We start from the raw sequence: 144,179 nt of genomic DNA on the forward strand, positions 1-144,179 counted from the left end.
AACCAAGACTCTGTCTTCGATGTGAGTGTCCGCAACTCCATCCCGCAGCATGCTACCCACCACCATCTCAGCACAACCCCAGTCCGGCATGAAGTTGAAAAGGCCATCCGACAACTGAAGAACAACAAGGCCTCAGGAGTAGATGGAATCCCCACCGAGGCACTAAAGCATGGCGGAGAAACACTACTGGCGCAAATTCATGAACTCACTTCTCTTACCTGGAAGGAGGAGAGCATGCCAGGGGATCTCAGAGACGCCGTAATTGTGACCATCTTCATGAAAGGTGACAAGTCTGATTGCGGTAATTACAGAGGAGTTTCCCTGCTGTCTGCCACAGGGAAAGTCATCACAAGAATCCTCCTCAATCGCCTTTTCCCAGTGGCCGAAGAGCTCCTCCCAGAGTCGCAATGCGGATTCCACCCACTAAGGGGCACAATGGACATGATCTTCACCGCATGTCAATTACAAGAGAAATGCAGGGAACAGCACCAACCGCTGTACATGGCCTTCTTTGATCTCACAAAGGCCTTCGACACTGTCAACCGTGAGGGATTATGGAGTGTCCTCCTCCAATTCGGCTGCCCTTAAAAGTTTGTCACTATCCTCCGTCTGCTTCATGACGACATGCAAGCCGTAATCCTGACCAACGGTTCCACCACAGACCCAATTCACATACGAACCGGGGTCAAGCAAGGCTGTGTCATCGCACCAACGCTCTTCTCGATCTTCCTTGCTGCAATGCCCCATCTCACCCTCAGTAAGCTCCCCACTGGAGTGGAACTAATTTACAGAACAAACGGGAAACTGTTCAACCTCCGTCGCCTCCAGTCCAGATCCAAGGTCGTCCCATCCTCTGTCGTTGAATTACAGTATGCAGACGATGCTTGCGTCTGCGCTCACTCGGAGGTCGAACTCCAAACCATCGTCAACACCTTCACCGAAGCATACGAGTGCATGGGCCTTACACTAAACATCCGTAAGACAAAGGTCCTCTACCAACCTGCCCCTGCCACACAGTACTGCCCCCCGATTATCAAAATCCACGACAAGGCCTTGGACAACGTGGACCACTTTCCATACTTCGGGAGCCTACTGTCAACAAGGGCAGACGTCGACGCCGAAGTCCAACACCACCTTCAGTGTGCCAGTGCAGCCTTCGGTCACCTGAGGAAGAGAGTGTTTGAAGACCAGGACCTCAAACCCAGCACTAAGCTCATGGTCTACAGAGCAGCAGTGACACTCGCCCTGTTGTATGCCTCAGAGACATGGGCCATGTACAGCAGGCACCTCAAAGCACTGGAGAAGTATCACCAACGCTGCCTCCGCAAGATCCTGCAAATCCATTGGCAGGATAGGCGCACCAACGTCAGTGTTCTTGCTCAGGCCAACATCCCCAGCATTGAAGCTTTGACCACGCTCGATCAGCTCCGATGGACGGGTCACATTGTCCGCATGCCCAATACGAGACTCCCAAAACAAGCGCTCTACTAGGAGCTCCGGCACATCAAGAGAGCCCCAGGTGGGCAGAGGAAACGCTTCAAGAACACCCTCAAAGCTTCCTTGAAAAAGTGTAACATCCCCACCGACACCTGGGAATCCCTGGCCCAAGACCGCACAAAGTGCAGGAGAAGCATCCAGGAAGGCGCCGAACACCTCGAGTCTGTTTGCCAGGAGCAAGCGGAGGCCAAGCGCAAGCAGCGCAAGGAGCGCACGTCAACCCAAGCACCCCACCCACCTGCCCCTTCAACCACCGTCTGCCCCACCTGTGACAGAGACTGTAGGTCTCGCATTGGACTAATCAGTCACCTGAGAACTAATTTTTAATGTGGAAGCAAGTCATCCTCGGTTCCGAGGGACTGCCTAAGAAGAAGAAGGTGGTGCCAGTGATTGGTGGAGTGATGGTGTCAGTGATTGGTGGAGTGAGTGATTGGTGGAGTGATGATGTCAGTGATTGGTGGAGTGGTGGTGTCAGTGATTGGTGGAGTGGTGGTGTCAGTGATTGGTGGAGTGATGATGTCAGTGATTGGTGGAGTGGTGGTGTCAGTGATTGGTGGAGTGGTGGTGTCAGTGACTGGTGGAGTGATGATGTCAGTGATTGGTGGAGTGAGTGATTGGTGGAGTGGTGGTGTCAGTGATTGGTGGAGTGATGATGTCAGTGATTGGTGGAGTGGTGGTGTCAGTGATTGGTGGAGTGGTGGTGTCAGTGATTGGTGGAGTGATGATGTCAGTGATTAGTGGAGTGAGTGATTGGTGGAGTGATGATGTCAGTGATTGGTGGAGTGGTGGTGTCAGTGATTGGTGGAGTGAGTGATTGGTGGAGTGAGTGATGTCAATTGGAGAGAGTTGGAGGGCAAGATGACAAAAGGTGAGAGTAACAAGAAAGCAGTGAGTTTTTTTCCTTGTGACTTCCATTTGTTTGGTAGCAACTTTATGCCTTGCCCCCGATGGAAATGAAAATTCTACAGACATAAATGTCATGTGGATAAGCTAATAGCGATATTACGATGAGTCAAATCCTTCATAATTGTGAAAGCATTATTTAATGAGTGATTTGAGCAAGCAACCCACAATGAACTTCAAAGTAAGTTGTGGCATAGGTCACAAGTTGAAGACTCATAAAGTTTTTGTGTCACTTATTCTGTTTATAGCACAGAACTGTAGGAAGCATTGATGTTTTCAACCATGCTATTACCTTTTTAAATATACAGATAGATATATAAATATATATAGCCATTTCCCTGGAGACAGACTGGTTACTAACTTCATTTGATGATGTTGGTAAGAGTCCAGTGGTTGTTAGAGAATATTACCTAACTTGAACGGCAAAGGCCTATAGTGCAAGACATCACCAGGGTTGAAAACAGTAGCATACAAGATACGTCAAGGGGTAGTGGTTAGGTTTTAAAAGAATGTGCAGAATAGAAATAAGGGTAAGGAATGGAGAGATGGAGCTGCATCACAGCTGAGCTAAACTGTGTCCTCATCCAACGTCCAGGCACAACATTTCCAGCAGCGGTCACTAGGTAGCAATCAGAAGCAGCAATCGTGGCAGATTTCTTCCCCTTTCTCCAGTCCAGGAGCGCTGCAGCAGTTAAAGCACCACCACCCAGCGAGCTCGGGATTGAAGCGATTCGGGAATGAATTGAATCTACCTGTTCTGTAAGGTTTAAGTACACGCCAGGCTCATCTCAGGGAGTGGGTGAGAGGTTTGGGGGGTGGTGGAGGAGCTCCACTCCCCTCCCCTCCCCTCCACTTCACTCCCCTCCCCGCCACTCCCCTTCACTCCACTTCACTCCCCTCCCCTCCCCGCCACTCCACTTCACTCCCCTTCACTTCACTCCACTCCACTCCCTTCCCCTCCACTCCCCTTCACTCCACTTCACTCCACTCCACTCCCCTCCCCTCCACTTCACTCCCCTCCCCTCCCCGCCACTCCCCTTCACTCCCCTCCCCTCCACTCCCCTCCCCTTCACTCCCCTCCCCTCCCCTCCACTCCCCTCCCCTCCCCTCCACTCCACTCCACTCCACTCCCCTCCATCCTCCACTCCACTCCACTCCCCTTCACTCCACTCCCCTCCACTCCGCTCCCCTCCCCTCCACTTCACTCCACTCCCCTCCCCTCCACTCCATCCTCCACTCCACTCCCCTCCACTCCATCCTCCACTCCCCTCCGTCCACTCCCCTCCCCTCCACTTCACTCCATTCCACCCCACCCCCCTCCCCTCCCCTCCACCCCCCCTCCCCTCCCCTCCACCCCCCCCTCCCCTCCCCTCCACCCCCCTCCCCTCCCCTCCACCCCCCTCCCCTCCACTTCACTCCATTCCACTCCACTCCACTCCCCTCCCCTCCACTTCATTCCACTTCACTCCACTCCACTTCACTCCCCTCCACTTCACTCCAATCCAATCCACTCCACTCCCCTCCCCTTCACTCCATTCCACTTCACTCCACTCCAATCCACTTCACTCCCCTCCACTTCACTCCAATCCAATCCAATCCACTCCACTCCCCTCCACTTCACTCCACTCCACTCAGCTTTGCTCCTCCACTCCACTCCCCACCACTCCCCTCCACTCCACTCCACTCAGCTCCTCCACTCCACTTCACTCCACTCCACTCAGCTTTGCTCCTCCACTCCACTCCCCTAAAAAGTTGAGCTGAGATAATTACACTTGTCGTTGGGAGGAGATCGTTGCGCAAATCTGTTTCTTTACTCCACTGTGCCAGCTGGCTGCCAAGATTTAGTTCCAATCTTATAAGTAGATTCTCCTTGTAACTATAACAGGCCAGAATTTGCTGAAGCAGGGCAGCTAATGGCGTCAACCTTTAGTTAGACTTGCCCCTGCTCCGTGATAATGACACAGCGATGGAAACAGAGGGTTAAATTGGTGAAAAAGTGAAACCGGACCGCTACTCGCCGCAAACCCGTCTACTTTTGGTTTAACCGCAGTGGGGTTGGAGGCGGGTCAGTGATTATAATATTTAAATGAGGCTCTGTTCCTCAGATTTTGGGAGCCATTTCAATTTAACAGCTACGGGCCAGGTTTCCCAGGGCTCGGGAAACCCATCAGCTGAAGGAAGCGGGAGCAGTCAGATCCAGGAGGTAAGTGCTTTTCCAGCACTGCTTGTGGGCCAGGAGCCGCAGAAGTGTTTCCCACCAGCCCACCACATAAACCTTCTGCCGCGATCTCTCCCTGCCCGTGATTAGTCGACTACCCGCAGCCCCCCGTGATCTTCAGACCCTCCCGCGATCTCACCCCCTCCCCGCGATCTCCCCCTCCCCGCGATCTCTCCCCCCGCGATCTTCCCCCTCTCCCGCAAGCTCTGCCCCTCCCCGCGATCTCTCCCCCCGTGATCTCCCTCCTCCCCCGCGATCTCTCCCTCCTCCCCCGCGATCTCTCCCCCCTCCCCCGCGATCTCTCCCCCCCGCGATCTCACCCCTCCCCTGCGATCTCTCCCTCCTCCCCCGCGATCTCTCCCCCCGCGATCTCCCCCCTCCCCCGCGATCTCTCCCTCCTCCCCCGCGATCTCTCCCTCCTCCCCCGCGATCTCTCCCCCCCTGCGATCTCACCCCTCCCCACGATCTCTCCCCCCGTGATCTCCCCCCTCCCCCGCGATCTCTCCCTCCTCCCCCGCGATCTCTTCCCCCCCGCGATCTCACCCCTCCCCCACGAGCTCTCTCCTCCCCCACGATCTCCCCCTCTCCCGCGATATCTTCTCGTTAAATTTGGCAGGACCTCTTCCTTTCCGGGTTTCCCGGCTGCAGACAATTTCCCCACTCTCTCCTTGTAAATATCGGGACAAGGGCATCTGGGATCTGAGTGAACAGAGCAGCCAACAGGGTATCTCCTCAACCAGTGAGATTTTAGGATTGTGAAATAAACAGCGGAAGGACTGAGTGGGGGGGGAGGGGGGGTGAATTGAGCATGAATTTAATGTCAAATCAGGTACAGAAAGAGAAATAAAGAGAAGGAAAGAGAGACTGGATTAAAAGAGAGAGAAAAAAGAGACAGAGGTTAAAAGAAAAAAATTTACAATTTAAAATTTGCTGTTTTTTAAAATCTCCCCCAAAAATGTGAAACCTGAAGGAATGAAACTCCACACTTGTGATAGTTAACTTTTGGTGCCGGAGAGGTTGATTGGTAGTCATTAACTTTTGGCATGTTGTTAATAGTGTACTTAAGCTTGTCATTTTTTAAATTTGTTTATGTGATGTGGGCGTCGCTGGCAAGGCCAGCATTTACTGCCCATCCCTAATTGCCCTTGAGAAGGTGGTGGTGAGACACCTTCTTGAACCGCTGTAGTCCGTGTGGTGAAGGTACTCCCACAGTGCTGTTAGGGAGGGAGTTCCAGGATTTTGACCAGCGACGATGAAGGATCGGCGATATACTTCTAAGTCAGGATGGTGTGTGACTTGGAGGGGAACTTGGAGGTGGTGGTGTTCCCATGCGCCTGCTGCCCTTGTCCTTCTAGGTGGAAGAGGTCGCGGGTTTGGGAGGTTCTGCCGAAGAAGCCTTGGCGAGTTGCTGCAGTGCATCTTGTAAATGGTACACACTGCAGCCACGGTACGCCGGTGGTGGAGGGAGTGAATGTTTAAGGTGGTGGATGGGGTGCCAAGACTTACATTTCTGTGGTGAATTTAATGGGCAAATCATAGAATCACAGAATAGTACAGCACAGAAGGAGGCCATTCGGCCCATCGAGTCTGTGCCGGCTCCCACTCCCCCCGCTCTTTCCCCATATTCCTGCAATTTTTCTCCTTCAAGTATTTATCCAACTCCCTTTTGAAGGCTGCTATTGAGTCTGTTTCCACCACCCCATTCGGCAGTGTATTCCAAATCCTAACCACTCGTTGTGTAAACAAATTTTTCTTCGTGTCGCCTCTGGTTCTTTTGCCAATCAGCTTAAAAACACAGCAAGTTCCCAGAAACAACAGGGAGGCGAAGGGCGCGATGCCATTTTCGCGAAGCTAATGGCAGAGCGGCACAGCTTGGATATTCACATTTAACCGCGCATCTGCCCCTCGCCTGAAGTTGCTGCACCATTTACCCATAAATAACGGCGAGTGCCATCAGCCTCATCGTTATTTTGGCAGCAAATTCCGGCCCGATATTTATCCATTATTCTGAAATAAATAGCAGCCATGAGGTTAGTACACTGATTAAAATATCATTTAATTGATTAATGCTGTTTCCAATAAAATACATTTGAAGATACACTGTATAAAACAATCTAGACTTTAATAATTTACTATTTACATAAGCCAAAAATAGTAAGTTAGTACATATTTGTTTAAAAGGCGCTTGCACAAGAGAACCTGTGACTGTGCACTCCATAGAGAAGCAGCAAGGTGCAGAAACAGCCTCTTAGCCTGGGGTGCCTTATCAAAACCATCAATAGCTCCAGTCCTTTTGATTTTCATTAGTGTGTTCTGTTGTCTGCCTGCATGAATACTGATAGGTATTTTTTTTGTGTTGGCTTTGCAACAAAAGCTTTAATAGAGTGAGTTCAAAAAAACCCCAGCAGGGGTCATGGTGAGAGATCCCTGGAGGTGCTGAAACAACTGTTAGCTGAGATAATTACTTTTCCTCATTTACTGTTCCATCAGGGATGGAAACCAATCTCGCAGATTGCCCAGGCCCGCATGCTGACATAGAATCCTTCCCAGGCCCAGCTGTGGTCCTCTCAAAATAGGAAACCCAGGTTAACAGAAGTTAATATTGTGGCTCAGAACAATTCTCTACCAGTTCTTCTTCAAAATGAGAGGATCGGACCAGTTTTTTTCAAGGCGGCTTATTTTAAGACTAATTGCTTATCATGGCGATTATTAATTTTTTTTTAATGAACCAAACGTCTTGTGCTTTTCCTACATAACTTGGTTGTGTGGATTCCTGGTATTGTTCGAATTAGACGAAAGCATCCCAGACCATAGGGACTCCTTTGTCAGAGTAGCTTTTCACCCGTCTTCGCTTGTTTCTTCCGCTGTAAACATTCAAGTGAGAAACTGAAATAGGATTGGTTACTGCATTCAAGTATCCTTCACAAATTGGACCAGCCTGCCGAACGAGGTGTCAAAGGTGAACATTCATGCTCCAATTGATGTTTGATTGTGGCGAATGAGAGGACAGAGAGAATGGGGGACGGGGAAAAGTCAACCTCTGATTAAATGTGCCCCGTGTTCGAATCACTCCAGGATATCCGTTTCAAAAGGAACTAGCTGATAGTACGATAAGTTTGTAACGTAGGCGCTGGGATCGCTGTTCTCGGCTTCTTCAGAAAATTCACTTCCGTTTTCAAATCTGCAAGAGAGCAAGTTTCAGTCAGTGGGGGCCAGTGTGGACTGAAAGCACGTGAAAAGCACACAAAACACACTGACATCAGCTAAATAGCGAAGCCTCAGGAGCGTGTCGGAGGGCATGTTGCAATCAAACCACAAGCAGTTATTTATGTCACATAAAGAATTCTTTACGTTAAGGAGCATTTTCTTTCTTTTCTGGTAAAGGCTTTATCATTTCACTTACGTAATAAGAGAGACTGTACTTTATTCCCCAAGTGTAATTTATTGTGTGTGAACCAATCTAGGACACTTCTGAGAAATGGGGATAAGGGGCCATATAAATGCAAGTTCTTTTCTATTAAACAATTTTCAAGTTACCTTCTCTCCCCCTACTATTCGGAGCACCATTCCTCTGGATCTACCTCTGCAATTCATGAGTCAGACACAACAGCAATCCAGTAATAATCCTTCCTCCAATTTCCCCCTCCAGTGCCTACAAAATAAGGAAGTGACTCGCCTCCACTCAGTAGCTTCCCACAGTCCCAAGTAGGGAAGTTCTGATGCAACTTTACAGGGCGCTGGTGAGACTGCACTTGGAGTACTGCGTACAGTTGCGGTCTCCATATTTAAGGGAGGATATACTTGCATTGGAGGCAGTGCAGAGAAGGTTCACGAGGTTGATTCCTGGGATGAAGGGGTTGACGTATGACGAAAGGTTGAGCAGGTTGGGCCTATACTCATTGGAGTTTAGAAGAATGAGAGGGGATCTTATTGAAACATATAAGATTCTGAGGGGGATTGACAGGGTGGATGCTGAGAGGATGTTTCCCCTAGTGGGGGAATCTAGAACTAGGGGGCTATAGTTTCAGAGTAAGGGGTCGCCCATTTAAGACGGAGATGAGGAGGAATTTCTTCTCTCAGAGGGTTGTGAATCTTCGGAATTCTCTCCCCCAGAGAGCTGTGGAGGCGGAGTCACTGAATATATTCACGGCGGAGATTGACAGACATTTGAACTACAGGGGAGTCGAGGGGTTTGGGGAGAGAGCGGGAAAGTGGAGTTGAGGCCAAGATTGGATCAGCCATGATCTTATCGAGGGGCCAAATGGCCTACTCCTGCTCCTATTTCTTATGTTCTTATGACCAGAACTAAGGTGGTGGGGGGGAAATGATGGACATGATCCAACATCCAACGGTGCTGTGCATTACAGCTCCAATGTTTTGTGCAACCCCATCCATTAATCAAGATTTATAAAATAATTTCCAAAAGTGCATGCTTCAATTCGACAAGAAGCGACAGCTACTGGGGTGAATTTAATGAACTGGGAGCTTCAAGCACAAGGTTTCATGTGAGAGAACTGCAGATCAGCAACCCTGCCACAGAGGTCAGGAGATCCCAGCAGACTACATGGCACCTAGGAGTCCCTTGACAGGCTAAATGAGACCAGCTGGTCGTCTCCTGTCCCCCGTTTTCCTATGTTCGGACCTCACACAATTCTCTTCCCATCACGGACAGAAAATCACGCAGGACGTGCTGACATCAGCACCTGAATTGACGGATTATGCCTCCGTCACACAAAGCTTTGCATTCGCAATGCAAATTCATAAATACTACCCCAATATATCTTACCAAAAAAATAAAAGCAATACGAGTTAAAATCACCTTTCCACACAAAATTCCTGGGGAATATTTATTGTCCAAACAAACACTGTAATTTTATTTTTAAAAAAGCTTTAAACAATATTAATGGCAAAATGAGCAACAAACTGCCCTCTTGTGGAAAGTGTTTAATTCCACAGTATTTACCATATAAATCGGCTGTTCTCAAACTATTTAAATCCGCTCCTTTTTATCTTATTTTCTTCTCTCCGCTCCTGAAAACACTGACCCTTGCTGGGGCACGCACAGTTCCAGGGATGCCGGGTGGCCTCTGGGATCTCATCCAAGTGGCCGCTCTTCATCACGTGCGAGCAAGCCTATAAAGTCTCCTTTAAATTCTTGCGCTATTCCTCACACAAACATCCTCCACCCTTCTCTCCGCACTTCCAGACTGATACCTGGAATGGCAGGAATGACGTATGAGGAGAGATTGGGTCGATTAGGCTTATATTCGCTGGAGTTTAGAAGAATGAGAGGGGATCTCATTGAAACTTATAAAATTCTAACAGGACTAGACAGACTAGATGCAGGAAGGCTGTTCCCGATGGCGGGGGAGTCCAGAACCAGGGGTCACAGTCTAAGGATAAGGGGTAAGCCATTTAGGACTGAGATGAGGGGGAATTTCTTCACCCGGAGAGTGGTGAACCTGTGGAATTCTCTACCACAGAAGACAGTTGAGGCCAATTCATTAAATATATTCAAGAAGGAGTTAGATATATTTCTTAAGGCTAAGGGGATCAAGGGGTATGGGGAGAAAGCAGGGACAGGGTACTGAATTTGGATGATCAGCCATGATCTCATTAAATGGTGGAACAGGCTCGAGGGGCCGAATGGCCTACTCCTGCTCCTATCTTCTATGTTTCTATACTTATAAAGTCAAATATTCACCGTTTTTTTAAATGGAGAAACTGAGGTGAAGGGTCAAGGCCCATTCATGCAGCCATCACCAAGGTTGAAAAGAATAATAGAGGTGAGGTAACTCAGACTTGGTGGTTAGATGACCTCAACCTCGGATTTTAAGAGCCTTACATCTGTAAGAGGAGGGAAAGACTGAAGGGGGGGTCAGGAGTTCCAGAGTTTTGAGGCCCTGAGAAAGAATGCTTAAAAGTCGCCAAAATGAGTCTTGAGTTTAAGACAGTGAGAATGTAGCCAGGAGGAAGTGTGTGCAGATTGGTGCACGAGGAGCTGTTGGAGGAGAGACCAGAGGAAAGTTCACAGGAGCACTGGCTAGCATTGATAAAATGAAGACAAGACAGTTTGCTCGGAAGAGAGGCTGGAGCCTGGAGGTGAGAGGGGGATCGCCCATCAGATAACAAGATTTTTTTTTCTGATATCCTGTCGAGGAATGTGAGAAGGTATAGCAGCAATAAAATAGTCTTGAACGGACTTGGCCTTTGTAGGGGTTAAAAGTACTTAAGGGAAAAATAAATACTTGGCACAAAAGAGGAAGTCAGACTTCTTGGAGGAAGCTTTGATATGAAGAAGGAACAAAACGGAAGAGAAGTCACAGCCACAGGGAACTCCCCCGAGTTAATAAAAAGATTCAGAATTTGCCTTCATATAGCGTCTTACCGTTCAAAAATGTTTCAAAATGCTTCACATTCAATGACTTACTTTGAAGTGAAGTCACTGTTGTCATGTAAGCATGCATGGCAGCCATTTCGCACATAGCAAGATCTCAAGACAGTAATGATCAGTTGATCTGTTTTTCGGTGTAACTGGTTGAGGAAAAATGTTGGCCAAACACTGGAAAAGCTCCTTGCTCTTCTTAGCAAAGTGCCATGGGGTGCTTAACATCCAGCCGCCTGAACCACCGAAACAAGCAGACGGGACCTCGGTTTAATGCTTCACCCAAAGTGCGCCAACTCTAACAATACAGTACTCCCTCAGTGCTACATGGAAAAGTCAGCCTAAATCATCTTCTGACCGAGCAGCGAGAGTGCTACCCACTGAGCAAAGCTGACATTTGTTTGGGCTAACAAGTACAGAATAGATAAAGCAATTGAAAGGAAACTTGATAGCCATGAACGTGGATTTGGAGGGAGGCAATATGATGGCCATTTGTTTCAAAGCACATGGGGTCATACCCTGTCAAAGACATTGGACTGTCCAAGGCAGTGGCAGATGATTCCTGCCTGGGATGACAGGAATGACGCATGAGGAGAGATTGTGTCGATTGGGCTTGTACTCACTGGAGTTTAGAAGATTGAGAGGGGATCTCATCGAAACCTATAAAATTCTGTCAGGTCTGGACAGACTAGATGCAGGAAGGATGTTTCTGATGGCGGGGAGTCCAGAACCAGGGGTCATAGTCTAAGGATAAGGGGTAAGCCATTTAGGACTGAAATGAGGAGGAATTTCTTCACCCAGAGAGTGGTGAACCTGTGGAATTCTCTGCCACAGAGGGCAGTGGAGGCCAGTTCATTAAATATATTCAAGAAAGAGTTGGATATGTTTCTTGAGGCTGAAGGGATCAAGGGGTATGGGGAAAAGGCAGGGACCGGGTACTGAATTTGGATGATCAGCCATGATCTCATTAAATGGCGGAGCAGGCTCGAGGGGCCGAATGGCCTACTCCTGCTCCTATCTTCTATGTTTCTATGTTTCTATCTAAATGTTCAAGAACCGAGATCCAGACATGCACAGCATAGACAATAAGATCACCAGTGGACCAGCCATACCAGAACCCATCCGGGACATTATGGATTCGGCCAGAATTTCCAAGGTGATGTGTAATTTGACAATTAGCACAGAGGTTTAATTTTTCTTTATAACAACAATGATTAGCACGTTTGTGTAGAATTCGTTGTATGCTGTTTTAACGCAGTTGTTACTGATTTCATAGAATCATAGAATGATACAGCGCTGAAGGAGGCCATTCAGCCCATCATGCCTGTGCTAGCCTTGCAACTGTGTTAAAATAGCATACAAAAGAATTGAACATGTTAACTAGAGCACTATTGGAGAGAATTAAAGCTCATGACGTGCTTACTGCACAGAGATCAGTAAAGATTTTTAGCCTGGAATTTCTTCAGCAACAACGACACTAACTAGTATTTATATAGCAGCTTTAATGTAGCAAAACATCCCAAGGCGCTTCACAGCAGCGTTATCAATCAAAATTTGACACCGAGCCACAGAAGGAGATATCAGGACAGATGACCAAAAGCTTGGTCAAAGAAGTAGGTTTTAAGAAGCATGTTAAAGGAGGACAGAGAGGCGGAGAGGTTTAAGAAGGGAATTCCAGAGCTGAGGGCCAAGGCAGCTGAAAGCACGGCCGCCAATGGTGGAGCGATTAAAATCAGGGATGCGCAAGAGGCCAGAATTAGAAGAGCGCAGAGAGCCAGCTTCAAGGAAGTGATATGAGTGAGATGTTCACCAACCCAATGGCCACATTCTCTTCAGGCTGCTGCTGCCCCTCTGGCTCGACCCCTGCTGCCCGTGGGGGGCGTTCTTTCTCTGGGGCCTCCATGTTGAGGCCCAGCATGCAGCACATCACACCAATCCTTGAGACCCTAGTCAGACTATATTACAGTGAATCCCACCGCACCCCCCCCCCCAACCCGCCCCCAGACCAATGCAGGCACCTGAAACGTTCTTTGACATTCCAATTACGCATGATGAGTCTGGTGGAAAAATGAACCTCCTAATACTGACGCTCAGCTGGTGTCTGGGGAAAGGGCAGAGGTGTCATCAGCCATGGCTGCAGAGGACGGACCTTTTCTCCCAGGATCCACCCAGAGACTTTGGGCTGGATTTTGTTACTGGGGCGGGCTGGGGTCGTGTAATCCGCATTTCGTGTTAGCCACCCGATTCTAAATCGATGTGGGAGAATGATGCGATGTTATCTTAATTGGCCAATTGAGTTCCAGCGTGTGGGAACCCGTGGCCAATGAGTTTTTCCAGTCTGAAAGTCGCCTCCGATGGCGTCATCATTGCTGCTGCATTTAAGGTCTGCAACAAGCCTTGCTTCTTCTGCAGACTGCCAAGCTTTTGGCCTTTGTAGTGAGAGGCACCTGCAGGAAGAATGGCCAGCCAGAGACCTAGGTCTGCACCCCGCTTCGATGACGTTGCCCTGCAGGCTTTAGTGGAGGGAGCAAGAGCAAATAAGGAGGTGCTCTTCCCTTCTTCAGGGAGGAAGAAGCTTCCCCAGCAAACCAAGGCTGTGTGGATCCAGGTGGCAGAGGAGGTCAACTCGTCGTCAGTAACCCGCAGAACCTGGCTTCAGTGCAGGAAGAGATTTCATGACCTTCTGCGCACTGGAAAAGTGAGTATGAATTTCCCATCACCCTCAATCTGATCCCCATTGCCTCTCCTCACCAGCACTCAGCTTTAGCAATCTCTTCCTCCACATCCCACTTGACACTGACATCCATGCACCCTTACCCATTCCTTCTCTCTCTATGGTCACATTCACCTAACTATTCGACTATGCAGCCCTCACACTCCCTATCACTGTGATGCTATGAAAACAACTGACAACACACAGGGAGGGCCCTTGGTCTTGCCACCTCACTCCATCATTGTCTCCTTCTAAGTATCTATGCTATGGATTCTCTACACTCACTCCTTCATTCTCACAACCTCCACTTGTCTCCCTCATTGCAGGAAAAGAGAGCTCACAATAAGAGAGAAAAAGCGAGGACAGGAGGAGGTCCACCCTCAGTAGCCCAGCTCACCCCCTGGGAGGATGCGGTCCTGGAGATCGTGGGAGTGGAGGATGATGCGCAAGTGGGGGACGGACAGACAGGTGCATCACAGCAAGCTGGTGACAGAATAGTTTTCCATCTCTCTCAATGACATTGCATGAGTCACTGATAATGATTCTGAAGCTCTAATAGATGGACTTATGATCATCTGCAATATGAAATGTGCATGTAACCTTGGCATCACATCTCTGGCTCTTTCCTTTACTCCCCCACATGACCATCGCAAGCACCTGTCCCCACTGTGCAGGAGGAAGAGCCTGAGCATCCAGACTCTTCAGAGGAAGCTCCGACCTCTGAGGGCGCAGCGTCAGCAGAATTCAGCGCACCCAGCACCAGTGCAGACACTCACACCTCGGTGGGACCATCGTGAGATAGAGTAGTGTTGTCACCTGGTGTATCACAGCTCACAAGTGAGCATCAGCAGATTGTGGAGACAGGGACAGCAGTGGAGAGTCCTAGTCGGAGGGCGCAGGACTCTGCCAGCTCGGCTCAGCTGCATGTCGACCCTCTGCCTCTGGGTCCATCCATAAGATCAGCGGTGCTGGAACTCCAGGAACAGATGCAGGAGTCTCTGGCAGGTTTTGTCTCCAGGGTCGCTGCAAGTGTGGAGCGAATGGAGGAGTCCATTGTGAACATGAGCAGAGCCTTTGTGGAGTCATTGGCGCATGAACGCATCACCATGGAAAGGATGGCAACCTCCATGGAGGTGATAAGTCGCCAGAGTGCAGAAAACATGGTGAGTGTTCTGAATAGAATGACATCTCTGGAGGAGCGATGGTTATCTATTGAACAGAGAAACCAGACTTTCATGGAAGTCCTTCTGAGTAGGACTGCCAGTGCAGATATGGGTCCCCATGGCCCCACTGATGTGCAGCAAGGTGCTCTCAAGCCACTTGCAAGCGCTGAGGGGGACCTGACCTGACCCATGAGAGGGAAGTTGGTGGCAGACATCAAGGGAGCTCCTCTGCAAGCACTCACACTTCCATGCCACTGCAGAGCCCTCAGTCAGAGCCCCACCAGAGTCCACACCCATCTGAGATCAGGGTCTCAACCCCTGCACAGCCGCAGGAGCAGCAGACTGTTGACGAGCCCTCACAGGTTCGCAACCCCAGAGGACGCCCGCCAAAGGTGTCGAGACAGGAGCAGCAAGAAAGTGAGCAAGGGGCCTCCACATCTGCTGAAGCCACAGGGGAAGCACCAAGTAGGAGCACGCGTAAGAGAAAGATACTGCACAAATAGTCACAAGGGTAGTCACTTGGGTGAAATTTGATGTTTTATGTTAAAAAGCCATCAGATGATTACTGTAAATAAAAAATCTGATGGCTACTGCTGTAGTTGTGGCGTGTGTCATTTCGCGAATGGGACTTCCATATTGAGGGCTTAGGATTACTTGGTATATGCCTCAGTTGAGGAAGCGCTCAGTGAAGGTGGCGAGAGGGGTTTCCCAGGAGGTCACACTGGAGATGGGTGTCAGGCTCCAAACTTCCACAGCTGTGGTTATGCCTTCTAAAAGTTCCCCCAGACCTGAGACAACAAAGTCCTGCCATCTGCAAATGATGGCTGGTCAAATATCCTATTTAATGGTGGAGCTGCAGCTAATAGTCAGCAATCCAATTGTGCTCCCGCCAGGTTTCACCGTCGTGTTTCAGAACAGGCGTGCTTCACATCGGAAAAGGGTTAAAATCACAAAGGCCTTTCAAAATGGGATAATAGAGGCAATTTAGTGCTTGTTAAGGGCCTTAACGGCCTATCCCGCCTCTTGGAGGCAGGACGGAGACAGGGACATTAGACACGATTTAATGAAAATTGCTTGGAGGCGGCGTTGGGCCCGCCCACCAGTTTTTGCAATTTTAACCCCCCACACGCCTCGAATCCCGCCTCAACGTCCCGATGAAAATCGAGCCCTTTGCCTTTCTGGATGAAAAAGTTCTGGCACAGCGAACTGCCTTAAAATGAAGGCACTCTGGCAGCTACCAGGGAAGTGAGCATGCATTTGCATGATGTAGTGGTGCTGGTCGCAAAATGAGGTGGAGATTGAGAGTGGCATTCCTCTTCTTTTGACGTGCTTGATGGGGCTGAGTAAGGGTGCGCGTGTATGGCCATGTGGGAGCAATTTAGGACTAGAGCTCTGTAAAATAGCTCTGCCCTATCACGCTGGTCGTCCAGTGGAGGAACTGGACAACTCGAGTAAGCAAGGCCTCAGTGACCCACTGTGACCTCTTTAGGTTTGTGAGGCTGGCAGAAATGGGAGCCTCACAGCGGAAGACGCAGAGGTAGATGGTAAAGTAGTTGTCAGCACTGAAAAAACAGAAACATGATCAGATCAGCAGAGATATAAGTTTTCTGCGAATCCTTTCAAAGCCCTTTACCTCAGCTTCTGTCTTTCCCTCGTGCCCAGCCACACTGGAAACCCATTAATTGACGGAGTGTAGCTGAGGCAGTCATGACAGTAAATAGGACTTATGATGTCACCAAGACGGTACTGCCTCACTTAAACACTTCCAGCATGGACCGGACGTGTGACAGTGAATAATTGGACGGGCGCAAAAATTGGGAGTATTTAAATGAGGCAGTACGACATGGTGATGTCACGGGTCCCTTTTCCCACCAGGAATTTTGCCAGCTGGAATAGCGCCCAAACATTAGGCAGCAAGAAAAGGAAAATGCAGGCTTCACTCTCTCCACCTTCATTTACTTCCGACACACAGCATGTGGCCAGGGGCCGAGCCGATGGATTGAACAGACTATTGTCACTAGTGTTGGTGTAACATATTTCGTGGATTGACAAGTTGGATGATTGGGCAGGCCATCTGTCAGCAGAAAATGCCGCATTACTACTCCTGCAGTACGACATAATAAGACTCACTACGCACTTGGTTCGAGTATAAAGCCAGGCTTTAATCAACTTGTATCAGAACATGGTGGTCTAGTTGTCCTTCACTAGTTCCTGTCTTACAAAATGTCCCTGGGCAAGCTGGCCCCACGCCCGAGTATTTATACACCTTGGACGGCGCCACCAGCTGGCTGTCCAGTGTTACTTCAAGAGTCGTTTCTTCATGATGATGAGATTTATAACAGTATCTTCTTGTTTCGTTTATGTTACTAACTTCAGCAGGGTTTTCTTTCAGCACACATAGGACGAATATTCATTACCCCCCTGCCCCCGCCCCTCAATGATGGCTCAGATAGTTTCTCCAATGGATAGCTTAGCCAAAGATCAGGAAGATCCCAGGTTTGACCCCTGATTTATGCTGAAGACACTGCTCTCAGTCAGAACGGCAGTAGGGATTCTACAGTTGGCCTCAGTGCCACTCCATTGGGGAAGTGCACACATGTTCATGTCAGTTAAGGACAGGATTGAGTTCAGCTGTAATGCCCCGCACAGAAAGAAAGACTTGCATTTATATAGCGTCTGTCACAACCACCAGACGTTTCAAAGCACTTTACAGCCAATGAAGTACTTTTGAAGTGTAGTCATTGTTGTAATGTGGGAAATGGGGCAGCCAATTTGCGCACAGCAAGCTCCCACAAACAGCAATGTGATAATGACCAGATAATCTATTTTTTGTGATGTTGATTGAGGGATTAATATTGGCCAGGACACCGGGGATAACTTCCCTGCTCCTCTTCGAAGTAGTGCCATGGGATCTTTTACGTCCACCTGAGAGAGCAGACGGGGCCTCGGTTTAACATAGGTTAAAGAGGTAGGTTTTAAGGAGCGTCTTAAAGGAGGAAAGAGAGGTAGAGAGGCGGAGAGGTTTAGGGAAGGAATTCCTCCTAGGCAACTGAGGGCACAGCCACCAATGGTTGAGCGATTAAAATCAGGGATGCTCAAGAGGCCAGAATTAGAGGAGCGCAGAGATCTCGGGGGGGGGGGGGGAGTTGTGGGGCTGGAGGAGGCTACAGAGATAGGGAGGGGCGAGGCCATGGAGGGATTTGAAAACAAGGATGAGAATTTTAAAATGGAGGTGTTGCTTAACTGGGAGCTTCCACATTTCAAAGGGAAAAAGGCAAGCATCCTGTCGCCGACAGCTGACATTCTGGCGCCCGATGCGTTATGCACGACATGGCAGGAGCGGCACTGAAATATTGAATGTACTGATCTCGCTAGGCCACAGTCTACCAGCTCTTCGGAATCAGGTGACACCAGTCTTCTAATCCCACTGATTTCCACCTTGTTAACTCCCGCGCGCTTGACCCTTTGGACCCTTTGCACACTTCACTGTCTAAACTGGACTCAAAGCTTCTGCAAAGCCTGGTGATGAAAGATTTTATAGGTCAATGGGGATTAGATGGTTGTTGTCACCCGACTGCACTGTGACTCAGAACAGCGGGTACTGGGGCTGTTACACCATGTACTGCTCCCAAAATAACCGCAAGGGAGAAAACTGTTTGGAGAAGGAAAACAAGGAAAAAGTAGTGGGCGAGAAATTTGTGATGGAGTGAAAATTGCCATTGCTGTTTCCATGGCCACAAATCCATGCTATTACAGCTACAAATCCATGCTATTACAGCCTCATTGTAAAGCTCTCTGTGATAGCACTCTCTGTTTTATAAGGCCCATTATCAGACCTCCTGAAATATTTGTTACTTTCGCCAATTTTCTCCCTCTCTTAAAGGCATTGACCTCTGTTGGGATAAGTTTCGCCAAGTGTTGGCCTCACTAGCCCAAGTTGCCATTATTCATGTGCGAGCTTTGACAGTGACTGCCGCCTGGAGTCCAATCCTCTCCTCACCCACAGACTTCTTGGTGTGTTTTGTGTTTTGAAAATCCGAATTGACAAAGTGCCTGAACGCAGTTTGTGCAACATGACAAAAAGAAGCCCCACCAGAGGACCCAACGGAGAGGAAAGCTGTTGTGAGGGACAATTTTATAAAGCCCTGTTTAACATGTCACAGTGCTGGTTGTTTTTGGGCAGTCTCAGCTCTCCCTGGAGGAGCCCGCTCAAATGCCCCCTTATATTACAGCACTGTCGTCAGTCACTGCGCTGTTTTCTGGCGGCAGTGCTGTTATATAAATATGGCATCGCTAATGTAACTGGAGGAGTGGAGAACCAGTTCATAGAGATAAGATAACCCTCAATTGGTGCGTCAGACTTTGAGGACAGGATTTGGAAAACCACGTCTGACTGCTGTTCCCATGTGTCTACATATCAGGAGTGGCTGCACTTTAACACTAAGGGCTGGTTAATTTGAGTGACATCTGGCAGGCTACATTGTGGAGTAAATTTTCTGAGGCCCTCCACCAGTGGTGGGGCCTCGCACACAGCGGGCAGCTTGTTAAAGAGTTGCGGGGGTCACTGCCTGTGACTTTCCATCCATTGACCGTGGGGATAAATCTCGGAAAATATACCCCTCTCAAATGTCTGAACTGAGGTGGCACAAGTGTAAAAAAAATAAAATCGGTGTATGGGTGCAAACTGCAAGAGGGTGCAGAAGGACAGTTTGTTACGGGCAGTTTGATTAGCCCATTCTGCATTTCTCCCTTTAACCGTGAGAGATTCTGAAATTCTGACAATTAGAGAAAGGAAGAACAGCAAAGCTTTTAACGTAGAGAATTCAAGGTCACTATTCTACTGTGAAACACAAATTTGAATTGAAATGCAATTGATTATAGTCCCATTTCATTTCCATGAGCTTATTAAAAATATACAGCAAAGATGTGAATATTACGTATCTGCTAATAAGGAACAGCATGGTTGCCCCACTAAAAACTAGGACTGAGTCCCAGCTCTGCTCCTTCATAAAAAGAAAGACTTGCATTTATATAGCATCTTTCATGACCTCAGGACATCCCAAAGCGCTTTACAACCAATGAAACATTTTTGAAGTGTAGCCATTGTCATAATGTAGGAAACGCGGCAGCCAAATTGCACACAGCAAGGTCCCACAAACAGCAATGAGATAATGACCAGATAATCTGTTTTTGAGTGTTGGTTGAGGGATAAATGGAGGGAGAACTCCCTTGGATGCAGGGAGGATGTTTCCCCTGGCTAGGGGTCGAGAATGAGAGGGTCACAGTCTCAGGATACGGGGTAGGATATTTAAGACTGAGAGGAGGAGAAATTTCTTCACTCAGAGGGTGGTGAACCTGTGGAATTCTCTACCACAGAAGGCTGTGGAGGCCAAGTCACTGAATATATTTAAGAAGGAGATAGATAGATTTCTAAATGCAAAAGGCATCAAGGGGTATGGGGAGAGAGTGGGAATATGGTACTGAGAAAGAGGATCAGCCATGATCATATTGAATGGCGGAGCAGGCTCGAAGGGTCGAATGGCCTACTCCTGCTCCTATTTTTCTATGTTCCTATGAATATTGTCATGGGATCGTTTACATCCACCTGAGAGGGCAGACGGGGCCTCGGTTTAGTGTCTCATCCGAATGACGGTGACAGCGCAGCGGAGCTCAGTACCAGACTGAAGTATCAGCCTGGATTATGTACTCAAGTCACTGGAGTGGGACATGAACCCACAACCTGCTGACTCGGAGGCAAGATTGCTCCCACTGAGCAAGGTTTATGTGATCTTCCTTCCTTATTATGACCCATCTCTGAAGTATTAGATTGCACCTTCCTAGCAGCCAGTTCAGAGCAAGATTAGCAGTGGCCTGGGGGCATGTTGACAATCCACTCACGGATGGAGACCTGACTTCATTCAGAAAGGGAGGAAAAATGAGGTTCCCAATACTTGCCGCACCATAGATTTTGAAATGCCAACCAAATGATGGAGAGAAGCAATTACCAGACATTGCACACTTCAGCAGAGAAAGGCTCATTTGCTGTTACAGTTTCCCTTTTATATTAAAAGCCAATGGGATGAAGCAGGTTAAAAATCTAATAACTGAGAATAGCACAGCTTCAACTGAGCGACTAACAAAGACGTTTGAGGGCCGATATTCCACTCCCAGCGCTGTCTTGGAGAAATTAGTATGGAGTGGAGCGGAAAGTGCAGTCAGCCAGGACAGAGAGCTCAGCGCCCAAACCTGGGTCAAATTGTTATCTCACTTAATCCCCGCACCATTCTTAACCACGAGGACAGGCAGGCGAGCTGGTTACCAAGGCTCTGCCAATGCTGTTCTATAACTGACGCACTGGGAGGTGCCAAATCTTCTCTGTCTCCTTGTTAGGGCCTGACTTCCATTCCATGCCTCCCCACAAAACCATACGTAGCAACTCTTGGGAATCAGAAGCACAAACTTGCACCCGACCACTCCAGGCCCAGCACATTGCAGGCAGCGTCACTGCCCCAACAGGGCACCGTGTGACTTCAAAGAATAAAAGAAAAGACTTGAATTTACACGGCGCCTTTCACAACCTCAGGACAACAACTTGTATTTATATAGCGCCTTTAACGTAGTAAAACGTCCCAAGGCGCTTTGCAGGAGTGTTATAAAACAACATTTCACAACGAGCCACATAAGGAGAAATTAGGGCAGGTGACCAAAAGCTTGGTCAAAGAGGTAGGTTTTAAGGAGCATCTTAAAGGAGGAGAGAGAGGCAGAGAGGTTTAGGCAGGGAATTCCAGAGCTTAGGGCCTAGGCAGCTGAAGGCACAGCTACCAATGGTTGAGCGATTATAATCAGGGATGCTCAAGAGGGCAGAATCAGAGGAGCGCAGATATCTCGGGGGGTTGTGGGGCTGAAGGTGATTACAGAGATAGGGAGGACGAGAGCATGGAGGGATTTGAAAATAAGGATGAGAATTTTAAAATTGAGGCATTGCCGAACCGGGAGCCAATATAGACCAGGGAGCACAGGAGTGATGGGTGAACGGGACTGGGTGCGAGTTAGGAGACGGGAAGCAGAGGCTGGGATGAGCTCAAGTTTACGGAGGGTGCAAGGTGGGAGGCCTGCCTGGAGAGTGTTGGAATAGCCGAGTCTGGAGGTAACAGAGGCATGGATCAGAGGTTCAGCAGCAGGTGAGCTGAGGCGGGGCGGAGACGGACAATGTTATGGAGGTGGAAGTAGGCGGTCTTGCTGATGGAGAGGATATGGGGTCAGAAGCGAGGGGGAGGGGGGAGGGAGGGGTGAGGGGGTGAGGGGGTGAGGAGAGGGGGAGGGAGAGGGGCAGGGGGAGGGGGAGGGGAGGAATTATCTCTGGTATTATTATTACAGGTATGGCAACTGCACCGCCACAGACCGCAAGGCTCTACAGATGGTGGTGAAAGCTGCACAACATACTATAGGAATTAAACTACCTGCTGTCCAGGATATCTACCCCGAGAGGTGCCGGGGGAAGGCCCTGAGAATCATCAAAGACGCGAGCCACCCCAGCCACAACCTCTTCGCCCTGCTCCCGTCCGGTAAGAGATACCGAAGCATACGGTCTCGTACCAGCAGGTTTCGAAACAGCTTCTACCCCCAGGCCATAAGACTCATGAATGAATAATTTATTATTATTTATTACTGTTGTTTTATTTATTATTACTGTATTTCTAATAGTATTTTTATCATTGCTATGCCATATTTATTCCAATGTTGGGAGGACTCGTAAAAATCAACATTTCATTGTGCAGTACACATGTCTGCTGCATATATGACAAATAAAATTGAATTGAATTGACAAGGTGAAGTGTCTGTCGGGGCATGTTACCCTCATAACCCAGGCCCGATAAATATTGTTATGTATTTGTCCCCTTTTTGGGTGAATTTAGGTAAGAGTTCATTCACATCAACCTGACCAGTAGGTTTAAATTTACCTCTTGCTTTCATGCCCTCTATTTCAGCTGAATATTAACGTTCACCATGGATAGATTTCTTTTGATACTGGAACATTTTTACACAGAATGATATAACAACACACGCTGATTGCTTTGTTAACTGATAATCAGCTCATAAAACCACGGCACCTGCCATATACCTTCAGGTCAAGGTTCCCAAATCAGCATCATAACCCTTTCTCCCACAGCCCACTCCCTCCATCACATGACCTGGCTCAGCTTACTTACCGCACAACAGCAAGAAAATACCCTTTATTTTTAAAAAAAGAGTAATAACGAATAAACAATATATATATATAGAATAAGAAACAACTGGTGGTGAGCTGAAGACTATAATCTAACCCTGTGGGTTCTGCTGGTGTCCATAAATCGCTTTAGATTGGGTCGCGTCGTCTGGACTCAATTACAGCCTTGAATCCTACTGCTGGCTTTCTGGCATCCCATACTAAACCTACTTCAATCACCCATTATAAAACCACGTCATGAAAAACATTTACACTAAAGCCAAGAAAAGTTTTACTCACAGGTTTTCTGTGGAATCGGCCGCTATGTGCTGGTCTTTCCCATTTGGAATACTGTGATCAAAGACTATGGTTTCTGTGTTTGCTAAGCAAAACCCATTCGAACGCATAATTTCTGTGGAAAAAAAAAACAATACTGGTATGGTTGAGGTAAATGAGAAGTGTACAGCTGGCTTCGCTGCATGTCTAGATGACATTTCATGGCGAGCTCTAAAGATCTGGCGTGTAAACAGTTAGCCAAGGCAGAGGGGATTTTTTGCAAGAGTTGGAGCTACCTCATATTGTTCCTTCCCCCCCACCCTCACAATTTACTCTCACCCTCTCCTGAAGGTGCAGAATTTTGCTGGATAGAGTTCCACCGGTGATACCTCACCCAGGTTGCAATTGCAAGAACGAACGACTTGCATTTATATAGCACCTTTCACGGCCACCGGGTGTCTCAAAGCGTTTTACAGCCAATGAAGTACTTTTGAAGTGGCGTCATTGTTGTAGTGTGGGAAACGCGGCAGCTAATTTGCGCACAGCAAGCTCCCACAAACAGTAATGTGAAAATGATCAGATAATCTGTTTTTGTTATGTTGGTTGAGGGATAAATATTGGCCAGGACACCGGGGATAACTCCCCTACTCTTCTTCAAAATAGCGCCATCGGATCTTTTACATCCACCTGAGAGAGCAGACGGAGCCTCGGTTTAACGTCTCATCCAAAAAACGCTCCCTGGATGACAAAAGAGATAGAGAATATGATGAAGCAGAAAAAGAACACGTATGACAGTTGTCAGGTTGCAAATACATCTGAGATTTAGGCTATATATAGAAAGGTCAGAGGAGAAGTGAAAAAGAAAATAAGAGGGGCAAAGAGAGGGTATGAGAATAGAATGGCAGCCAACATAAAAGGTAATCCAAAAGACTTCTATAGGCATATAAATAGTAAACGGGTAGTAAGAGGAGGGGTGGGGCTGATTAGGGACCAAAAAGGAGACCTACACATGGAGGCAGAGGGTATGGCTGAGGTACTAAATGAGTATTTTGCATCTGTCTTCACCAAGGAAGAGGATGTTGTCATAGACATGGTAAAGGAGGAGGTAGTGGAGATACTTGATAGGATAAAATTGATAAAGAGGAGGTATTAGAAAGGCTGGCTGTTACAGAGCGGGTTGATGAGGGTAATGCAGTTGTTGTGGTGTACATGGATTTCCAAAAGGCATTCGACAAAGTGCCAGATAATAGGCTTGTCAGCAAAGTTGAAGCCCATGGAATAAAAGAGACAGTGGCAGCATGGATACGGAATTGGCTAAGTGACAGGAAACAGAGTAATGGTGAACGGTTGTTTTTCAGACTGGAGGAAGGTATACAGTGGGGTTCCCCAGGGGTCGGTTCTAGGATCACTGCTTTTCCTGATGATATTAATGACTTGGACGTGGGTGTACAGGGCACAATTTCAACATTTGCAGATGACACAAAACTTGGAAGTATAGTGAACAGTGAGGAGGAGAGTGATAGACTTCAAGAGGACATAGACAGGCTGGTGGAATGGGCGGACACGTGGCAGATGAAATTTAACGCAGAAAAGTGTGAAGTGATACATTTTGGTAGAAAGAATGAGGAGAGGCAATATAAACTAAATGGTACACTCCTGAAAGGGGTTCACGAACAGAGACCTGGGGGTATATGTGCACAAATTGTTGAAGATGGCAGGGCAGGTTGAGACAGCAGTTAAAAAGGCTTATGGGATCCTGGGCTTCATAAATAGAGGTATAGAGTACAAAAGTGTGGAAATTATGATGAACCTGTATAAAAAAGAAAAAGAAAGACTTGCATTTATATAGCGCCTTTCACAACCACTGGACATCTCAAAGCGCTGGTTCGGCCCCAACTGGAGTACCGTGTCCAATTCTGAGCACCACACTTCAGGAAGGATATGAAGGCCTTAGAGAGGGTGCAGAAAAGATTTACGAGAATGATTCCAGGAATGAGGGACTTCAGTTACGTTGATAGACTGGAGAAGCTGGGGTTGTTCTCCTTGGAGCAGAGAAGATAAGAGGAGATTTGATAGAGGTGTTTAAAATCATGAGGGGTCTGGACAGAGTAGATAGAAACTGTTCCCATTGGCGGAAGGGTTGAGAACCAGAGGACACAAATTTAAGGTGATTGGCAAAAGAACCAAAGGCGACATAAGAAAAAACTTTTTTACGCAGCGAGTGGTTGGGATCTGGAATGCACTGCCTGAAAGGGTGGTGGAGACAGACTCAATCACAGCTTTCAAAAGGGCGTTGGATAAGTATCTGATGGAAAGAAATTTGCAGGGCTACGGGGAAAGGGCGGGGAAGTGGGACTAACTGAAGTGCTCTTGCAGAGAGCCGGCACGGGCTCGATGGGCCGAATGGCCTTCTTGTGTGTTGTAACCATTCTATGATTCTATGATTCTAACTGTGGGCTTGTCACAGACCCTATCCTCACCCTATGCACACACACGCACAAACACTTTTCCACAGGAGTCACTGGATGGCGAACAAGAGCAGGAACCTTGGCTGATACTATTCAGCTAGCCCAGATGTGTTAAGGCACACCTACGACTATCCTTGCTGAGGTCAGATTAACTCAGCACAGACTGGAGATTGACCTGGTACCTTCCTTGCCTGTATGGCTTATCCCCACATTGGGAACTGCGTATACTAACTGAGGCATCTGAGAAAAGGCTGCCCTCAAAATCTCAAAATTCACCGGAACCGCTCCATTGGCAGAAGAGTGGTGGAACAGAATCTCCATCCAACCACATGATTGGTCATAGACCCCATCCCAAATTTCAAGGATGGGGTCATTTGCATGGTCGGGGCAGGATACCAACTACTGTGATGGCACTTCAACGGCACCCGCCCGATTTGGCCTTGTGAGATGGCGCGGTCTAGAGTCGCTCCGCCTGGAGGTGCACCCAGGCTCTTCCAGGAGCCATTTTGCCTCATGCTGTAAGGTGGTCGACTCCCTCTGGAATTGTTTACCTTAAACCAGGTAAGGTTTGAGGCCTTTTTGAAAGGCCTCAGAGACTCACAGCAGCTCTAAGCTTGAGCTCCAAAGAGGCTCTTTAAAGGCAGAAAATGGGGACTTTCTGGGGTGTTGTTCTGTCTACAAACATAAGGCAATTTGGTGGTGGTAAATAGTGAATATTGGGTGAACAGCATACTTTTAGTTCTGGTCCGTAGGTACAATATTGTTCATATTTCCACCTGGCAATTTGCCACTGACAGCAAAGATAACAACTCAGAATATGTTTTTAATCATTGTTTAACTAGATTAATAAGCTAAAAGTGAGCCTTTGACCACAATAATTTACTGTGGGAATACTTACATAGAAAGGAAGACTTGCATTTATATAGCGCCTTTCACGACCAGCAGACATCTCAAAACACTTTACAGCCAATGAAGTGGAGTCACTGTTGTAACATGGGAAATGCGGCAGCCAATTTGCACACAGTGAATCCCACAAACAGCAATGTGATAGTGACCAGATAATCTGTTTTTTTTTTGTTATGTTGGTTGAGGGATAAATATTAGCCCAGGACACAGGGGATAACACCCCTGCTCGTCTTCGAAATAATGCCATGCATCCACCTGAGAGAGCAAACGGAGCCTCGGTTTAACCGTCTCATCCAAAAGACAGCACCTCTGACAGTGCAGCACTCCCTCAGCACTGCACTAGAGTGTCAGCCTAGCTGTATGTGGTCAAGTCTCTGGAGTGGGACTTGAACCTACAACCTTCTGACGCAGAGGTGAGTGTGTTACCCACTGAGCCACAGCTGACACATAGCACAATTGAGACCGGAAACGAGTGTTGCCGATATTAGCAGATGAACACTTGAATTGTTCATGTGGCAGTCCCCTGCCGAATATTTTAACCTATTTAAAAGTGACAGCTGAGCCCGATCCTGCTCTGGCCCAAAGTACTGAAGTGTAATTTTCAAAATATATTTAATACTGAACAATTAATTCTGTTCAATTATCCTTATGACACAAATAGAACTATATAGTAATTTTTAATTATATTCGAAGGATATTAAGCAAAGATTTGCTCTTCCAATTGCACTCTGATGTGAAGATATAAGGGGGCCCCGCTTTAGTGAAGGAATTAAATGGAACCAGAACGTGGTCAACAGGCAAATATTTTATGATGGTAAATGATTGCTGCAATCAGGCCTTTCTTTATATCAACAGCAGCACCTTCCTCAATTCTGTAAAGCTGGGACAGGCTGCTATAAACATTATTCCTCCCGGACTGCCCCAAAGGCTCAGTGAATAAATATGCCTTATATCAGACCTTATACTGAATCATATGGACCAAAAAAAGGTCCCGGGTTCAATCCCGGGTTTGTGTCAAGTTAGCAGATCATTGCCAGGGCAGGGGTGAGGGCGATGGAATCGGTCTCAAAAGCCCCACATTAGGGAGAGGGAAAACCATCCAGGTGATGAGGTGACACAGCCCATTTGATCGGCAGGATGTGGGTTCACCCCCTGCGGTCCCCCCCCCCGGCATCACCGAATTTGCCGCTGCATTGAATGGGAAAGTAGTAAGTGCAAAAACCTGGGGCCCGCCCACAATGAGGGAAGTCACGCCTGGGCCACTCACAAAGATAAGACACCTCCTGGTGATTGGTTGCAGTGCCACTTGGGATGGTCTTAGCCACAAATGGAGGAAAGGGGGGAAAAAACCTGCTTTGTAGGGAGATAGTGACCTTTCATTATAAAGGCCTGGATTTGAACCCAGCCTGCCCAGCGTGAATGTTGCTAAGGGTAGTTAAAATGACGGAGGGGACGGGGTTTGCACAGCGTCCGCGATGCTCTCCCGCCCTGTGCCGTTTTTACAGCTGAGATTCCGGCAGTATGGAGGCCACCCGATCCAGGCAGGCAGGGGGCCTAATTAAAATAGGAAAGTTGCAGCCCGATGATGTCATCGGCACCGTGATGCCATTTTAACACCAGGGATCGGGAGGCCCACACGGCGCCAAACACGCCAACAAATGCTGCCAGCATTCAGCGTCAGGCCAGAAGAGGCTCAAGTAAATATATATATTGTAGGAGTCTACGTACTCCTAGCAAAAAATACTGAACTCGGAGAGGTTCAACAGAAAAGGTTTAATTCTTGAGACTGCATGTTGAACACAAAATGGCGTCAGAGCCTACACCAAGTCTGACTGCTTTTCATCAGTCCACAGCTTCGAATGCTCCTCCCCCGCTCTGGGCTTAACTATGTTGCAGATCGAGTTTCTTAAAGGTGTGATCCTTCTTAAAGGCATGACGCCTGATTTATAGTCTACGGACCGAAAAGCGGATTGTGTCCTTTCTGTGGTCGGTACGCCACAATATATTTTTACATTTTCTTAAGGTTCCTCCTGGCCCAACAAGGAAACCTCAGGCCTCCTTTCCTCTTCTTCGGCGATCGGCTCGGACAGCCCACCTCAATTACCGTTCCCTTGGGGCCACAGCGGATCGGCCTCCCGCCTGATTTCCACCCCCCCCCCCGCCACCCCCCACCCCGCCAGCTCTTATGCAAGCTTCGGGAGGGAGACAATCCAGAGAAACGCAAATGAGGCCTGGGAGTTAAAATGGTGTGTGGTGGCCTCCTGCTCAACTGTCTGCAGGTGTTTTCAGTCCATCCCGTAACCCGCCCACCCCCCCCGCCACCCCCCAACACGCCCAGAGTTAAAATCTGGGTTAAAGTAGTTGCCAAACCCTTCTTTAACTCCTTTGCAAGTGTTGAGTGCGGTGGTATAAATCGTAGTGAAGTCATCATCGTTTCACTTCTACGTGAGATTGTGATGAACTGGCAGCTCTTTGGCGCTCCTTCCTTCCCCGAATTAACCAAAGCTTTGCCATTTGCCACTTTCATGAAGACAGAGCCCCTACAAGAAGAAGGGACCGCTCCCTTCACCAAAAGCATTCTTTCTGTTACCCGCCTTGCCTTGCTTTTGTTTTATGTTTAAGAAGCTTCGGAGTGCAGTGGGCCTGGTCAATCTTGCTCATTCAGCAGAAGGCAGGAGAATGCCTATTTTTTCTGCATAGTTAATCATCTGCTAATAAAATCAAACATGTCAAAGCGACACTTTCCCTTTTTGTTAGTGGGTCACCATGGATAGAGAAATAAAAGAGACATTTTGGGCCTCTGATACTGTCAGCTTAAGGTGAACGACGGACATTATTTTGCTAAAATTCATTGCCGGCAATGCTCTCCTGGTTCCGTCTTGCTTTTCACTGCTGCAAGTTCAACCAGAAGGTGGCGATAAAGTGCCCATAATCAACACTCAGCAGATGCTTCTCGGCCTCCAGAAAACAGAGGCCCAACAAATCCAGACGGAATTTTTTTGTTAAGGCAAACGCATAAACTAAGTTCAGGAGGTTATGTTTTTTTTTCCCGTAGCTACAATGCCCCATTTGACCACACCACTGGGATCAGCCGTTTCACATTGATAACTACTTCATACTGCGAGAAGACACGAGAATTTGAAATAGGATTACATAGGATATACAGCACAGAAACAGGCCATTCGGCCCAACCAGTCCATGCCGGCATTTATGCTCCACTCGGGCCTCCTCCCGTCTTTCCTCATCAAAATCTATCAGCGTAACCCTCTATTCCCTTCTCCCTCATATGTTTATCTAGCCTCCCCTTAAATGCATCTATACTATTCGCTTCAACCACTCCCTGTGGTAGCGAGTTCCACATTCTCACCACTCTCTGGGTAAAGAAGTTTCTTCTGAATTCCCTATTGGATTTCTTGGTGACTATCTTATATTGATGACCTCTATAGATATGCTCTTACATTACAACAGTGACTCTAAAAGTACTTAATCAGCTGTAAAGCACTTTGAGACGTCCGGTGGTCATGAAAGGCGCTATATAAATGCAAGTCTTTCTTTCTTTCTTCCCCACAAGTGGAAACATTCTCTCTGTATTCACTCTATCAAAACCTTTCATAATACTAAAGATCTCTATTAGGTCACCCCTCAGCCTTCTTTTTTCAAGAGAAAAGAGACCCAATCTGTTCATCCTTTCCTGATATGTATACCCTCGCATTTCTGGTATCATCCTTGTAAATCTTCTCTCCAGTGCCTCTATATCCTTTTTATAATACGGCGACCAGAACTGCGCGCAGTACTCCAAGTGTACACCAGCATTTAGATACTTCTGCTGTATCAACATTATCTTCAGAAATAAGGAGACGGGTTCCATTCTGTTTGCGAGCCACGTTAAGAAGCGTTTGCTGGCACTACTGAATATAAAGCCAGAAGGAAGCGAGCTCCTGAAGTGTTTGTACTGCGTCCCCTCAAATGGGAATGGAATGGAATGTGGCAAGGCTTTTCATGTGAAATATTTCCAGTGATTTACTGTCAATGAAGCTTTCTTATCCCGTATGTAAACGGAGCAAGAGCGCTCTGAGAGAGGACCTTTATTCTGTGTAGTGCACATCGCATCCAAATGAAAACAATTCTCAAAAATGTAAATACATAGGCCCGTATTTTCCGATGCCTATGGGTGTGTACGAGCTGTGTACCCACCCGTAGGGACATCGGAAATGCCGGTTTCAGGCATGCGAAGCGCCTGCCCTGGAGAAGGGCCTCTGCGGGTGGAGAGTTCCGCTTTCTGCAGAACCTCCGCCCGCAGAAAACCCTTAGAAATCTTACACCTGGTAGAAGCAGACGTAAGGCCTACTTTTACCAGCATAAGAGTTTAAAAAGAGTAAAAAAAATAATTTTTTTCCCACTCAGTTATAATTTTAAAATACTTTAATAAAAAATGTAAGTTTATTTTTAGCCCCGTAAAAAACTTTAATTATTTTTTTCAAATAATTTAATTTTTGTTTAAAATATTTAATTTAATGTCATTTTAACTCATTTTAAAAACGTGACGGTTTTTAAAGAATGTATTTAATGTTTTAGTGTCTTTTTTCAGTGATTCCCCATTCATACTTTTGACGGGTCTATCTCCCATTGGCTCCCCATGGCCCACGTGATCCCAGGGACGCTTGCGAACCGCCTGCGCCTCTGGGATAGCCTGGGTCCTGCGCATTTCAACTGTGGAGAGGCCCAGGATCGGAAATAGCCGGACCTTGGGAGCCCTCAGGTAAGGGCATAGATTTTTTTCCGATAGGAGGCATCTGCAGGCAGGAAGCCTCCTATCGGAAATGACGGGCCATTAAGGGTTTAGCTCTGACAGGCTCAGCCACGTAAATGTTAATGCTTGCAATCTGACCAACTCAAGAGCGGATAAGTTTTTAGAAAGCTCTAGCTGATCTCCCATGGCATTGCTTATGGGTAACCTGGTGCGGGGGCTGGAGCACGGTTGTGATGTTTAAGGCCAATCTGGTGCGTCCCCTTGCAGGACGCTGCTCCAGTACTCCCTGCGGAGCAAGTGACGGAACTAGGCCCGGAGATCAATCTTGTTGTTTGGTGATGGACGTTTGCAGGCAATGTTCCCTTTAAGCTGCGCGGGCGGGCTCTGGAGCACGTGCACAGCCGGCTCACTGGCTTTTCAAGGGAAAAACCACCCGGGCGTGAAACTTTGAGTGGGCCGCGTAGCCCGTTAAAGGGGCCGCGTAGCTCCAAAAAAAATTAGAGGGAACATTGTTTGCCAGTCCTTGTAATTTTCTGCCTCAGGTTAGAAAAGCACAGCCTGAAATGATTGCCTTCCTCGCTCCCTTTTTATATTCTTGATGGGCCTGGAGTGTGGCAGCCACGTTCAAAACTTTTAGATAAATAGATATTTTAAAGTCCGACAACGGTTCAATTCTTTGTCTTGATAAAGAATGCTGGAATTTAGTTGATCTCAGCTCTTGGTGCCAGGAAGTTCTGCATCAGGTGTGAACAGGATCAGGCTCGGCTGTGATCACTCCCCGCCCCGCCCGCCACAAGTTGTTAGCAATCACTGTCTACACGCACACAGGGAGAATGGCCATTTGCCGAAGGTGCTGGAGGGCCCCTGTGGAACTGCACCCTGGCAAGACTCAGCACCTTCAGGAGAGAAGGCATGGAAACAATACTGGAGGGTAAAAGTAAAAAGCACTGAAGTTGTACGGTGGCATTGTTCATTGGCCGTCCAAGTGCCCCAACAATACGGCAGAGGATGGATTCATGTCCGCATTGCCCATAGGGTATGTTCCTCATCTCAGCTGCCAGGGGGGGCGCTGCATATGGAGACAAGGCACATTAGCTACAGGGAAAGAGGGAGAGCATTGGGCAGGCCCTTCACTTCAGAATGTATTGGTGCATTTTGTTGCCGCTTGCTGAAGCATGATATCAGCAGAGGCCTGGGAGCAGATCATCTGCCTCTTCCTCTTAGCCAAGGAATTATATGTGACACAGGAGAGGATGGGAGAATAAAGGAGAAATGGAATGGGGGGGGGTGGGGGGTGGAATTAATAAAATGAAAATGGATATGATTTCAGTAGAGACGCACTTGCATTGACATTTTAATAAATTGATATGAAATGGGATAAACTTGACAGAGCGTCATTCTAAAGGGTGGCAGAGGTTTCCCACCCCTCCAATTTTCTCCCCTCCTCTCAATATGCTGGGTATAGCTTCAAGGTCCTCCGGTCTACACCCAAATGATCATTCTCCATGGGCGATCACAGCCAATGAGTGTCAGCAGGCTATTGGGCCACATAAAGCATCACTTGTGCTCTCTCCCTGCGTCCACTTGCACCACATTTCCAGCAGGGGTCAGAGGTCAGGGGCTACTAGTCAGAAGTGGGAACCGGCTGATTTTCCTCTCCCTCTGCTCCCCCAGGGGTAGTGAGGTTCGTCGTTAATGCCCAACTGCTGCCCCCATTAAGATCAGAAAGTCCAGCGCAAGCCAAGAATCAGTCCAGGGAGCGCCACAACCCAGTGGAGGAGCTGGATTTGTTTAGGTTAATCAACACACAGCGGCATCCTGTCATTTGCTAAACATACAAAGCGACACATAGGGTACTGCATATGGAAAAGTTTGATACTTGACCAGCACGGTGGCATAGTGGTTAGCACTGTTGCCTCACAGCGCCAGGGACCCGGGTTCGAATCCGGCCTCGGGTGAACTGTCTGTGTGGAGTTTGCACATTCTCCCCGTGTTTGCGTGGGTTTCCTCCGGGTGCTCCGGTTTCCTCCCACAGTCCAAAGATGTGCGGGTTAGGTTGATTGGCTATGATAAATTGACCCTTAGTGTTAGTGGGGTTACGGGGATAGGGGTGGGATATGTGTTGATGTAGGGGTTAAGGGGATCGGGTGGGATATGTGTCGGTGCAGGCTCGATGGGCCGAAATGGCCTCTATCTGCACTGTGGGGTTTCTGTGATTTCTGTGATACATTAGATTGATCTGCCTTAGAAATGCAGTGAACCCCTTTTAGTCCGAATATCCACCCCTTTTAGACCTGCTGAGTGTTTCCAGCACTATCTGTTTTTATACCAGTTCCTAACTACTGTTTCCTGGCTCGAAGATGGACATGATGGAGGTCAGCAGTAGAATTGCTCGAACTTACACATACTTACAGAAAAACACCTATAAGCAGGCTGAGAATCTAGCCTATGATGGGCACAACTTTCCAAATGTTCCTTCACCGATGGTCAAAATAACTTGGTTAAATTAACTCGTTTTGATATGTAATCAAATGCTGCTGCGATGCATCCCTTATTTGATTAGTCTTGTTGGCAACAGCTTTAGATTGGCTTAGTACTTTGGCCCCGATTTTAACTCCAGGTGGATTCCCCGCTCAGGCCTGAGTTATAATTACCGTCGGGTCTCAATGACGTCATCGGGCCGCAACATGCATATGTAAAGAAGGACCCTGTTGGCTTCGAGCGCTCGTCCTTGCTGCCTGCTCAGGGCAGCAGGTTAAAATTGCAGATGTTGCTATCATGGCAGCTGTCGGTCAGGTACGAGCCAGGGTGATTTTAACTGCCCTCCGGCCAGGTTTCTGGTGATCAGGTAGGGTTAAAATCGCCGTCAATTATCAACAATCACACCCAAATCCTTTGCCTTGTCTATCAACAGTGCTCTGCATCAGTTGACAGAAAGAACAATTCATGAGGTGGAGCAGGACTCCTTGATGGTTTTTCCTCTTCTTGTGTGACATAGCTCTCTGTGACCACGAAACACTACCTCTAGTAGTTAAGAACTATTGAGACTCCCCCACAAACAGTACTTCAACCTCAAGTCCGCTGTGGCTCAGTAGGCAGCGCTCCTACCTCTGAGTCAGAAGGTTGTGGGCTCAAGTCCCACTCCAGAGACTTGAGCACAAAAATCTAGGCTGACACTCCAGTGGAGTGCTGCACTGTTGGAGGTGCTGTCTTTCGGATGAGACGTTAAACCGAGACCCTTCGCCTGCTCTCTCAGGTGGATGTAAAAGATCCCGTGGCACTGTTTTGAAGAAGAGCAAGGGAGTTATCCCCGGTGTCCTGGCCAATATTTATCCCTCAATCAACATAACAAAAAAACAGATTATCTGGTCATTATCACAATGCTGTTTGTGGGAGCTTGCTGTGTGCAAATTGCCTGCCGTGTTTTCTACATTACAAGTGACTACACTTCAAAAAGTACTTCATTGGCTGTAAAGCGCTTTGAGACATCCGGTGGTCGTGAAAGGCGCTCTCTAAATGCAAGTCTTTCTTTCTTGCAATGACGGGCGAGGTTGGGTTTTGAATGGGTCTCTCTCTCTGATGTGGGTCGAGGGGCCTACTTCTGCAGGTGGCAGCGCACTCAGCACAGAATGAATCTTTGTAGCTAGAATGTTTCTGGCAGGAACCCCGGACAACAGATGGACATTAACTGATTAGGTGTATGATTCAATCAGTACCACCATGGGCACGGTGGCAAATTAAGTTGTTTTAATAATCTCTGCATTGAAAATGCTTTGTAATGGCTAAAACGTTCCAGGCATGGCTTCTGAAGAATTTATTTTTAAATCCTTGATTGCACAAAATCACACAATCGATTTGTCAAAGCGGTGCTCCAGACAATGCAACTAATAGACAGTCTGTTCCATGTGCCGCTTTTCTGCACGCTCGCTGGTCCATTGAAAAAGCACAGCTCCAAACCAGCAATTAGGAAGGCCTTTGTAAAATTTACCTGCTCCACTCTGTAACGTGTCAGTGAAATGGGAAGAATTGTCAAATGGTTCACTCACCTGATATTTTGACGGGGCTTTGGAAACTCATCTGAACCTTCTGGATGGAGTCACTTTTTAATACTTGGTCTATTGACGATCTTTCAAAGAAAGTGAGGACAACTTCTGACCTAGAATACTGAATGAAGGGGCAGAACATGAGTGCGTGAGACTGGATAAACTCAACTATTGCAAACAAAGTACTGCATTTATGCAATTTATTCAACTATATTCCTCTCGCCTATTGTTAACTTGCATGGCATTTTGGATTGGCGCAATGAATTACTTTAGGAATGCAGGGGGCTGTTGTTCATAGAATCATAGAAAGTTACAGCACGGAAGGAGGCCATTTCGGCCCATCGTGTCCGCGCCGGCCAACAAAGAGCTATCCAGCCTAATCCCACTTCCCAGCTCTTGGTCCGTAGCCCCGCAGGTTACAGCATCCCAAGTGCACATCCAAGTACTTTTTAAATGTGGTTAGGGTTCCTGCCTCTACCACCCTTTCAGGCAGTGAGTTCCAGACCCCCTCAACCCTCTGGGTGAAGAAATTTCCCCTCAAATCCCCTCTAAACCTTCCACCAATTACTTTAAATCTGTGCCCCCTGGTTTTTGACCCCTCTGCTAAGGGAAATAGGTCCTTTCTATCCACTTTATCTAGGCCCCTCATAATTTTATACACCTCAATAAGGTCTCCCCTCAGCCTCCTCTGTTCCAAGGAAAACAGACCCAGCCTATCCAGTCTTTCCTCATAGCTAAGATTCTCTACTCCCGGCAACATCCTTGTAAATCTCCTCTGTACCCTCTCTAGTGCAATCACATCTTTCCTGTAATGTGGTGACCAGAACTGCACGCAGTACTCTAGCTGAGGCCTAACTAGTGTTTTATACTGTTGAAGCATAACCCCCCTGCTCTTGTATTCTATGCCACGGCTAATAAAGGCAAGCATTCCGTATGCCTTCTTAACCACCTTATCTACCTGGCCTGCTACCTTCAGGGATCTGTGGATATGCACTCCAAGGTCCCTTTGTTCCTCTACACTACTCAGTGTCCTACCATTTAATGTGTATTCCCTTTCCTTGTTGGCCCTCCCCAAATGCATTACCTCACACTTCTCCAGATTGAATTCCATTTGCCACTGTTCTGCCCACCTGACCAATTTATTGGTATCTTCCTGCAATCTACAGCTTCCTTCTTCAGTATCAACCACACAGCTGATTTTAGTATCATCTGCAAACTTCTTAATCATACCCCCTAGATTCAAGTCTAGATCATTGATATATACCACAAAAAGCAAGGGACCTAGTACTGAGCCCTGCGGAACCCCACTGGAAACAGCCTTCCAGTCACAAAAACACCCATCAACCATTAGCCTCTGCTTCCTGTCTCCGAGCCAGTTTTGAATCCAACTTGACACTTTGCCCTGGATCCCATGGGCTTTTAACTTGTTCTGCTAGTAAATGGTACGTCAGCAATATCCCACAGACAACAGGTGGGTGAATGGCTGTGAATCTTTTTCTCTGGTGATCATGGTGGAGTGAGCAATGTTGGCTCAGGCACAAAACTCCCTGCTCATCTTTGAATAAGGCTGTGTGATTATTAATTTCACTGGAACAGGCATATGGGATCGTGGCTTAACGTCCCATCTGAAGTAGTTCTCGTGCCTTTGTATATAATTGGTTATTATAATCCAATGGTTATATAGCTTCCCCAGTTTGTTTGGCTTGAATGTGTTTTCTCATTTATGGTGATTATTTATTATCCTATCTTCCACGGATGGGTTGGTCTATTGTTCATTTACTCTTCCCTGCTTTTTAATTACTGCACATCAAGCTGAGTGAGATGAGTGCTGGGAATGGGACATTTTCCATTTCTGACACTCCCAGGTCAGAAGCGACACAGTTAAATGCAGAGTAAAGTTCCCCTTATCCTGCCCCAACAATATACATCAGCCCCAACCTCAGAAAGACATCCACAACTGCACCGGTGTAACATTTTTCCATTTCCCACACCAATCTCTGAGTGAGACAGAATTAGTCCTCAAACATCCCAATTTTATTTTCAGGTTCTATTTTGCATTGTTTCCAGCCTGTTTGGATCCCCTGAGATCTATGGTCATGATGCCAACCCATTTGCCTCTTGTTCACCCCCACGGGGGTAGATTTTCACCTGTACCTGCTGTACCTACAAGCATGGGCAGTACGCTGAATGAAAAATCATATGGGGGAGGATCCAGCCTGATATTCTCTCCAGTTAAATGAATGAAAGGACAATCAGGCAGACTCTGCTACTGGTGAGCAATCCACCCACCTCATCTGATTTTCCTCCCTGTGCTCCACCCAACTGGGTCTGTCTATCCGTTGTGTTCTGCCCGAGGACAGGTCCTAACTCAAGTCTCACACGTGAGATTCTTGAGGCGCTTATTAAGGAGGAGCAGCTGAGGTGGTTTCCCATTGCCTTCCTCGTGTTTTTATCTTCAGTGTACCTTCTGACATGGCATGTACGTTATGGTAATTTGACTTGGCTTTTCCTCAGCCTACTGCTGATGAAGGTAAAAGTCATTACTCCTCATTATCGCACTATCCATTGCTTCTCAATCAGTTCATCCCCATGCCCTTCTCCTAGCATTCCTGTATTCATGTTGGGTTCCACATCTGTGAATATGAAGGCCATGCAGAACAGGGATATCTGATGTAATAGATTACTGAAAAGTTTGCCATTTGATATATGTTATCAATGAAATATCCATACATTCTGCTGTTAAAGAACCTCTAATCAATCTTTTAAAAGAAATACAGTCATTTGTATTGTAGAAAAAAAAATACCTGTTTAATCACGAGTCCAACAATTCATAATACGCTCATGAGGATCAAATGATTTGATGAACCACTCAAAATTTGCTCTCACAGTTCTCTGCAATTCATTGGTGCCTTGTCAGACGCATTAAACTGGTTTTTATTTTGGTTTGGTTCCATTCACCACTTTCACTTTATTTCGCATTCTATAATTCCCTAGATTCTGGAACAATCCTAGTGGATTGGAAGGTAGCAAATGTAACCCCCTCTGTTCACGAAAGGAGGGAGAGAGAAAACAGGGAACTACAGGCCAGTTAGCCTGATATCAGTGGTAGGGAAGAGGCTAGAATCTATTATTAAGGATGTGGTAACAGGGCACTTGGAACATCAAAATACGATTAGGCAGAGTCAACATGGTTTTATGAAAGGGAAATCGTGTTTGACAAACCTATTTGAGTTTTTTGAGGGCGTAACTAGTAGGGTAGATAAGGGGGAACCAGTGGATGTAGTATATTTGGATTTTCAGAAGGCATTCGATAAAATACCACACGAGAGGTTGTTATACAAGATTAGAGAGGGCTCATGGTATTGGGGTTAATATATTAGCATGGATTCAGGATTGGTTAATGGACAGAAAACAGAGAGTAGGAATTAATGGGTCATTTTCCGGTTAGCAGGCTGTAACTAATGGGGTGTCGCAGGAATCAGTGCTTGGGCCTCAGCTATTTACAATCTATATCAATGACTTAGGCATTGGGTCTGAGTGTAATATATCCAAGTTTGCTGACCATACAAAGCTAAGTGGGAAAGTAAGCTGTGAGGAGGATGTAAGGAGGTTGCAATAGACAGGTTAAGTGATTGGCCTAGAAGGTGGCAGATGGAGTATAATGTGGGGAAGTGTGAAATCATCCACTTTGGTAGGAAGAATATAAAAGCTATATATTTTTTAAAAGGTGAGAGATTAATTAGTTAATGTTGGTATTCAGAGGGATTTGGGGGTCCTTGTACATGAATCACAGAAAGTTAACATGCAGGTACAGCAAGCAATTCGGAAGGCAAATGGTATGTTAGCCTTTATTGCAAGGCGGTTGAAGTATAAGAGTAAGGAAGTCTTGTTGGAATTATATAGGGCTTGTGTGAGACCACACCTGGAGTACTGTGTACAGTTTTGATCTCCTTACCGAAGGAAGGAGATCTTGCCTTAGAGGCGGTGCAACGAAGGTTCACTGGATTGATTCCTGGGATGAGAGGGCTGTCCTAGGAGGAGAGATTGTGTAGAATGGGCCGATACTCTCTGGAGTTCAGAAGAATGAGAGGTGATCTCATTGAAAGGTTTAGAATTCTTAGAGGGATTGACAGGGTAGATGCTGAGAGGTTGTTTCCCCTGGCTGGAGAGTCTAGAACTAGGGGGTCATAGTCTCAGGATGGGGGGTCGGCCATTTAAGACTGAGATGAGGAGGAATGTCTTCACTCAGAGGGTGGTGAATCTTTGGAATTCTCTACCCCAGAGGGCTGTGGAGGCTCAGTCGTTGAGTATATTCAAGACAGAGATCGATAGATTTTTGAATATTAAGGGAATCAAGGGATATGGGGATAGAGCGGGAAAGTGGAGATGAGGTAGAAGATCAACCATGATTTTATTGAATGGCGGAGCAGGCTCGAGGGGCCGTCTGGCCTACTCCTGCTCCTAATTCTTATGTTATTATGTTCTTATGTTCAGAACAATTAGTAGCAAAATTATGAAATGTACAGAAGTTGGTAAGTTACTTTTCCAGATCTCACATGGTTGAAAGCATGGGAGTGTTTGGAAAACTATGAAAGTGCCTTCAGTACTCTGAGGGTAAGCAGCAGTTAGTAATAGTGAGTAATGTATAGTGATACATACTTTGTAGGGCAAGTTAATTATAATCTTCAGAACCTTCTCAATTTCATTCAGTCTCGTTTCTATGTCATGGGCTTCTTTCACTGCAACTAATCCTAGAAAAAGATAAAGAAATAACATAAGGATTATGAAACAGACTGTTGCCAAATGTTATACCTGCATTAATTTTAAGTCCGTTTAATCAGTTGGCAACAACTTTGCAGCAAATGACCTGGGATAAGCAAGTTAGGTATTAAATGTAGAAATCCTAGGTTCAGGAAAAGGACATTAAGCCCAAACAAGCCTTTTTTTTGCTGATTGGTCCCATCACCTGCTTTCTCATCATGTCCCTCAATGACTTCTCTCTCCAGAGACACAGCCAACTGTTTCTTGAATCCATTCATAGTGGCCCTTTATTATCCTTTGGCTGAAATGGCTACAGGAGTTCCTGCTGTAGCTGTGTGATATCACATTACAGCCATGCGGAGCTTTGATTCTGAAGTCTGTACTAATTTTGTCAATTCCCTTCGCCTGCTTCCAATCCTATCTATCCAGTCGTAGCCAGAGAACCACCTGCAACGGCTTCTCTTCCCACTCCCGCATCGTTACCTCTGGTGTCCCCCAAGGATCTATCCCTGGCCCCCTCCTATTTCTCATCTACATGCTGCCCCTTGGCGACATCATCCGAAACACAATGTCAGGTTCCACATGTACGCTGACGACACCCAGCTCTACCTCACTACAATCTCTCTCGACCCCTCCACTGCATCTGATTTGTCACACTACTTGTCCAACATCCAGTATTGGATGAGCAGAAATTTCTTCCAATTAAATATTGGGAAGACCTCACTACAAACGCCGTTCCATAGTCACTGATTCCATCCCCCTCCCCTGGCCACTGTCTGAGACTGAATCAGACTGTTTGCAACCTCGGCGACCTATTTGACCCTGAGATGAGCTTCCGACCCCATAATCCGCCCCATCACCAAGACCACCTACTTCCACCTACGTAATATCGCCCGTCTCTACCTCTGCCTCAGCCCATCTGCTGCTGAAATTCTCACCCATTCTTTTGCTACTGCCAGACTCGACTATTCCAATTCTCTCCAGGCCGGCTTCTCATCTTCCACTCTCCGTAAACTTGAGCTCGTCCTAAACTCTGCTGCCTGTACCCTGAATCACACCAAGTCCCGTTCGCCCATCACCCCTGTGCTCGCTGACCTACACTGGCTCCTGGTCCAGCAACACCTCGCATTTCAAAATTCTCCCTTGTTTTCAAATCCCTCAATGGCCTCGCCCCTCCCTATCTCTGTAACCTCCTCCAGCCCCACAACCCTCCAAGAACTCCGCGTTCCTCCAAATTCCTTCGCCCCTCCATTGGCGGCCGTGCCTTCAGCTGTCTGGGCCCTAAGCTCTGGAATTCCCTCAATAAACCTCTCTGTCTCGTTACCTCTCTCTCCTCCTTTAAGACGCTCCTTAAAATCTACTTCTTTGGCCAAGCTTTTGGTCACCTGTCCTAATATCTCCTTATGTGGATCGGTGTCCCAATTTTATCTGATAATCGCTCCTGTGAAGCGCCCTGGGACGTTTTACTACATTAAAGGTGCTATATAAATGCAAGTTGTTCTGGTTCTTATAATTTCATCAATTAGATTATCTTGAAGTCTCTTTTGCAAAGAAACTAAGCCCAATTTCCTTAACTTTTCATTGGAGCTTAAACGTCTGATATCTGGAATCATTTTATTACATTGAGAGACATTGTAAGGTGGATTAAAGGGGAACAGCGGGGCATATTTACTTTGTGTGGACACCGGCAGCAAACCAGGCCATGGCGTAGGTATTTGTATGAAATTAATACAAGGAAGTTACACAATGAAATTGACTATGAATCCCAAATCCTGCACTCACTCTGGGACAGACCTCGCAGTCTAAGCAGAGTTTCAAACATACACCGGTGACATGGAGTTCTGGTGACACTGAACCTGTAACTTCTATATGACAAAATGACTTCCATTGGAAACGATTCTGTGAAGAACTTCTCCCGATCACTCAGTACGTTTATCAAGTTGCCATGTAGATCAAGAAGCCCTCAGTTCTGATTCTCGGTATGGAGTCAGCTGCTCTCAGTAGTTACAAACGGCCTCAGTGACGCAGAGTTAAAGAGGAGAAAACTGGCCCAGGTTCCCACTGTCCGGTATTGATGCCGCCAATGTTCCCTTTAAGCCGCGCGGCGCTCTGCAGCTCCCGCACAGCCGGCTCACCGGTTTTTAAACAGGAAAAATTGCACGTGCGCGGTATTTTGAATGGGCCGCGGAGCCCTTTAAAAGGGGCCACGCACCCAAAAAAAACAAATTAAAGGGGAGATCAAACGCAGATTGGGTGACCGCTTTGCAGAACACCTTCATTCAGTCCAGAAGGGCGACCCCGAGCTTCCGGTCGCCTGTCACTTTAATTCTCCGCTCCACTCCCACTCAGACCTCTCCATCCTCGGCCTCTTACACTGTCCCAATGAAGCTCAACGTAAGCTCGAGGAACAGCACCTCATCTTTCGATTAGGCACTTTACAGCCCTCTGGACTCAACATCGAGTTCAACAATTTCAGACCATAACCTCGGCCCCTCCCCTTTTCTTTATTTTTTTTTAAATTCTCTCTCCCACATGGCAGCTGTCTCTCATTCTGCCATTCCCATTTACACTTCTCTAGAGCCCTCTTTTGTTTCTTAACTTGTCCTATTACCATCTCCTTTTGCCTTGCACCATCTCTTAACCTTCCATCCTATCACAGACCTTCCCTTTTGTTCTTTCCTCCCCTCCCCCCTCTCCCTGCCCCTACACTTGCTTAAAAACCTGTTCCATCTCCAGCTTTTTCCAGTTCTGATGAAGGGTCATCGACCTGAAACGTTAACTCTGTTTCTCTCTCCACAGATGCTGCCTGACCTGCTGAGTATTTCCAGCATTTTCTGTTTTTATTTCAAATTAAAGGGAACATTGGATGTCAGGTGACGACAGGGTCTGGCTTGGGTGTGATGCCCCATGTAGCTGGCTAGCCTGGTGACACTCACTGACACATGATGAGGGGGTAATTTTAACCTCACTCGCCGGACGGGGAAACCCACGGGATCGGGTGCAACGCTGGTTTTACACCTGCCCTCCCCCCTCCGATATTACTCCCTCTTGGCTTCAGTGGAGGGTAAAGTCAGGGCAGGGTGTAAAAGCAGCGTTGCACCCCATCCCGCCAGATTCCCGATGGGCAGGTTAAAATTGGCCCAACTTGAGCACGCCACCAAAACAGGCGTTTAGTACGGTAGGTGACAGAACCACTCTGTGGTGCTACACACTGGCGTTCAACTGGGTCACCTTCGGTTCCGCACTCATATGAAGCTCTATATTGGGCACTTTATAGATGAGCTAGAATTTCTCTTATTTTTGGTGGAACAACAGCTGACAATTGACTGGAATTGTGTGAGAAGGAAGGAAGAAATCACATTTTCTCATCCCTGGATTTTTATGTCTATTTCGTTTTCTTAATTTTCGTGATTTCTAAGAAAAGGGGAAGCGACACTTGCTCCTTTATCTTCTAGTCCGGCCAGCACAAGGATATTTATTTTCAGTAAGTGCCTTCGTTATAACCAGTTTCTGCTTGGAGAGTTTACAATCAGGTTGTCATCGTCAAGTGGAAAAAAAAGTAGTTGCTTTCACTGGAAACTCTGTCATTATTGTATAAGTCGGATAGCCAGGTGGTGAAGGATAGAATACTAGAGCCTAGGCTTCAGTCGCTTACAAGCCTTTATTTCCAGAGAGACACATTACATAACATGCACCCCCAAGATGGGCTTTTTTCCCCTGTTTTTTATTTGTTCACAGGATGTTGGCATCGCTGGCAAGGCCAGCATTTATTGCCCATCCCTAATTGCCCTCGAGAAGGTGGTGGTGAGCCGCCTTCTTGAACCGCTGCAGTCCGTGTGGTGAAGTTAGGGAGGGAGGGAGTTCCAAGATTTTTACCCAGCGACGATGAAGGAACGACGATGTATTTCCAAGTCAGGATGGTGTGTGACTTGGAGATGGTAGTGTTCCCATGCGCCTGCTGCCCTTGCCCTTCTAGGTGGAAGAGGTTGCGGGTTTGGGAGGTGCTGCCGAAGAAGCCTTGGTGAGTTGCTGCAGTGCATCTTGTAGATGGTACACACTGCAGCCACGGTACACCAGTGGTGGAGGGAGTGAATGTTTACGGTGGTGGATGGGGTGCCAATCAAGCGGGCTGCTTTGTTCTGGATGGTGTCGAGATTCTTGAGTGTTGTTGGAGCTGCACTCATCCAGTCAAGTGGAGAGTATTCCATCACAGTATAATAGCAAAATACTGCGGATGCTGGAAATCTGAAAAAGCAACAGAAAATGCTGGAAATACTCAGCAGGCCAGGCAGCAGCTGGCTTTTTCCAGTTCTGATGAAGGGTCCCAGACCTGAAACGTTAACTCTGTTTCTCTCTCCACGGATGCTGCGTGGCTTGCTGAGTATTTCCAGCATTTTCTGTTGTTTTTTTAGTATTCCATCACAGTCCTGACTTGTGCCTTGTAGGTGGTGGAAAGGCATTGGGGAGTCAGGAGGTGAGTCACTCGCCAGAGAATACCCAGCTTCTGGCCTGCTCTTGTAGCCACCGTATTTATGTGGCTGGTCCAGTTAAGTTACTGGTCAATGGTGATCCCCGGGATGTTGAAGGTGGGGATTCGGCGATGGCAATGCCATTGAATGTCAAAGGGCGGTGGTTAGACTCCTGAGCCTGCTCCCATATATAGAACACAAGAGAGTCTCCAATTAATACCCACTACCTGAATACAATTAACAATTATGGCTGGCTCTTGCTGGTTACCCTGCACCATGGGAACCCCAACAACTAGTAGACTGGTGACAATGCCTTCGGGCTACAGGCTGCGTACAATTTCAAACACTAAGATATAACAGAAGTGAAAAAAAATGGACGTGCTTCAAATTCATACGCTTGTTGTCAGCCAGTTATTGAAATCTCAGTTAGGACAATTCGCAACTGGACACTGGATGGGAAGCCATGTAATAGTCACTGGATCCATCAGAGAAAGAAAGGGAGGGAAATCTGGCAATGTACAGCTCACCATTTCTGAGTCGTACATCGAGCCAGCTAATTACAGAGCAGTGGGTGGGTAGACCAATTTTACTTACCTGCAGTGGCTGACATTTTGCTGGGGTTCCACAGCACCAGCAACCCTCCGTTACCTTTCCCACGTAGTCATTCTTCACGCATGAGCATAGGCAGCGAGCCATTCGACCATAGCTGAGGTTCATTCCCCCCCCCCCCCTCCCTAGCTCAGTGGTGCTGCGGCAAATCCTAATGCCCCCAACTGCGGCCTTGGGTGAGATCGGCTAACTCAGCGCAGACAACAGATCATACCCCAGTACCCGTACAGACCAGGAAGTCCCAGATGTGATCCCAGTCTTTGCTGAGTGCCATGGGAAGCGCGTTTACCCACCGAAAATTCGGGATAAGCACAGATCATCACCGATGGCAGTCATAGAGAAGAATGGAGCCAAAGCATCATCTTATGCTCTGGGAGTGAATCCATCCTGTCTATACCACTCATCTGGCGTACAGATCATTGAATATAATTGTGTCATTTAATGGTTTGCCATTTATAACAGGTCTGCCTGACTGCTAAACACTGGCTACAGAACAACCGGTTTCAGTTCTCTATTTAGCCAACTTCCCTGACCTTCCCCGATTGGGGAACTGAGTCATGACCATGTCCCAGACATTTAAAATAGCTGCATTACAAGTTATTAAAGAGGCGGCATTTCATGAAAAATCATTCGGAAATCTTTCATCGTTGTTTTCAAGTCACAGCACAACATAAATGGCATCAAAACACACCATGACCAAAAATGCCATGCATCCTTTCTTCTTCCCTAAATAATAAACGGCTTGCCATCCTTTTCTTCAGCCGAAAAGTGCCTGTTTCAAATGAAACATCTTGGGAGCTGGAATCACTTCCCTATTTCTAAGTTTAGTTCAGTGGGGATTTTTAAGATGGCAGCTAATTATTTCTGGAAAGAGGCAGAAGCCACTTCACATAAATGAAAATATAAATGCACTCTTGGGGGGGAAAAATTGAGTCGCGCCCCCTTTGGGGCGCTAGCTTCGCCAGGGCACTACATTTAGCACCCCGAAAGAATTAGCGCCCCCGAGGCCAAAATTCATCAGTAGCGCCTCAAGAGGGAAGCGGGGTGCTACTGGAAGCGCCCCGCCTCCCTCTCGGGGCGCTGCGAGGGAATATCGTGGTGCTACGTGCCACAGTTTTGCAGGCCTTCCTCCCCTTATTAAAGGGGAGGGGTCTAGCGCAGCGCGACCCGGGGCCCAGCTGGGCCACCAGGGATCGGAGTGCCAGCAAAAGAGCCTGGCACTCGAGAAGTGCCGGGCTCATGGAGCACAGCCAGGACTCCGCGGGTGGGGGGGGGGGGGGGGGGGGCGGGTCAGGAGGCCACGGACGGCAACGGGAGCAGGTGTTGGCAGGCGGCCAGCAACAAAAATGGCCGCCCAGCACCTCACCTTTAAGTTGTGCCGCCCCAGCCGCAGGAAGGCCCCCCTGACCCTATCAGACATAGCATCCGGCGGGAAGTCAGGGGGCGCTACCGAAGATCGCGGCCGGGGCGTGAGCGGGGCGCTGCACACGGCGATTACGTCATCGCCGGTGGCGCAGCACCGCGGGGAACGCTGCCGTTAACCTGCTGCTGAATTTCACGGGAGGCGTTGGCGGCGCCGTGCCCGGGCGCTAGTTGCTTTGCGCCCCATTAGCGCCAATGGGAGGCGCAAAGCAACCAAATTTTTAGGTCTTGGTGTGTAACGCCCCGATTTTAAAATTCTCATCCCTGTTTTCAAATCCCTCCATGGCCTCTCTCCTCCCTATCTCTGTAACGTCCTCCAGCCCTACAAGCCTTCGAGATATCTGATCACAGGCCTCTTGAGCATCCCTGATTTTAATTGCTCCACCATTGGTGGCCGTGCCTTCTGTTGTCTAGGTCCCAAGCTCTGGAATTCCCTCCCTAAACCTGTCCACCTCTCTACCTTTCTTTCCTCCTTTAAGACGCTCCTTAAAACTACCTCTTTGACCAAGCCTTTGGTCACCTGCCCTAATATCGCCTTATGTGGCTCGGTGTCCAATTGTGCCTGATGACGCTCCGGTTAAGCACCTTGGGACGTTTTATTACGTTAAAGGCGCTATATAAATGCAAGTTGTTGTTTAGACAGTTTTCCCTAAAAAATCAAATTGAAGCAATCTGAAAAATGATCATGAAATTATTTTGATATATTTTATGCTACATCCGCGGTGTTAATAAAATATTGACGGAGAACACATTGCCACAGTGTAAAATGGACATAAATTTGATCTCCGCAGCCCACACAGAGGCCGCAATTTCGCCATCAGAGGCGGGATTGCGGCGGGACAGGCCGGTCCCGGTCCCGGTCCCATTTCTGGCTCCAGCCGCTCTGTGAAAAGGATTTTCCCCTGTTAAGTCCGCCCTGCAAAGTTCCCGGCCAATTAAAAGGAAACGGGCCTGATGATGTCATTTGATGACCCGACATCAGCCGGTTTCCTTAAAGGGACCATGGCCACATTCATTTTGACAGTTGTTCTGAAGCATTGAGGTACTGCAAACACTGAGAAGCACTGCACAAAGGTGCACAGCTGCACTCAGGCTCCCGCATGACTCCCTCCATATGCTTATGGAGAGAGTCACAGCACGCAGGGAGGTTCTCTTCCCTTCCAATGGGCGGAAGAGACCTCCCCAGGACACCAACGCAGCCTGGTTGCACATTGCACAGGAGGACCAGGCTGCAGTGGCGCTAACCTTTCATTGATCTCAGTAGATCACAAAATGTTACTGCAAAGCCACATTCAACCTCATCCTGCTGTGCCTCTCATCACATCCCCATCACTCTGTTGTCCCTACCCTACTCCTGCATATCCTTACTCACACCAACTTACCTTGTACCTCCACCCATCCCTCTCTCTCCATCTACATTATCACTTCCCCATCTCAGTAGCCACCCCTCACACTCACCCTAGTGCAATCATACCAACTAACAACACACAAGGGTAGGCACTTGGGTGTTTTATGCAATGTTCATGTAAATTTTCTGTTAATGTGTTGTCAAACATTAAAATCTTTATTTTTGAACACTTTACCTTATTGGGCAGATCTGTGCTCACCTTGAGAAGTGTCTTCGTGAGTTCCAGTGAATGTTGAGTCATAACTTCCCCTCCTCCAATGGTGATGAGTATGAAAGGAATGGCTTGGACATTGTAGGGATGCTTTATGGTGCTGGTGCGGGGTGGTGCCAACCTGGTGCATCATGTGGCAACCAGGGTGTACAACGTCAAGTGAAGTAAATCTGGCCATGGTGATGCCATCGCTGGCCTCCCGGGCAGCATTGTTGTCGGGTGTTGATGCCCTGTGTCCTGTGCAGCATCAGGTGATTGCGGAGCAGGTTGGTGGTGTTGTTGGTGATGTTGGTATGCCTGGTGATGTTGGTGTTGGGGCTGATCGTGGAGTGGTTCTGAGGACCAAGGTGAGATTTTTTCAAGGGCACCGATGTTGCTGGAATAGATGGCAGCTGAAGTTGAGATGACAGAAGCGATCTGTCAGTGGTGAGAAAGCTTGCTCCAAGGAGGTGACAGTGTATAGAGAGTTTACTCCAAACACTTCCAAACTGCATACAACTCAAAAGTGTCTTTCAGGTCCTGAAGGCTCAAGCTTCTGACATTGGAAAATGACCAGCTGTGAAATGGTAGCTTTCATACCACTTTTGCAGCCGTCACCTATTCACAGCAATGGGGAGACAGAGAACCTGACCTACTTACCTGACGTGATCTCCAGACAACGTGAACCTCGTTAAAAAAATGGTAAAATAGAAATAGGCTGGCAAAATAGTACTTAACAAGCGTTTAACAAGCATTTAACTATCTTAAATGCCTCCCCCGGTGGTTGGTGTCGGGTCTGTTCTGAAATCGCAGACCCGACACTTTGGAAACTTACATGGAGGCGGGTTGGGAGCGGGTTCCCAACCCGCTGTCAATCATTTCTATTTTGACAGCAGACCCGCCTCCAAACCCGCACTCTGAGCGCCGGCAAAATCGCGGCCGTAGTGTCAGTTTTAGCGCGACAAGCAGCAGCAGCGGCGACCTGTGCTGAAATGTGTCTGCGTGTGCCTGCTGAGTGAGGACAGGATCAGGCTCGGCTGCTGTGGTCCCCACAGTTAACTCGCCCACTAACACTTGCTGCCTTGGCTCACACGTGAAGGGTGGAGCTCTCAACTTCGGCGGGGCTGTAAAACGAGCGATTTCGGATCGACCGCCCGATTTCCCTTTAGATTAAAGTCAACGGTAAAGAAAAGCGGGCAGGGAGTATAACGGGCGGCCAATAAAATATCAGCCGTTTTACACACACCTGCCAAAGTTAAAAGTTCTGGCAGAAGGGTGGCCACTTGTGGAAGGTACTGGAGGGAGGTGGGCGGGGAGCGTGCCGGCGTACCCATGGAACGTGAGTGAATCAACACCTTCAGGAGAGAAAGGAAAAATGGGAGGGGTGGGAGAGTAGAGCAGAGGAAGATTTCAATCCAACCTTTCACTATTCCAAATCTGGATGAGTTTCATGTTGGTTGCAAAAGTAGAAACGTGTTCTATTTCCTACTATTGGCATCCCTTATGATTCGCTCTCCTCTCTACTCAAAAAAAAAAAAAAAAGGGTATAAATATTGAGCTGAAATTTGTTAGAAGATAACAACACGATCTGACTATGTCTGTCAAGCTCAATTGCACCACAATGCACAAGTTAGCTTAGCAATTGATTCTTCATATGAGGGTCACTTGACAAAAATACTTTATAAGTGACTCATAGGAGCAGTCTTGCCCATTATTGTGCTCATAAGGAGCCAACCATTTGCTGCATTCACCATATCGTTCAATCCCACAACCCACAACTGAGTGTTGAAAGGACCAATGCCAGCTGGAATTTCTGGCTTGCCGTCTGGAAATTCCTGCGTATGAACAAGCCTGTTGATCTGCACTACCACAGGTGACGTGGAACCATGAGTCCCAAGTGTTCTTTGTGATGTAACTGAAGTATTTCAAGTGCAGTCCTCACTTAAAAACTTCTAAATTAATGTTGGCTCTTTTAAAGGGCCATTAGTGCCTCCTCGGGGCGCTTTCTGACGGGCTCAACAGAAGTGGAAACACTGCCAAACGGGCCATGTTCATTTGAAATTCTTAAAATTTCTATTTTGTTGTACATTCAAACTAAAATAATTCAAAGATAACAATTCAACATTACAGCACCAGTAAAACCAATTAAATATTGAACCTCGGTGTTATCCCCTGCTCGTCCGCCATGCCCGATGAGAATGAGACATGCAGGGGAGTTAAAATAAGGGCAGCATTCGCACCACGCTCCCCGCTGTTAATCTAACTCCTGGGTTTTGGGAGGTGGAAACACTAGCCGCAGGCAGGTAAAGGCCTGGTAAATATAGAAACATAGAAGATAGGAGCAGGAGTAGGCCATTCGGCCTCTCGAGCCTGCTCCGCCATTTAATGAGATCATGGCTAATCATCCAAACTCAGTACCCTGTCCCTGCTTTCTCCCCATATCCCTTGATCCCCTTAGCCTTAATAAATATAGCTAACTCCTTCTTGAATATTTAATGAATTGGCCTTAACTGTCTTCTGTGGTAGAGAATTCCACAGGTTCACCACTCTCTGGGTGAAGAAATTCCTCCTCATCTCTGTCCTAAATGGCTTACCCCTTATCCTTAGACTATGACCCCTGGTTCTGGACTCCCCCGCCATCAGGAACAGCCTTCCTGCATCTAGTCTGTCCAGTCCTGTTAGAATTTTATAAGTTTCAATGAGGTCCCCTCTCATTCTTCTAAACTTCAGCGAGTATAAGCCTAATCGACCCAATCTCTCCTCATACGTCATTCCTGCCATCCCAGGTATCAGTCTGGTGAACCTTCGCTGAACTCCCTCCATGGCAAGAACATCCTTCCTCGGATAAGACTGATAAATATGCAAAAGCCAGGGTCTTATGATGCAAATAGGGTGCTGAGGCAATTTCAACGCGCAGTCGCGCGGGTCTCGGCCCGTGTCAAAGAAACCTGCTGGCAGACAGGGTCGGGAGCCCAGAAAAGGCCCCAGAGGAAAAGTTTTTTCAAATTTTATTTTATGGTTTCCTTGCGGGCCAGGAGGAGCAGGAGTGAAATCCTAATCCTGTCCGTTGCCCAGGTGGTGATTGCCACCGGGAGACCCACCTCCAACATGGTAATGAGGCCCGCGAGTTAAAATCTCTCCGCGCCCCCCTGCACGCCACGCTCACGCCCCAAGCTAAAAAATCAGGGATTTGTAAAAACTGTTACTGCGGTTAGTATTGTTTTGTTTTTGCTCTATCTATATATAAATATTGTTTGGTTAGTGAGAGTCATTGCGCCTGACTGTTCTGGAGATAAATTATAATCCATAGAGATGTAGGATTCAATTGTACGAGTTAGTGTTCTGGGGGATAAGCTGAGGGAGTGCTGCACTGTCGGAGGTGCCGCCTTTCGGATGAGTTGTTAAAATCGAGGCCCCCGTCTGCCCTCTCAGGTGGATGTAAAAGATCCCACAGCACTATTCGAAGAAGAGCAAGGGTGTTCTCCCAGTGTCCTGGCCAACATATAGCCCTCAACCGACTCCTAAAACAGATTACAGGAAACTTTCTGGTATCCGGCACTGACGGGAACGAGCTGTTGCCGTTTCATCAAAACTGCCGGAGAAACCAGCGCTAATGTTAAAACATACGGAGCTTCTGAGCTCCGTGTGAAGCAACAAACCCTGTTGCTTAGCAACAGCTTCAAAACAGTCGGCGTAGCTTGCAAGCGTCTCTGTAGCTAAGCAACAGCTTCAGCTAGACCTTGCAGAGCCACGACTGGAGAAAAAAAGCAATGGGAAGTAAAAAAACTTATCTGAACCGACTCCTGAATTTTGCCGGTGGATCGAGCTTTCCGGACATTTAACCTCCGGTTAAACGAAAGTTTCCTGTATCTGCTCGTTTATTTCATCACTGTTTGTGGGACCTTGCTGTGCTCAAATTGGCTGCCGCGCTTCCTACATTACAACAGTGACTACACTTCAAAAAGTACTTCATTAACTGTAAAGTGCTTTGGGACGTCCGGTGGTCGTGAAAGGCGCTATATAAATGCAAGTCTTTCTTTCTGCTTTTTTCTATCGGGAATTCAGGTACAAGGGTCTGTGCACCGATTTGCGCCCCACATAATTTTCTGGAACCTCGCAATATCGGCACTCATACGTTGGAATGTTGTCTCTTAGCTTATATTGCTAATAGTGTGTATCATGGCGCTTTACTTTAATTACTTTCATTAAATCATAGAGGTATATTGTCTGCCCATAGTTCCAAGGGCGGAGCCCAGTCTGGAGTCCTTTATGATTGACAGCTCAGTGGATAGGGACCCCAACTCACTGTCTTAAGGTGCAGTGCCTAGAGACGAGGGAATCTCTGTCTCAGTAATAGAGCGGTCTTTGATTTCGCAGCCAACTCAAAAAGACTCTCTATATTTTTAAAGCCTGAGCCAACTCGGTTTCAAAGTGTTAAACTAGATCAAGTGGTCCTCGCTCTTAAGGTTAATGCTCAGAAAGCAAAGTGCAGCTTTATTATTTTCACAAACTACGTAGAATTACATACAAGGTACAGCACAGAGACAGGCCGTTCGACCCAACTGGTCCATGCTGATGTTTATGCTCCACATGAGCCTCCTCCCATCCCTCGTCACCTAGTCCTATCAGCATAACCTTCTATTCCTTTCTCCCTCGTGTGTTTATCGAACTTCCCCTTAAAGGCATCTATGCTATTCACCTCAACCGCTCCCTTTGGTAGCGAGTTCCACATTCTCACCACCCTCTGGGTCAAGACGTTTCTCTGGCGTGGTACCGGTGTAGCGAAGCTTGTGGAGGAGCGGGGCAAATCAGGCAGAAACTTCCGGACTTCTGTGTTTAACTGCGCATGTGCGGACTCCGGAAGTTGCTGTCCGATTTACTCCATAATAGCGGCGACGCCGATAGCCTCGCCATTATTCCTATTGCAAAATCAGGGCCATTACCTCTCACTGATAAACTGAAGAGTGAATGGGATTATATGTTCAAACTGTATACTGTTCATTCATGTATTTTATGTAAATAAATCAACTATTGGTCCTAATTCGTCACTTCATTTCAGTAGAGTGCTTATTCAGGTCCACCTTCTCTTACCAGAGGAGAATTCATGTGGCAGCACGTGCTATATTTCAGTGGCTGGTATGTGGAGTAAGGATTCAGTGTTATGATTCCCAGGGGCATGCTATCATTTATCTAGATATTGGGCAGAAAAGGGTGTACTCCTGATCATAGTGGATGCAGGGTCCGTTTATGGAAGTGACTGGTGATGCTGAACCCGAGAGGTTACCCAGTGTTGAACCCAAGAAACTGCGACAACAGGTTTAACCACTTTAGTATCCCCACAAAAACTGGGTATCGTGATTCTGCAGCAAGGATGAGAGACAGACTTAGTAGCATAAACATGGGGAGATGGTTCACAAAAGAGGTCTCACACAATCCAAACTAAGATAGCATCGGATTAACAGTATGATTTAGATGGTGGGCAGAGTTTCCGTTACATTGAGCCTGCAATGTGCCTTAGCCACAAATCAAATGAGCACCCCCTACTACACTAGTCTAATGTTTCCACTTCCCAAACCTATTATTAGTATGGCCTTCCTGAGAGAGCTTGCATATTTATTGCTGATTATTGTTGTTATACCTAGCTTTGTCCTAGAAATTGGATCACAACTGTCCAATGTAACTCTCTTTCTTCTGATGTGATGAATAATACTCAGGTGGAATGATACAAAGCCTGACTTGCAGTTATCTCTGACTGATGAGTGTGGCTCACTTTGACAGTGCAACGTTGAGTTCACTCTTCAGATCACTAAATATTTACTGGCCATTTCATTTCTCTTTTGGCGCCACTCCATGTTTTCCTCAGGGATTTTTTTTACAAGTTATTAAAGCGTTCCACCAATCAATTTGTTGCTAACTGCCAGATTAATGTCACAGTCAACCTTGGAAGCTCGTAATGCTGTTTGAGTGCGGACCCCGGAGAAAGTTGGGCTTCTGTTCCCCTCCTCACACACACACACATTTTCTCTATCCTTTCCTCTCTTAAACGCACGGACCGTGCAGTTCTATGGATGCCAGCACAGACCTTCACTCGTAGGAGGCAGGTGGGTGGCTGAAACTCTTAAGGGGGCTGTGTGTCTCTATTTTAACAGTGATTCTATTATTAACCACAGTCGGCCGGGCTTCCCAGGCCTTGGGAAGCCTGGCAGGTAAAAGGAGGCAAGAAGGGCTGGATCCATAAGGTAAGTGCCTTTACAGCACTGTTTGTGGGCCAGGAGGAGCAGGAGTGTTTCCTGTACCTGTAACCCCCACCCCCCTGTCACCATCTGCAGCAGGCGCACGGGAACACCACCACCTCCAAGTTCCCCTTCAAGCCACACACCATCCTGACTTAGAAGTATATCGCCGATCCTTCATCGTCGCTGGGTCAAAATCCTGGAACTCCCTCCCTAGCAGCACTGTGGGAGTACCTTCACCACACGGACTGCAGCGGTTCAAGAAGGCGGCTCACCACCACCTTCTCAAGGGCAATTAGGGATGGGCAATAAATGCTGGCCTTGCCAACGACGCCCACATCCCATGAACGAATTAAAAAAAAACTCCATCTGCCATAGTTTTGACCACTCGCTTAGTCTGTCTGTGTCCCTCAGTAACTTGGTGCCGCTCCCTTCCACACAGAAAATTGGTGAGGGAAAAATAATAAAGAACGTGGATGGTACGATGATCTAGAAAGCCAATGTTGTTCAAAATCTCCCCACATGGCGAGCTACTGTTCTCAGCTGCAACATCATGGGCAGTTACTATTTAGAAGTCAGGCACTTTTCTAGAGACAGGGAAGGTAAGTCAGAGGGAACCTTGCTCTAGGCTGACATTTCCCTCCCCCGAATAGTGGCTGGTTAAACAACAACTTTCAAACCAGTCGGGGAGTCATCATCTGCTTTTCCTTTTAGTCTGTGATGGCATGTGGTGAGAGGGGACTGCAGAGGAAGAGAGAAAACAATAAATATTTTACAAAAAAAGGAATTTGAAGTATGTGTTTATGTGCAGCAGCCCTCAGTGATACGCATCAGAATTGGGCATGTTTTAGGGCTGTCACACTATGATAGTATTTCAAATACTAGCATAGAAAATGTAACAAATGCTGTAAATTCAGAAGGAAAGTGGCTCTGTTCAGAAGTCTTTTCTTTTTCTCATGAAGAACGTAACCAAGTAACTGTTCCAACTGAGAATCTTTCAACCCTGACTGAAACAGTAAGGTAAAATGGAAATCGCTAAAATGTAGGCAATGTTTTTTTTTAATCACAGCAAGTTAAGCTGTAGTTCGGCTATGAAATATAAAAAGATTTGCTTCTTTGTTTCCCTATGCATTGAGTTCTTTAACCCAGCCTTTCTGCTAAGGGAAGAAGGCGGGGAGGGGGTGGAGGGGGGGGAAACTATAGGATTAGTCAGGCCAGCCTTTTCCTCTACATGTGGCAGATGCCAATTATTGAGCAGCAATGGTGAAAGCCTTGGAGCAGGTTACTTGACGTGGCATTGTATGGCACAGAGACACAATGGAAATGGGGCGAAATAAGAAAATAACTTACCAAAAAAAAAGTTTATAGATAAGGATGGGGTTGGGTGAAAAAGATTTGATCCTTTGATCCTCCTGAGGTAATGGTGCAGGGGTGGGAAGAGAAGCCATGCTCGAGATGCTCTGGCTTTGATCAGATAGAAAGATAGGAGCAAGACAGAAAAAAGAGACTAGGCCGGAGTTTTGCCGGTGCTCAGTGGACGGGATCGGTGGCGGGTCAGCAGTGAAATTTGATTTGATTGACAGCAGGTCGGGAACCCGCTGTCAAATTGCGCACACTTGCCTTTCCCAATGTTGGGTCTGCCAGCGCTGAGCAGACCCGACCGGCAGCGGTGAGGGGGGGGGGGACACCTAATTTAAACAATTATTGGCTTGCTGACAAGCCCCTAGGAGTGAATTTAACCTTACCTTTTGACTTTAACAGCTCGCCCACAGGTTCCACGCTGATCTTGGACCCCGTCTGTTAATCTGAGGCGGAAGTTGAGTGGCCACTGAATCAGCTGATGAGTGACAGCTTGAAATGTCGTACAAAAGCTCCCACTTCACACCTGTTCACTTTCCAAGTGCAGAGGCTGTTGCTTTCTCCTTTTCAAACACATTGAGCTTTATGCAGGCTGCAACTGTTTGGCGCAAACTCTGCAGCCAGTGTCACCTCATTGCAGCAACCTCTCTCACCATTGACAGATCGCTTCTGTCAACTCGACGTCAACTACTATCTACTCTATCAGCATTTACACTCTCTCACCTTGGTCCTCAGAATCTGACCACGATCAGCCCCAACACCAGCAGCACCAACAACAACACCAACCTTCTCCGCAATCAACTGATGCTGCACAGGACACAGGGCAACAGCACCGGAGCAGGTTGCTGCCCAGGACACCAGGGATGGCCTCACCATGGCCAGATTTACTTCACTTGATGCTGTACACCCTGGCTGCCACATGATGCGCCAGGTTGGCACCACCCCACACCAACACCATAAAGCATCCCTACAATGCCCAAGCCATTCCTTTCACACTCACCACCATTGCGGGGGGTACCGTTATGTCTCACCATTCACTGCAGCTCACTAAGCCACTTCCAAAGGTGCACACAAATCTGTCCAAGAACGCAAAGTGTTGAAAATAGAGGTTTCAATGTTTGACACCACATTAACAGAAACTTTACATGAACATTGCAAAAAATACCCAAGTCCCTACCCTTGTGTGTTGTTAGTTGGTATGATTGCACTAGGATGAGGGTGAGTGTGAGGGATGGCTAGTGAGATGGGGATGTGATAATGTAGATAGAGAGGGAGGGTTGGGTGGAGGTGCAAGGTAAGTTGGTGTGAGTAAGAATGCGCAGAAGTAGGGTAGGGAAGGCAGAGTGATGAGAATGTGATGAGAGGCACAGCAGGATGAGGTTGAGTGTGGTTTTTCGTGAGATCGTTGAAACATTTACGGCACTGCACCCAGGACCTCCTGACCACATCCCTGCTTGTGCCCTCCTCTGCAATGTGCAACCAGGCTGTGTTGCTCTCCTGGGGTGGTCTCTTCTGCCCATGAGAAGGGAAGAGGACCTCCCTGTGTGCTGTGACTCCCTCCATAAGCATAAGGAGGGAGTCATGGGAGAGCCTGGGTCCAGCCCTGTGCCTTTGTGCAGTGCTTGTAGCACCTCAATGCTGTAGAACACTGACAGCACAAATGTCAAAATAAATTTGGACATGGTTCCTTTAAGGAAACCGGCTGATGAGGCGTCATCAAATGATGTCACCAGACCTCTTTCCTCTAATTGGCTGGGAAACGCGCTAGGCGGGCTTAACAAGCCCTATCAAGGGAAAATCATTTTACACAGCGGGATGGAGCCAGCAGCGGGGTCGAGACCCGCCATTGGCCCACCACGGACCCACCGAGGCCAGCAAAAGTGCGGCCAGAGAGAGAGAGAGAATACATTAATCCCACTTGACCATTCCCTACATTCCATGTGACAGATGCAGCTTGCCACTTTTAACTACGTTTATGCTTTTAGGCACAAGATGACAGATCAGGTACTTGGCGTGTGACTGACACATTGGCTCCCCGTCCCCCAATGGCTCCATTTTAAAATTCTCATCCTCGTGTTTAAATCCCTTGATCGCCCTAGCTGCTTGCTATCTCTGGAACCTCCTCCTGCCCTACAACCTCCCCTCCGCAAACTCTCTGTTTCATTTACACTCGTCCCCTTACGCATTCCCTCCCTTCGCCTGAACATTGGTGGATACTGGCGCTTCTACACTTTGTAACAGAGTGCTAAGGTTTGTGGCTGCACTATTTTGGAAGGTACTGAGTAGAGGCCAGGAATCCCTCCTCAGTGAATGGAAAGGGAAAATTGAAGAGCAGGCCACCCATTGATGCTTTCCCACACCTACCTGCAGGCAAAATGAGTGACACTCACAAAGGCTGGAATTATATTTCAAATCCTCTCAATCATGAAATGGCACACGGCCGTAAGGGAAAAGAAACACAATGAATAAAGCGCACAAAGCAATATTTCTAAATGAAAATATCATAGCGTGTCTACTGTACTTCATAGTACTAAGGGCATTCCTTGGAATGAAGAAGTCAAGGAGGAAGTGTGAAAGTAAGCAAGTAATAATGGGAAGGGGGGAATAGGGGAAACAAGCAGTAATGTGGGGAAATTCTATCAAGGTAGAAATTATTCTGAAATGAACAATTTTAAAGTGAGAAACTATGTTAAATAAGTTTTACATTTTCACCACTAATCATCACTTTTGAAAGCTTTGATATGGAAAAATATAATTCTGCCTAACTATTCAAATTGACTTTCATAACATTGGAGCCTCAGGGAGGCTGTTAAAAACATGACTTGAAGTTTATTATCAGAAGAGTTTGAATAGCCTTCTCTACATTGGTAGGCTGAACCAATAAAGAAGAAAGAACTCAACTCTTAACAATCCAGGCACGAATGCAAGAATAATTAAACATTATATCTGAGGTCATTAACAGTGATCCTGGATAACTGCTCCAACCTGTCTATTCCTTCTGGGAGGCTTACAGAGGGAAGCCAACTTTCAAAAATGAAAAACTCAAACTAAATAAAAGTAATCCACGTTTCAGGAATGTGTATGCACTTGCAGCAATATTGTCTAGTGAATATTTGATTCACACACCAAGCACTGGACGTTCGAGAGCACTCTATCAGTGTTTCTATGAGAAGCTTTAAATAAGTTTCCAAAATGGCTCCATGGTAAACGCACTCCCTAGTGTATTGCAAACTCATGCCGATCAGGGTTGCCCAGTTTGATTACTGGCTCCTGAAATTCCTGGATTCAGGGAAGCTGGAAAAGAAAATTTCCACCTGGAAGGGCCAAGGAATGTGGGGCAGAACCCAGTTTCATCATGGTTCTGTGCCCACCAAAGTATCCTTTTTAAATTCCAGTAGGGGTGTTGGTGAGCAGATCTTTCACTAGATCCAGCCCCCCTCATTGAAATTTCCCTTACGGACCTTATGAAGGCCCAAATTTGGCCCTAGAGTCTAGCTTGCTCCATTGGAATTTTTCTAATTCTATTCAAATAATTGCCTGCTCAAAAATGTCGACCTGTCCTTTCTCTTTTGCCTGCTGTGTATTTCCAGCATTTTTTGTTTCTGTTCCTACTTTAAGCTTCTTGGCCCCAAAATTCCCTGGAGGTTCTATCATTATCCTGCTATAACTATGGCGGAACTCCCAAGGAAACGAGATAGAGCGGTTACGACGAGTCTCCGTCATTTCTGCCAGTTTCCACTTTGACTTGTAAGGGACAGAACTGCCGCCCACCCCTCACATGGCAAATGACGGGCTGAAGGTGGGACCAGGGGTGAGGACACCCTGAGTCAGGTGTTCACGTTCCTGTCACAGGATGGAGTCCTGGTGTATCAATGGTGGCTGGCATGGCGACAACGATGAGGCATATTGGCCTCCACAAGTGCACCCCAACAGTGGAAACCAGGCCTGGCAAAGGGCCTCTACCTCCAAAGATGGCAACATTTTTTTTAGAAAAAGGCATTTTGTGGATTGGCCCTCTTGCTCAGGGGCTTTTCGGAGTGGTGGCAGTCGGGCGGGGTACCTGGGCAACCCCTTCCATGGGCAAGTGACCATGCCAGGTGCATGGAGCAGGTGGGCAATGCCCTGGCCAGGGTCAGTGTTGGAGGGCACCAACATGCAGGCAATGTAAGTATCTAAGAAAGAACAGGGGCCCAAGCACTGACTCCTTTGCTACTTCGTCCAGCACTTACCCCTTGAATCTCTCATGCGTAATCTGTTTCCTATTTTTATCCAAATTCTTCTCCAGTCCCATGTTCTACCCTGTGGTCCCGTACCTTTTTGGAAGTTTTTGAAGTGGGACCTTGTCGAGGGTTTCAGAGTTTCAAACAAACGAGATCAGAGGGAGCTCCACTCTACTTTATTTGTAATATCGTCGAAGAAGTCAGGAGATTTTTCTAAATCCATGCTGGCTTCTTCTTCCTAAACCACAAGCACGCCTCCAGTCTTTTCCTCAGAATGGTTTCCATTCTTTTATCCACTGTTGATCTAAGGCTCTGTAGGTTGCTTGGGTCAGACCTGTCTCTCTTTGTAAATATGGGTATGCTTGTTTCCTTCAGATATTGTGGAACCCACCAGTACAAAATGATTCTTTCATGATTGTAGCCAATGCCCATAATTGCCTCCCTGGGTTTCTCCAACACCCTAGGATTAAATCGTTTGGTCCAGCAGACTATTTTCATTCAGATTCTAACTTCTTCTTTTACCTTTATGAAACGGAAAAATAATTTGGGCAGGATTTTCATTGAGGAGTTGGGTAGGAGGCGGGACTACAACTTTTGCGGTTGTAGCCCCGCCTCCATTGAGTTCTAGCCAACCCACGCGATTTTGACTTGATTGACCTTGTTGAGTCTGCCCAGCGGGCTCAGCAGGCCAATTAAGGGCCACCCGGCAACAGGTGACGTCACAGATTGAAATTTCATCTGTCAAGACCTTTTGACAGGTGAAATATCAGCGTTTCACAGCTGTTTGAAGCTGTCAAACACTGACAGTCTGTACTCCAGGTTAATTCCTTCCTCTCAGGATGATTTAGAGATCTCCCCGGAACAGAAAGCAGAGGCTGCAGATTTTGACAGCTGGTGACCATTCTGCTTTTTGTGCTGGTGAGATGAGGGACTCCCGAGACCTGAAGGAAGGAAGGCTGTAAAGGTAAGTAAAGGTTAGTAGAACTTCTTTAAACACTTTACACAGACCAAACACACTTACCTCTGCACTCATGCACCTATCGCTCACCTGAACACCGGACATCTCGATCCCTCCAAGCCCTTCATCCCGACGGCCCGCCTTGCTAACTTGCCGTGGTTTGGAGCCGTCGGGAATCCCACATTTCAACAATGAAAATAGGGATTAGGCTAAAAACTGCCTGTTAACTACCTGTTAACAGGCAGTTAATTGGCACTAATCCCCTTCCCGCCTCGGGGAGACGGGTCCCAGTGCGGGGCGGGTACCTGCCTCCTTTGAAACTGGCATGGAGGCGGGTTGGGGGCGGGATGGTGTCGGGACCCCCGATTTTGGGATTTTAAACCCCCCACACACCTCCAATCCCGCCTCCACGGCCCAATGAAAATTCTGCCCTTTATTTTTACGGTAACCTCCTTTGCTATCTTCACCTCAAGGCCCCTCTTTGTAAAAAAGAAAGACTTGCATTTATATAGCGCCTTTCACTGATCACCGGACATCCCAAAGCGCTTTACAGCCAATGAAGTACTTTTTGAAGTGTGGTCACTGTTGTAATGTAGGAAACGCAGCAGCCAATTTGCGCACAGCAAGCTCCCACAAACAGCAATGTGATAATGACCAGATAATCTGTTGTTTTAGTGATGTTTCTTTGAGGGGTAAATATTGGCCAGGACACCGGGGATAACTCCCCTGCTCTTCTTAGTGCCGTGGGATCTTTTATGTCCACCTGAGAGAGCAGACGGGGCCTCGGTTTAACATCTCATCTGAAAGACAGCACCTCCAACAGTGCAGCACTCCCTCAGCACTGCACTGGAGTGTCAGCCTAGATTTTTGTGCCCAAGTCTCTGGAGTGGGACTTGAACCCACAACCTTCTGACTCAGAGGTGAGGGTGCTACCCACTGAGCTCAGTTGGTAGCACCCTAGTACCTTTTCAACCTGTCTTGGCATTTTCTTATATTCCTCCAAAACCTTTCCCCTTTTTCCCTCTGTAAGCTTTGTATGGATTGTGTTTTCTCTTTCTGAATTCCACTTTAATTGTTATTCATATTCAATTAATATTCATCCATTTTGGAAATTGCTTGTTTAATTCCTTAAACTATACAAAAGTATAAAATTAAATGTGCAAAATATTGCATATCTTCCATATCGTTTTAAAAGTTTTCTGGTTTTCCTCAGCCTAACTATCCCTCAGCAATACGCCTCACTCAATTTCTTTTCATTCGCTCCTTTGAAGTTTGCCTTTCTGCAACCGTGTATTTCTGTCCCGGTCCTCAGTGCCACTGACTGACGAGTCATCTCAAATACTGTAGAATCATATCATTTGGTTCGTCACCCCTACAGATTCTACTAGTTCTACATTTTGGACGCTGTCTTGTTTACTTGTAAGAAACACAGAAACATAGACATAGAAACATACATAGAAGATAGGAGCAGGAGTAGGCCATTCGGCCCCTCGAGCCTGCTCCGCCATTCAATGCGATCATGGCTGATCATCCAAACTCAGTACCCTGTCCCTGCTTTCTCCCCATATCCCTTGATCCCTTTAGCCTTAAGAAATATATCCAACTCCTTCTTGAATATATTTAATGAATTGGCCTCTACTGCCTTCTGTGGTAGAGAATTCCACAGGTTCACCACTCTCTGGGTGAAGAAATTCCTCCTCATCTCTGTCCTAAATGGCTTACCCCTTATCCTTAGACTGTGACCCCTGGTTCTGAACCAAATCAAAATGTGAGTTACCCCCTAGTGATGTTCATAACACATTGTCAAGAAGTGAGTATTGTTCCACATTTACTGTTCCTGATTTCTGTTGCTTCTTAGTGAATACCCTATTTAAATGCCATCTATCTCTTCTATACCAACTAGGATTTCTCCAAAACAGTTTTAGAAATAATTGAGACTAACGGAACTTAATCTACCAAACTAGCCAGCTACCCATATACGCCAATGATTCATAGAATAGTACAGCACAGAACAAAGCCATTCGGCCCATTGAGTCTGCGCCGGCTGTTTCGAAGAGCAATCCAGTTAGTCCCCCTCCCCCCGCTCTCTCCCCGTAGCCCTGCAATTTTTTCTCCTTCAAGCATTTATTCTACTCATAAACTTATTATTTCTATTAGAGATCAGCAATAACCCTGAAAATACAACTCTCTAGCCCTTATCTTTAAATTCCCAGGCAATACGCCTACACTCACATTTGAGCATCTCTGACTCCTCTCTCGCTGCATCACTTGTTCCCTCGTGCACAATTGGCATCAGCACCTCTCCTGCTCTCTGCATTAGTCCATCTCAGTCTCTTCTGTATATCTACAACCCTTAGGCCAAGTAAGCTCTAGTGCTCTATTCGTTTTATCTATACCACACAAAGAAACTAATCACGAATCTCACTACTGAGATTACTATTACTATAACCTCCTTTATTCTCTCCGCAACTCTTGCCTTTGTTTCACTACACTGCTCAGGCTTCCCTCCTCTTCCTTTGTCTAAGGGAATGCTGTCCAGAGAAAGAAATCTGATGATTTCTTTTATTTTATACATTACTTTTCTGCTCCAGTTTTTCTTATTGTATTCCAGGTATTGAAGATAGTTAAGAATGTGGTGCTGTAGCAGATATTTTTTTATTCATTCATGGGATGTGGGCGTCGCTGGCAAGGCCAGCATTTATTGCCCATCCCTAATTGCCCTGGAGAAGGTGGTGGTGAGCCACCTTCTTGACAACTGAGTGGCTCGCTCGGCCATTTCAGACGGGCAGTTAAGAGTCAACCACATTGTTGTGGGTCTGCAGTCAGACCAGGTAAAGACAGCAGGTTTCCTTCGTGAACCAGATGGGTTTTACGACAATCCAGTAGTTTCATGGTCATTGGTCACCATTAATGATACTAGCTTTTTAAATTAAATCCCCCAACTGCCGTGGTGGGATTCGAACTCACGTCTCCGGATCATTAGTCCAGGCCTACTAGGATTACTAGTCCAGTAACATAACCACTACGCTACATACATAAGGGGAGCAGGAAGGGTAGACAGTAGCTGGCATTGTAACAAACATAGAAGATAGGAGCAGGAGTAGGCCATTCGGCCCCTCGAGCCTACTCCGCCATTCAATGAGATCATGGCTGATCATCCAAATTCAGTACCCTGTCCCTGCCTTCTCCCCATATCCCTTGATCCCTTTAGCCTTAAGAAATATATCTAACACCTTTTTGAATATATTTAATGAATTGGCCTCAACTGCCTTCTGTGGTAGAGAATTCCACAGGTTCACCACTCTCTGGGTAAAGAAATTCCTCCTCATCTCTGTCCTAAATGGCTTACCCCTTATCTTTAGACTGTGACCCCTGGTTCTGGACTCCCCCGCCATCAGGAACATCCTTCCTGCATCTAGTCTGTTTAGTCCTGTTAGAATTTTATAAGTTTCAATGAAATCCCCTCTCATTCTTCTAAACTCAAGCAAGTATAAGCCCAATCGACCTAATCTCTCCTCATACGTCATTCCTGCCAGCCCAGGTATCAGTCTGGTGAATCTTCGCTGCACTCCCTCCATGGCAAGAACATCCTTCCTCAGATAAGGCGACCAAAACTGCACACAATACTCAAGGTGTGGTCTCACCAAGGCCCTGTACAACTGCAGCAAGACATCCTTGTTCCTGTACTCAAACCCTCTCGCTACGAAGGCCAACATACCATTTGCCTTCTTAACCGTCTGCTGCACCTGCATGCTTACCTTCAGTGACTGGTGCACAAGAACACCCAGGTCTCATTGCACTTCCCCTTCTCCCAATCTATTGCCGTTCAGATAATAATCTGCCTTCCTGTTTTTACCACCAAAGTGGATAACCTCGCATTTATTCACATTATACTGCATCTGTCATGCATCTGCCCAATCACCCAACCTGTCCAAATCATACTGGAGTTTCTCGGCATCCTCCTCACAGCACACACGCCCACCCAGCTTTGTGTTGTCTGCAAACTTGGAGATATTACATCTAGTTCCCTCGTCTAGATCATTAATATATATTGTGAATAGCTGGGGTCCTAGGACTGATCCCTGCGGTAACCCACTAGTCACTGCCTGCCACTCGGAAAAAGACCCATTTATTCCAACTCTTTGCTTCCTGTCTGCCAACCAGTTCTCTATCCAAGTCAGTACCTTGCCCCCAATCCCATGTGCCTTAACTTTATACACTAATCTCTTATGTGGGACCTTATCGAAAGCCTTCTGAAAGTCCAAATACACCACATCCACTGGTTCTCCCTTATCTATTCTACCAGTTACATCCTCAAAAAATTCCAGTAGATTAGTCAAGCATGATTTACCTTTTGTAAATCCATGTTGACTTTGTCCGATCCTGTCACTGTTTTCCAAGTGCTCTGCTATTACATCTTTTATAATGGACTCTAGCATTTTCCCCACTACCGATGTCAGACCAGGTGGCAGCAGACGCAGAGTGGGAGAGTGGATTATTAATTCAGCTCGATAGATTGGAAGCTGACAGCTGGCCTTCCAGTGTAGATAACTGGCATGGGTCTGAGGCCAGATGTGAAGGTCTGGTCAGAGCAGACGAAGATGTCACACCGGTCATTTCTTAGGAAATAAGATTGGAGGAGATGCATGCTGAAATATGCAGCGTTGGGGCTGGATTCAGGGATGTGAGCTAAAAGTGTGAATATCACAGGGTGGGGGTGGTGGGGTGGATCTTCCAATCGCCTAAATTCCTGTACTAATGCTTGGCGTGCTCATACTAAATTCCTGTCCATGCTGCTGTCCTCCAGATGTTGGCCTGTTTCTTTAACTGGGTTAGTGCCTGTGTAACAATAATGCACAGGAATGCAGTACGAGTGCATTGAACCTTTGTACATTATCTTCAGAGATTAGAATTTCTATCCTGGAATGTTGAGGAATCATGGGGGTGTAGATAAGGAGATTTATAAAAAAAGGCTGGAGCCGCTCCCCTGAGTTTATTCAGTGAGTTGCTGAGCCATTCAAACCAAGTCTGATCCCTAGTCTGACCTAAGTTCGGCGATATCAGCTAGAATGGTGATAAAGGTGCTACCAGTGGCCTTAGCGTCCCTGGGTGAATGAGAAAATCTGGAAACGTCCCACTCCTGGTTGCTATCAGGGACTCCTAGGGAAATGTGCATGTGGACATCAACAATAACAACAATTTGCACTTAATGCAACACAAGAAGTGCCATGGAATTGCACCAATGAAAATAGGCAGGTAAACAAGCTGTGCGAAAGAGAGACTATGAGGGAGGTCCTAGTAAGCCTAGTTGAAAAGACAGCTCTGAGAGGCTTTTAAAGGAGAGAGAGAGAGAGGGGGGTGGAGGGGCTTTGGGGTGGAGGTCCAGAGAATGGGTACAAAGCAGCGGCTGGCCCGGCCACCAATGGTGGGAAGAGGGGCGGAGGTGAGGGTAAGATCAGATTGATCCAGCAGTCAAATATCTGCAACTTAAATAATGGTCATTTGGATAAGGGAGCGGAGAGTACTCCGTGCCTGTGAGAGTACACCCTAATAAGCAATCAGCATCTTCAGAGAAAAAAACACCAATAGATTTACAATAATATATGGAGCTGTTTTGTTACATGACATGAAATATTGTGCCGTGAATATTTCCAATGAGCTGTGTCTTTGTCAGCTGTCTATTAATTTACCTCAATGTTTTGTTAATTTGCTTGTCTTGTGAGTTAGAACTCAAATTAAAGCAACTCACTGAAGGGCAATGAAATGTTGCACCAGTTACTTTGATCAATTATCATTCCTCGAACCTACTGGGCTCTCACCGTAACACGTCTGCTGTTGGGAAAAGCCTCCGGAATGTTCCGATATTCTGACTCCCAAGTTTCAGGATCATTGCCGAATTAAAATTAGTCAAGAATAAGAGGGAAACAGATTTGTTCTTGTATGATCTCTTGCAACAGGGGAGAAAATTATCAAGCTTATTTTTTTTTGTCAAAGGGCTTGGGGGCTGAAAACCCCCCACCTCTGGGGGACTGCTGAAGAGTTGGAGAGTGCAATGTTGGGGTGCTAATCGCCACATGAGAAATTGCTCAAGGCAAGAATGACTGTGCAGGAGCGAGGTGGGGATGGCAGTAAACTGCGCCCCCATTAACCTGGTCCCCCCCCCCCCAGGCTGAGCACTCGTGCTGTAGGGGCCAAAAACGACAAAGTTGCCCCAAAACTACAAAGATGTCTATGAACACCTGAAGATGTACAGGGTAGGGGGAGCAGGATTGCTGTTTGGGTGATATCCTACAATTCTGTCCAAGGGGCAACCTCCTTTAGGAAGAAGCGTTTTATTTCAAAAGAAAAAGACTTGCATTTATATAGCGTCTTTCACGACCACCGGACACCCCAGAGCGGTTTACAGCCAATTAAGTACTTTTGGAAGTGTAGTCACTGTTGTAATGTAGGAAACGTGGCAGCCAATTTGCGCACAGCAAGCTCCCACACACAATGTGATAATGACCAGATAATCTGTTTTTAGTGATGTCCATTGAGGGATAAATATTGGCCAGGACACTGGGGATAACTCCAATGCTCTTCTTTGAAACAGTGCCCTGGGATCTTTTACATCCACCTGAGAGAGAGTAGACCGGACCTCCGTTGAACGTCTCGCCCGGATGAGACGTTCAACCCTCAAACCTTTTTTCAAACCCTCAACAGACTGTCATAAATCATGGTCCAACACATCGCCGCATCACTTGTGTGTGTCATCATGATAAAAATGACTCGTGGCAATGCCTCGCCTCTCTCTCTCCAAACTATAAAAAGTTTGTTAATTACTTTTCCATCAAGGCAGTGCCCTTTAAATTTCCTTGGACTAATATGATATAACCCACTCTCCCCGCACCCTCCCCCCCCCCCCCCCCCCGTTCTACGGAAAGCCTTTTATGGATCCGAGGTTGAAGAAAACACTGGCTGTTGCACAGTGTAAAACATTCAGGGTTTCTGATGTAATTCCACCAGCAGCCTGCCAGAGGCGACAAGTCTCAGTCCAGAGAGAGAGGAGCTGGGGCGGGGAGGGGGGAAATCGGATGAGTGCAACTCAACTTTCAAAATCACAAGAAGAGATGAGGAAAAATAGACAGGCGTGGGTCAGCAGGAGCACTTCTGCGAGGGCGGCCTGTTTATTACAGCTGCTTAAAATGGGGAAGTTCCCTTGAAATGTTCAACAGGGACTGGCGATGGGGCATCAATTGAAATGCAATCAGTAAAACGATTAGCAAGCCAAAATTAAAAAAGGGGGGGGGAATCAGGAGACGAGGGATTGTCTTTCTCCTTGGTTACCGTCCGCACATCTTAATAACAGAAGACAAGCTGCTTTGGTAACTTTATACCGGAAAGGCTATTCTGCCACGCAGCTGACATATGCGTAAGGATTTCGTATTTCCTTTGCAAGGGGAAAAAAAACCCCGCTACCTAGAAAATAAATATTCCTCATTCCCCTCCTAAATAAACAGTGACTTCAGCCAGGACAGAGTGTTCCGAATAGCTGCACCACTGTATTACCAACCTCATCGCGTTTACTGCAGCCGGCGTTGTTGAAATTAATATTCAGCAAATCATTAAAAAAAATGAATTTGTAATTTTTTTTTCTCTGGCAATGGTTGACCGGCAGAATAAGGGTCGGATTGGTTTTTTTTTATGCCGCAGGTACTGTTTCTGCTTGAATAGGAAACGTGCCGTTTTGTTTTCAAGAAAAAAAAAAGTTATACTGAAAAGTTGAGTTGGAGAATCCGTTTCATGTCCAGACCAACAGAATAACTGCTGCCGCTGATCCGCACAGACTGTGGGGTTGATTAAAGATGATCATTAGCTTCACCCACACAGTGACAACAGTCTGAATCTATATATACTGACCCACACACACCACCGCTCTTCATTTTGCATCTATATAAGTCATGTTATTGGTTAAAAAAGGGAAATAATTCGTCTTTAGAATCTACGCCACCCAGACACCATCTATTTTTTTCTTATTCAGTAAAAGATTTAAAAACCTAAGTTGTATAAAATTCATAAATACGGGGGGGGGGGGGAGGATAAATATGTCGGTGAGTTAATCGATTTTGTATCGAGTTGCTGGGCACCGCAATTTCTATTCGACAAATAACATTATTACTGTTTTTTAAAAAGTTCATATTTTAGGGAACACCCCGCCCCAAGAGTTTGTGTTCTTCAGGCATTAGCGAGTAAAGTTTGCTTTTTATAACTCTTTGGATTCTGAGATGTGTTAAAAGTTTATCAAACCTTCGACTAGAGGCGACCGGGAGAGTTCCGCCTGGTCTTCGGGGAAAGTGTCGATTAACCGTTTAAAAACCCTGGCCAGGTCCGAGTAACTGCGGTGCAGGTACAAGACGTTCCTGTCCGACCACTCCGTCCTGATCTCGAAAAACTCTCCTTCCCTCCGGTTGACGACCAGTCTCCTCACTCCGTTCACCCAGCAGTCCTTCACGAACATATTCACCAACGAGGTCCCTTCAAACACAGCGGACGCCATGCTCTATCACCCCAGCATGTTGGAGGGACGGAGAGGCAACTCCTTTTGGAGGGAGAGAGAGAGAGAAAAAAAACCCTCCCGCTCCTTAACTCCAGCTCCTTGTCTGGAATAGATCCGATGCTGGTCTGGTGGAGGCGCTTTTTGCACTGACTGCCCAGTTGACAGCACTCTGCTGATCTCCAATCTGCCGCTCTCCCAAGTACTTCCTACAAAAAGAAACAAGCTTCTTGCTTCCTCCTCCCTTTTCCTTCTCTCACTCTCTCTCTGTCTCACACTCCCTTACTTCAGTGTCAGGAATGTGAATCTGGGAAGCCCTGGTCGCGTCTTGCAGTCTCTCCGGGCTGTCACCAGTGCCTGGCCACAAGCTATTGCTCTCAAGAGATGTCCAGTCCCAACGCTGACTTGTGGCTCCACCAAATCCAGCCCCGCTCTGATCTCATTCCCCCAACTCCTCCCAAGTGCTTCAACTTCTCCTGCAGCACGTATTTCCAAGGAAGTGAGTTCCCTTCCGCAGGATCCCTGACATCATTCCCAAGAATGTCTCTCCACCCGCCCCCACCCTCTCTCTATGAATGATGTGCCTGTTGAGCTGATCAATCGGAACTACTGCACAATACAGTCAAGGGAATCACAGTCCTGACAAAATACCCTTCACAAAAAATCCAGACTCCTGCTTTCTCCCGTGGGGCAGAAACACACGCCCAAGTGTTAGAATCCGCTTTGTCGCAACATCCCTTCAATAATTTCCATTAAAAGCAGTTTTTTGGAAATGAATTGCTCCTTGTTTATAACCGGTTACCCAGGTAACGCACATTCTTGAATTCTACGCAATCGCCCCGGGAGAAAGGTTCTGTATTAAAGCAATGAATCATATTTCTCTACAGTGGGAACTGTGCACATGGACACATGTAAACAGACTGAAATCCAGAAGCCAATTATATTCGCGCCGTCCCCTTTTTAAAAGCGTCTTTTTTTTGTTGCAAATTTGCCCAAAATATAATATGATTTTTACATCAGCCAACGTTCAGTTTTACAACCAACCCATTTTAAAAATTAAAAAAAAACCAACGCAGATACTTTGTTGAACTCCAACTGAAGGGATTCAATTTCACAGCGGAAATAATTGGAATAAAACGGGCAGATCTAAAGCAGAGTAAATAGAGCAGAATGGTTGGAGCCTAAGATCGAGAGGAATCGGCTCTGACACGGGCAGGGTGTTGGAAACTCATGTTTTAACCAGCCTTATACACCTTCCACTCACGCACAACATACACAGGGCTGCGACTGTTGGGTTTTGTACATTTCTGGGCGGTAATAGACAAGGTTGGCCCCAATTTTCAGGAAACTGAGCGAGATGCGGGATCATCTTTAGTGGTGTCACGGAGGGAGAAGTTGTATTTGAATCGCTTTATCCACGTTACGTTGTGAAATCGACTGCAGCAGTTTTGGAATGTTTTAAAAAGGCAGACATGAGAGAGGAGATTTGTATACGTAACCCACAATGGGCCAGTGGAGTAATACTCACCAGCGTTACAGCGGTATTACTGGCTGGAAGAAAAGCTACATTTTAAAACATGTCTGAATTAAAAACCTTCGGTTCCCACCTCCACACCCCTCCCCTTTCATCACTGGGAAGATTAACAGCAGCTGACAAAAGCAGAAAAGCAATGAAGGGAGCCGAGCCAGTACTTGATTTCCCATCTCCTGCTGCAGCTAAACATTCGCTTCCACTTCACAAAGTCACAAAACAACCAGCAGCATAACTGGAATCAGGCCCTGATCTGACCTCACAATAGATGAGTGTGAAAGCCCTGGAGCAGGATGTCTCACTCCGCATGGTGTGACACTGAGTGTCATTCCAGTGTGATACCAAGGCAATTTTTTAATGCTCCGGGGCTTCACTGGTCCGTTTGGGAACTTTACAAAGTGAAGCAACGTTTTTTTTTCAAGAATATGAATCCCATAATCCAGAAACATTAAAACAATGATTGGCTGAATTCGGAACTCTGGCTTTGGGCTTGTACATGAGCACAGGACTGTGGCCTCTGTGTTTGTACAGGGCTCTAGTCTGTGTGTTTGTACAGGGCTCTAGTCTGTGTGTTTGTACATGGGCACAGGGCTCTAGTCTGTGTGTTTCTACATGGGCACAGGGCTCTAGTCTGTGTGTTTGTACATGGGCATAGGGCTCTAGTCTGTGTGTTTGTACATGGGCATAGGGCTCTAGTCTGTGTGTTTGTACATGGGCACAGGGCTCTAGTCTGTGTGTTTGTACATGGGCATAGGGCTCTAGTCTGTGTGTTTGTACATGGGCACAGGGCTCTAGTCTGTGTGTTTGTACAGGGCTCTAGTCTGTGTGTTTGTACATGGGCATAGGGCTCTAGTCTGTGTGTTTCTACATGGGCACAGGGCTCTAGTCTGTGTGTTTGTACATGGGCACAGGGCTCCAGTCTGTGTGTTTGTAGATGGGCACAGGACTCTAGTCTGTGTGTTTGTACATGGGCATAGGGCTCTAGTCTGTGTGTTTGTACATGGGCATAGGGCTCTAGTCTGTGTGTTTGTAGATGGGCACAGGACTCTAGTCTGTGTGTTTGTAGATGGGCACAGGGCTCTAGTCTGTGTGTTTGTACATGGGCACAGGGCTCTAGTCTGTGTGTTTGTAGATGGGCACAGGGCTCTAGTCTGTGTGTTTGTACATGGGCATAGGGCTCTAGTCTGTGTGTTTGTACATGGGCATAGGGCTCTAGTCTGTGTGTTTGTAGATGGGCACAGGGCTCTAGTCTGTGTGTTTGTAGATGGGCACAGGGCTCTAGTCTGTGTGTTTGTACATGAACACAGGGCTCTAGTCTGTGTGTTTGTACATGGGCACAGGGCTCTAGTCTGTGTGTTTGTACATGGGCATAGGGCTCTAGTCTGTGTGTTTGTACATGGGCACAGGGCTCTAGTCTGTGTGTTTGTACAGGGCTCTAGTCTGTGTGTTTGTACATGGGCATAGGGCTCTAGTCTGTGTGTTTGTACATGGGCACAGGGCTCTAGTCTGTGTGTTTGTACATGGGCACAGGACTCTAGTCTGTGTATTTGTACATGGGCACAGGACTCTAGTCTGTGTGTTTGTAGATGGACACAGGGCTCTAGTCTGTGTGTTTGTACATGGGCACAGGGCTCTAGTCTGTGTGTTTGTAGATGGGCACAGGGCTCTAGTCTGTGTGTTTGTAGATGGGCACAGGGCTCTAGTCTGTGTGTTTGTAGATGGGCACAGGGCTCTAGTCTGTGTGTTTGTACATGGGCATAGGGCTCTAGTCTGTGTGTTTGTACATGGGCATAGGGCTCTAGTCTGTGTGTTTGTACATGGGCACAGGGCTCTAGTCTGTGTGTTTGTACATGGGCATAGGGCTCTAGTCTGTGTGTTTGTACATGGGCACAGGGCTCTAGTCTGTGTGTTTGTACATGGGCACAGGGCTCTAGTCTGTGTGTTTGTACATGGGCATAGGGCTCTAGTCTGTGTGTTTGTACATGGGCACAGGGCTCTAGTCTGTGTGTTTGTACAGGGCTCTAGTCTGTGTGTTTGTACATGGGCATAGGGCTCTAGTCTGTGTGTTTGTACATGGGCACAGGGCTCTAGTCTGTGTGTTTGTACATGGGCACAGGACTCTAGTCTGTGTATTTGTACAGGGCTCTAGTCTGTGTGTTTGTAGATGGACACAGGGCTCTAGTCTGTGTGTTTGTACATGGGCACAGGACTCTAGTCTGTGTGTTTGTACATGGGCACAGGGCTCTAGTCTGTGTGTTTGTACATGGGCACAGGACTCTAGTCTGTGTGTTTGTACATGAGCACAGTGCTCTAGTCTGTGTGTTTGTACATGGGCACAGGGCTCTAGTCTGTGTGTTTGTACATGAACACAGGACTCTAGTCTGTGTGTTTGTACATGGGCACAGGGCTCTAGTCTGTGTGTTTGTACATGGGCACAGGGCTCTAGTCTGTGTGTTTGTACATGGGCACAGGGCTCTAGTCTGTGTGTTTGTACATGAGCACAGGGCTCTAGTCTGTGTGTTTGTACATGAGCACAGTGCTCTAGTCTGTGTGTTTGTACATGGGCACAGGGCTCTAGTCTGTGTGTTTGTACATGGGCACAGGGCTCTAGTCTGTGTGTTTGTACATGGGCACAGGGCTCTAGTCTGTGTGTTTGTACATGAGCACAGGGCTCTAGTCTGTGTGTTTGTACATGAGCACAGTGCTCTAGTCTGTGTGTTTGTACATGGGCACAGGGCTCTAGTCTGTGTGTTTCTACATGGGCACAGGGCTCTAGTCTGTGTGTTTGTACATGAGCACAGTGCTCTAGTCTGTGTGTTTGTACATGGGCACAGGGCTCTAGTCTGTGTGTTTGTACATGGGCACAGGGCTCTAGTCTGTGTGTTTGTACATGGGCACAGGACTCTAGTCTGTGTGTTTGTACATGGGCACAGGACTCTAGTCTGTGTGTTTCTACATGGGCACAGGGCTCTAGTCTGTGTGTTTCTATATGGGCACAGGGCTCTAGTCTGTGTGTTTGTACAGGGCTCTAGTCTGTGTGTTTCTACATGGGCACAGGGCTCTAGTCTGTGTGTTTGTACATCAGCACAGGGCTCTAGTCTGTGTGTTTGTACATGGGCACAGGGCTCTAGTCTGTGTGTTTGTACATGGGCACAGGGCTCTAGTCTGTGTGTTTGTACATGGGCACAGGGCTCTAGTCTGTGTGTTTGTACAGGGCTCTAGTCTGTGTGTTTGTACATGGGCACAGGGCTCTAGTCTGTGTGTTTGTACAGGGCTCTAGTCTGTGTGTTTCTACATGAGCACAGGGCTCTAGTCTGTGTGTTTCTACATGAGCACAGGGCTCTAGTCTGTGTGTTTGTACATGGGCACAGGGCTCTAGTCTGTGTGTTTGTACATGAGCACAGGGCTCTAGTCTGTGTGTTTGTACATGAGCACAGGGCTCTAGTCTGTGTGTTTCTACATGAGCACAGGGCTCTAGTCTGTGTGTTTCTACATGGGCACAGGGCTCTAGTCTGTGTGTTTGTACATGAGCACAGGGCTCTAGTCTGTGTGTTTCTACATGGGCACAGGGCTCTAGTCTGTGTGTTTCTACATGGGCACAGGGCTCTAGTCTGTGTGTTTGTACATGGGCACAGGGCTCTAGTCTGTGTGTTTGTACATGGGCACAGGGCTCTAGTCTGTGTGTTTGTACATGGGCACAGGGCTCTAGTCTGTGTGTACATGGGCACAGGGCTCTAGTCTGTGTGTTTGTACATGGGCACAGGGCTCTAGTCTGTGTGTTTCTACATGGGCACAGGGCTCTAGTCTGTGTATTTGTACATGGGCACAGGGCTCTAGTCTGTGTGTTTCTACATGGGCACAGGGCTCTAGTCTGTGTGTTTGTACATGGGCACAGGGCTCTAGTCTGTGTGTTTGTACATGGGCACAGGGCTCTAGTCTGTGTGTTTGTACAGGGCTCTAGTCTGTGTGTTTGTACAGGGCTCTAGTCTGTATGTTTGTACAGGGCTCTAGTCTGTGTGTTTGTACATGAGCACAGGACTCTAGTCTGTGTGTTTGTACATGAGCACAGGACTCTAGTCTGTGTATTTGTACATCAGCACAGGGCTCTAGTCTGTGTGTTTGTACTAGATGTAATATCTCCAAATTTGCAGATGACACAAAGCTGGGTGGGCGTGTGTGCTGTGAGGAGGATGCCGAGAAACTCCAGGATGATTTGGACAGGTTGGGTGATTGGGCAAAAGCATGACAGATGCAATATAACGTGGATAAATGTGAGATTATCCACTTTGGTGGCAAAAACAGGAAGGCAGATTATTATCTGAATGGCAATAGATTGGGAGAAGGGGAAGTGCAACGAGACCTGGGTGTCCTTGTGCACCAGTCGCTGAAGGTAAGCATGCAGGTGCAGCAGGCGTTTAAGAAGGCAAATGGTATGTTGGCCTTCGTAGCAAGAGGGTTTGAGTACAGGAACAAGGATGTCTTGCTGCAGTTGTACAGGGCCTTGGTGAGACCACATCTTGAGTATTGTGTGCCGTTTTGGTCGCGTTATTTGTGGAAGGATGTTCTTGCCATGGAAGGAGTTCAGCGAAGATTCACCAGGCTGATACCTGGGATGGCAGGAATGACGTATGAGGAGAGATTGGGACGATTGGGCTTGTACTCGCTGGCGTTTAGAAGGATGAGAGGGGATCTCATCGAAACTTATACAATTCTGACAGGACTGGACAGACTAGATGCAGGAAGGATGTTCCCGATGGTCGGGGAGTCCAGAACCAGGGGTCACAGTCTAAGGATAAGGGGTAGGCCATTTAGGACAGAAATTAGGAGGAATGTCTTCACCCAGAGAGTGGTGAACCTGTGGAATTCTCTACCACAGAAGGCAGTAGAGGCCAATTCATTAAATATATTCAAGAAGGAGTTGGATATATTTCTTAAGGCTAAAGGGATCAAGGGGTATGGGGAGAAAGAAGGGACCGGGTATTGAATTTGGATGATCAGCCATGATCACATTGAATGGCGGAGCAGGCTCCAGGGGCTGAATGGTCGACTCCTGCTCCTATCTTCTATGTTTCTATGTTTCTATGTTACATGGGCACAGGGCTCTAGTCTGTGTGTTTGTACATGAGCACAGGACTCTAGTCTGTGTGTTTGTACAGGACTCTAGTCTGTGTGTTTGTACAGGACTCTAGTCTGTGTGTTTGTACAGGACTCTAGTCTGTGTGTTTGTACAGGGCTCTAGTCTGTGTGTTTGTACATGGGCACAGGGCTCTAGTCTGTGTGTTTGTACATGGGCACAGGGCTCTAGTCTGTGTGTTTGTACATGGGCACAGGACTCTAGTCTGTGTGTTTGTACATGGGCACAGGGCTCTAGTCTGTGTGTTTGTACATGGGCACAGGGCTCTAGTCTGTGTGTTTGTACATGGGCACAGGGCTCTAGTCTGTGTGTTTGTACATGGGCACAGGGCTCTAGTCTGTGTGTTTGTACATGGGCACAGGGCTCTAGTCTGTGTGTTTGTACATGGGCACAGGGCTCTAGTCTGTGTGTTTGTACATGGGCACAGGGCTCTAGTCTGTGTGTTTGTACATGGGCACGGGGCTCTAGTCTGTGTGTTTGTACATGAACACAGGGCTCTAGTCTGTGTGTTTGTACATGGGCACAGGGCTCTAGTCTGTGTGTTTGTACAGGGCTCTAGTCTGTGTGTTTGTGCATGAACACAGGACTCTAGTCTGTGTGTTTGTACATGGGCACAGGGCTCTAGTCTGTGTGTTTGTACATGGGCACAGGGCTCTAGTCTGTGTGTTTGTACATGAGCACAGGGCTCTAGCCTGTGTGTTTGTACATGAACACAGGGCTCTAGTCTGTGTGTTTGTACATGAACACAGGACTCTAGTCTGTGTGTTTGTACATGGGCACAGGGCTCTAGTCTGTGTGTTTGTACAGGGCTCTAGTCTGTGTGTTTGTGCATGAACACAGGACTCTAGTCTGTGTGTTTGTACATGGGCACAGGGCTCTAGTCTGTGTGTTTGTACATGAGCACAGGGCTCTAGTCTGTGTGTTTGTACATGAACACAGGGCTCTAGTCTGTCTGTTTGTACATGGGCACAGGGCTCTAGTCTGTGTGTTTGTACAGTGCTCTAGTCTGTGTGTTTGTACATGGGCACAGGACTCTAGTCTGTGTGTTTGTACATGGGCACAGGGCTCTAGTCTGTGTGTTTGTAGATGGACACAGGGCTCTAGTCTGTGTGTTTGTACATGGGCACAGGGCTTTAGTCTGTGTGTTTGTACATGGGCACAGGGCTCTAGTCTGTGTGTTTGTAGATGGACACAGGGCTCTAGTCTGTGTGTTTGTACATGGGCACAGGGCTCTAGTCTGTGTGTTTGTACATGGGCACAGGGCTCTAGTCTGTGTGTTTGTACATGGGCACAGGGCTCTAGTCTGTGTGTTTGTACAGGGCTCTAGTCTGTGTGTTTGTACATGGGCACAGGGCTCTAGTCTGTGTGTTTGTAGATGGACACAGGGCTCTAGTCTGTGTGTTTGTACATGGGCACAGGGCTTTAGTCTGTGTGTTTGTACATGGGCACAGGGCTCTAGTCTGTGTGTTTGTACATGAACACAGGACTCTAGTCTGTGTGTTTGCACATGAACACAGGACTCTAGTCTGTGTGTTTGTACATGGGCACAGGGCTCTAGTCTGTGTGTTTGTACAGGGCTCTAGTCTGTGTGTTTGTACATGGGCACAGGGCTCTAGTCTGTGTGTTTGTAGATGGACACAGGGCTCTAGTCTGTGTGTTTGTACATGGGCACAGGGCTTTAGTCTGTGTGTTTGTACATGGGCACAGGGCTTTAGTCTGTGTGTTTGTACATGAGCACAGGGCTCTAGTCTGTGTGCTTGTACATGAACACAGGGCTCTAGTCTGTGTGTTTGTACATGGGCACAGGGCTTTAGTCTGTGTGTTTGTACATGAGCACAGGGCTCTAGTCTGTGTGCTTGTACATGAACACAGGACTCTAGTCTGTGTGTTTGCACATGAACACAGGACTCTAGTCTGTGTGTTTGTACATGGGCACAGGGCTCTAGTCTGTGTGTTTGTACATGAACACAGGGCTCTAGTCTGTCTGTTTGTACATGGGCACGGGGCTCTAGTCTGTGTGTTTGTACATGAACACAGGGCTCTAGTCTGTCTGTTTGTACATGGGCACAGGGCTCTCGTCTGTGTGTTTGTACATGAGCACAGGGCTCTAGTCTGTGTGTTTGTACATGAACACAGGGCTCTAGTCTGTCTGTTTGTACATGGGCACGGGGCTCTAGTCTGTGTGTTTGTACATGAACACAGGGCTCTAGTCTGTCTGTTTGTACATGGGCACGGGGCTCTAGTCTGTGTGTTTGTACATGGGCACAGGGCTCTAGTCTGTGTGTTTGTACATGAACACAGGACTCTAGTCTGTGTGTTTGTACATGGGCACAGGGCTCTAGTCTGTGTGTTTGTACAGGACTCTAGTCTGTGTGTTTGTGCATGAGCACAGGACTCTAGTCTGTGTGTTTGTAGATGAGCACAGGGCTCTAGTCTGTGTGTTTGTACAGGACTCTAGTCTGTGTGTTTGTACATGAGCACAGGGCTCTGAGCTGCCTGCCTGAGTGTAAATCCAGCTGGCCAATATAAATCAGCTGTTGCTGACTATTTAGTACAATTTCTAGCTCTCAGTAAGACTTTATAACCACAGCCTGAAATGGATGGAACAGGCCACATGGAACACAGATAGATGTGAAGTCCATAGTCTCCAATAATTAGAAATGTTAGTACCCAAAACAATGTAAACAAACCAATTATCTTTAACTATCCAAACTAAATCTAAACAGTATAACCTACTAAATGATCTGCATACTATAACAGCCCAGATAACAAACCTGCTGGGTAAGGCAGAACCTGCAAATCCCACTTGCCGGTAATGGCAGCAAGTATTGTGCAAGATGTCCCACCTGCTCGTGTTGCTTCCCCTTTCAGCCTTGCTCCCCAGCCATGCCAATGGAGCCCTTTCCCCACCAATCGTGTTTCTCCTGACTGCAGTGGCAGAGTCCAGAGGGAACAGCTGATCAAAGAGAGACGAGCTTGAAATTGCACTCACAACTGCGGGTGGGTTCAGGGTCATAAGTGGCAAATGTAGAATTGTACACATTCCTTCTGGATGTCGCCCCTCACACCATGGCCATTGGCACTTGAATTTCTGGGGTGGAGCGGGAGTCAGGGGCATGGACTCCAGGAAATTGAGAATTTTTATTTTATAAATGGTGCATTCTCGTTTTTAATACTTTTTAACTACACAATTGATAGATTTTTTAATTAAAATGACATTTGGGTTCAACCTTATCCAACAGACAAACCAGACCAGCGCTTCCCCAAAAAGCTATCTGAACAGTCCCTCTCCCTTTTACAGAGGTGCTAACCTGAGGCACTTCACCCCTGCCCCCCCACCACACCAAACTCACCAGTTCACAGAGACGACTTACTCCCTCTATCATCCCAGTTAACACAGGCGCCCTTCCCCCTCTAAAGGCTCCCAGTTCACAGGCACTCTCCCTGCTTGATCTCTCTGCCAGTCCCCACTACAAATCCTACCCTAATGACCCAGTTTCACTCTGGGAGTAGACTCTGTGCTGTGGTGTTGCAAGACCAGAAATTCCCACTTGCAGCCACAGTACACAGGTATGTACGGCAGCTACGATCAGCAGTGAGAAGATCATTAAGCAATGGAGGAACAGTGATTTCCTGGCCAGATTCCTTGGAACAGCAAATCAGCTGTTGCATCCTGAGATTGTCGGGTTGTGCAGATTTGTGTACAGGGTGTATGTCAGGCTACATTTCTGGCTGGATTTCTCCCATCATGCTATGCAGCAAGCTGTCAATCAAGTGCTACCATGACAATCTTTAAGCTGGTTTTCTTCCATTACAGGCTGAGACAGGAGACGTTATAATGGGGAATAAGGAAATGGCAGAGAAATTAAACAAATACTTTGTGTCGGTCTTCACGGAAGAAGACACAAAAAACCTCCCAGAAGTAGTGGAGAACCAAGGCTCTAGCTAGAATGAGGAACTGAAAGAAATTAGTATTAGTAAAAAAATAGTACTGGAGAAATTAATGGGACTGAAAGCTGATAAATTCTAGGGTTTTGAAAGAGGTGGCTATAGAGATAGTGGATGCATTGGTTGTCATTTTCCAAAATTCCATAGATTCTGGAATGGTTCCCGCGGATTGTAAGGTAACAAATGTAATCCCACTATTTAAGAAAGGAGGGAGAGAGAAAACAGGAAACTACAGACCAGTTAGCTTGACATCAGTAGTAGGGAAAATGCTAGAATCTATTATTAAGGACGTGGTAACAGGGCACTTAGAAAATAATAATAGGATTGGGCAGAGTCAACACAGATTTATGAAAGGGAAATCGTGTTTGACAAATCTGTTAGAGTTTTTTGAGGTTGTAACTAGCAGAATAGATAAGGGGAACCAGTGGATGTGGTGTATTTGGATTTTCAGAAGGCATTCGCTAAGGTGCCACACAGGAGCCTATTAAACACAATTAGGGCTCATGGGATTGGGGGTAATATACTAACATGGATTGAGGATTGGTTAATGGTTCCTGGGATAGGAGGTTTGTCCTATGAGGAGAGATTGAGTAGACTAGGCCTACATTCTCTAGAGTTTAGAAGAATGAGAGGTGATCTCATTGAAACATACAAAATTCTTACAGGGCTTGATGGTAGACGCGGGGAGGATGTTTCCCCTGGCTGGGGAGTCTAGAACCAGGGGTCACAGTCTCAGAATAAGGGGTCGGCCATTTAGGACTGAGATGAGGAGAAATTTCTTCACTCAGAGGGTGGGGAATCTTTGGAATTCTCTACCCCAGAGGGCTGTGAAGGCTCAGTCGTTGAGTATATTTAAGACAGAGATCGATAGATTTTTGAAAATTAAGGCAATCAAGGGATATGGGGATAATGCAGGAAGGTGGAGATCAGCCATGATCTTATTGAATGTCGGAGCAGGTTTGAAGGGCCAAATGGCCTACTCCTGCTCCTATTTCTTAAGTTCTTATGTTATGTTCTTATTGCATTTATATAGCGCCTTTCACGACCACCGGACGTCCCAAATTGCTTTACAGCCAATGAAGTACTTTTGGAAGTGTAGTCACTGTTGTAATGTTGGAAATGTGGCAGCCAATTTGCGCACAGCAAGCTCCCACAAAACAGCAATGTGATAATGACCAGATAATCTGTTTTAATGATGTTGATTGAGGGATAAATATTGGCCAGGATACCAGAGATAACTCCCCTGCTCTTCTTCGAAATAGTGCCATGGGATCTTTTACGTCCACCCTGAGAGAGCAGAGAGCTTAACATCTCATCCAAAAGACGGCACCTCCGACAGTGCAGCACTCCCTCAGCACTGCACTGGAGTGTCAGCCTAGATTTTTGTGCTCAAGCCTCTGGAGTGGGACTTGAACCCACAACCTTCTGACCCTCAGAGGCAAGTGTGCTACCCACTGAGCCATGAATCTCACTCCCCCACACTGAGGTGATAGTTGTATTTTTCAACATTTAACAGATCTGCCATTTTCTAATCCGATAACTTCACACTTTGGGCTCACTTGTTCTTTTTCTTGACTCTGTAGCAAGAGCCAAAAGAACTGCATAAACCTGGTGGGAAACGGACCACTGACCAGACTAAGCTGAACACCAGCCACAGTGAATTCCAGAGAGAGAAAGGTTAATAAAGAGAGACCGTCGCCAGGTAAATTCAAAGTTTACAAGAACTAGAACACTTCAAAATGAGTGAGGTGGCTGGAATCTACTGACTGCTTTTCAAAAGAAAGAAAAATACAGCATCAGTGGATGGACCTGTAAGGAAAGATTAGGGAAACTGGGATTTTTTAGGTTTAAGACATATCGTAAGTGGTTTCAAAAAGGTAAACACAGACTATAACTTCAAAGTAAACCATGACAACAGGATGCAGGGGTATAGGCTCAAATTGGTGTAAGGAATTTAATTTGGAGGCAAAACCCTTACAGACATATACGAGCCATTTGAACAGGGGAGCAAAGATGGGCTGCATGGCCCTCCTCATCTGTGTTCAACCTGTAACCTTGTGAAGTTGACACAGTGATGCACGTGTTATTGAAAATAACATTGAATAATACCAGTATTTGAGACGTAGGCTGCAGGAGTGGGCCCTATGTGAACACCCTCCCAAGAATAAGTTACTCATTTATAATAATCCATGTGAGGATCTGACTGTTTTCCTCATTTTCCTCAGTTCTGGAGAAGGCTGAAGACTAAAACATTGACTTGTCTGCTCTCTCCACACATGGCGAATGGCCTGCTGTGTGTTTCCAGCTTTTTCTGGTTTTGTTTCAGATTTCCAGTATTTTCCATTTTACTGGAGTGTTTCATCAGCCGGGCAAAGGTCCAGGTTTATCTGAACTGATAAAAAGACATTTTTCGATCCCTTTGAGAGTACATTTTATTAGACGCGGCTCCTGGTGTGGAGATCAGCACGTCAGATTCGCAACACTCCCAATTTTCTGCTGATTCATTTTAATAATTTTGCACCGCCGTTCAAAATTTACCTTACGATGTTTGGGCTGGGTACCGTTACCAAACTTAAAACTGTGGTACTGGACAGGCCAGTTAGACAGTAGCTGGTTACAACAAAGACTAATGAATAATCAAGTGCCTCCTGGCATCATGTGAAAGAAACATACTGCTACCCAGACCCATTAAATCCAATGCCTCGTTTTATCAATACTGGGAGAATAAATATTAATCCGAAGATGGAACACTTTAGTTTTCAGTACATTTAGATCATGGGACACGTGTGCAAACTATCTAGCCTCAAATAGATTCCATCAGACTTTGAGTAAAGTCAATATGATGCAAGGTTTAAGCTCCCAGTAAGAGCAGAGGTTTGAAAAGGTTGGGGCAATTGTTCACGATTACCTCGTTTAAGCCACTTAACAAGCTGGGAGAGTTTTATTTGAACATGGATACAACCAACTCATTACCTCAGGAATGACCTTCATAACATACAACATTATAACATAAGAATTAGGAGCAGGCCATACGGCCCCTCGAGCCTGCTCCGCCATTCAATAATATCATGGCTGATCTTCGGCCTCAACTCCACGTTCCCGCCTGATCCCTATATCCCTTGCTTCCCCTAGAGTCCAAACTTTAAAGGAATACAATTTTCTCGTTAGGTTTCACAATATGGCCACAGGTGCTGTTGACCAGCAAGATCCAAACACCCACACTCAACACAAACTTCACGGGTATGTGTGTATGTGCTTGAGAAAAAGACATTTGGCTGATTCTTTCAGGTGTGCCATTTGGTGGCATAATCAGGAAATCTGGTAGAATCAGATATAGGAACAGTAGGCCATTCAGCTCCTCCAACCTGATGGAACACTTGAGTGTCAGCTGTGGCTCAGTGGGTAGCACACTTGCCTCGGGGTCAGAAGGTTGTGGGTTCAAGTCCCACTCCAGAGACTTGAGCAGAAAAATCTAGACTGACACTCCAGTGCAGCGCTGAGGGAGTGCTGCACTGTCGGAGGTGCCGTCTGTCAGATGAGATGTTAAACCGAGGCCCCGCCTGCTCTCTCAGGTGGATGTAAAAGATCCCGTGGCACTACTTCGAAGAGGAGCAGGGGAGTTATCCCCGGTGTCCTGGCCAATATTTATCCCTCAATCAACATCACAAAAAAAAGATTATCTGGTCATTATCACACTGCTGTTGGTGGGAGCTTGCTGTGTGCAACTTGGCTGCTGCATTTCCCACATTACAACAGTGACTACGCTCCAAAAGTACTTCATTGACTATAAAGCGCTTTGGGACGTCCTGAGGTTGTGAAAGGCGCTACAGAAATGCAAGTCTTTCTTTTTCAGTACATTTAGAGCATGGGGATGGGTGTGTAAACTGTCTAGCCTCAAATAGATTCCATCCAGACTTTGAGTAAGGTAAAGATCCACTCTACTGGATCATGGCTGACCTGGGCCTCCACTGCATTTACCCGCCTTTGTTCCATGTCCCTCGATGCCCTTACCTAACAAAAATCTATCGATTTCAGTCTTGAAAACTTCAATTGACCCAGCAACCACAGCCCTTTTGAGCGGGTTGTGGGGTGGGGTGGGGGGGCTGTTAGAATTTCAGATTTCCACTACTCTCTGTGTGGAAAAGTACTTCCTGATTTCACTCCTAAATGGCCGAGCTCTAATTTAAGGTGATGCCCTCTTGTTCTGGACTCCCCCACCAGAGGAAGTAGTTTTTCTCTATCAGATCAGATCACCCCCACCCCACAAGCTTCTACATTTAAGGAAACACAAGCCAAGTTCATGCAACCTGTCCTCTTAATTTAACCCTTTATGCCCTGGTGTAATTCTGGTGACTTTGCGTTTTACCCTCTTCAAAGCCAATATATATTTCCTGAGATATGGTTCCAAAGATTCAATGCAGTCTCTGACCAAGGCACTGTACAACTGACACATCACTTCCTCACTTTTGTATTTCTAGCACCTTGAAATAAAGGACAACATTCCATTAGTCTTTTTGATTACGTTATGTACCTGTCTGCTAGCGTTTAGTGATTTGTGTACATGGACACCTAAATCCCTTTGCTCCTCCACATCTCCTAGTCTTTCATCATTAAAAAATATTCAAGTTTGTCTATCTCAGCTCCAAAGTGAATGACCCCACACTTCGCCGTATTGAACTCCATTTGCTTTGCGGAACACCTCCGTTCAGTCCGTAAGGGTGATCCTGAGCTTCCGGTCGCCTGTCATTTTAATTCACTGCCCCATTCCCACTCAGACCTCATTATATTCGGCCTCTTGCATTGATCTATGGAAGCTCAACGTAAACACGAGGAACAGCACCTCATCTTCCGATTAGGTACTTTACAGCCTTCTGGATTCAACATCGAGTTCAACAATTTCAGATCATAACCTCGGCCCCTATTACATTTTTACTTATATTTTTCATCCACACCTTTGTTTTGGCCTTTCCCCCCCCCCCTTTCTTTTTTTCTCTCTCCCACATGGCAGCTGTCTCCCATTCTGCCAGAACATTTCACGCCTAATCTAGAGCCGTCTTTTGTCTCCACTAGTCCTATCACCATCTCGTCTCGTTTTGAATACCTCTTAATGTCTCTTCACTTTTGTTCTCTCCCAGCCTGGCCTCTTAATCTATTTCATTTCCTGTGCTTCTTTAGTCTTGACAAAGGGTTTTCACCCGAAATGTTGACTCTATTTTCTCTCCACGGATGTTGCCTGGCCTGCTGAGTTTTTCCAGCATTTTCTGTGGTTATTTCCATTTGCTATTGTTTTGCTATATGAATCTGCTGAAAGTTCTACGGGTTTCTTGTAAGACCTTGAGAGTTTGGATATTTATTCATTGGTAGGAGGTATAAGTGGGAAGAGAATTAGACTTCAGCGCAGTGCAGAAGGACAAAGGAGACGCCATTCAATATTCAGCACAATTCCAATTAAAGTCCTAATAATTGGCACTGCAGAGTTTTCAACAGCCTAGATTTTATCCATTTCGTACTGATGTCTCACTGCAACAGTGAGTGAGTGTTGGAGGCTTTTGGAAGCACAGCGTACAAGGAGAAAGAGAATCATATGCACATGATCGGAGTATTAGTAGCATCAGCGGCACCACAGGCATAGAGTAACGGAAGGGGTACAGGAGGCAAGTATGAGTGTGGCACAGGCAAAGGAAAGAGAAGGATCCGAGGCATGGATCGAGCAGGAGGGGAAACAATAATCACATTTGCCTATTATTTCTTACAATGAACAAAATGGCATGGTTGAAGTGCTCCCCCCTTCCATTACTGTGGCAATTAGCAGCACGTCCCCACAGATAGCATTACAATAGGAAGTTATATTTAAACCCTATGACGTAAGAAAACTCACTAAGCACTTGGTTGAGTATAAAACAAAGCTTTAATCAACTGTTTCACAACCATGAGATTCTAGTTACATCACTAGTTCCTGGTTACAAAAACGTCCGGGGCAAGCTGGGCCCACGCCCGAGTATTTATACTCCTTGGACGGCGCCACCAGCTGGCCGCCCAGTGTTACTTCATGAGTCATTTCTTCATGAATGATTAGATTCATGACACCCTATGAATTACTTCATTGAGAAAAAAATTTAAATAGACAGTGCTGAGCTTCCTTCCAAATAGCTTAGTTGGTAATGCATCGGCCAATAGGGAAATGAGTCAGGAAGGTCTTAGGTTTGGGAAGACCAAAGCCATAGTCTTCGGCCCCCGCCACAAACGCTGTTCCCTCGCCACCGATTCCATTCCCATCCCTGGCCACTCTCTCAGGCTGAACCAGGCTTTTTCTCAGCCGCGACGTCCTGTTTGACACTGAGCCGCGTTTTTGAACCCATATTCTCTCCATCATAAAGACCGCCTACATCCGCCGCCGTAACATTGCCTGCCTCTGCCCCTGCCTCCGCTTACCTGCTGCTGAAAACCTCATCCATGTTTTTGTCATCCCATTTTCCGCCCTCCATAAACTTAAGCTCACCCAAAACTCTGCTGCCCGTATCCTAACCCACACCGACCCGATCACCCATCACCCCTTTGCTCGCTGACCTACATTGGTGCTCGATCCACTAACGCCTTGATATGAAAATTCTCATCCTCATGTTCAAATCTCTCCGCACTATCTATGTGACCTCCTCCAGCCCTACAACCCTCCGAGATCTCTGCATTCCTCCAATTCTGCCCTCTTGCTCATCCCCAATTTCCTTCACTCCACCATTGGCGGCCGTGCCTTCAACTGCGTAGGCCCTTAACTCTGCGATTCCCTCCATAAACCTCTCTGCCTCTCCACCCCTCTCTCCTCTTGTAAGACCCTCCTTAAAACGTATCTCTTGAACCACGTTTTCCACCACCCATCCGAATAGCTCCTTCATTGGCTCAGTGTCAATTTTTGCCTGATTACGTTCCTGTGACGTGACTTGGGATATTTGCCTATGTTAAAGGTGACGTAATAAAACTCACTACGCACTTGGTTCGAGCATAAAGCAAGGCTTTAATCAACTTGTTTCAGAACATGGAGGTCTAGTTGTATTTCACTAGCTCCTTGCCTTACAAAATGTCCCTGGCAAGCTGGGGCCCACGCCCGAGTATTTATACTCCTTGGATGGCGCCACCAGCTGGCCGTCCAGCGTTATTTCATAAGTAGTTTCTTGATGATGAGATTTATAACAAAAGGTGTTATATAAATATATAAGTAGTTGTTGTTTAGTCCCAGGTCCGGAATGAGTTACCTAATCATATCCAAGCCATCAGCACAGCATTATAATTAGCCCTAGAAATATGGAGAGGGAGAGGACAAATCAGTTAGGATCAGATTGGGTGACCGCTTTGCGGAACACCTCCGTTCAGTCCGTAAGGGGGACCCTGAGCTTCCGGTCGCCTGTCACTTCAATTCTCCGCTCCACTCCCACTCGGACCTCACCGTCCTCGGCCTCTTGCATTGTTCCACGGAAGCTCAGCGTAAGCTCGAGGAACAGCACCTCATCTTCCGATTAGGCACTTTACAGCCCTCTGGACTCAACATTGAGTTCAACAATTTCAGATCATAACCCCGGCCCCTACCATATACATATATATTTTTTATCGACGCTTTTTGTTTGGCCTTCTATTCTTCTCTCCCACATGGCAGCTGTCTTTCATTCTGCCAGCGCAATTCACACTTCACCTAGAGCCATCCCTTGTTTCTTAACCTGTCCCATTACCATCTCCTCTTGTCTTGAATATCTCTTAATGTCTCTTAACCTCTCCAGCCTTCTATCCTATCACAGACCTTCCCCTTTGTTCTTTTACCCCTCCCCCCTTTCCCAGCTCCTACACTTGCTTTAAAATCTGTTCCATTTCCTGCTTTTTTCCAGTTCTGACGAAAGGTCATCGGCCTGAAACGTTAACTCTGTTTCTCTCTTCACAGATGCTGCCTGACCTGCTGAGTATCTCCAGCATTTTCTGTTTTTATTTCAGTCAGGATCAGGTTCAGTTGTGATGGCCCAATGTGTGTGTGTAGGCAGGTGTGTGTGTGTTTGTGTGTGTGTGTATGTACGGAGTGACTGCTCCCAACGTACGGAAGCTGTGCAGAAGTGTACTGCGCACTCGAACAACTGGAAGCATGATGCTTCTGCTTTCTTAAAATCGAGCATGCTAACGAGTCCGCTCCCGTGATTAACTGGAAGCGCGCATGCGCAGAATGCTTCCGTTCGTTGGCAGCAGTCGCGTCCTTGTATGCATGTGTGTGTAGGTGTGTGTGTGTAGGTGTGTGTGTAGGTGTGTGTGTGTAGGTGTGTGTGTGTAGGTGTGCGTGTAGGTGTGTGTGTGTGTGTAGGTGTGTGTGTGTAGGTGTGTGTGTAGGTGTGTGTGTGTGTGTGTAGGTGTGTGTGTGTAGGTGTGTGTGTATATAGGTGTGTGTGTGTATAGGTGTGTGTAGGTTTGTGTGTGTGTGTAGGTGTGTGTGTGTGTAGGTTTGTGTAGGTGTGTGTGTGTGTGTATATAGGTGTGTGTGTGTAGGTGTGTGTGTGTAGGTGTGTGTGTGTGTGTGTGTAGGTGTGTGTGTGTGTGTATAGGTGTGTGTGTGCAGGTGTGTGTGTGCAGGTGTGTGTGTGTGTGTAGGTGTGTGAGTGTGTGTGTAGGTGTGTGTGTGTAGGTTTGTGTAGGTGTGTGTGTGTGTGTGTAGGTGTGTGTGTGTGTGTAGGTGTGTGTGTGTGTGTAGGTGTGTGTGTGTGTGTAGGTGTGTGTGTGTGTGTGTAGGTGTGTGCAGGTGTGTGTGTGTAGGTGTGTGTGTGTGTGTATAGGTGTGTGTGTGTAGGTGTGTGTGTGTAGGTGTGTGTGTGTAGGTGTGTGTGTGTGTAGGTGTGTGTGTAGGTGTGTGTGTGTGTGTAGGTGTGTGTGTGTGTAGGTGTGTGTGTAGGTGTGTGTGTATAGGTGTGTGTGTGTAGGTGAGTGTAGGTGTGTGTGTGTGTGTAGGTGTGTGTGTGTAGGTGTAGGTGTGTGTGTATAGGTGTGTGTGTAGGTGTGTGTGTGTGTATAGGTGTGTGTGTGTAGGTGTGTGTGTGTGTAGGTGTGTGTGTGTAGGTGTGTGTGTGTAGGTGTGTGTGTGCAGGTGTGTGCAGGTGTGTATAGGTGTGTGTGTGTAGGTGTGTGTGTGTAGGTGTGTGCAGGTGTGTGTAGGTGTGAGCAAATCTGAGTGGAGGGAATTAACTTTGCCAGAGGGAGCACTCGGTCTCAGTAACCCTCTATCCCAGCTTTATTGGTTTCAGTGGCTGGGTTCACTACCTCATAATTCCAAGTGTTCAGCAATTTTGATGGGTTCAGTCAAGAAATAAAGTAAAGAGGGAGAGTGCTGTACCAGAAATGACATGTGAAATGTCAGTCCAGGGGACCCTTGATTTGATATTCCTGATGCAAAGTGAGTTCTGCGGATTGTGTGCTGAAAACAGAAATGTACAGAGTAGCTTGTGGTTAGCTCACCGCATTGAAACCAACAGACAGAAAAAAGAAAGCAGGATGGAATAGGCTACAGACATCAATAATTCATAGCAAGTACTACATTTTCAACACATTACACAAAATTGGTTAAATCGAATCACTAGACCAGCCCTACATTCCAGGTGCACAAAACATCAACAAATGTTCTGTAAAATTGAACTTTACTGAAGAAGCATCTGATTCAAAGCGAGATCGTTGCTCGGCATAATTTAAAATAAATTGAAATGGCACAAAGTGGAAGGCCTGTAATATTGATGACTGTGAGCGTGCTATCTGTGAAAGCCTGTGACTAGCCTAGAAGGTATGGTGTTCATAAAATCTTGATGCGTGATAATAAAACAAGGAATCTCTGCAACCGCCACGGGATAGGTCTGAACATCAAGCTTTGAAAGCTCAGAATATATTTATTTAATTAGCAACATCCCTGGCAGTTATTAAGTATACATAACTAGGTGTTATTCAGGCTTACACAAAGGGAATCGAATGCGATGTGCCTCGGCAGGAACTGAACACTAGTTACTTTGTGAGAACTCTTATATCGCTTAGCCTAATGGATAGTGGTTTCTTTTCGCGCCCCCCCCGCCCCCCCGATTTTAAACTACAGATGGGAAGACCTATTCAAAGCTATTGCTAAGCAACCAAAACCCCCATAAAGATAGCAAGGAAGTAAACTTGCCATAATGGAAACTCAGTGCATCATTTAGGACACCGGCACTGGCCTATCAGAAGCATCATTTGCATTTTAAGAAGCTGCCCAAGTATTCTGGCATTTTCACTACAAGTGATAAGAGTATTCATCCTTTTGTGAATGAACATAATTATTGAAGCTACCAGATGACAGTAACTAATGGTGAAATATCTCGAGGCTACATTATCGGAGAAAGAAAGACTTACATAGAAACATAGAAGATAGGAGCAGGAGTAGGCCATTCGGCCCTTCAAGCCTGCTCCGCCATTCAATGAGATCATGGCTGATCATCCAAATTCAGTACCCTGTCCCTGCCTTCTCCCCATATCCCTTGATCCCTTTAGCCTCAAGAAATATATCCAACTCTTTCTTGAATATATTTAATTAACTGGCCTCCACCGCCCTCTGTGGCAGAGAATTCCACAGGTTCACCACTCTCTGGGTGAAGAAGTTCCTCCTCATTTCAGTCCTAAATGGCTTACCCCTTATTCTTAGACTATTGTAGTGTATGTAACCTGTACCACCTTAAGAGGATACCTTAAGGTGATGGGCTACTTTTTGATGGCTCCTGTACATTGTAGTACCGGTGGTGACCACACCGGTATATAAACCCTGTGGAGCAAAGTGTATTCCAGTTCAGCCCTGACCCTCAATTACTAAAGACCTGTTTAATTATTTCTGTAGTCTGTGTCCAGTTATTCAGCATAACTACATTTGGAAACACAGACTCAACAGTGGCGACGAGTCTGATCTTACCTAGCAGCAGTTGCATCAAAGGAAGCTTCGCCTCTGAAACGGGCGTCGAACAAGGACATCCACCCTCAACATCCTGCTGGGCACTGCATAGCACGGGAGGCAATCGGGAACCCGGGTTGGTTTCTGGCCACGAAGTCAAACATCAGTGAACATCCCTTTGACGACAGCGGCGGGTAAGCCCGATCGAGCGGCACGGGGGGAAGTCGGCCGAGTTGTCAGTAAGAGAAGGGGAGGGAAACGATGAAAAGGGCGGAGAACACGACCGCAGCCGGTGTCAGGGGCCGGACTGCAATCGGGGCAGAGACGCGCAGCAGCCAGAAAAGCGTTTATGTCCACAAGGACCGCGGGAGCGGCGGGGAACAAGAGCAGCAGCGTAGTTGAAAATAAAGGACCGCTGGGAGGTGAGAACGGCAACAGCGCGGTAATCGCCATTTTGAGTCGGCGGGGGAAGAAGACAAGCGCGGGAAAAGCCGCCAAGCGCGGGAAGCTGCCATTTTGAAAAGAAATAAAATAAAATAATAATCATATCCCAAGGAAAGGAAACTCAACAAGGATGCCAAAAACGGGTAACATCACTGCTTTTGATAGTGATGTGGAAGATTGGGCCACTTATGTGGAACGCGTCGAAGTTTACTGTACAACGAATGAGGTACCGGAGGATAAGAAAGCACTAACCCTATTAAACTCGATGGGTGCGAAGACATACGGGTTATTAAGGAACCTTGTAACACCAGATAAACCGGTAGGAAAGAGTTTCGCGGATATTGTTACTATCCTGCAAGAGCATTTAAACCCCACGCCGCTGCTGATAGCGGAACGATTTAAATTCTACAAAAGAATTCAACTTAAAGAGGAAAGCAACGCTGAATTCTTAATCGAACTGCGCAAGTTATCAAAGTACTGTCAGTTCGGTACAGGACTAGCAGACGCACTGAGAGATAAGTTTGTGTGTGGGCTCCTAAGGGAAGGAACCCAGAAGCGACTGCTAGAGGAAAAGGACCTTACGCTGGACAAAGCTTTCAGCATTGCAGCATCGCACGAGGCAGCAGCACGAGGCGCTGCAGAGATACAGCAAAGGCCATTGGAATTCAGCACCAATGAAATGGCATTGGGCGCAGTAAAGTGCTATCATTGCGGAAGGACAACGCATGACCAGAACCAGTGCTGGTTCAAAGATAAAGAATGCAGGCAATGTGGCAAACTTGGTCACATAGCGAGAGTATGCCGGTCAGGAAAGAAGACCAGCAGCAAAAAACCGCCGCAGGAGAAGTACAAAAAAGTACACAAGGTGACAGAGAACAGTTCGGATGAACAGAAGATGGATTCAGACTCCAGCAGTAAGGAACTGGGTTGTCTAAAAATACATAATGTGGGTAACACAGCAGACCACCAAACTATCTGGGTCATGCTTCGAATAGCAGGAGTCCAAGTGAAGATGGAATTGGACACTGGATCGGCATTGACGGTCATGAATAAGCAAGATTACAAAAGGTTATTCTCGCACATTCCCCTGAGGGATACGGAGATTGTATTGAAAACATACACGGGGCAAATAGTATACCCCATCGGAAAGATAAAAGTAAATGTGGTCTACAATGGTAAAGAAAGTCAGGAAATGGACTTGTATGTGTTACCTGATGGAGGTCCACCACTACTGGGACGGGAATGGATCCGGAGAATAAATGTGGACTGGCATTCCATACAAGCACTGACTGTAGATTCCTGTAAAGAGGATGACGTCAAACCTAAACGACTGTCCAAAATATTGGATGATGCTAAGGAGGTGTTCCAACAGGGACTGGGAACACTGAAAGGAATTACGGCAAACATCAAGGTTGAAGAACATGCAAACCCAAAATTTTTCAAAGCCAGACCGGTACCTTATGCGATACGACCTGCTGTGGAAGCAGAGCTGGAAGGGCTAGAACGTTCAGGAGTACTGTCAAAGGTGGACTGGAGCGAATTGTTCCTGTCATGAAGCGTTCATTGAGCAACAAGCCAGGGGAACCTGGGAAGGTTCGCATCTGTGGCGATTTCAAGATCACTGTTAATCCGGTTCTTCACACGGTGCAATATCCGCTTCCGCGGATTGAAGATATCTTCGCTTCGCTGTCTGGCGGGAAACACTTCACCAAGATAGACCTGGCGCAGGCGTACCTACAGATGGAAGTTGATGAAGCGTCACGCCAGTATCTCACGATCAACACACATAAGGGCTTATATCGGTATAATAGACTGGTTTTTGGAGTGGCATCGGCTCCAGCGATTTGGCAAAGGGCCATGGAGCAGGTATTGCAGGGAATTCCAGGCACACAATGCTACCTGGACGACATTCTGATTACAGGAGATGATGATAAGGATCACCTCACGAATTTGGAGCAGGTGCTCACCAGATTGAAAGAATATGGGCTCAGAGTTAATCGCCAGAAATGTGAGTTCTTTCAAAAGCGAATCTCGTACTGCGGCCACGTCATTGACCAGGAGGGGCTCCATAAGTCACCTGACAAGATCGAAGCTGTTGTGAAAGCTCCCGCTCCGGAAAATGTATCCCAGTTGAGGTCGTTCCTTGGGTTGGTTAACTATTACCACAAGTTTCTTCCAAATTTATCCACGGTGTTACACCCGCTGAACACTCTTTTGCAAATGGGAATACCATGGAAGTGGAGCGATGATTGTAAGCGGGCTTTTCAAAAAAGCAAGGCACTGATCACCTCTAAGGAAGTGTTGGCTCACTTTAACCCAACGCTGCCTATTCGCTTAGCTTGTGATGCTTCTCCATATGGTATCGGGGCAGTGCTCTCACATAAGTTTCCAAATGGCTTGGAAAGGCCAGTCGCGTTCGCATCCAGATCATTGACCTCCGCAGAGTGCAACTATGCTCAGATAGATAGGGAGGCTCTCAGCCTCGTGTGGGGAGTTAAGAAATTTGACCATTACCTGCAAGGCCAAAAGTTTACGCTGCTGACAGATCACCAGCCGTTGGTTTCCATTTTTAACCCTAAGAAGGGTGTTCCGGTTATGACGGTGCAGAGGCTTCAGAGATGGTCCCTTTTCCTAGGGGCACATCAATATGATATCGAATTCAAAGGTACAAAGCAACATGGTAATGCTGATGGGCTGTCACGCCTGCCACTACCTACAGCGGAAGAGGCACCGGCAGTTGACCCTGTCGAGATATTTCACTCGACCATCATCGAATGCTTACCAGTCACCAATGCGGGTATTGAGAGAGAGACCCGAAACGACCCGACACTGTCTCGGGTCTACGATTTGACAGTGAAGGGATGGCCAGCACATGGCGACCCACTGTTACCAGCATTCTCAGCCAGACGAGAACAGCTGTCCGTCTGTCAAGGAACATTGATGTATGGAACAAGGGTGATTATTCCTCCTAAATTAAGGGAGAGAGTTCTGAAGGAATTGCATGAAGGTCATCTGGGGGGAGTCAAGATGAAAAGCCTTGCTAGGGCTTATGTGTGGTGGCCAGGTATCGACAAACAAATAGAGGATCTGACTAAAAGCTGCTCAGGGTGCCAAAAAGTTCAAAACGCACCTCCAATTGCACCGCTGCATCCGTGGGAATGGCCTTCAACCCCATGGCAACGTGTGCATATCGACTTTGCAGGTCCACTCATGGATTCCATGTTTTTGATAGCAGTAGACGCACATTCTAAATGGCCAGAAGTGATTAAGATGTCGACCACTACCTCTGAAAAGACGATCGCAGTTCTAAGAACCATATTTGCAAGGAATGGGCTGCCGGAACAAATATGTTCAGACAACGGACCACAGTTCGTGTCAGAAGAATTCCAGAAATTCATGAAAAAGAATGGGGTGAAACACTATACATCTGCCCCATATCATCCGGCTCCAAATGGGTTGGCCGAGAGATTTGTACAAACGTTCAAAAAGGCGATAAAGGCCATGAGCGAAGACCATATTCCACTATAACACAAGGTGGACAATTTCCTGATGGCATATCGAAACGCCACGCATGCAGTGACAAATCAAAGCCCTGCCATAATGTTCTATAACAGGAGGTTGCGGTCCCGGTTGGATTTGTTAAAACCCAATGTGCGTAGGGAAGTCGAAAACAAGCAATTCCAGCACATAAATAACAAGGCCACTCGGAGTTTCGAAATAGGACAACCAGTGTTGGCCAGGGACTATAGGAATGATAAATGGCAATCCGGAACAATTCGTGCCCGACAAGGACCCTTGATGTACACGGTAGACGTTGGAGAGAACGTAATACGACGTCATGCTGACCAACTTGTGGAATCGAGAACAAGGGTCGACCCCATGTCTACGGCAGAGACACCAGTTGAAGAAGTTATTGAGCCTGTAGCATCTACCTCAGACTCGAACATACATGATGATGTTCAATCCAATGGATGAGTCACCCCAGCAACGAGAACCAGAGACCCCTGAAAGGCGTTATCCGGCCCGGATCAGGAGGCCTCCTCAGAGACTGAATCTTTGAACAGTTTTGTGTGAAAGTTGTATATATGTTATCCATGTAATGTTTAAATTGGGGTGTACACTGTTAAGCTAAAAGGGGAGGAATTGTAGTGTATGTAACCTGTACCACCTTAAGAGGATACCTTAAGGTGATGGACTACTTTTTGATGGCTCCTGTACATTGTAGTACCGGTGGTGACCACACCGGTATATAGACCCTGTGGAGCAAAGTGTATTCCAGTTCAGCCCTGACCCTCAATTACTAAAGACCTGTTTAATTATTTCTGTAGTCTGTGTCCAGTTATTCAGCATAACTACATTTGGAAACACAGACTCAACAATTATGACCCCTGGTTCTGGACTCCCCGGCCATCCGAAACATCCTTCCTGCATCTAGTCTGTCCAGACCTGACAGAATTTTATAGGTTTCGATGAGATCCCCTCTCAATCTTCTAAACTCCAGTGAGTATAAGCCCAATCGACACAATCTCTCCTCATACGTCATTCCTGCCATCCCAGGTATCAGCCTGGTGAATCTTCGCTGCACTCCCTCCATGGCAAGAACGTCCTTCCTCAGGTAAGGTGACCAAAACTGCACACAATACTCAAGGTGTGGTCTCACCAAGGCCCTGTACAACTGTAGCAAGACATCCTTGTTCCTGTACTCGAACCCTCTCGCTACGAAGGCCAACATACCATTTGCCTTCTTAACCGCCTGCTGCACCTGCATGCTTACCTTGCATTGCATTTCTATAGCGCCTTTCATGACCACCGGACGCCCCAAAGCGCTTTTCAGCCAATGAAGTGGAGTCACTGTTGTAATGTAGGAAACGCAGCAGCCAATTTGCACACTGCAAGCTCCCACAAACAGCAATGTGATAATGACCGGATAATCTGTTTTAGTGACGTTGGTTGAGGGATAAATATTGGCCCAGGACACTGAATAGATACCACAGGGAGTGGTTGAGCAAATAGTATGGGTGCATTTAAGGGGAGGTTAGACAAGCATATGGAGGGAGAAGGGAATAGAGGGTTATACTGATAGAGTTAGATGAGGAAAGACGGGAGGAGGCTCGTGTGGAGCATAAATACCAGCATGGACTGGTTGGGCCGAATGGCCTGTTTCTGTGCCGTATATCTGATGTAATCCTATGTAGGTTGGATATTGAATTCAATCTGGAGGAGTGTGAGGTAATGCATTTGGGGAGGGCTAACAAGGAAAGGGAATACACATTAAATGGTAGGACACTGAGTAGTGTAGAGGAACAAAGGGACCTTGGAGTGCATGTCCGCAGATCTCTGAAGGTAGCAGGCCAGGTAGATAAGGTGGTTAAGAAGGCATACGGAATGCTTACCTTTATTAGCCGTGGCATAGAATACAAGAGCAGGGGGGTTATGCTTCAACTGTATAAAACACTAGTTAGGCCTCAGCTAGAGTACTGCGTGCAGTTCTGGTCACCACATTACAGGAAAGATGTGATTGCACTAGAGAGGGTACAGAGGAGATTTACAAGGATGTTGCCGGGAGTAGAGAATCTTAGCTATGAGGAAAGACTGGATAGGCTGGGTCTGTTTTCCTTGGAACAGAGGAGGCTGGGGGAAGACCTTATTGAGGTGCATAAAATTATGAGGGGCCTAGATAAAGTGGATAGAAAGGACCTATTTCCCTTAGCAGAGGGGTCAAAAACCAGGGGTCACAGATTTAAAGTAATTGGTGGAAGGTTTAGAGGGGATTTGAGGGGAAATTTCTTCACCCAGAGGGTTGTGGGGGTCTGGAACTCACTGCCTGAAAGGGTGGTAGAGGCAGGAACCCTAACCACATTTAAAAAGTACTTGGATGTGCACTTGGGATGCTGTAACCTGCAGGGCTACGGACCTAGAGCTGGGAAGTGGGATTAGGCTGGATCGCTCTTTGTTGGCCGGCGCGGACACGATGGGCCGAAATGGCCTCCTTCCGTGCTGTAACTTTCTATGATTCTATGATTCTATGAATAGGGAACGATATGATCAATATTTTCACAGATGAAGGTGCTGTCATATTTTCATTGGCTAGAGTGAAAGCTTGTCTCCTTTCAAATACTTCCTGTTCGGATTCCAGAATTCCTCCATTTAAAGTGCAGGAGAGGTAACCAGGGTCACAGGTGTGGTCGTGGAAGTTAGCTACAATTCCACAGCTCTTAGTTCTTTCGGTCTGAACTTTGTCTGCTTTTAAAATCTAGAAATGGAAAGATTTCAAGTGTGGCTCGTCTACCTTGCTAGAGTTAAGATAGCTTCTGATTTACTGTAGTATGGGCAACGAGCCAACAGAATAGAAAATGTACTTTACAATTTAATGCTCCAGCATAATAAAATTAATTTATCACGAGTTGCTGCCAACAGAAGTGATGAGGAATAGCAATTTTAAAATTTGTTTTAAGAACAAAAGGGTATGAAGAAAGGGATAGTTTATTTTTATGTGCTAACATATTAAAATTAAAGTTCCACCAATCCGAGGTACCCACTCTGCATCCAAGAGTAACAGCATCTCAAGGGATGTAAAGTAACCTTTCCAAAATGGTGCAAGCAGCAGAAAGACTCACAGGCTGTCCTGCGTTAAAGCCGCTTAGGACCTTTCAGTAAATACTGTAGTCTAATGTCACAGCAAAGCCAATGAAAAGCAGATGGCAAGGTGACAGGTGAGAAAGATTTTCTGTCAAAGAATGGATCGATTTGCATTGCCCTATTTAAGTAAATATTGGTCTGTATGTTCCGATCCCTACGGGTGGGTACGGGCTGTGTACACACCCGCAAGGACATTGGAAATGCCGGTTTCAGGCATGCCAAGCGCATGCGCTGAAAACCGGCATTTCCGATCTGTCAAGAATGCTCCTGGCAGATCGGACGCCTGCCCTGGAGAAGGGCCTCTGCGGGGGGAGAGTTCCGCTTTCTGCAGAACCTCCGCCCGCTGAAAACCCTTAGAAATCTTACGCCTGGTAAAAGCAGATGTAAGGCCTGCCTTTACCAGCATAAGTTTTAAAAAGTTTAAAAAAAATTTTTTCACTCATTTATAATGTAAAAATACTTTTAAAAAAGGTATGTTTATTTTTAGCCCTGTGAAAAACTTGAATTATTTTTTTCAAAAAATTACATTTTTGTTTAAAATATTTAATTTAATGTAATTTTAACTCATTTTAAAAACATGATTTAAAAAAAAATGTATTTAATGTTGTGATGTGTTTTTGGGGTGATCCCCAGTCATACTGTTGACAGGTCTATCTGTCAAAAGTATGAAGGGGGATTCCCTTCTCCTATTGGTTTGCCTGGCCCACGTGATCACAGGGACGCTTGTGAACCGCCTGCGCCTCTGAGATACGTGGGCCTCTGCGCGCGCAGACCTGGAGAGGCCCAGGAGCGGGAGAGTCCAGACCTCGGGAGCCCTCAGGTAAGGGCGTAGATTTTTTTCCGATAGGAGGTATCCGCTTGGGGGGAGGGGGGAGGGAAGGGGAGGGGCAAGGCACATTCCTTTTCAATAATCACTCACAAATGCTTTCTGCAGGAAACAATGGCTCACAACACAAGGCAGAGAAGCAAGACCAGGAGAGGACCAGGCACTTAGCGAGATGGAGCAGGCAGCCATCATTGGCCTATCAAAATTGGAGATGGCGAGGCTGGGGGCTACAGTGAGCAGAATTTCTGCCTTTTACTCGTACCCTTTCATTTGCTTCAAAGCAATCACATATTGAACAAGCTTGCCAAATCCATGCTGCATAGTGAAGCCTGCCATCTGCTACCATCTAGCCTGTCAGTGCCATGCTAACTCTTGTTTTTTTTCCTTTCTTCAGGTCCTTCTCAGCATGTGGACCCTGTCAAAGAGGACTCAGAGCAGGATGGCCCTCCAGAAGATGCATTGTCACATGCCCCACTCCCTTCCAAGCACAATCACAGAGGTGGGTTAGACAGTGAGTTAGAGGGGTCGGCACTTGGTACGTGAGCAGGATCAGGGACTAACGGAAAGGATAGCCCAGGAGATGGCTTGGTGGAGGGCAAGCTCACCTCCAAGCTCTTCTGAGCTGGACAGAGATGCTGACTTCAGGGGCCCAGCCTTCAAAAGAAAACTCTTTTCCGCACATAGCAATTGTAGAATGTATTGGAAAGCCTGCCAAGGTCTTGCCGGCCCGTGTCTGAAAGTTTGGAGGACACCCCTTCCAACTTGTGTGGCGTCCTGTCACAAGGAAGCAGCACTCTGCAGTATACCTTGGAGCGTGTGGTCACCTCCATGGACACGACAACCAGGCCCTCACACTGTGAGCCTGCGTCACTCGCTTTTGCAGCTGTGCTGGAAGCTCCAACTGCTGCCGTTCGAATTCTGGGCCCCAGCGTCTGCTCCACCTGGGATAGGCTGGTGAACAACGTGGATAAGGGCTTGAATTTCCTCCCGTCTGCTCTCCTGCAGGTCAGTGGCAGTGATGAGCTGCAGCCCCATGGGAGTGGCACTCGTGCAGCAGGAGCACCTCAAGGGACCTCACTTGACCAACATCCGCCTTCAACCAGCTATGGAGGGGGCGGGGAGCACCTGGTAGGAGTAGCAGAGTTAGTAAAACATCATTGAAGAAAGACAGCATGGGTCAACACTTGGGTGGAACTTGATTTGAAAGCAATTATTGCTTTTGCCATTAAAGAATTAACCGTTTCAAATTTGGCGCCTTTGTCTGCAGTGTGGTTTCATAGCAGGTAATGAGTCTGCACTGTCAGGTGTCAGCTATGGCTCAGTGGGCAGCACTCTCGCCTCTGAGTCAGAAGGTTGTCAGTCCAAGTCCCACTCCAAAAGGAACACAAAAATCTAGGCTGACACTCCAGTGTAGTACCGAGGGAGTGCTGCACTGTCGGAGGTGAAATCTCTCAGGTAAGACGTTAAACCGAGGCCCCATCTGCTCTCTGAGGTGGACGAATTGCCATCTTTGTACGTATGATGGGCCCTTGATGCCTTCCTCTGTACCCTAGGCAGCAGGGCTAGAATGCAAGCTGCTTCATGAACCGTCCTATCCTCCTGCCCTAGCTCTGCGCACTACTGCTGGGTGCATCTACACGTGCAGAAACCTCTTGCTTCCCCTCTGAACTACGCGCGGTGCCAGTCTCTGAGCTGGTGTTTGCAAGTGCAAGGTCGAGTGACACCTCCTCTTCTGCAGTGTTGCCCTTTTCTTCTCATTCTGCTCCCTGAGGGCGGTGTGCATCTTCTGGACCTGAAATGCAAGAAAGGGAGAAGAGTTAGCATTTAGTGGTATGGGTACGCAGAAACGGATGAGTGGCATCTGAAAGCAACCTCAATCTGTCATGCATCACGTGTAAGGGTGAGAATTAAGTGAGAAGGAGGTGGAGTGATGTTTGTTGCACTGATTGGCGCAGAGTGATGGTAATCGAGGAAAGGACGGTGTGTGAGTGCTGGGGAAACATGTAATGCAAGGCTAAGCAGAGATAGGAATTAAGAGGCTTACCTTAGCTATCCTTGTCAGGTCATTGAACTTCTTCCTGCATTGCAGACATGTCTGGGGGTGGGGTGGTGGGGGGGGTGGGGGAGGGGTGCGGTGGGAGGGGTGTGCGATACTTCGGCACTAATCCGCTCGGCCACCTCTGCCACTCGTGCAGGGCAGCTTGCATTGATATCTTCCTGCCACCTAAAAGATGTCCTTCCTCTAGCCGACCTCCTCCACAATACCTCCAACGCAAGGTCCGAGAAACGGTGGCAGGGGGGTGGGGGTGGTCTGTTGCAGCTTCTGTTGCGCCTGCCATTGTCCACACTTCTCATTTATGGTTTCCTGCAGTGGGAGTGCTCCTCACGCCCAAGATTGACGACCCTGCTGAGGCTCACTGGCCAGCCAGTTGGGCAACCAGAGGATTGCTCACATATTGTGCAAAAATTGTTGGTGGTAATGGCTGCAGCGAGAGCAGTGCCACAGACACATTGTAAAACAACATTAACCTGATTTTGTTACATTTATCAAACTCTGGCACATAATAACGCCTGACAGACGAGGTGGCTGCAGATTCTCTGTAATTGTAGCACCTCTGGGAGAGAGTCAGCGGCAGGTCCTGTTCTCTATCCACTGAGCAACACAAACTCTGTCTCTTAATTACTACAATTTAAAATTTTTGCCAATGCATTACATTTTCATGATTAAAGGTGTCTTTTTGTGTTGCGATACTTAACTTGTTTTGAATTATGCTTCAGTGGGGATTATGTTATGTGTGCAAAGGGATGTAAATCTGCTGAAAATTTCTGACAGAAACTACTGGTAAGATAAAACTCAGCACTATCCACCAGTAAACATGTTTTATATATTAGATATAAGGTTTTATATAATGTACATCTGTCTGGTGCATGCTGTAAATTGTATTTTGCCAGTGAAACAGTGTAGGCTGAAATGTAAGACTGTAAATTATGCTGTGCGATTCATATGCAATTGGCCCCGTTATTTATGGGGAGGCGAACAGGGTGTGGGGGTGGAGGGCCGGGGGGGGGCGGGGGTCGTAGCGGGAAACCTGGAATTGTGGGTAACGCGGAGGTCCTACTAAATTCAACAGCAGGACCTCAGTTGAATTTTTTTTCTCTGTTTCCCGGCCGGGAGCCAGCCAGATTGAGAAACTCCCCAGATCAGGGGGAGATTGAGAAACTCCCCACATTAGGGGGGATTGAGAAACTCCCCAGATTAGGGGGAGATTGAGAAACTCCCCAGATTAGGGAGAGATTGAGAAACTGCCCAGATTAGGGAGAGGTTGAGAAACTCTCCAGATTAGGGGGAGATTGAGAAACTCCCCAGATTAGGGGGCGATTGAGAAACTCCCCAGATTAGGCGGAGATTGAGAAACTCCCCAGATTAGGGAGATATTGAGAAACTCCCCAGATTAGGGAGAGATTGAGACACTCCCCAGATTAAGCGGAGATTGAGAAACTCCCCAGATTAGGGAGAGATTGAGAAACTCCCCAGATTAGGGAGAGATTGAGACACTCCCCAGATTAAGCGGAGATTGAGAAACTCCCCAGATTAGGGGGCGATTGAGAAACTCCCCAGATTAGGCGGAGATTGAGAAACTCCCCAGATTAGGGAGATATTGAGAAACTCCCCAGTTTAGGGAGAGATTGAGAAACTCCCCAGATTAAGGAGATTGAGAAACTCTCCAGATTAGGGGGAGATTGAGAAACTCCCCAGATTAGGGGGAGATTGAGAAACTCCCCAGATTAGGGGGAGATTGAGAAACTCCCCAGATTAGGGAGAGATTGAGAAACTCCCCAGATTAGGGGGAGATTGAGAAACTCCACAGATGAGGGAGAGATTGAGAAACTCCCCAGATTAGGGGGAGATTGAGAAACTCCCCAGATTAGGGGGAGATTGAGAAACTCCCCAGATTAGGGTGAGATTGAGACACCTCCCAGATTAGGGGGAGATTGAGAAACTCCCCAGATTAGGGGGAGATTGAGAAACTCCCCAGGTTAGGGGGAGATTGAGAAACTCCCCAGATTAGGGGGAGATTGAGAAACTCCCCAGAATAGGAGGAGATTGAGAAACTCCCCAGGTTAGGGGGAGATTGAGAAACTCCCCAGATTAGGGAGAGATTGAGAAACTCCCCAGATTAGGGGGAGATTGAGAAACTCCCCAGATTAGGGAGAGATTGAGAAACTCCCCAGATTAGGAGGAGATTGAGAAACTCCCCAGGTTAGGGGGAGATTGAGAAACTCCCCAGATTAGGGGGAGATTGAGAAACTCCTCAGATTAGGGAGAGATTGAGAAACTCCCCAGATTAGGGAGAGATTGAGAAACTCTCCAGATGAGGTGGAGATTGAGAAACTCCCCAGATTAGGGGGAGATTGAGAAACTCCCCAAATAGGGGAAGATTGAGAAACTCCCCAGATTAGGGGGAGATTGAGAAACTCCCCAGATCACGAGGAGATTGAGAAACTCCCCAGATTAGGGGGCGATTGTGAAACTCCCCAGATTAGGGGGAGATTGAGAAACTCCCCAGAATAGGGGGGGGATTGAGAATCTCCCCAGATTAGGGGGAGATTGAGAAACTCCCCAGATTAGAGGGAGATTGAGAAACTCCCCAGATTAGGGAGAGATTGAGAAACTCCCCAGATTAGGGGGAGATTGAGAAACTCCCCAGATTAGAGGGAGATTGAGAAACTCCCCAGATTAGGAGGAGATTGAGAAACTCCCCAGATCACGGGGAGATTGAGAAACTCCCCAGATTAGGGGGAGATTGAGAAACTCCCCAGATTAGGGGGAGATTGAGAAACTCCCCAGATCACGGGGAGATTGAGAAACTCCCCAGATTAGGGGGAGATTGAGAAACTCCCCAGATTAGGGGGAGATTGAGAAACTCCCCAGATCACGGGGAGATTGAGAAACTCCCCAGATTAGGGGGAGATTGAGAAACTCCCCAGATTAGGGGGGGGATTGAGAATCTCCCCAGATTAGGGAGAGATTGAGAAACTCCCCAGATTAGGGGGCAATTGAGAAACTCCCCAGATTAGGGCAAGATTGAGAAACTCTCCAGATTAGGGGGAGATTGAGAAACTCCCCAGATTAGGGAGAGATTGAGAAACTCCCCAGATTAGGGGGAGATTGAGAAACCCCCCAGATTAGGAGGAGATTGAGAAACTCCCCAGATTAGGGGGCAATTGAGAAACTCCCCAGATTAGGGAGAGATTGAGAAACTCCCCAGATTAGGGGGTGATTGAGAATCTCCCCAGATTAGGGGGAGATTGAGAAACTCCCCAGATTAGAGGGAGATTGAGAAACTCCCCAGATTAGGGGGAGATTCAGAAACTCCCCAGAGTAGGGAGAGTTTGAGAAACTCCCCAGATTAGGGGGAGATTGAGAAACTCCCAAGATTACGGAGAGATTGAGAAACTCCCCAGATTAGGGGGAGATTGATAAACTCCCCAGATTAGGGGGAGATTGAGAAACTCCCCAGATTAGGGAGAGATTGAGAAACTCCCCAGATTAGGGGGAGATTGAGAAACTCCCCAGATTAGGGAGAGATTGAGAAACTCCCCAGATTAGGGGGAGATTGAGAAACTCCCCAGATTAGTGGGCAATTGAGAAACTCCCCAGATTAGGGAGAGATTGAGAAACTCCCCAGATTAGGGGGAGATTGAGAAACTCCCCAGATTAGGGAGAGATTGAGAAACTCCCCAGATTAGAGAGAGATTGAGAAACTCCCCAGATTAGGGGGAGATTGAGAAACTCCCCAGATTAGGGAGAGATTGAGAAACTCTCCAGATTAGGGGGAGATTGAGAAACTCCCCAGATTAGAGAGAGATTGAGAAACTCCCCAGATTAGGGGGAGATTGAGAAACTCCCCAGATTAGGGAGAGATTGAGAAACTCCACAGATTAGGGAGAGATTGAGAAACTCCCCAGATTAGGGGGAGATTGAGAAACCCCCCAGGTTAGGGGGAGATTGAGAAACTCCCCAGATTAGGGGGAGATTGAGAAACTCTCCAGATTAGGAGGAGATTGAGAAACTCCCCAGATTAGGGGGAGATTGAGAAACTCCCCAGATTAGGGAGAGATTGAGAAACTCCCCAGATTAAGGAGAGATTGAGAAACTCCCCAGATAAGGGGGAGATTGAGAAACTCCCCAGATTAGGGGGAGATTGAGAAACTCCCCAGATTAGGGCGAGATTGAGAAACTCCCCAGATTAGGGAGAGATTGAGAAACTCCCCAGATTAGGGGGAGATTGAGAAACTCCCCAGATTAGGGAGAGATTGAGAAACTCTCCAGATTAGGGAGAGATTGAGAAACTCCCCAGATTAGGGGGAGATTGAGAAAATCCCCAGATTAGGGGGAGATTGAGAAACTCCCCAGATTAGGGAGAGATTGAGAAACTCCCCAGATTAGGGGGAGATTGAGAAACTCCCCAGATAAGGGGGAGATTGAGACACTCCCCAGATTAGGGGGAGATTGAGAAAATCCCCAGATTAGGGGGAGATTGAGAAACTCCCCAGATTAGGGGGAGATTGAGAAAATCCCCAGATTAGGGGGAGATTGAGAAACTCGATTAAATACGTGGGGTTACGGGGTTACTGGGATAGGGCTTGGGTGGGATGGCTGTCTGTGTAGGGACCGGGTGCTAGGGTTTGGATGATCAGCCATGATCTCGTTGAATGGCGGAGCAGGCTCGAAGGCCCGAATGGCCTACTCCTGCTCCTATCTTCTATGTTTCTATGTTATGTTTAAACTCCCCAGATTAGGGGGAGATTGAGAATCTCCCCAGATTAGGGGGAGATTGAGAAACTCCCCAGATTAGGGGGAGATTGAGAAACTCCCCAGATTAGGAGGAGATTGAGAAACTCCCCAGATTAGGGAGATTGAGAAACTCCCCAGATTAGGAGGAGATTGAGAAACTCCCCAGATTAGGGAGAGATTGAGAAACTCCCCAGATTAGGGAGAGATTGAGAAACTCCCCAGATTAGGGGGAGATTGAGAAACTCCCCAGATTAGGGGGAGATTGAGAAACTCCCCAGATTAGGAGGAGATTGAGAAACTCCCCAGATTAGGGGGAGATTGAGAAACTCCCCAGATTAGGGGGAGATTGAGAAACTCCCCAGATTAGGAGGAGATTGAGAAACTCCCCAGATTAGGGGGAGATTGAGAAACTCCCCAGATTAGGGGGAGATTGAGAAACTCCCCAGATTAGGGGGAGATTGAGAAACTCCCCAGATTAGGAGGAGATTGAGAAACTCCCCAGATTAGGGGGAGATTGAGAAACTCCCCAGATTAGGGGGAGATTGAGAAACTCCCCAGATTAGGAGGAGATTGAGAAACTCCCCAGATTAGGGGGAGATTGAGAAACTCCCCAGATTAGGGGGAGATTGAGAAACTCCCCAGATTAGGGGGAGATTGAGAAACTCCCCAGATTAGGGGGAGATTGAGAAACTCCCCAGATTAGGGGGAGATTGAGAAACTCCCCAGATTAGGGGGAGATTGAGAAACTCCCCAGATTAGGGAGAGATTGAGAAACTCCCCAGATTAGGGGGAGATTGAGAAACTCCCCAGATTAGGAGGAGATTGAGAAACTCCCCAGATTAGGGGGAGATTGAGAAACTCCCCAGATTAGGGGGAGATTGAGAAACTCCCCAGATTAGGGGGAGATTGAGAAACTCCCCAGATTAGGGGGAGATTGAGAAACTCCCCAGATTAGGGAGAGATTGAGAAACTCCCCAGATTAGGAGGAGATTGAGAAACTCCCCAGATTAGGGGGAGATTGAGAAACTCCCCAGATTAGGGAGAGATTCAGAAACTCCCCAGATTAGGGGGAGATTGAGAGGCTGGTTGTCGGATGGGAAGGCATATTTGAACATATTTAAATAATGGACCCGTCTCTGGAGAACAGGTTAGTCTCACACCCCTCAAGCAACGTTCTCTCCAATTTTTTTTTGAACCGCGCGGCCCCTTTAACGGGCTGCATGGGCCATTTAAAATTCCACGCATGCTCGTTTTTTTCTATTTAAAAGACGGCTCACTGGCTGCGCAGGACCTCGAGAACGCTGCCCGGCCGTGCAGCTTAAACGGAACATTACACCCAACCCACCTCCATTATAACCAGATTCTCCCATCCTGGGAGGTTAAAATTACTCCCCTTGTCTTTTAGTGATGAAATTAAAGAAGTGGACACAGTAACTGTATGAAACATATTGAGCATACATATGGTAATTACCCCAGTGTCTTTAGGAGACCGGGGGGGGGGGGCGGGGTGGGGTGGTGGGAGGAAAATTATTACAAATTCTTACACCATGTGAAACCATTCTTTAAAATGGAAATTTGACCCTTCATATCAGATGAGAGATAAAACTAGGAGGCTCAGAACAGACGAGAAACATCTTACTATCTGTGGAACGTCCTAGCCCTGTCTTAGGTTCTAGTTGTATGTTTATGAAGTCAATCCTCTCCCACTCTCTTTTGATTGAAATGGTAAGCAGGATGTTCCATTGTGGAATTGCACTGAGAGGCCAGAGGAAATGTCACTGCAGATCGACAGGAGACATGAGTTTGGAGCTGCATGCTCAAACAGCTCAGAACCTCTTGAGAAACATCGCCAAATTGTAATGTAAATCCTAATCGGAAGCAGCAGCGGCGGTGGTGGGACATAAAGGAGAGAGCAGAGGAACAACACGGACCTAATCAGAGGCAGTGGTGGCGGGACAAAAAGGAGAGAGCGGAGGAACAGCACCGACCTAATCAGAGGAGGCAGCGGCGGGACATAAAGGAGAGAGCGGAGGAACAACGCGGACCTAATCGGAGGCAGGGACAGGACATAAAGGAGAGAGCGGAGGAACAGCACCGACCTAATCGGAGGCAGTGGTGGGACATAAAGGAGAGAGCGGAGGAGCAGCGCGGACCTAATCGGAGGCAGCAGCGGGACATAAAGGAGAGAGCGGAGGAACAGCGCAGAGCTAATCGGAGGCAGCGGCGGGACATAAAGGAGAGAGCGGAGGAACAGCACCGACCTAATTGAAGGCAGCGGCGGGACATAAAGGAGAGAGCGGAGGAACAGCACCGACCTAATTGGAGGCAGGGGCGGGACATAAAGGAGAGAGCGGAGGAACAGCGCGGAGCTAATCGGAGGCAGCGGTGGGACATAAAGGAGAGAGCGGAGGAACAGCGCGGAGCTAATCGGAGGCAGCGGCGGTGGTGGGACATAAAGGAGAGAGCGGAGGTACAGCGCGGACCTAATCGGAGGCAGCGGCGGGACATAAAGGAGAGAGCGGAGGAACAACGCAGAGCTAATCGGAGGCGGATGCGGGACATGAGAGAGCGGAGGAACAGCGCCGACCTAATCGGAGGCAGATGCGGGACATAAAGGAGAGAGCGGAGGAACAGCACGGACCCAATCGGAGGCGGATGCGGGACATAAAGGAGAGAGCGGAGGAACAGCGCGGAGCTAATCAGAGGCAGCGGCGGGACATAAAGGAGAGAGCGGAGGAACAACGCAGAGCTAATCGGAGGCGGATGCGGGACATAAAGGAGAGAGCGGAGGAACAGCGCCGACCTAATCGGAGGCAGATGCGGGACATAAAGGAGAGAGCGGAGGAACAGCACGGACCCAATCGGAGGCGGATGCGGGACATAAAGGAGAGAGCGGAGGAACAGCGCGGAGCTAATCAGAGGCAGCGGCGGGACATAAAGGAGAGAGCGGAGGAACAGCGCGGACCTAATCGGGGGCAGGGGCGGGACATAAAGGAGAGAGCGGAGGAACAGCACGGACCTAATCGGGGGCAGGGGCGGGACATAAAGGAGAGAGCGGAGGAACAGCGTGGACCTAATCGGGGGCAGGGGCGGGACATAAAGGAGAGAGCGGAGGAACAGCACGGACCTAATCGGGGGCAGGGGCGGGACATAAAGGAGAGAGCGGAGGAACAGCGTGGACCTAATCGGGGGCAGGGGCGGGACACAAAGGAGAGCGCGGAGGAACAGCGCGGAGCTAATCGGAGGCAGCGGCGGGACATAAAGGAGAGAGCGGAGGAACAGCGCGGACCTAATCGGGGGCAGGGGCGGGACATAAAGGAGAGAGCGGAGGAACAGCGCGGACCAAATCGGAGGCAGCGGCGGGACATAAAGGAGAGAGCGGAGGAACAGCGCGGAGCTAATCGGAGGCAGGGGCGGGACATAAAGGAGAGAGCGGAGGAACAGCGCGGAGCTAATCGGAGGAGGCGGCGGGACATAAAGGAGAGAGCGGAGGAACAACGTGGACCTAATCGGAGGCGGATGCGGGACATAACGGAGAGAGCGGAGGAACAGCGCGGAGCTAATCGGAGGCAGGGGCGGGACATAAAGGAGAGAGCGGAGGAACAGCACGGACCTAATCGGAGGCAGCGGTGGGACATAAAGGAGAGAGCGGAGGAACAGCGCGGAGCTAATCGGAGGCAGCGGTGGGAAATAAAGGAGAGAGTGGAGGAACAGCGCGGAGCTAATCGGAGGCGGATGCGGGACATAAATGAGAGAGCGGAGGAACAGCGCGGACCTAATCAGAGGCAGGGGCGGGACATAAAGGAGAGAGCGGGGGAACAGCGCCGACCTAATCGGAGGCGGATGCGGGACATAAAGGAGAGAGCGGAGGAACAGCACCGACCTAATCGGAGGTGGATACGGGACATAAAGGAGAGAGCGGAGGAACAGCGCGGAGCTAATTGGAGGCGGATGCGGCGGCCGAATCTTCCCCGATTTCCAAAAAAACAAGGTGTGACATCACAGGACAGCAGGTAGGTGATTGGTTGGTGAGTATTAAGGTTATTTTCTCTCTAAACTAAGACAGTGGTTTAATCTAGGAGCGGGGAACTACAACATACTGTATTAAATTTATAGCTTAACTAGTTAAACGAATTAATATAACTATAAATAATCATTGAAAAAGAACTTAACTAATTAAATAAATAAAATAAGGCTAGGCTAAGATATGGCAGGGCAGGTTGTGTGTCTGGACTGCAGTATGTGGGAGATTGTGGACAGGCATTTGAGTTGAGAGAGAGTGTGGTAAGTGGGAGAAAAAGTCATTTAAGTGTATTTTGTATATTTTAGTGTGTTAAAAAGTTAATTATTTAATTATATAGAATGGAGTAGGTGATGTGTTACTGTTGCGAGATGTGGGAGCCGGTGGACCTTATTGAGGCTCACGGTGATTACATCTGTGACAAGTGTTTCCTGCTAGAGGAACTCCGGCTCCATATTGAGGTGCTTGAGACCGAGCTTCAGACACTGCGACACATCAGGGAGGGGGAGAAGTTCCTGGACTCTATGTTTCAGGAGGTAGTCACACCTATGAAATTAATTAATTCAGATGTAGTCCGTGGTCAGGGACAGGACGGTGTGACTATGAGTGAGGCAGGTACAGGGATCCAGGAGGTAGTGTTGAAGGAGCCGCAGCCCTTGCTCTTGTCAAACAGTTTTGAGATTCTTTCTCCCTGTGAGGGCGGGAGAGGGGACTGCAGGGAGGATGAGCAACCTGGCCACAGCACCGTGGAACAGGGGGCCATTCAAGTGGGGGGAGTAAAAAGAAATGTTGTAGTGGTAGGGGATAGTATCATTAGGGGGATAGATAGGGTTCTCTGCAGTCGAGAGCAGGAATCCCGAAGGCTGTGTTGTCTGCCCGGTGCCAGGGTTAAGGACATCTCTTCTGGGCTGGAAGGAAACTTGGAGTGGGAGGGGGAGGATCCACTTGTCGTGGTCCATGTTGGTACAAATGACGTAGATAGGACAAGGAAGAAGGTTCTGTTAAAGGAGTATGAACAGCTAGGGGTCAAATTAAAAAACAGAACCACAAGGGTAATAATCTCTAGATTATTACCTGAGCCACGAGCGAATTTGGCTAGGATAAATAAAATTAGAGAGCTAAATGCGTGGCTCCAAGACTGGTGTGGGAAAAATGGGTTTTGCTTCTTGGGACACTGGCACCAGTACTGGGACAAGAGGGAGCTGTTCCATTGGGACGGACTTCACTTGGCCAGTGCTGGGACTAGAATCCTGGCAAATCATATAACTAGAGCTGTAGAGAGGGCTTTAAACTAATTAGTGGGGGGGAGGTTTCTAGAGAGCAAATAATAAAAATGACTACGGAGAAGGTCATAGATTAGGTAGCAGTGGGGGAATTAAAAAACAGAGCGTGTCAGGATGGGACAGGAGGTATGGAGTAAAAGGTAAAGTAGTAAAAGGGGGAAAAGCAGGAACTAAGTGTCACAAAACATATTTGAAAGTTCTTTATCTGAATGCACATAGCATTCGCAACAAAATGGACGAGTTAACGGCACAAATAACTACATATGGGTATGATCTTGTGGCCATTACAGAAACATGGCTGCAGGGTGACCATGACTGGGAATTAAATATACCAGGTTATTTAACAATCAGGAAGGACAGGCAGGAAGGAAGGGGAGGTGGGGTGGCTATGTTAATAAAGGAAGGAATCATTGTAATACAGAGAAATGATATTGGGTCAAAGGATCAGGATAATGAAACAGTTTGGGTGGAGATACGGAATAATAAGGGGAAAAAAACACTAGTGGGCATAGTCTATAGGCATCCGAACAGTTGCAACTCTGTTGGACGGAGTATTAATCAGGAAATAGTTGAGGCTTGTAATAAGGGAACAGCTATAATTATGGGGGATTTTAACTATCATATTAACTGGACAAATCAAATTGGGCAGGGCAGCCTTGAGGATGAGTTCATTAAGTGTATTAGGGATGGGTTTCTTGAGCAGTATGTAACTGAACCGACCAGGGGGCAAGCAACCTTAGATTTGGTCCTGTGTAATGAGACAGGATTAATTAAAAATGTCCTAGTAAAGGATCCCCTTGGAATGAGTGACCATAACATGGTTGAATTCCATATTCAATTAGAGGGTGAGAAGGTTGGATCTCAAACAAGCGTGCTGAGCTTGAATAAAGGAGACTATGAAGGTATGAGAGCGGAATTGATTAGAGTGGACTGGGAAAATAGATTAAAGGGTAAGACGGTACATGATCAGTGGTGTACATTTAAGGAGTTATTTTACAACTTCCAAAAAATATATATTCCACTGAGGAAAAAAGGGTGTAAAAGAAAAGATAGCCATCCGTGGCTAAGTAAAGTAATTAAGGATAGTATTCGACTAAAAACAAGGGCATATAAGGTAGCCAAATCTAGTGGGAGGATAGAAGATTGGGAAGTCTTTAAAAGACAGCAAAAAATAACTAGAAGATTGATTAAGAAAGGGAAGATAATTATGAAAGTAAATTAGCAAAAAATATTAAAACAGATAGCAAAAGTTTCTATAGTTATATAAAAAGAAAAAGGGTGGCTAAAGTAAATGTTGGCCCCTTACAGGATGAGACCGGGAAATTAATGGTGGGAAACATGGAGATGGCAAAAACGCTGAACAATTATTTTGTATCAGTCTTTACAGTAGAGGACACTAAGAATATCCCAACACTGGACAAACAGGGGGCTCTAGGGGGGGAGGAGCTAAATACGATTAAAATCACTAAGGAAGTGGTACTTGGTAAAATATTGGGACTCAAGGTGGATAAATCCCCTGGACCTGATGGCTTACATCCTAGGGTCTTGAGGGAAGTGGCGGTAGGGATTGTGGATGCATTGGTAATAATTTTCCAAAACTCCCTGGACTCAGCAAAGGTCCCGGCAGATTGGAAAACTGCTAATGTAACACCCTTATTTAAAAAGGGTAGTAGGCAGAAGGCTGGAAACTATAGACCTGTTAGCCTAACATCTGTGGTTGGTAAAATTTTAGAGTCCATTATTAAGGAGACAGTAACGGGACATTTGGATAAACATAATTTAATAGGACAAACTCAGCATGGTTTTATGAAGGGGAAGTCATGTTTGACAAATTTGCTTGAGCTCTTTGAGGAAGTAACATACAGGGTGGATAAAGGGGAACCAGTGGACGTAGTGTATTTAGACTTCCAAAAGGCATTTGACAAGGTGCCACACAAAAGATTATTGCTCAAGATAAAAAATCATGGGATTGGGGGTAATATTCTGGCATGGGTGGAGGATTGGCTATCTAACAGAAAGCAGAGAGTTGGGATAAATGGTTCGTTCTCAGACTGGCAATCAGTAACTAGTGGTGTTCCGCAGGGGTCAGTGCTGGGTCCCCAACTCTTTACAATCTATATTAATGATTTGGAGGAGGGGACCGAGTGTAACATATCAACGTTTGCAGATGATACAAAGATGGGAAGGAAAGTAGTGAGTGAGGAGGACATAAAAAACCTGCAAAGGGACATAGACAGGCTAATTAAGTGGGCAGAGATTTGGCAGATGGAATACAATACTGGAAAGTGTGAGGTTACGCACTTTGGCAGGAAAAATCATAGAGCAAGTTATTATCTTAATGGCAAGAAACTGGAAAGTACTGTAGTACAAAGGGATCTGGGGGTCCTGGTGCACGAAACTCAAAAAGTTAGTATGCAGGTGCAGCAAGTGATCAAGAAGGCCAATGGAATGTTGACTTTTATTGCTAGGGGGATAGAATATAAAAACAGGGAGGTATTGCTGCAGTTGTACAAGGTATTGGTGAGACCGCACCTGGAATACTGCATACAGTTTTGGTGTCCATACTTAAGAAAAGACATACTTGCTCTCGAGTCAGTACAAAGAAGGTTCACTTGGTTAATCCCGGGGATGAGGGGGTGGACATATGAGGAGAGGTTGAGTAGATTGGGACTCTATACTCATTGGAGTTCAGAAGAATGAGAGGCGATCTTATTGAAACATATAAGATTGTGAAGGGGCTTGATCGGGTGGATGTGGTGAGGATGTTCCCAATGATGGGTGAAACTAGAACTAGGAGTCAGCCTACAGGGAGGAGGTCCAGCATCTCGTGATGTGGTGCGCCGATAACAACCTGGCCCTTAACATCAAGAAAACCAAAGAAATCATTGTGGACTTCAGGAAGTCTAAAGGCGGAAGTCACACCCCCATCCACATCCATGGGGCTGTGGTGGAAAGGGTGGACAGCTTTAATTTCCTCGGAGTCCACATCACGGAAGACCTCTCCTGGTCCCTCAATACCTCCTCTCTGGTGAAGAAGGCCCAGCGCGCCTATATTTCCTAAGGAGGCTGAAGGGATGTAACCTGTCACCCCTGATCGTCTCTAACTTTTACCGCTGCACAATAGAGAGCATCCTGACGAACTGTATCACAGTATGGTATGGCAGCTGTAGCTACTGTGACCGGAAAGCCTTGCAGCGGGTAGTCAAAACTGCCCAACGCATTACCGGCACCCGGCTACCGACCATAGAGCACATATACCAGAAACGCTGTTTACGGAGGTCACGGACCATCATCAAAGACCATACCCACCCCAGCCACAGTCTGTTTGCCCTCCTGCCATCTGGGAGACGCTACAGATGCATTCGCACACGAACGACCAGATTTAGGAACAGCTTCTTTCCCAGGGCTGTCATCCTACTGAACTCCACAAATAAACTCTAAAGCCTGCACATCTGCCAATGCACTTTATTATGTTTATGTTAATGTATTACAAGCCAAATAAATGTTGTATGTTTAAATGTCTCTAAATGTACACTCTCGGGAGCCGCAAGCCTACATTCGTTGTACTGCACTTGTGCACTAACAATGACAATAAAGTTGATTATGATTATGATTATAATCTTAAAATAAGGGGCTGCTCTTTCAAAACTGAGATGAGGAGAAACTTCTTCACTCAGAGGGTAGTAGGTCTGTGGAATTTGCAGCCCCAGAAAGCTGTGGAAGCTACATCATTAAATAAATTTAAAACAGAAATAGACAGTTTCTTAGAAGTAAAGGGAATTAGGGGTTACGGGGAGCGGGCAGGAAATTGGACATGAGTCTATGTTCGGAACGGTCATGGCCCTGTGGGTAACGGAGCGGGCCCAGGGGCCGTGTAGCCTGGTTCTGCTCCTACTTCTTGTGTTCTAATTATGTGTTAGATTTCAGGAGATGGTTCTATTCCTGTTTCTGGCTGGGGTGGAGATCACCTTTTACAGAAGGTAAGTACTGTAGAAAATATAGGGACAGTGATCTCCTGGACGAGTTTCGATCGCCTAGATGGGTCGGAGAGGAATTTCCCAGATTTTTTTTCTCCCAAATTGGCCATTGGGGGCTAAAAATTCGGTATCGCCGCGCCAGGTCTTTAGTGCCCGATATTTAGCGCTGGGCCGGATTCCCCTAGCGCCCGCCTGAAATTCAGTAGCGCCGCCCCAAGACAGAGGCGGGCGCTATTGGAGGGTTTGGCCGCCTCGTTTGGGGCGAAGAATGTCAGTTTCCGGCGCCCAGCTGCCGCTGCGGCAACCGATGCGGTGCGGCAGGCTGGGGTACTGCAGGCCTCCTCGTTCTCTTAAGGAGGAGCTGCCTGCAGCCGTGAGATCGCCGCTGGATTCCCCTGTCAAATGAGCCCGGCACCACGGAGAAGTGCCGGGCTCGCGGGAGTCACACACCAATGCCGCGGGGGGGTGGTGCAGGAGTCCGGGGAGGGAGGTGCGGCCAGGCGGCCGCCGGGAAAGCGGCCGGCCACCCCTCCACCTTTAAGCGCCGGCCTCTCGGAGCTGTAAGGCACCGTTTTGCAAACGCTGTTTGCGGCCGCGACGGGCGAGGCGGCCGCAACTGAATTTGGCCATCGGGACGGATTACCATTAGAACCGGGGCACTGCGCACACCGATGACGTCATCGGTGCTGGCGCAGCGCTACCGGCTAACGCCGATGATAGGGACCAACTCAATTTCGGGCGCTAAAAAACTTCCGGCGCAAACCACTTTATAGCCAATAAGTGGGCGCAAACGCGACTGAATTTCTAGGCCTGGGTTTTTTATCTGGTTTTTCGCCTCTCCCAGGAGATCACATGGTTTCGGGAGGGATGTAGAGTGATAGTAGATTTGAGGTTAGGATCAGATCAGCCATGATCTTATTGAATGGTGGAGCAGGCTCGAGGGGCCGATTGGCCTACTCCTGCTCCTATTTCTTATGTTCTTATGTTCAAACATGTCTGCAGGAGATGTCTCCATTGTTATGTATTGTGTGTTCTCCTCCCACCTGCGGTGGCGCTGTCACAGCAGATACATGGTTGGGTGTTCTCTTGGTTAAGTTTAGCTCTCTTTCCTTTCCTTCCTGAATAAAGCACTTCATGTTTGAATTTCTGGGTTCTGAGTTCTAATTGTGTCTAGGTAGAAAGGTACCGACACAACAAAGTGGCGACGAGGATCGGATGAATCTGCGTTGTGGGAAGTTTCTTGTTTTCGACTACAAAACACTCGGAACAGAGATTGCAGCATCACATTAACGTTACGGGTGCAGTGAATAAACAGAAATTTCAATTTGAAACGTGAGATGGCTACTATATTAGGAAACATCGGTGATTTTGATGAAAATGTGGAGCAATGGAGCGCTTATACGGAACGTTTTGACTATTTTGTATTGGCGAATGTGGTGGCAAACGAAAAGGTCGTGCCTACCTTTTTGAGTGTAAGGGGGCCGAAGACATTCAATTTACTGCGCAGCCTTGTGCAGCCAGATAAGCCAGGAACTAAAACATATAAGCAACTAGTGGAAATTCTTGGAGCACATTTTTCACCAAAACCTCTGGTTATTGCTGAGAGATTTAGATTTCACAAACGGAATCAAGAGGAGGGGGAATCAGTGATGATGTTTATTGCTGCTTTAAAAAGGTTATCAGAACACTGCGAGTTCAAGGAGGTGCTGAATGACACCATTAGAGACAAACTTGTGTGTAGTCTGCAAAGTGCAGCCACACAGAAGCGCCTTCTTACTGAGGACAACCTTACTCTTGAAAAGGCCATTGAAGTTAGTGTCTCCATGGAGATGGCGGAAAAGGAGGCTCACCAGTTGAGTTCAACAGGGAGAGTTCACAAGGTGTCGTCTGAGCCTAAAGGTGCGCGGAACGGCACATGTTACCGTTGTGGGAAAATGGGCCATTACGCTAATGACTGCTGGTGTACGGAGCTGGAATGCCGAAATTGTGGCATAAAGGGTCACATTGAACGCGCCTGTGGAGGTAAAAAAAGAACAGACAGAGCTGGGAAGCATGAAAGCAAAATGTCTATTTGGACAAGGGAGGAAAAAGAGTGTTCATTCAGTGCAGTATAATGGAACAAGCAAAACAGAGGGGAGCGACACCTCTGAGGAGGAAGAGGTGCACATACTGACGGTTGCAGGTGGTTCAAATGGCTACTGGGTGTCACCACTGGTGGAGGGACAATCAGTGCAGATGGAGGTGGACACAGGCACGGCTGTGTCCCTTGTTTCAGACACTGTCTACAACAAAATGCTAAAGCATCTTACCCTTCAGCCAACAAACATTGTGCTAAAGACGTATACCGGCGAACCTGTGGCCATGAGAGGCGCCATTGAGGTGACAGTTAAATTGAACGGACAGACTGCGAAACTGCCACTATATGTGGTAAAGGGAAATTACCCATCGCTACTGGGACGTGCGTGGTTAGAGAAAATCACGCTGGACTGGCCTGCAGTCCGCATGATGTCAAAAGAGGAGTCAGGTCTGACTGCAGTGTTAAACAAACATGCAGAACTCTTCAATGGGGAACTTGGGAGCATGAAAAAGATCAGCGTGAGACTGGACATTAAACCTGACAGCAAGCCGAAGTTTCACAAAGCCCGACCTGTACCCTATGCAATTAGGCCAAAAGTTGAGGCTAACTTGGAGGCCTTAGTCGAGAATGGAGTCCTGGAGCCTGTGAGCGTGAGCAAATGGGCCACACCCATTGTTCCTGTCCTGAAAAAGGATGGATCTGTTCAAATCTGTGGGGATTTTAAAGTGACTATTAACCCGGTGCTGTCTACGGAACAGTACCCTCTTCCCTTCATTGATGATCTTTTTACGGGCCTGGCCGGAGGGCAAAAGTTCAGCAAAATAGACTTATGCCAGGCTTATCTACAAATGCATGTCGATGACAAATCAAAGGAGCTGCTGACAATTGTGACACACAAGGGGCTATACAGGTACTGCCGCCTTCCGTTTGGAATTACGTCGGCCCCTGCTCTATTCCAAAGGGCAATGGATCAGGTTTTGAGTGGACTGCCAGGAGTCCAGTGCTACCTGGATGACATCCTTGTCACTGGGTCAAATGAGGAGGATCATCTTCTGAACTTGGATGCGACACCAGAACGACTGAAAGAGTATGGACTCAGAGTTCGTAAAGACAAATGTGAATTCTTTCAGTCTTCAGCTGAGTACCTGGGGCATGTGATTGACGCTACTGGCCTGCATAAGGCGCCGTCAAAGGTCAAGGCGATCGTGGAGGCCCCAGCACCCCAGAATGTGAGCCAGTTACGTTCATTTCTGGGGCTACTTAACTACTATGGGAAGTTTATTCCAGACTTAGCAACATTGCTGAAGCAGTTACATCAGTTGCTATGTCAAGGCAAAACCTGGAAATGGACGGAACTGTGCAATGAAGCTTTCGCCCAAGCAAAGAAAGCATTGCTGAAATCGGAGGTCCTGACACACTTCGACCCAAAGCTACGATAGCAAAATACTGCAGATGTTGGAAATCCGAAATAACAACAGAAAATGCTGGAAAAACTCAGCAGGTCAGGCAACATCCGTGGAGAGAAATTTGAGTTGACGTTTCGGGTCGAACCCTTCTTCAAAACTGGAAAGAAAAGAAAATAGATCGAAGGCAGGGCTGCGATCGGACAAAAGAAGTGAAAGAAACAAAAGAAGTAAAAGAGACAATAAAAGGTATTCGAAGCTAGACGAGATGGTAATAGGCTGAGATTAGGTGTGAAGTGTACTGGCAGGGCAAGAGATAGCTGCCAGGTGTGAGAGAGAAACAAAAGAAAGGTGGGGGGGGGGAAAGGAGTGGAAAAATTACAAGAAAAAATGTAATAGGGGCCGAGGTTATGATCTGAAATTGTTGAACTCGATATTGAGTCCGGAAGGCTGCAGAGTGCCTAATCGGAAGATGAGGTGCTGTTCCTCGAGTTTATGTTGAGCTTCCGTGGAACAATACAAGAGGCCAAGGATGATGAGGAATGGAGCGGTGAATTAAAATGACAGGCGACCGGAAGCTCGGGGTCACCCTTACGGACTGAACGGAGGTGTTCCGCAAAGCAGTCAGCAAATCTGCATTTGGTCTCCCCAATGTAGAGGAGACTGCATCGTGAGCAGCGAATACAGTATACTAGATTGCGAGAAGTACAAGTAAATCGCTGTTTCACCTGGAAGGGGTGTTTGGGGCCCTGGACAGTGGGAAGGGGGGAGGTATAGGGGCAGGTGTTACATCTCCTCCGCTTGCACAGGAAGGTGCCAGGCGAAGGGGAAGGGCTGTTTGGGGTGATAGAGGAGTGGACTAGGGTGTCTTGGAGGGAGCGGTCCCTACGGAATGTTGAAAGGGGAGGGGAGGGGAAGATACGTTTGGTGGTGGGATCACTTTGGAGGTAGCGGAAATGCCGGAGGATGATCCGTTGAATGTGGAGGCTGGTGGGGTGAAAGGTGAGGACAAGGGGAACCCTATCGTGGTTCCAGGAGGGAGGGGCAGGGGTGAGGGCAGAAGTGCAGGAGATAGAACTGACACGGTCGAGGGCAGTGTCAATCACGGTAGAGGGGAATCCTCGGTTGCGGAAAAAGGAAAACATGTCTGAAGCACTGGTGTGGAATGTGGCATCGTCGGAGCAGATACGGCGGAGACGGAGAAACTGGGAGAATGGAATAAAGTCCTTACAGGAGGTGGGGTGGGAGGAAGTGTAGTCCAGGTAGCTGTGGGAGTCAGTGGGCTTGTGGTGAATATTGGTCGATAACCGATCCCCAGAGATGGAGACGGAGAAGTCGAGGAAGGGAAGGGAAGAGTCAGAGGTGGACCATGTGAAGGTGAGAGAAGGGTGGAAATTGGAGGCAAAGTGAATGAAATTGTCAAGTTCGGAGCGAGAGCAGGAAATGGCACCGATAGTCATCAATGTATCGGAAAAAGAGGTGAGGGAGGGGACCCGAGTAGGACTGGAACAAAGATTGTTCCACATAGCCCACGAAAAGGCAGGCATAGCTAGGACCCATGCGGGTACCCATGGCAACACCTTTGATTTGGAGGAAATGAGTGGAGTTAAAGGAGAAGTTGTTCAATGTGAGAACAAGTTCAGCCAGGCGGAGGAGGGTGGTGGTGGATGGGGACTGGTCGGGCCTCTGTTCAAGGAAGAAGCGGATCGCCCTCAGGCCATCATGGTGGGGGATGGAGGTGTAGAGGGATTGTACGTCCATGGTGAAAAGGAAGCGGTTGGTGTAGTGTATGTACCCGTCTACCTTTAAGGGAACTATTGAATGTAACCGTTCACCTTTAAGAGAACTACTTTAGGTGTGGCACTATTTGTTTGGCTTCTGTATACTGTAATACCGACAGTGACCACACCAGTATATAAGTGTTGTGGCAGGATAACTGGGGCAGATTCGCCCTGACCTCTGAATAGTAAAGACCTGTTTGTTTGTTACTCCTGAAGTCTGTGTCATTATTAACTGTACAACCCACAGACTTTACAGTGGCGACGAGTCCGATCGTACCCTGCGGCAAGATTACCAAAGCAAGAAGAGCATCGAAGAGAGGCAACCGCCCTCGTCGTTCTGCTGGGAGAAAACACGAGGCTGCAGCAGGAGAAAGGTGGAAGACTTTAGCAACAAAAGCTTCCATTAGCAACAGGCACTGACTACCCTTCTACCACGGTGCGGAGTGAGCCGATCAGCTGGAAACAAGGCGGCCGCGGAGACTGTGAGTAGGGGAAAGTGTAGAAGTATCCGGAGGATAAGGGCTGTGCACTCGACCTCGGTCGAGGGGGAGCTGAGCCGGTCAGAAGTCGGGTCCAACGGCGTCGGGTGACAGCCGGACCGCGATTGGCGGGAAAGATCCGGGCGGCGACGAAGCCGCGGAGCGCTGAAACCGAGCGTGTGGGAGAGGCAGAGCCGAGCAAAGGAGGCTGCGCGAGAGCCAGCCCAGCGGCTGAACTGTTCTCCACCAACGGGGTACCCAGAGCCGGTAGAACCGAACGTGCGGGAGTGGGAGAGAGACACAGCCGAACAAGGGGAGAGAGACTGCGCGAGAGCCAGTCCAGCGGCTGAACTGTTCTCCACCAACGGGGTACCCAGAGCCGGTAGAACCGAACGTGCGGGGGAGAGAGCGACAGAGCCGGGTACGGAGAGAGAGACTGCGCGAGAGCCAGTCCAGCGGCTGAACTGTCCTCCGTTAACGGGGTGTACCCAGCGCCGGTAGAGCCGTGCGGGCAGGAGAGAGAGACAGAGCCGAGTAAGGGGAGCTGTGCGAGAGCCAGCCCAGCGGCTGAACCTGTCCGCTGTGGGGAAAGCGTACCCCTTCCACCAGGAAGAAACGCGGAAAGCCGCCATTAGGCGGAGAAGACGACAGAGGCGGGAAACCGCCATTGAAGTGGGCGGGGAGGGAAAGGAAGAGCGGGAAACCGCCATTTTCGCGGGAAAAACCGCCATCTTAACTGCCACTGAAGTGGGCAGAGAGAGAGAGAGAAGGGAAGAGCGGGAAACCGCCATTTTCGCGGGAAAACCGCCATTTTAGAAATAAACAGATAATAAATAATACTTAAAGAAATACTGTGCTGCTCCAAGGAAAGGAAGATGCCTAAGCGAGGGAATATTAACAATTTTAATTCTGAGATAGAAGACTGGGCCACGTACGTGGAACGCATCGAGATCTATTGTGAAGCCAACAAAATAGAGGAAGACGACAAGGCGATAACATTGTTAAACTCGATGGGCGCAAAGACATTCGGGCTCTTGAAGGATTTACTAGCACCAGCTAAACCGGCGGATCAGTCTTTCGAAGAGATTGTGGCTGTTCTGAAGGACCACTTGAACCCCACACCGTTGATGTTGGCTGAACGATTCAAATTCTATGCAAGAACGCAACGGAAAGACGAAAGCAACGCAGAATACTTGGTCGAACTGCGTAGGCTAGCGAAATACTGCCAGTTCGGAGGGAATCTGACAGAGGCACTGCGAGACAAGTTCGTAGGCGGATTGTCCAAGGAAGGGATGCAAAAGCGCCTACTCGACCTTACACTTGACAGGGCTGTCCTTATAGCCGCATCACACGAAGCCGCAGCGAAAGGAACGGCGGAAATGCAACTAAAGGCGGCGGCACTCGGGGTGGACCAAATTACCTCGAGTACAACAAAATGCTATTGTGGGAAGACAACACACGACCAGAATCAATGCTGGTTTAAGAACCAAGAATGTAGGAAATGTGGCAAACTGGGTCACATCGCTAAGGTATGCCGGTCAGGGAAGAAGACCAACAACCAAAGGAAGCCATCACAAGAAAAGTACAACAAGGTATACAAGGGGGCTGAGAAGAGTTCAGACGAACAGAATCCAGACTCAGATCCAAACGGCCAGGAGCTGGGTAGTCTGAGTATCCACCATGTGAGTAAGGAAGCTGACCTACAAACTATCTGGGTCATGCTAAAAATAGCTGGAGTCCAAGTGAAAATGGAGTTGGACACTGGATCAGCTGTATCAGTCATAAATCGAAGGGATTACCACCGGCTATTCCCACACATACCCTTAAGAGATACCAAGTTCGTATTGCAGACATACACGGGGCATAAAGTATACCCCATGGGAAAAATAAGAGTCAAGGTGAGAGATAGGGGTAAAGTACACCCAAGAATGAACTTGTACGTACTACCTGAGGGAGGACCACCACTTCTAGGATGGGAGTGGATCAAGAAAATAGACATGGAATGGCACTACCTACAAGCAAGGACGAGTGAGGACTCGGTGCAGACAAGCAGCTCAGACTCTGAGCCGGAAGACGATAAGTCCAGCCCACGTATGAAAAACAAGGTTAACATGAACTCACTGACTAAGGTTGGAAAAACGATGACGTGCATAAAGACAGAGAATTCTGAGTCTGTTCAAGTTACAGACATATGCATTACGGAGGAACACCGGGCTCGAACTCAACGTTATTTCAAAGTACGACAACAATTAGAACAATTAAGTTACCGTCTCGTACAAGAGATGAAAACAATGAAAAAGTTCTATGACACCGAATGGGAGAGTCTGGAAAGACAACAGAACCTGCTGGCTCAAGCAGAGAGCGACCATAGAGCCATCGTGACCAATTACCGATCACATCTCCCTTATGATGTTCAGGAGTTAGAATATTTGCATGATCTAGAGATACAGCATAAAGGCAAACCACGCTACACTGAGGATTTTGTTCTGCAATTGGAGACGGAGCTAGTGCAGGCAAGGTTAAGAGAAGCTGAATCGCAGTGTGCACTTAAAGAGACGCAGAAAAAAATCTTGGACATGGAAAAGAGAAACGCTTCTTTACCTGATGTGAATAATGTGGCCATGTTGCAAGAGGAGCTTATAGGGGCGAAACTGGAAGAAGCTAAGCAAAGGATGTTGGAACTTGAAACACAGAACCAAATCAGCAGTAACCAGCTATGTCGAGCAGAGAAGGAGTGCTATGGTCTACATGAGAAGGTGCAATATCTCTCAGCCCAGAATAAGGGTCTACTCACTCAGTTAAATGAAAGTAAACGGAAAATGGCTGAGATAGACTGCAAGAATAAAGAAGATTTGATGGCAGTGAGACTTCAAGAGGCAGATAGCATAGCAGCCTTGGCTGAACTCCAACAGGAAATTGCGAAAGAAGCAAATGAAGAGGAATCTTCAGGAAGCCAGGATTTTATTCCAGTTCTTCTCTACGACTCCTTACAAGCAGAGTGTGAGAAGTTGAAAGAACAGTATGAACAGGCCCAGGCTACAATTCTGGAGGGGATTAACTCGGCAACCTCCGAAAAGCTAGTTTCAGTAGAAGCATATGAACAACTAAAGGTTGAACATGAGCAAGAAGTCCAAAGGCTGCAGGAAATTCTTGATGAGCTCAAGGCCAAGACAGACTCATCGGTAGAAGTTCCATCCATAGATGAGAATTTAGAGGTGAAAGACATGGCAGAACATGAAAGACAAGATGTCCAAGAACTCATAAAAATATTGAAGGAAACCCAAGTCAAATATGAGGCGGCAATGACCGAGGTTCAACGACTTGAAGAACAAATTCAACTGGGAATCCTTTCAGTGGAAGGAAAGGAAACTGTAAGAAACACAGAGACTGTAAGAGTGGGCCCTGAACATGAGCTAGGGAGCATCAAGGCGCAACTTCTTTGAGCGCTTGAAACCAAAGTACAAGAGGAAAGGAAGGTGAAAGCATTGGAGGGAAAGGTGGATGAAATGGAGAAGACTCTGATCCACAGAGTCCCCGTGGAAGAGTTAACGGTCAGCCAACTCCTTCACATGCTGAGAGACAAGACTCCACGATGGGAACACGAGCTTCAATCTTCAAAGGGAAGGAATTCGGAGCTCCCAAAAGTTACGGAAATAACTGAGGTGGCAACACAGATTTTGTATTACAGTTTACTCTATGAAGAGTTCATTGAATCACGTCCATGTGAACAGAAGAATGTTGAAACAGCTGCTTCAGTAGAAGGATTAAATAGCCTGATAATGCAATCCCCGATGGAAGGGAAGGTATTGAACTCACAAATGAGGTCAGTAGTGAAGGAATGGCAGACAACCCAGGAAGAGCGGGATGAATATGAATGTTTGAAGAAGTCTTTTCAAGAAAGATGGTTAGGGAAGGAACCACCGTCGGCTAACGTCCAGATGGATAAGAAGGAAGTAGAAGGGCCTCTCACTGGCCTAACTCAGGACGACCCCGAATATTACCATGACCTGTTGAGTGACACTGAATATTACGAGGATCTGGTCTGCTCAGTTTGTGATGAAAACTCCCAAAGTGCTGAAATCCGGATGAAGCACTTAAGGTCTAAGGAACATAGAGAGTTGGTGGCGCTACAGCTGGCAGCCGAGAAAGGAGCTCCGAGAGTTTCAAAAAGGCAGAAAAGAAAAAGAAGAAGCAGAAGATAATAACCGTCTAAAATATTATCACTTCTACCATCTCAGGCGGGACACTACGAAAGGAGCTAAATTAGTTGAAAAACCGGAAATTATCAAGACAGCCAGTTGGTTGTAAAAGTCCGCACTGCTGGTTCAACAGGACGAAAGTTCAAGCTGTTACGTCAAGAAAAAGGCTATGGAGGAGTCACGCTAGCCATGTGAACCGGCTACACCAAAGAGATGCTGTTCGGAACGAGTCAAGATCAGAGACTGAATCTATGAACTGTTCCCACCGAGATTATATCTGTAAATTGTTTTATATGAAGTTGAAGATATGTATGTTTAACGGGGACTCTGTAAGTAATAAGCTAAAAAGGGAGGATTGTAGTGTATGTACCCGTCTACCTTTAAGGGAACTATTGAATGTAACCGTTCACCTTTAAGAGAACTACTTTAGGTGTGGCACTATTTGTTTGGCTTCTGTATACTGTAATACCGACAGTGACCACACCAGTATATAAGTGTTGTGGCAGGATAACTGGGGCAGATTCGCCCTGACCTCTGAATAGTAAAGACCTGTTTGTTTGTTACTCCTGAAGTCTGTGTCGTTATTAACTGTACAACCCACAGACTTTACAGTTGGGGCCAGGAAACTGGAAACTGTAAAAACTACCCATGCAGCTAGCATGTGATGCGTCACCATATGGTGTAGGAGCAGTCATATCCCACATCATGCCTTCTGGTGAAGAGAAACCTATCGCCTTCGCATCACGCACCTTGAACAAGGCCGAGAGTAACTATGCACAGATTGAGCGCGAGGCCTTGGGAATCGTTTTTGGAATTCGAAAATTTCATCAGTACCTGTTTGGGAGAAGGTTCACACTCCTGACGGACCACCGTCCATTGACTTCAATCTTCGGGCCCCACACCGGAATTCCGTCTCTTGCTGCAAGTAGGATGCAAAGGTGGGCTTTACTGTTGTCAGGATACACATACGACATCAAATATCGCAAATCAGACTTGCACAGCAACGCAGACGGTCTCTCGAGGCTACCCTTGCCTGTTACTCCCCCAGAGCCTCGTCAGATAGACATCTTCTACTTTAGACAAGTGGAGGGAGCACCTGAGCACCTGTCATGGCAGTTCAGGTGCGAAGGTACACCCGCAACGATCCAGTCCTGTCTGAGGTAATACGTTTCAAAAAGAAATGAGCTCTCCGTTCAGGCAGATTGTCTTCTTTGGGGACGCCGTGTCATCATTCCGCCACCTCTGAGGGAACCTATACTGCAACAACTTCATACAGGCCACAGTGGGATGGTTCGGATGAAGGAAATGGCAAGAAGTTACTTCTGGTGGCCAGGCCTCGATGGAAATATTGAGGAGAAAGCCAAAACATGTTCCCCATGTCAAAGGGTCTGGAATGTTCCACAGCTGGCAACCCTACACCCCTGGGATTGGCCTGCAGAAGTGTGGCAGCGAGTACATGTGGACTTCGCCGGTCCTTTCGAAGAGAAGATGTTTATGGTGGTTGTGGACACTCGTAGCAAGTGGCTGGAGGTCGCTGTGATGAGGTCTACCATGGCAGAGAAAACAATTGAGAAACTTGGTGAGATGTTCAGCCGTTATGGCTCACTGGAACACCTCGTAAGTGACAACGGTCCACAATTTGTATCACAGGAGTTTGCAACCTTCCTGCATGTGAATGGTGTCCAACACATCAGGTCTGCGCCCTATCATCCCTCTACTAACGGCCTGGCAGAAAGGTTCGTGCAAACTTTGAAGCACGCCTTGAAGGCATCGCAAGGTCAGGGCTCAATCCACCAATGTCTGAACAGCTTCCTGTTGTCCTACAGGAACGAGCCGCGTGCCACAACCAAAACTTTCCCCGCTTCGCTCATGATGATGAGGCAGTTGCGGACAAGCTTTGACTTACTCAAACCTCCAAGGGCAGAGCAGGTTGTCCATTGTCAACAACAAGCTCAAGTTGAAAAGAGAGAGAAAAGAGCCAAGGAGAGACGGTTTCACCCTGGAGAGCACGTCCTAGCTCGAAACTACAACACTGGACTGAAATGGGTTCCTGCTATGGTGATCATGTCTTACACGGTTGAGACTGCCGAGGACGTCGTCTGGAGAAGACACACATATCAACTGTTGCTAGGAGCAGAGACAGCCACAGAGGCTCCAACGGCTGGTTGGCCTGAACTGTTTCCGGATGATACCGCAAACCAGCATCCTTTGCCACAGTGCTCTTCTCCAACACAAGAAGTCATAGAGATTGTTCCACCTGTGCAAACTCCTGACTTTCGACTGACACAGGCACCTTCTCCATCCAGGCCTTTGTCAATGCCTACTGCTGTGGAAGCCAGCGATGACCGCCGGTATCCTGTCAGAGAGCGGCGGCCTCCAAGACGCTTGGATCTGTAGGCTTAGTGACTTACCCACAAGACTGGGGCAGAATAAACCCCAGGGTAAAGTCAGGGTTTGAGGCAGTCTACCTCTACCCTTGGTTAGTTGAGTGCATTGAAAGTAACTTAGTAGTTGAGGAATAATGTGGACCTTTCATTTAAGAGGGGAGGAATATGTTATGTATTGTGTGTTCTCCTCCCACCTGCGGTGGCGCTGTCACAGCAGATACATGGTTGGGTGTTCTCTTGGTTAAGTTTAGCTCTCTTTGTTCGGAACTCTCCAGAACTTTCCTTTCCTTCCTGAATAAAGCACTTCATGTTTGAATCTCTGGGTTCTGAGTTCTAATTGTGTCTAGGTAGAAAGGGACTGACACAACATCCATCTCGAATCGCTCCGGCTCAGAGTCATGAGCTGGAGTCACTCCGACACATAAGGGAAGGGGATGAATTTCTGGACAGTTTTATCCACAATACAGTCACACCCCAGAGGAAAGCACAGGTTCAGGAAGGGGAGGGTGTGACTATTAGAGAGACGGCTAGTGGGGAATTCAGGAGAGGTTGAGAAGGAGGTCCCGCAGACACTGGTCCTGTTCAACAGGTACGATGTACTCGCTACCTGTGAGGACAAGGAGAAAGAGTGCGGGGAGGACAGCCACAATGTGGACCAAGGCACCGTGGCTCAGAAGGCTATCCAAGGGGGGTGGGGGTGGGGAGAGCAGAATAGAAATGTGGTGGTGATAGGGGAATCTACAATTATGGGGATAGATAGCATCCACTGCAGCCAAGAACGAGAATCCCGAAGGTTGTGTTGCCTACCCGGTGCCAGGGTAAGGGATATCTCACGGCGGCTGGAGAGGAACTTGGAAAGGGAGAGGGTAAATCCAGTTGTGGTCCATGTTGGAATAAACGACATAGGTAGGAACAGGAAGGAGGTCCTGCTGAAAAATTATCAGGAGTTAGGATCTAAATTAAAAATCAGGACAACGAGGATAACAATCTCTGGAATATTGCCCGAGCCACGTGCAAATTGGCATAGAAGCAGACAGATCAGGAGAATTAACACGTGGCTAAAGGGCTGGTGTGGGAAAGAGGGATTCCTTTTCATAGGACACTGGCACCAGTTCTGGGACAGGAAGGAGCTGTACCGATGGGACGGGCTCCACCTGAAGCAGGATGGGACCTGTGTCCTAGTGGAAAGGGTAAATAGGGAGGTGGCAATGGCTTAAACTAGTAAGATGGGGGGAGGGATCTACAAGAAATGTAACCAGCCTAAATATAAACAAAACAGGAAAAGAGAGCAAAGGAAAGAATAAAGTAAGGTAGGACATTGATGGCAAGGGAATAAATAGAGTTACAGAACAGGACTCTAAAAAGATGGTTAAACATAAAATCAGAGGAAATCCTATTAAAAATGAGTTAAACTGCCTGTACAGCAATGCACACAGTGTCCGTAATAAATCAGGGGAGCTGGAGGCAATCATGCTTTGTGAGAAACCAGACATAGTAGTGATTACTGAGACATGGCTACAAAAAAATGAGGACTGGGAATTAAACATTGCAGGGTATAACATATTTAGAAAAAATAGGGAGGGAAAAAGGGGAGGTAGATATATAGATACATAGAAGATAGGAGCAGGAGTAGGCCATTCGGCCCTTCGAGCCTGCTCCGCCATTCAATGAGATCATGGCTGATCATCCAAATTCAGTACCCGGTCCCTGCCTTCTCCCCATATCCCTTGATCCCTTTAGCCTTAAGAAATATATCCAACTCTTTCTTGAATATACTTAATGAACTGGCCTCCACCACCCCCTGTGGCAGAGAATTCCACAGGTTCACCACTCTCTGGGTGAAGAAATTCCTCCTCATTTCAGTCCTAAATGGCTTACCCCTTATCCTTAGACTATGACCCCTGGTTCTGGACTCCCCGGCCATCAGAAACATCCTTCCTGCATCTAGTCTGTCCAGGCCTGACAGAATTTGATAGGTTTCGATGAGATCCCCTCTCAATCTTCTAAACTCCAGTGAGTATAAGCCCAATTGACACAATCTCTCCTCATACGTCATTCCTGCCATCCCAGGTATCAGCCTGGTGAATCTTCGCTGCACTCCTTCCATGGCAAGAACGTCCTTCCTCAGGTAAGGTGACCAAAACTGCACACAATACTCAAGGTGTGGTCTCACCAAGGCCCTGTACAACTGCAGCAAGACATCCTTGTTCTTGTACTCGAACCGTCTTGCTACAAAGGCCAACATACCATTTGCCTTCTTAACCGCCTGCTGCACCTGCATGCTTACCTTCAGCGACTGGTGTACAAGAACACCCAGGTCTCTTTGCACTTCCCATTCTCCCAATCTATTACCATTCAAATAATAATCTGCCTTCCTGTTTTTGCCACCAAAGTGGATAACCTCACATTTATCCACATTATACTGCATTTGCCATGTTTCTGCCCAATCACCCAACCTGTCCAAATCGTGCTGGAGTTTCACGACATCCTCCTCACAGCATACCCTCCCCCCCAGCTTTGTGTCGTCTGCAAATTTGGAGATATTACATCCAATTCCCTCGTCCAGATCATTAATATATATTGTGAACAGCTGGGGTCCTAGGACCGATCCTTGCGGTACCCCACTAGTCACTGCCTGCCACTCGGAAAACGACCCGTTTATTCCAACTCTTTGCTTTCTGTCCGCCAGCCAGTTCTTTATCCAAGTCAATACCTTGCCCCCAATCCCATGTGCCTTCATTTTGCACGCTAATCTCTTATGCGGGACCTTATCGAAAGCCTTCTGAAAGTCCAAATACACCACATTCACTGGTTCTCCCTTATCTATTTTACCAGTTACATCCTCAAAAAATTCCAGTAGATTAGTCAAGCATGATTTACCTTTTGTAAATCCATGTTGACTTTGTCCGATCCAGTCACTGCTTTCCAAGTGCTCTGCTATTACATCTTTTACAATGGACTCTAGCATTTTCCCCACTACCAATGTCAAGCTTACCGGTCTATAATTCCCTGCCTTTTCTCTACCACCTTTTTTGAATAGTGGGGTAACATTAGCTACCCACCAATCCATGGGTACCGTTCCAGAGTCTATCGAGTTCTGGAAGATGATCAGCAATGCATCTACTATTTCTAGGGCCACTTCCTTACGTACCCTGGGATGTAGATTATCAGGCCCTGGGGATTTATCGGCCTTCAGTCTTTCCCTACAAATACTGATTTCTTTCAGTTCCACCCTTTCATCAGACCCTATGTTCCCCGGCATCTCTGGGAGGTTATTTGTGTCCTCCTTTGTGAGGACAGAACCAAAATATGTATTTAGTTGGTCTGCCATTTCTTTGTTCCCCATTATAAATTCCCCCAATTCTGACTGCAAGGGACCTACGCTTGACTTCACCAATCTTTTTCTCTTCACATATCTATAAAAGCTTTTACAGTCAGTTTTTATGTTCTCTGCAAGCTTACTCTCATATTCTATTTTCCCTTTCTTAATTAATCCCTTTGTCCTCCTTTGTTGAATCCTAAACTGCTCCCAATCCTCAGGATTATTGCTTTTTCTGGCCAATTTATATGCCCTCTCCTTGGACCTTATGCTATCCCTAATTTCCCTTGTTAGCCACGGTTGGGTCACCTTTTTTGTTTTATTTTTATGGCAAACTGGGATGAACAAATTCTGTAGTTCATCCATTCGGTCTTTGAATGTTTGCCATTGCCTATCTACCGTCAACCCTTTGAGTGCCATTCCCCAATCAATCCTACCCAACTCGCTCCTCAGACCATCATAGTTTCCTTTATTTAAATTGAGGACCCTAGTCTCCGAGTCAACTACTTCATTCTCCATCTTAATGAAGAATTCGATCATATTATGATCGCTCCGACCCAAGGGGCCTCTTACAACAAGATTGCTAATTAATCCTTTCTCGTTACATAATACCCAGTCTAAGATGGCCTGATCTCTGGTTGGTTCCTCAACATATTGGTCCAGGAAACCATCCCGTAAACACTCCAGGAATTCCTCCTCCACAGTATTGTTATTCATTTGGTTGGCCCAATCTATATGTAGATTAAAGTCACCCATGATGACTGCTGTGCCCTTATTGCACGCTTCTTTAATTTCTCTTTTAATGCCATCCCCAACCTCCGCCTTACTGTTTGGAGGTCTATAAACCACTCCCACTAACATTTTTTTCCCCTTAGTATTTCTCAATTCTACCCATACAGATTCCACCTCATCAGAGCTAATATCCTTCATTACAATTGTGTTAATCCCTTCTTGGAGTAGCTGTATTTATTAGGGATAACATAATGGCAGTAGAAAAAAGTGACGCTGATATCAGCAAGACAAAAATAGAATCCATATGGATAGAGATAAAAGATAATAAAGGATCAATCACACTAATAGGCATAGTCTACAGAGCACCTAATAGTGGAAGGGAGGTGGAGGAAGAAATATGCAGACAAATTAGGGAAATGAGTAAAAAACATAGAATAATAATCATGGGGGATTTCAACTACCCCAATATTAATTGGACAGAAGAGGTAGGTAAAAGGGATAAGGGAATGGAGTTCCTACAATGTGTACAGGACTCCTTTCTAACCCAATATGTAAAAAGCCTAACAAGGGAGGATTCACTATTGAATCTAGTAATGGGGAATGATAAGAGAAGTAAAAGTAGGGGAACATATAAGCAATAGTGACCATAATATAATACGCTTTAAGATGATAATTGAGAAAGACATAAGTATGACGAAAACCAGGTTAATAGATCAGAGAAAACCTGATTTTTAGGGACTGAGAATAGACCTTGGGTAAAAGAAAGGGCAACAATATTGGCAAACAACGATGTAGAACAGCAATGGGAAACACTTAAAACGGTGTTCAACAGAGTGCAGGGAAATTATATTCCGCTAAAAGGAAAGAACAAACTAAACAATAATGAGACTCCATGGATGAATAAAGCCATAAGGGAACAATTGAGGGTAAGGAAAGAGGCATACATTAAGTACATAGACAGCGGGGGAGTGCATGATAAGGGGGAATATGAAGAGATTAGGAGAGAAGTAAAAAAAAACAATTAGGGAGGCAAAGGAACTATGAAATTAAATTATTAAGGAACATAAAACAAAATAGTAAAATATTTTATAGACACATCTATAAATATGAAGGTTGGGATGGGAATAGGGCCATTAAGGGATAGGCAGGATAATACCACAGGTAACGATAGAGAGATGGCAGAAATATTAAATAATTATTTTGCTTCAGTATTTACCAGGGAGATAGAACAGGTGGACATGACATTGGATGATGAGATTAGTAATGGGATAAGTGCATTTAAAATTTTAAAAGAATATATTAAATAAACGAATCAAACTCCATCCACGCATCCACGCATTTTAAAAGAATCTAGGGAAGAGATAGCAGAGGCATTACTACGCATATTTAATAGTTCGTTAGAAAAAGGTGTAGTGCCAGAGGAGTGGCGGATAGGTAACGTAATACCGATATTTAAGAAGGGGGATAGAACATGTCCAGGGAATTATAGACCAGTGCTAGGAAAAATAATGGAATCCCCACTAAAGGAGAAAATAGAAGAACATCTAGAAACCAAAAATATAATAATGAATAGTCAGCATGGATTTCAAAAGAGAAAGTCTTGCTTGACCAACCTTATTGAATTTTTTGAAAAGATAACAGAGTAGACAATGGTAATGCAGTAGATGTCATTTATCTGGATTTTCAAAAGGCCTTCGATAAGGTACCCCATAATAGACTGATGAACAAGGTCTGAGAATGCGGAGTCAGGGAACAAGTAACAGAATGGATTGCTGGCTGGCTTCAGGACAGAAAGCAGAGAGTAGGGGTAAAGGGTAGCTATTCACAGTGGCAGAAGGTGGGTAGTGGTGTTCCACAAGGATCAGTGCTGGGACCACTGCTGTTCACAATTTACATTAACTCCGATTTAGACTTTGGAATCAAAAACACAATTTCTAAATTTGCGGATGACACCAAATTGGGGGGTAGTCAATACTGAGGAGGACTGCAACAAATTACAGGAGGACATTAATAAACTTGCAGAATGGCAAATAATTGGCAAATGAAGTTCAACACAGATAAATGTGAGGTATATAATTTTGGTAGGAAGAATAGGGAGATCACTGATCACTTGGAGGGTGAGTGTCTAGGTGGGGTCGAGGAACAAAGGAATCTCGGAGTACAAATACACAAATCACTAAACGTTGCGACACAGGTTAGCAAGGCCATAAAAAGAGCAAACCAAGCACTAGGGTTTATTTCTAAAGGTATAGAATTGAAAAGTACGGAGGTTATGCTAAACCTGTATCGAATCTTGGTTAGACCACACTTAGGGTACTGCGTACAGTTCTGGTCGCCATATTATAAAAAGGATATAGAGGCACTGGAGAGGGTGCAGAGAAGATTTACAAGGATGATACCAGAAATGCGAGGGTATACATATCAGGAAAGGATGAGCAGGCTGGGTCTCTTTCCTCTTGAAAAAAGAAGGCTGAGGGGTGACCTAATAGAGGTCTTTAAAATTATGAAAGGTTTTGATAGAGTGGATACAGAGAGAATGTTTCCACTTGTGGGGAAGAGCATAACTAGAGGCCATCAATATAAGATAGTCACCAAGAAATCCAATAGGGAATTCAGAAGAAACTTCTTTACCCAAAGAGTGGTGAGAATGTGGAACTCGCTACCACAGGGAGTGGTTGAAGTGAATAGTATAGATGCATTTAAGGGGAGGCTAGACAAGCACATGAGGGAGAAGGGAATAGAGGGTTATGCTGATAGAGTTAGATGAGGAAAGACGGGAGGAGGCTCAAGTGGAGCATAAACGCCGGCATGGACTGGTTGGGCCGAATGGCCTGTTTCTGTGCTGTATATCCGATGTAATCCTGTGTATGTAATTCTTTGCTAAGCAGAAACAGTTATTGATTCCATTGGCTGGATGGCTGTGGAACATACAGTGTAAGGGGTTTTCCTCGAGAGGTTTCCCTGAGGTTTCTCGCTCTAGAGGCCTCTCTCTCTTGCACAGTAAACCTTCACAGAATCACAGAAACCCCACAGTGCAGATAGAGGCCATTTCGGCCCATCGAGCCTGCACCGACTCATATCCCACCCGATCCCCGTAACCCCTACACCAACACATATCCCACCCTATCCCCGTAACCCCACGTATTTAATCCCCCTAACACTAAGGGTCAATTTATCATAGCCAATCAACTTAAACCCGCACATCTTTTGGACTGTGGGAGGAAACCGGAGCACCCGGAGAAAACCCACGCAAACACGGGGAGAATGTGCAAACTCCACACAGACAGTCACCCGAGGCCGGATTTGAACCCCGGTCCCTGGCGCTGTGAGGCAACAGTGCTAACCACTATGCCACCGTGCTGAGTGGTTCGACCCACTCGCCCCTTAGATTATGTACTCTGGACTTAGGCGCAGGAACTACAATGTAGAGAAAACTCTTGTAGACCAAGTTTGATGAAACAAAAGGAAATTTTATTGCATAAGGAAAAATATCAAATCAACTGCAAGCAGATAAGGGAGTACATGGGAGGGAAAAAAAAAACACACAAACAAATCATAACGACACAGTACTAACTAAAGCAAATACAGGCATCTTATACTCTACAAAGATCCTCATGAAATAAGGAAACACACGGAACATCGAGGGACAACAACTCATGTTAATTGTACTCTTAAAGCCACCCCCTTATTAAACCTATCTAGGTCTGATTGTGAAGGGCCAGAAACATGCTCACCAATCCCACTAGGAAGTGCAAGGTTTTGAAATCGAGTCTGTGTTTGGTCCTTTCAGGCGTCTCGTCTCCACGTGGATCGTGGAGCTCCTGCGAGCTGCGCCACACCTCTCTCCTGAGGTGGGGGTCGGGGGCGGCTGGACACCGGCGGGCCTGGATGTTGGCGGGGTCGAGGATCGTCGGCTGGACCCTGGTTATAGGAGCCTTGGGCTGGCTCCCATCGCTTCTTCAGGTTCCTTTCCTCTCTTCTCCCGAGCCGGGGTGGCTGGAAGGTTTCTTCGCTTGGGACCTTTATTTTTTTGTCTCTTCTCCCAAGTTGGGTCGATGGCCTCTCGTTCCGGCAACGGCCCGGGGATGGTCGATGATCTCCCGATGTGTTTCCCCGGGGCGGAACGCCGGTTTCGAGACGGCCTTCTCGATGTTGGCTTTCTTCTTCCTCCTGCGATTGACTGCCCCTTCTTCTGGGTGTCCGGATTCAAGCTGCGTATTTCCAGCTCTCCAACCCGGCGTGTCTGCCTGTGTGCCTGCGTGTCCTCCAGCTGCCAGCTGCCAGCTCCTTCTGTACCTCTCCAAGCTTGCCCCAACTGCCGAAAAGTCTCTCCAGATATACCTTTCTTCCAGAGGCTTCACTTCCCGCCCAAAATCAGGTTAGTCTTTGTTTTATTTTTGGCGGGCTGGGAGCACAGTGGGGTAGTTATTATATTTAAAATGTCTTAAATGGCTGGTAACAGGCCCATCTCTGGTCTGGAATTACCTTCATTGTTTTTAATGGCCTGCTGATCTCATTATCTAGTCCTGGGTGCTGTTCTCATGAATATGAAATTGTCCCCTTTTGTCTGGGGCAACATTTTGATGGCCTCTGTCTCCAGGCCGATCTTGACTAGATCTGCATCTAATCCATATGCATACGTGTGGGTCTGGTTTCGTTCTCTCAGAAACGGCTTCCAGAACTTACTGTGGGTTGAATCCACAAATCTGTCTGAGGTTGCGCAGGAACCATTTTAAAGTGTACCAATAAACTGGTCACATGGTATGGCGGCCATTTTGTATGCCCCTTTTTCTGGGCTTCTTTTAAAACAGTCTTTAAAATCACGGCCTCTTCTGCCATTTGACCCATATTAATACAAAGTCCAATTTTGCGAATCCTACAACAGCTTTTATATCTTCTTCTCTCCCATTTTTCTGTTAGTGAAGCAGAATATCATCAAACTCGGCACACTTCAGCCAGCTTCAAAATACGTTTTCTTTCCTTATCATTAAATTTTTGGTCAAAAGACACGGGGGGTCCATTCCTGTGGGGTTTCTCCTGCTCGCCTACCGTGACTTTGGCTGAAGAGGCGCGGAAACCCCGGGAAAATGGTGCAAACACCTCTTTTACTCTGTTTTCCTGGGGTTTCTGTGGATCATCCGACAACGTTACAACAGACGATCGAGGGAAGCCCTCCTCCTCCCCCTCCCCCCCCGCCCCCACCCTGCTCCCACCAGCCCAGAAATTCACCCCCGAATACAGAAAATTGCTGGAAACATTCAGCAGGTCAGTCAGCATCATTTCAATCATTCGAGCAAGCTGCTGGCGGCCGTTGTGCCTCCAGAGGCAGTTTGCCAATTCTGAAGCAGAGGCTCCCAGGTAAATCCCAGGGTTCGGGGGGTGGGTGGAGGAAGTACAATGGGAGGGGGTGCCGATTGCCGGCCGGCCTCAACCTTAGGGAATGGATTGGAGCTGGGCGAGCCCTCCTGTTCCTCCGGGCTCCACAAGCTGTAAAAAAAATGTTCTTCCCTTTTTGGTGGGGCAGCTGGCTAGGCCGCCTCCAGGACTGAAAGCCTGAGCAGAGCAGGCCCACCAGCTGCACCACTCGGGGGCAGCCCACTTTGGCAGCGGGGTCGTCAAACAGGCGTTAGGCCCACAATTAACATATGCAAGGTACAGAATGTCCGCTTTGAGCCGGCAGCGGGGCCTGAGAAAAAGGCCCGAACACTTGTTTAGGTCGACCGCAGGCCATCGCACTGCTAAATTCGTCATCTTTTGCACCCATTTTACACTTGAGACACAGGCGCAACGCATACCCATTTCTACCCCGATGTAACAACAGCAAATGTATCACAAGATTTCCTCTCGTGTGCCGGGAGAGATTGGGTCGATTGGGCTTATATTCGCTAGAGCTTAGAAGAATGAGAGGGGATCTCATTGAAACTTATAAAATTCTAACAGGACTAGACAGACTAGATGCAGGAAGGATGTCCCAGATGGCGGGAGAGTCCAGAACCAGGGTTCACAGTCTAAGGATAAGGGGTAAGCCATTTAGGACTGAGATGAGGAGGAATTTCTTCACCCAGAGAGTGGTGAATCTGTGGAATTCTCTACCACAGAAGGCAGTTGAGGCCAATTCATTAAATATATTCAAGAAAGAGTTAGATATATTTCTTAAGGCTAAAGGGATCAAGGGATATGGGGAGAAGGCAGGGACAGGGTACTGAATTTGGATGATCAGCCATGATCTCATTAAATGGCGGAGCAGGCTCGAGGGGCTGAATGGCCTATTCCTGCTCCTATCTTCTATGTTTCTATGTTTCTATGAGTGCCGAGATAATTGAAAGCACCAATATCATATTTAGTTGGTGATGTGAGATTGTGATATTGAGTCATTGAGAAATCGAAGCTGAGATATTTGCCTGAGGTGGAGGAATAGATGAGCAAGTCATTGACTGAGAGTATATTGAATTTGTTCAAACTTTAGGACACTCAACAACCAATCTAAATGTAGAAATGTCAGCAAGTATGATTCTTGCAGGAATGCGGTGACGAGCAGCACAACAGGTATCTACTGAATCCATATTACTTGTCGGTAATATTGGCAGAACTGCTCTAGGGAACAGTTTCCAATTATCAAAATCTACACTTCAATCACCAATTTTCATGCGACTTGGCATTCCTGAAAACAGCTAACTTTTTCCAAATGGCACTGTTACACTCTTTGGGATTTTTCCCCAATACTGTTTCTTATGTTTATGGCTGGATGACATGTTCTGTAGGCAGACCCCAAGTTCCTTATGAACCAATACTTCTGTCTAGTTACTCTGCCATGCCTGGGCTAGTAGAGTCCAGGTCTAACAATTAACTCCAAATTACATTAAATCACTGACTACAGAATATTTGGGGTGCCCTTCAGAAAGGGAAAAATGCAACTCCTAGTGTACATGCTAAGACTACTTGTGCATGTTTACTTATGGTTAAAATAACACATGCAAGCAGAAAGATTGACAAGACACTAATGCAGTGCAATGACAAAACTTACACTGCATGCATGAATCAAACACTTGTCACAAAGTAAATGCTATGATTAGCTTGGGATTAGTTCGAATCAGTCGTACTTAGTTTGGGAGAGGTGGCAGCATCCAAGTAAAGTGGCACAATTACAAAGGCAAATGGTTTTCTAAATAGTCCAAGGACTGTATTAATCTTCTGGAACCTTTCCATGCCAGTTGAGGTATAATCCCCTCTCTAGCGTTTTAGAGGATAGAATACTGCAAGGTTCGGCCTCCCAGAGAGCTTGTTGTCACTCTGGAAAGTCACCGAGGGACGGATGTACACAAGTAGACAGTACAGTTATTAAAGCTTTAATCTGAATCATTGCTGTAATTGTACTATGCAGCTTCTTCATGGAATGCCATCTGAGGTGCAGGGGCTAATTGAACAAATTGATGTCTTGATACAATTATTGTTTGTGATCCCTGCATAAGATTGAACTGGCTGAGGCTCTTATCTCTAGGAAAGAGAAGACTGAGGGATGACCTGATAGAGGTTTTGAAGGTTATGAAGGGGTTTGATAGGGTAGACGTAGAGAAGATGTTTCCACTTACGGGGGGAGACTGGAACTAAGGGCCACAAATATAAGATAGTCACTAATAAAGCCAATAAGTAATTCAGGAGAACCCTCTTTACCCAGAGCGCGGCTTGAATGTGGAACTCGCTCCCACAAGGATTAGTTAAGGCGAATAGCATAGATGCATTATGTAGAAAAACACATGAGGGAGAAAGGAATAGAAGGATATGTTTTTGGGATTAGGTTAAGAGGGGTGGGAGGGGGCTCATGTGGAGCATAAACACCGGCATGGACCTGTTGGGCCGAATGGCCTGTTCTGTGCTGTAAATACTATGTATGTAATACTACCATCAGTGGAGGCTGAGAGGGGTTTGAGAGGCCTTCATAGAATGAGTTCATGTCTGCATTGTTCAAATGGCCCAAAGACACCTGAACAGTTTGACATTTTGTCACGATCTTCTACAATGTTTGGCCGACGTGGGCCTGACAGCAGGTGCACAATTCATTGTCATGCATGAAAAATTAAATCTGTTTTTGAGTTCAGGTTATATTAAAGAGAAGCAGTGTGTCAAATTACTGTAAATAGTTACATTCTGATTGTTTTGGACATACATTAGGAAATTGAGATATAGGGGCTTAAATTCACTAGCGCCCGATAACTGTCACAAAGTGGTCGACGCACTGGACTCGCACGTCAGAAGAGCAAGGCCTGAGGACCGTTGTGAATTTGTCTTCGAATAAATCCATTGTCGCCACGGGCGATAGTCAGATGCCCCAAGGCAGCTCGCTGGTCCGGGCCCTTCGAACTCCTGGGTGTCAAACTGACCTGCAGGAAGCATAGTGGCTATGTTACTGGACTAGTAACATAGCCACTATGTGGTCGCGAGTTCCACATTCTAGCCGCTCTCTGGGTAAAGAGGGTTCTCCTGAATTACCTATTGGCTTTATTAGTGACTATCTTATATTTCTGGCCCAGAGACGTGAGTTCAAATCCCACCACGGCAGCTGGGGAATTAAACTTCAGTTAATTAAATAAATCTGGAATTAAAAAGCTAGTATCAGTAATGGTGACCATGAAACTACTGGATTGTCATTAAAAACCCATCTGATTCACTCACATCTTTTAGGGAAGGAAATCTGCCGCCCTTACCCGGTCTGGCCTATATGTCAATCCAGACCCACAGCAATGTGGTTGACTCTTAATTGCCCTCTGAAATGGCCTAGCAAGCCACTCAGTTGTAACAAACCGCCACAAGAAACAATAATAAGAATAAAACCGGATGGACCACCCGGCATCGACCTCGGCACCAGCTTCGGACACGACAACGGCACACCCAGCCCCATCGACCCTGCACAGTCCGCTTCACTAACATCTGGGGACTTGTGCCAAAATTGGGAGAGCTGTCCCACAGACTACTCGAGCAACAGCCTGACATAGTCATACTCACAGAATCATACCTTTCAGCCAATGTCCTCCATCACCATCCCTGGGTATGTCCTGTCCCACCAGCAGGACAGACACACCAGGGGTGGTGGCACAGTGGTATACAGTTGGGAGGGAGTGACCCAGGGAGTCCTCAACATTGACTCCCGACCCCATGAAGTCACATGGCAGCAGGTCAAGCATGGGCAAGGAAACCTCCTGCTGATTACTACCTACCACTCTCCCTCAGCTGATGAATCAGTACTTCTCCATGTTGAACACCACTTGGAAGAAGCACTGAGGGTAGCAAGGGCACAGAATATACTCTGGGTGGGAGAGTTCAATATCCATCACCAAGAATGGCTCAGTAGCACCACTACTGACCGAGCTGGCCGAGTCCTAAAAGATAGAGCTGCCAAACTGGGCTTGCAGCAGATGGTGAGAGAACCAACACGAGGGAAAAACCTACTTGAACTCGTCCTCACCAACCTACCTGTCGCAGATACATCTGTCCATGACAGCATTGGTAGCAGTGACCACCGCACAGTCATTGTGGAGATGAAGTCTTGTCTTCACACTGAGGACACCCTCCATTGTGTTGTGTGGCACTACCACTGTGCTAAATGGGATAAATTCAGAACAGATCTAGCAGATCAAAACTGGGCATCCATGAGGCGCTGTGGGCCATCAGCAGCAGCAGAATTGTATTCCACCACAATCTGTAACCACATGGCCCGGCATATCCCTCACTCTACCATTAACATCAAGCCAGGCGACCAACCCTGTTTCAATGAGGAGTGTAGAAGAGCATGCCAGGAGCAGCACCAGGCGTACCTAAAAATGAGGTGCCAACCTGGGGAAGCTGCAACACAGGACTACATGCATGCTAAACAACAGAAGCAGCAAGCTATAGACAGGGCTAAGCGATCCCACAATCAACGGTTCAGATCAAAACTCTGCAGTCCTGCCACATTCAGTCGTGAATGGTGGTGGACCATTAAACAACTGACAGGAGCAGGAGGCTACATGAACATCCCCATCCTCAATGATGAAGGAACCTAGCATGCAAGTGCAAAAGACAAGGCTGAAGTGTTTGCAACCATCTTCAGCCAGAAGTGCTGAGTGGATGATCCATCTCGGCCTACTCCTGAGGTCCCCGCCAATTTGATTTTCCACTGGATACAGCAAAGGCTATGGGCCCTGACAACATCCCAGCTGTCGTGCTGAAGGCCTGGTTTCCAGAACTAGCCGCGCCTCTAGCCAAGCTGTTCCAGTACAGCTACAACACTGGCATCTATCCGACAAAGCAGCCCATTTGATTGGCACCCCATCCACCACCTTAAACATTCACTCCCTCCACCACCGGCGCACCGTGGCTGCAGTGTGTACCATCTATAAGATGCACTGCAGCAACTCACCAAGGCTTCTTCGACAGCACCTCCCAAACCAACAACCTCTACCACCTAGAAGGACAAGGGCAGCAGGCGCATGGGAACATCACGACTTCCAAGTTACCCTCCAAGTCACACACCATCCTGACTTAGAAGTATATCGCCGATCCTTCATCGTCGCTGGGTCAAAATCCTGGAACTCCCTCCCTAACAGCACTGTGGGAGCACCTTCACCACAGGGACTGCAGCGGTTCAAGAAGGCGGCTCACCACCACCTTCTCAAGGGCAATTAGGGATGGGCAATAAATGCTGGCCTTGCCAGTGACGCCCACATCCCGGGAACGAATAAAAAAAAGGGGTGGGGGGGCGGCAAATGGGAGGGGGCAAGCACAGGCCGTCAGCAGCCTACAGTATTAATATGGAAGCAGGAGGAGCATTCCTGCTCCCTCTGGCTCCAAATTAAGGTAATTAAAAAGAAATCTACCTGCCGGTTGCTTTGTGACTTCCAGCAGTCCCTTTACAGGCCACTGGTTAGGCCACTGTAGAGCCTGAAAAACTAGTCGGAGCTAGCACAGAAGCAGCTGTATCTAGTTTCAATTAATTTTCCAGAAATGGGTGCTGGACCCTTATTTCAATAGTGGGGAGTAGAGTGGAGTGGAGTGGAGGGGAGTGGGAGTGGGAGTGGAGGGGAGTGGAGTGGAGTGGAGTTGGAGTGGAGTGGAGTGAAGTGGGAGTGCAGGGGAGGGGAGTGGGAGTGGAGGGAAGGGAGTGGAGGGGAGTGGAGTGGAGTGGGAGTGGAGTGGAGTGAAGTGGAGTGGAGTGGGAGTGGAGTGGGAGTGGAGTGAAGTGGGAGTGGAGTGGAGTGGAGTGGGAGTGGAGTGGGAGTGGAGTGGAGTGGGAGTGGAGTGAAGTGGGAGTGGGAGTGGGAGTGGAGTGAAGTGGGAGTGGGAGTGGAGTGGAGTGGAGTGGGAGTGGAGTGGAGTGGGAGTGGAGTGGAGTGGGAGGGGAGTGGGAGTGGAGTGGGAGTGGAGTGGAGTGGGAGTGGAGTGGAGTGGAGTGGGAGTGGAGTGGAGTGGGAGTGGAGGGGAGGGAGTGGAGTGGGAGTGGAGTGGGAGTGGAGTGGAGTGGGAGTGGGAGTGGGAGTGGAGTGGAGTGGGAGTGGAGTGGGAGTGGAGTGGAGTGGGAGTGGAGGGGAGGGAGTGGAGTGGGAGTGGAGTGGGAGTGGAGTGGGAGTGGAGTGGAGTGGAGTGGGAGTGGAGTGGAGTGGGAGTGGAGTGGAGTGGAGTGGGAGTGGAGTGGAGTGGGAGGGGAGGGAGTGGAGTGGGAGTGGAGTGGGAGTGGAGTGGAGTGGGAGTGGAGTGGAGTGGGAGTGGAGGGGAGGGAGTGAAGTGGGGGGGGAGTGGAGTGGGAGTGGAGTGGAGTGGAGTGGGAGTGGAGGGGAGGGAGTGAAGTGGGAGTGGGAGTGGAGTGGAGTGGAGTGGGAGTGGAGTGGGAGTGGAGTGGAGTGGGAGTGGAGTGGAGTGGGAGTGGAGGGGAGGGAGTGGGAGGGGAGTGGAGTGGGAGTGGAGTGGAGTGGAGTGGGAGTGGAGTGGAGTGGGAGTGGAGTGGAGTGGAGTGGGAGTGGAGGGGAGGGAGTGGAGTGGGAGGGGAGTGGAGTGGGAGTGGAGTGGGAGTGGAGTGGAGTGGGAGTGGAGTGGGAGTGGAGTGGAGTGGAGTGGAGTGAAGTGGGAGTGGAGTGAAGTTGGAGTGGAGTGGGAATGGAGTGGAGTGGAGTGAAGTGGGAGTGGAGTGGAGTGGAGTTGAGTGGGAGTGGAGTGGAGTGGGAGTGGAGTGAAGTGGGAGTGGAGTGGAGTTGAGTGGAGTGAGAGTGGAGTGGGAGTGGAGTGGAGTGGAGTGAAGTGGGAGTGGAGTGGGAGTGGAGTGGAGTGGAGTGGAGTGGGAGTGGAGTGAAGTGGGAGTGGAGTGGGGCTGGAGTGGAGTGGGAGTGGAGTGGAGTGGAGTGGGAGTGGAGTGGAGTGGAGGGAGTTGAGTGCTGTGATATGCTATTTGTTCCATTAATGCTTCAACTGCAATATTCTAACTGACAATAAAATGACCCAACACCTGAATGTATGCGGTAATGCCCTGAGTTTGTTTAATTCACCGGTGTAAAGACTTATTTCAAATCAAAACTGTAGACGACAGTAACAGGTAAGGCGTGCTGAAGTAACAAAGGTCAGACTGAGAAAT

At 47.2% G+C, this 144,179-nt stretch overlaps 1 protein-coding gene and 1 long non-coding RNA gene across 3 annotated transcripts; one reads left to right on the forward strand and one right to left on the reverse strand.

Moving 5' to 3' along the window:
* Positions 1-6,655: 6,655 nt before the first annotated feature.
* pxdc1b (PX domain containing 1b) lies at positions 6,656-70,223 on the reverse strand. The gene is made up of 5 exons (XM_085989222.1): positions 69,444-70,223; positions 40,188-40,279; positions 35,532-35,649; positions 23,386-23,497; positions 6,656-7,799 (listed from the first exon to the last, which is right to left on the reverse strand). The coding sequence occupies exons 1-5, from the start codon at positions 69,691-69,693 to the stop codon at positions 7,685-7,687; spliced, it is 687 nt and encodes a 228-aa protein (XP_085845348.1). The 5' UTR covers positions 69,694-70,223; the 3' UTR covers positions 6,656-7,684.
* LOC147117851 (uncharacterized) lies at positions 31,394-100,361 on the forward strand. 2 transcript variants are annotated; one of them, XR_015078542.1, is made up of 4 exons: positions 31,394-31,494; positions 81,887-82,005; positions 99,236-99,359; positions 99,522-100,361. It is a non-coding gene; the product is annotated as an uncharacterized LOC147117851 (long non-coding RNA). The 2 variants fall into 2 exon arrangements; XR_015078541.1 differs by lacking the exon at positions 81,887-82,005 and having other exon boundaries at positions 31,395-31,494.
* The last annotated feature ends 43,818 nt before the right edge of the window (positions 100,362-144,179 follow it).

The sequence above is a fragment of the Somniosus microcephalus genome, chromosome 5 (genome assembly GCF_052327205.1).
Source record: "Somniosus microcephalus isolate GS21.2 chromosome 5, FLI_Smic_1.0, whole genome shotgun sequence".
NCBI lineage: Eukaryota > Metazoa > Chordata > Chondrichthyes > Squaliformes > Somniosidae > Somniosus > Somniosus microcephalus.

Excerpts from the sequence above, each read along its gene's own strand:
- pxdc1b (XM_085989222.1), bottom strand. The coding sequence starts at position 69,693 with ATGGCGTCCGCTGTGTTTGAAGGGACCTCGTTGGTGAATATGTTCGTG. Across the intron at positions 23,498-35,531 it reads AAGCCCCGTCAAAATATCAG|AAATTATGCGTTCGAATGGG; the intron begins GTGAGTGAACCA and ends TTTTTTCCACAG. Across the intron at positions 7,800-23,385 it reads GCCGATTCCACAGAAAACCT|ATTTGAAAACGGAAGTGAAT; the intron begins GTGAGTAAAACT and ends GCTCTCTTGCAG.